At 52.3% G+C, this 139,349-nt stretch overlaps 5 protein-coding genes across 5 annotated transcripts in view; 2 read left to right on the top strand and 3 right to left on the bottom strand.

The window, feature by feature from the left end:
• CACNA1C (calcium voltage-gated channel subunit alpha1 C) overlaps positions 1 to 13,170 on the top strand; it is a 669,515-nt gene extending 656,345 nt beyond the window's left edge. The window contains exons 45-49 of the mRNA XM_054168007.1: positions 834 to 962; positions 1,450 to 1,559; positions 6,149 to 6,252; positions 11,478 to 11,801; positions 12,648 to 13,170. Coding sequence (XP_054023982.1) covers positions 834 to 962; positions 1,450 to 1,559; positions 6,149 to 6,252; positions 11,478 to 11,801; positions 12,648 to 12,944 — 964 coding nt within the window. The 3' untranslated portion in view covers positions 12,945 to 13,170. The remainder of the gene's footprint in view (positions 1 to 833; positions 963 to 1,449; positions 1,560 to 6,148; positions 6,253 to 11,477; positions 11,802 to 12,647) is intronic.
• A 12,152-nt stretch (positions 13,171 to 25,322) lies between these two features.
• IL17RA (interleukin 17 receptor A) lies at positions 25,323 to 64,333 on the top strand. The gene is made up of 14 exons (XM_054168008.1): positions 25,323 to 25,436; positions 34,652 to 34,654; positions 38,430 to 38,454; positions 43,155 to 43,295; positions 45,082 to 45,206; positions 47,274 to 47,400; positions 50,507 to 50,554; positions 50,661 to 50,818; positions 54,099 to 54,176; positions 54,614 to 54,689; positions 54,774 to 54,788; positions 58,458 to 58,559; positions 60,095 to 60,136; positions 62,661 to 64,333. Exons 1-14 carry the CDS (start codon positions 25,323 to 25,325, stop codon positions 64,160 to 64,162), a joined length of 2,556 nt encoding a protein of 851 aa, XP_054023983.1. The 3' UTR covers positions 64,163 to 64,333.
• A 9,274-nt stretch (positions 64,334 to 73,607) lies between these two features.
• TMEM121B (transmembrane protein 121B) lies at positions 73,608 to 75,866 on the bottom strand. The gene is given in 4 exon segments (XM_054168010.1): positions 73,608 to 75,161; positions 75,164 to 75,226; positions 75,229 to 75,436; positions 75,438 to 75,866. Coding segments are annotated over 4 exon segments (1,509 nt in total). The 3' UTR covers positions 73,608 to 74,352.
• Positions 75,867 to 86,992: 11,126 nt separating this feature from the next.
• Positions 86,993 to 93,767, bottom strand: HDHD5 (haloacid dehalogenase like hydrolase domain containing 5; the record flags this gene model as incomplete). Its single annotated transcript, XM_054167611.1, has 7 exons — positions 86,993 to 87,597; positions 88,802 to 88,990; positions 90,783 to 90,957; positions 91,363 to 91,396; positions 91,890 to 91,983; positions 93,141 to 93,253; positions 93,549 to 93,767. Coding segments are annotated over 7 exons (1,212 nt in total), but the record flags the coding sequence as incomplete, so codon positions are not given.
• Positions 93,768 to 105,930: 12,163 nt separating this feature from the next.
• ADA2 (adenosine deaminase 2) lies at positions 105,931 to 136,484 on the bottom strand. Its single transcript, XM_009905462.2, has 10 exons — positions 136,356 to 136,484; positions 134,742 to 135,070; positions 129,255 to 129,480; positions 120,293 to 120,503; positions 115,454 to 115,581; positions 114,265 to 114,355; positions 112,102 to 112,210; positions 109,343 to 109,500; positions 106,968 to 107,170; positions 105,931 to 106,054 (listed from the first exon to the last, which is right to left on the bottom strand). The coding sequence occupies exons 2-10, from the start codon at positions 135,055 to 135,057 to the stop codon at positions 105,946 to 105,948; spliced, it is 1,551 nt and encodes a 516-aa protein (XP_009903764.1). The 5' UTR covers positions 135,058 to 135,070; positions 136,356 to 136,484; the 3' UTR covers positions 105,931 to 105,945.
• Between the last annotated feature and the right edge of the window lie 2,865 nt (positions 136,485 to 139,349).

Below are 139,349 nucleotides of genomic sequence, written 5' to 3'. Positions count from 1 at the left end.
CTCCCAAGGCTTTTTGCTTAGACCAGATGCTGAAATAGCATCTCTTTTGCAGTCCTTAATGATGAGAGCACCCTGCCACGCTGCTGTGTTCTGCAAATGCTAGTACCAGCCTGACATTTGCTCTAATACCCCATGGGGGTGTCTCAAAGCTTGGCACTGCCTTCAGGTTTTGCTTTATTCATCAGAAAACACAAAACCACAATGCAATGAAATATGGGGACCAAGACATGCAAACAGAGGGACAAAGAGGAGGCAAGAAGGGAAGTAAGGGCTGTCACACTGAAGTGTTTGAGCAGATCCTACTGAATTCAGCAGAAGCACTTCGTGAGAAGCGGGGAAAAGGACCAAAGCTGAAAAAGACAGCAAGAGGCAGAGGAAAGAGATGGTGCAGAGTAAGGGCTTTGGGAGGCAGAGCCCATGCACCACAGAGCAGAGAGGGTTACTGTTAGTGCCTTGGAGGCTTCTCTGAAATTCATAAAGAAGGCTTTTGCAACAGGGGACAAAGCTTTCCTTGCCAGGAGCCCATCTCAGCTTCCACTTGGAGCTGAGTGAGGTCTATCTTTAGAAGCGTGGCGAGTGTGATGTGCACATTTATGGGGACAAATGCTTATAGCAGTGTTCAGCACTGACTTACCAAACTCTTCCTCTGAGAGAGGACACAGAGGTTGTTGCTTGGTGTTTGTGAACTCTGTAGCTCTGCTCAGTCACTGATTTTTCTCTGGTAGCTCTTCCACACTACAATAAACTGAGACAGATGGAGCCTGTCATCCTTGTCTTTGTAACAGGTTGTCTTTCCCATCTCCAGATCTTGACTTGTCTTTTTTGCTCATTAGCTCCAGTTCCAGAGACAGCCAGCTGGCAATTGTTTGCCAAGAGGAAGTGTCTCAGGATGAGACTTATGATGAAAATTTGAATGAAGACATTGAGTACTGTAGTGAACCAAGCCTGCTCTCTACCGAAATGTGAGCTTTGCAGCTTTAGTCAAGGTGTTTGGGTGGTTCTTTCATTGAGGGGGAGAGGTGGGAAGAGGTGGGTTGGGGGGGGGTTTGGTTGGATTTTTTTAATAAATAAAATAACACAAAATTCCATCCCTGGGATGAGGGCAGAAAGACTTAAGTCAGACAACTCGAGTGTCAGAGTTTGTTGTTGGGTTGGTTTTTTTAATGCAGTTCAGTTCTGAGAAGTGACATGGAAAAGGATATCTTTCACCTGGAATTCTCCTTCTCCTCTGCACCTGCAGGGAACCCCACACACATTCACTTCTGTCACCCAGGCCTCCTCTTTAGAGTGTTCCCTGCCACTGCTGCTTCTGAGCCTGTTAACCCTCCAAGCGAGCTTGCTGTTGCCTCCCCTTGATGGCATGTGGTCTTCCCGGCTTCCCTGCTGGGAGAGGGTTTCTTCTGTCCAGTGTTAGCTGCTTTTCTAGGATCCCTCTGTTCTCTTTTCCAGGCTTTCATACCAAGATGATGAAAACAGACAACTGACTCCACCAGAGAACAACAAAGGAGAAGACAGCCGGCACTCTCCCAAGAAAGGCTTTCTGTGCTCCTCGGCGCTAGGTAACCTCCCAGCACCACGTGCAGGCTGTGCTCTTCCCTGCCTCAGCTGAGTTCCCACATGGATTTAGGAAGGGCAGGTCCTGCCTCTCCAACCTGATCTCCTTCTATGATCAGGTGACCCATCTGCTGGATGTGGGGCAGGCTGTGGATGTGGTCTACCTGGACTTCAGCAAGGCCTTTGACACCATCCCCCACAGCAAACTGCTGGCTAAGCTGTCAGCCCCTGGCTTGGACAGCAACACTCTGTGCTGGGTCAGGAACTGGCTGGAGGCTGAGCCCAGAGAGTGGTGGTGAATGGTGCCACAGCCAGCTGGCAGCCAGGCACCAGTGGTGTCCCCCAGGGATCAGTGCTGGGCCCCATGCTATCTAACATCTTCACTGATGATATGGATGAGGGGGTTGAGTCAGTCATCAGCGAGTTTGCAGGTGACACCAAGTTGGGAACAGATGTTGGTCAGTTAGAGGGCAGAAGGGCTCTGCAGAGGGACCTCGACCGACTGGACAGATGGGCAAAGTCCAACAGGATGGCATTCAACAAGTCCAAGTGCCAGGGGCTGCACTTTGGCCAGAGCAACCCCATGCAGAGCTACAGGCTGGGGTCAGAGTGGCTGAGAGCTGCCAAACAGAGAGGGACCTGAGGGTGCTGATTGACAGCTGCCTAAACATGAGCCAGCAGTGTGCCAAGGTGGCCAAGAAGGCCAATGGCATCCTGGCCTGTATTAGGAACAGTGTGGCCAGCAGGAGCAGGGAAGTCATTCTGCCCTGTACTCAGCACTGGTTAGGCCACACCTTGAGTCCTGTGTCCAGTTCTGGGCCCCTCACTTTAAGAAGGATATTGAAATACTTGAGCGTGTCCAGAGAAGGGCAACAAGGCTGGGGAGAGGCCTTGAGCACAGCCCTGTGAGGAGAGGCTGAGGGAGCTGGGGTTGCTTAGCCTGGAGAAGAGAAGGATCAGGGGTGACCTCATTGCCCTCTACAACTACCTGAAAGGTGGTTGTAGCCAGGTGGGGGTTGGTCTCTTCTCCCAGGCAACCAGCACCAGAACAAGGGGACACAGTCTCAAGCTGTGCCAGGGGAGGTTTAGACTCGAAGTGAGGAGAAAGTTCTTCACTGAGTGAGTCGTTCGTCATTGGGATGTGCTGCCCAGGGAGGTGGTGGAGTCACCGTCCCTGGAGGTGTTCAAGAGGGGATTGGATGTGGCACTTGGTGCCATGGTTTAGTCATGAGGTCTGTGGAGACAGGTTGGACTCGATGATCCTTGGGGTCTCTTCCAACCTTCGTTATACTGTGAGACTGTGATCTTGCTGGAGGAATCCCAGCATGTGTGGGCACAGGTGTTGCTGTCTGCTGCATTTAGCTGGTGAGCCCAGGGATCCCAGGGCCTGCATGTGATCCTGATCCTGCATGTGACTCTGCTGGCTCTGTGGCAGTCGGTAGAGGACTCTGTGTCTGTTTGCATAGTCCATGGGATCTGTTTGATTAAGCTCACTTATGAATTAAGGGAGTTTATTAGAACACTGTAGACTCTTCAGTCACCAGGGAGTCACCAAACAGGCCAGCCTTGAGTACATGGTGTTCTCTTCTGTGTGTATTCAGCAAGGGGAAAGCCGAGGTTGCCTTTTGTGTGTGTGTGTGCCAGGAGGAAAGGAGTGAATGTCAGGCTGAGCTAAGGCAACACAAAGCTGCTTCTTGCTCTGGTTGTAGCTGGAGCGTCTCAAATGCTGGAGCATGCAGGCTGCACTCAGGTGAAACCCATGAATCATGAGGTTTTATGAACATATCAGAACACATGTGAGGGCCTGGAAGCAAATAAGCTCTTGTACGAAGGACACTTTTCAGCCTTCTCCCTGAGTGCTGGTTTGGAGAAAGAGGAAAACAAAAAGGAAGACAATTTGGAGGAGAAACTTAAAACAAAAAAGAATCCTGAATGTAAAAGATATTCTCACAAAATCCAAATGGCAGACAGGGAGTGGAATGCTCCCAGGGAGGCTGCTGAGTCCTCACTCCAGGCCTGCAGGATGTTAGTACAGTTGTCAGTAATCTTAAAGCACTCACTTTTAGTTCAAAGCTGAATATAGTAGGCAATGTCAGTTCCTCTGCTGGGCTGGCCAGCCCTGGACACAATGCTTCAGTAACAGCATCCCAGAGAATGTTTCTAGAGTGATGTCAGAGAGTCACAGAGTGTCAGGGGTTGGAAGGGACCTCAAAGCTCATCCAGCCCAACCCCCCCTGCCAGAGCAGGAGCACCTAGAGCAGGTCACACAGGAACACAGCCAGGTGGGTTTGGAATATCTCCAGAGAGGGAGACTCCACAACCCCCCTGGGCAGCCTGCTCCAGGGCTCTGTCACCCTCACAGGGAAAAACTTTTTCCTCCTATTTCCATGGAACTTCCTCTGCCTCAGCTTCCACCACTGCCTCTTGTGCTGTCCTTGGGCATCCCCCAGCAGAGCCTGGCTCCAGCCTCTGGGCACTCACCCTGCACAGCTTTATCAACAGGAATGAGGTCACCCTCAGGCTCCTCCTCTCCAAGCTACAGAGCCCTCAGCTCCCTCAGGCTCTCCTCATGAGGAAGATGTTCCACTGCCTTCATCATCTTTGTGGCTCTGCTCTGGACTCTCTCAAGCAGTTCCCTGAGGTCCTTCCTGAACTGAAGGGCCCAGAACTGGACACAATATTCCAGCTGTGGCCTCACCAGAGCTGAGTAGAGGGGGAGGAGAACCTCTCTTGACCTACTAACCACAGCCCTTCTCATCCACCCCAGGATGCCATTGGCCTTCTTGGCCACCAGAGCACATTGCTGGCTCATGGCCAACCTCCCATCCACTAGGAGCCCCAGGTCCTTTTCCCCATCATGCCAATTGTATTAGTTTCTTGCTCTAGAAAGAGAAAGTCCTTTTTATCTGCCTAGTGTCATTCATTCTCTGGATTATGACATGTTTCCTCCAACCCCTGAGAGGGCCTTTTCCCAACAAATCCATGTCATAGATCCTTACTATCTTAGGAATTCTCATTTTCTTCTGCAAAAAAATTGTCAGCAGGATCAAGAAGTTCCCCAAACTTCTCTAGAGTGCCACACAGCTCTGCCTTTGCCCCTGGCTTTATTTGCAGCTCTCCAGAAGCAAAGGCAGTGCACTGCTTCATAGTCATACTCTGCAGGACTCTTAAAATCCTGCCTTGGGAGTACCTCCCTCCTGTTTACAGAAATAAAGGTTAGACATCAAGGGAACAATGTGATGGTTTCAACAGTTCCCCCTAAAATCTCTTTCTTTGTATTTCCCCAAGGAAAACCCCACTGAACTCCCTTCTTTCCACAGTTTGAAACGACTTCATGTCTGTATGAGCAGCCTTCCACTCATCAGTGAACTCAACCATGATTAATTCACTTCCACTTGACCTTGCTAGAGACACAGCCTCATAAACTGTGGTATGTCTGGCAGCTAAGAGGCACAGATCACATGCAAGCAGGAGGCCAGCATCACCTGAGCCACCTGATATCCCCTCCTCCATGCTGTGTACAGCCAGGCACAGCTGTACCAGAGCCTCAGCTACCATCATCAGTCCTGAACCAGAACAGACCCTGAACCAGAACACTTCCACTGCTTAGGGGGGGAATCAGGTACACAATAGCTATTAGGGCAGTGGTTTAAAAAAGGAAGGATAAAAATCACCAGTACAGGCTAGGAGGTGATTTGCTAGAGAGCAGCCCTGGGGAGAAGGACCTGGGAGTCCTGGTGGACAGCAAGTTCTCCATGGGACAGCAATGTGCCCTGGTGGCCAAGAAGGCCAATGGGGTCCTGGGGTGCATTCAGAAGTGTCCAGCAGATCCAGGGAGGTTCTCCTCCTCTACTCTGCCCTGGTGAGGCCTCACCTGGAATATTGAATCCAGTTCTGGGCTCCCCAGTTCAAGAGGGACAGGGATGTGCTGGACAGAGTCCAGAGGAGGGCTGCAAGGATGATGAAGGAACTGGAGCACTGCCTGGGGAGGAGAGGCTGAGAGCCCTGGGGCTGTTTAGTCTGGAGAAGACTGAAAGGGGATTTAATAAATGTATATAATTATATGGGGGGTGGGGGCCAAGAGGGAGGGGACAGGCTCTGCTCAGCTGCACCCTGTGATGGGACCAGGAGCAATGGATGGAAACTCCAGCACAGGAAGTTCCACCTCAACATGAGGAAGAACTTCTTCACTGTGAGGGTCCCAGAGCCCTGGAGCAGGCTGCCCAGAGAGGTTGTGGAGTCTCCTTCTCTGGAGCCTTCCCAGCCCTGTCTGGAGGTGTTCCTGTGTGACCTGTGCTGGATTCTATGCTCCTGCTCTGGCAGGGAGGGTGGACTGGAAGATCTCCAGAGGTCCCTAACATTCTGTGAGCCTGTGATCATCATCCAGAATTTTACCTTGCAGCTTGCTTGCAAGTTGTTAGTGCTGGGGGGTCCCTGATGCTTGGCTGCCTTTGGTAAAGAGAAACGCTTGGGAAAGGCAAGGGGCTGAGTGGACAGAGCCTAACGTGTGGGTGTCTGCTGTATCTCCAGTGGGGCTGCACTCAAGCAGGTTGCCAATGATGTGTCACACAGGTGTCTGTGGTTGCTGTTTCAGGTCGAAGAGCATCTTTTCACTTGGAGTGTCTGAAAAGACAGAAGCCCCAGGGCGCGGACGTCTCGCAGAAGACAGTTCTGCCCTTGCACCTGGTACATCACCAGGTAAGCACTCACAGCCACACAGTGCCCTCAGGGACACTGAGCCCTTAACAGCTGCAGTGCCTCCCCATGCCTGTGTCCCAAATAACTTTCTCAAACCCCCTGGGCACAGTTTCATGTCAAAGGTACAGTGTCTCCAGCTTTCAGCAATGGTCTCTGCCATCACGCTCATTCCAGCTTGCAGGACTTGCAGCACTCCCAGGGCAGTGCTGTGGGAACATCTCCTTCAGAGTCAGCAGAGTTATCATTTTCTGACATCCATGAAGGAGTAAAATACAAAACTATCTAAGAGACCATAATAATAACCCACATTCACAGAACTGTCAGGGTTGGAAGGGACCTCAAGGCTCAGCCAGTTCCAACCCCCTGCCATGGGCAGGGACATCTCACACTGCATCACTCTACTTCCATTGAGGAGCAACATCCATTGTCTTACCAGAAGTCAGACACCTAACCAAGCCCTCCTTGATGAGTAAAGACCTTTGTTCCAAGTCAGTAACCAAATTCTGCAGCAGAATAGCATCACAGAATCACAGAATTGTTAGGGTTGAAAGGGACCTCAAGGCTCATCCAGCTCCAACCCTCCTGCCATGGTCAGGGACACCTCACACTACAGCAGGTTGCTCACAGCCACATCCAGCCTGGCCTTCAAAACTTCCAGGGATGAGGCTTCCACCACCTCCCTGGGCAACCTGTGCCAGTCTCTCACCACCCTCATGGGGAAGAACTTCTTTCTAATGTCTAATCTAAATCTCCCCTCCTCTAGCTTGGATCCATCCCCCTAATCCCATCACTCCCTGACATCCTCAAAAGTCCCTCCCCAGCTTTCTTCAGATACTGGAAGGCCACAAGAAGGTTTCCACGGAGCCTTCTCCTCTCCAGACTGAACTCTCTCAGTCTGTCCTCATAGCAGAGCAGCTCCAGCCCTCTGATCATTCTCATGGCCCTTGCCTAGACACGTTCCAGCACTTCCAGATCTCACTTGTAATAGAGGCTCCAGAACTGGACACAGTGCTCCAGGTGTGGTCTCACACTGCATGCTGCAGTGCAGTTGCACTGGCTCTGATGGTACTGTGCAGATGAACCACATATGCAGAGTCTGCTTTCCTTTTAATTAAAGCTCACCTGTGACTGTCATTAATCACTTTGGGACATAAACTGATTACATGTAATTAATCAGCTTCTCAAGCCCTTGGTAAGTGCATTCAGCAGCCCAGCCAATGTGTGCATGGGCACACAGCTAGATGATCAGCCAGCTGTCACAGTCCAGAGTGGGTTTGTGGCTTTCACTTTGATGTCACTTTTTGTCACTGTAAAAGAACCAGGGGCAGATGGTAGCAGCAGCTCTGCAGCTGGGGTACCCTGCTCTGTGCAGTCCACTGGGGCAAGGCAGAACTGTCTTCCCACCTCCTTAGGCTGCCATGGGGGCAGAACATGCCACGCAGCAGGGACATGAGGAGTGAGGACTCAGAGCAGAGGAGTGGGAGATGTCCTTGCTTAAGGCTCCTTGGCTCTTCTCACCTCCACTAACAGACAGTTACCCTTTAAGGACTGAGCTCCAGAAAGCAGTGGTCTGCAAAGAGCTATGGCAGGGACAACCAAGAAATGTGTTGGGGCAGGACACAGTTTCCCATATTCCCCACAGCAGCAACAGCCCTCCTGAGACTTCCTGACCTTCTATGGCAGGCCAGGGAGAGGGGACACATGCCTGCCACCCTTTCAGCCCACCTGGCTGGCAGAATCACCCCCCATCCACATGTTCAAAGAGAACAGACCTACTTCACCCTTCCTCATCCCACATGCAGCTCCAAACCTAGAGGGATGGGGCTCTAACCACTCCAGTGCCACTCAGCCAGACTGCAGGATTACCCTGAAACAGGCATCTGGCCTCCTGCTGACAGTGCTCAGCAACCTTCCTATGTTTACAAAAACACTACTCTAAAACTGTGCTTGAAACAAAAGCACAAGGTGGAGAGGTTGCCTCTGTTAAGAGCCACAGGTTCAGATGCTCATAAATGCTCATGGAATCATGGAATTGTCAGGGTTGGAAGGAACCTCAAGGATCAGCCACTTCCAACCCCCCTGCCATGGCCAGGGACACCTCACACTACAGCAGGTTGCTCACAGCCACATCCAGCCTGGCCTTCAAAACCTCCAGAGATGAGGCTTCCACCACCTCCCTGGGCAACCTGTGCCAGTCTCTCACCACCCTCATGGGGAACAACTTCTTCCTAACATCTAAATCTCCCCTCCTCTAGCTTGGATCCATTCCCCCCAAGTCCTATCACTACCTGACACACTAAACATCCCTCCCCAGCTTTCTTGTAGCCCCCTTCAGATACTTGAAGGCCACAATAAGGTCTCCTTGGAGCCTTCTCTCCAGACTGAACAGCCCCAACTCTCTCAGTCTTTCTCCATAGACATCAAGATATGTAAATATATGGAGCTGAAGCTCTCAGCAGTGCCTGAGAGCTTCTTTCCATTTCCTTAGAACCTTACATTTTGGATAAAACCCCTTGTAAAACTTCCTGCCAGCAGGCTGAAGAGCTGGTTCAGTTGTCCACCCTGACAGACCCAGGGCTCTGCTTGAGGTCCTGGCAGTACAAGGGACACTGGCTGAGGCCATCAGAGCCTGCAGGGTATGACTTACCCAGGTGAATTTTTAAGGGATTTCTTCCTTGCTGAAATTGGAAGGAGTCTGACAGCTAAGTCCTGAGAAAATCTTGGCAAGCCTTGTATGTGACCAGTAATTAATGACTCTGTTCTTCTGGCACTGAAATCATTAGCACAGCATGGATAGCAGTTCCTAAAGATTGCAGTGGCAGATGGATTGAGCTTCAGTTAACCTTAGATAGCTTACAGTTAGCTCTCCAGTTTAACCTGGTCAGTTCAGCCCCATTGCTGCCAACAGAGGGGAGGGAAGTGCAGCTACAAAGGAGAGGTGTAAGTCTCATATTCCAGGTAGGCATTGAAAAGAGGCAGGAGGCTTGCTGGTGCGTCTCCCCACAGTCAGTTTAGACTAAACATACAGCTGAAGCTGAACAAGGCTAACCCCAGCCCAGCCATGAGAACTCTCCACAACACAATCCACATGCTTTTGTGTTTCCCAGACACTTACTGCTTTGCTGAATCTAGGCAGCAGTGAGCTCTGTGAGACCATAGAATCACAGAATCAAAAAGGTTGGAAAAGACCTCAGAGATCATCAAGTCCAACCTGTCACCCAACACCTCATGACTACTAAACCATAGCTCCAAGTGCCACATCCAGTCCTTTTTTGAACACCTCCAAGGATGGTGACTCCACCACCACCTCCCTGGGCAGCACATCCCAATGGCCAATCTCTCTTCCTGGGAAGAATTTTCTCCTCACCTCCAGCCTAAACCTAGCTGGGGCAGCTTGAGACTGTGTCCTCTTGTTCTGGTGCTGGGTGCCTGGGAGAAGAGACCAACCCCCACCTGGCTACAACCTCCCTTCAGGGAGTTGTAGCCAGCAAGAAGGTCTCCCCTGAGCCTCCTCTTCTCCAGGCTAAGCAACCCCAGCTCCCTCAGCCTCTCCTCACAGGGCTGTGCTCCAGACCCCTCCCCAGCTCCCTCAGCCTCTCCTCACAGGGCTGTGCTCCAGACCCCTCCCCAGCTTTGTTGCCCTTCTCTGGACACCTTCAAGTGTCTCAATATCCTTCTTAAAGTGAGGGGCCCAGAAGTGGACACAGTTAGATGAGCTTATGACTGATTGTATTGCATCAGGGTAAGCTAACATTCACCCTGAATAAGGCCTTGGATCAGCCCTGTGCAGTTGTTGAGAAATTAGTTGTAAAAGGATGCTGGATGGCTCAGGGAAAGGTTGTGTATATATATATAAACACAGGAAGGACTTGATGACTTGAAGGATAATCATCAGGTGTTGATCCTCCCACCACCAGCAGATGCCTTAAAATCCAGCAGTGGATTTATGGTTGCTGCCAGCTGCAGACACCTCTGAAATCCACATCTGGTACCCGCTCAGATTCCACAGCAGGCACAGCCAGCACAGCAACTGGCAGGCAAAGCTTAGTGGCATGAGTGATGGCACTGGGGGGGGAAATCAATTGCTGCCTCACCCACCGGAGAAGAGGTAGGATTTCTGAGGAGGAGGTGGTGTTCCTGGCAAGGCTGTGGGGTGCAGGGCTGCCCCCCTCCTGTCAGCGCAGCAGCTCCATGACCGACGAAGCCCAGTTATGAAAGTGCTCAGGCTGTTGCTTGGCACTGGCACAGGAGACACCATTTAAAGGCAAGCTTGACAGTTCACAGGAAACATCCCAACCCTTCCAGGAACTGGCAGCTGTTTCCACCAACCCTGAGACCCTCCCTCCAGGCCTTTCTTGGGTAGCTTCTCCAGAAGCTCCCTGTGGTGGGAAGAAAATTCCCCCCACATGAAATTGCCAGAGCAGCCCAGTGGGAAGCAAATGAAGCTGTCTTTACAATCTACAGTGAAACTGAATGACTGTGTACAAAGGATCCAGTATCTACAATATTTGCAGGTATTTACAGCTTATGAACAAGCACAAGAACCCCCAGCCAAAGACCAGGGGAGCTAATAGCTTCCCCTTCCCTGCTCTCCCCTCCTTACCCCCTGGACACAAAGGGACAAGAGAAGGAGCAGAGAATTGTTAGAACTTAGCCACAACAATGCAGCCAAGGTCAGCAGAAGCCAGAAGCACAAAGTTAGTATCTCCCAGAGCGAGGAAACCAAAAAGGGGGAGAGGGAAACCTACACAACCAGCTTATGCTTGTAATCTCTCCAGTGGATTGTTTGGAACTTATCATTAGATAGTGTTGGGTGATAGGTTGGACTTGATGATCTCAAAAGTCTTTTCCAGCCTGGTTAATTCTCTTCTCTTCTCTTCTCTTCTCTTCTCTTCTCTTCTCTTCTCTTCTCTTCTCTTCTCCTCTCTTCTCCTCTCTTCTCCTCTCTTCTTTTCTCTTCTCTCCTTTCCTCTTTTCTTTTCTTTTCTTCTCTTTTCTCTTTTCTTTTCTCTTTTCTTTTATTTTCTTCTTTCTTTTCTTTTTTCTTTTTTTCTTTTCCTTTCTTTTCTTTTCCTTCCCTTTTTACACCCAAAAGTGATTTATTTACATTTTATCACTTTCTGCTCAAGATCTGTGGAAATTTCCAAAGGTGCAGCCTAAAGCCGCCACGCTCCCAGCTGCAGCCCTGCAAGCTCTCACTCGCTGTGTTCCTTCTCTGTCCGCAGGCACTAGCGGTGGCAGGCCTGAGTCCCCTCCTGCAGCGAAGCCATTCCCCCACCATGTTCTCTCGGCTGTGTGCTACGCCTCCTGCTACACCCTGTAACCGGGGCTGGCCGCCGCAGACCATCCCCACTCTGCGCCTCGAAGGGGCAGAGTCCAGCGAGAAGCTCAACAGCAGCTTCCCGTCGGTCCACTGCGGCGCTCAGTACCCCGACACCACCGGCTGCAGCAGCCCCAGGAGAGCCAGGCCAGTCTCCCTCACGGTCCCCAGCCAGAGCGCAGGGAGCAGCAGGCAGTTCCACGGCAGCGCCAGCAGCCTGGTCGAAGCGGTAAGACTGCAGAGGCACCGAGGGCAGGAGTGGTGGCAAGACCAGCTAGAAACGTGGCCCTGGGAAGAGCAGGGCAGCAGATGTATTCTTACCCTGCAAGGTTGGACCAGATGATCTTGAGGTCCCTTCCAACCTGGTATTATATGAATGAGTCTATGAATATCACAGTATGACAGTACATGAGAGGTTGGAAGGGACCTCCAGAGACCATCGAGTCCAACCCCCCTGCCAGAGCAGGATCACTTAGCACTATGACAGTACAGCAGAGGTTGGAAGGGAGCTCCAGAGATCATCCAGTCCAAGCCCCCTGCCAAAGCAGCATCACCCAGGGTAGTCTGCGCAGAAATGCAGCCAGGTGGGTTTGGAAAGTCTCCAGAGAAGGAGACTCCACAACCTCTCTGGGCAGCCTGCTCCAGGGCTCCATCACCCTTACTGTAAAGAAGTTTCTCCTCATGTTGAGCTGAAACCTTCTCTGTTCAATTTTGTATCCATTGGTCCTTGACTTCTTTCTGTGCACCACTGAGAAGAGCTGGGCCCCCTCCACTTGCCCCCCCACCCCTCAGATATTGATAGACATTGATCAGATCCTCTCTCACTCTTCTCTTCTCCAGACTAAGCAGCCCCAGGGCTCTCAGTCTCTCTTCATAGGGGAGAGATCTATTGCTGTTCACAGTGCCAAGAGTAGGAGAGCACAGCTCCAGCCGGGGCTTAGCAGCCTGGATGGGAGGAGGAGGAGGAGCACTGGGGAAGATGCAGCGGCGAAGGGCTGTGTTAGGCTGTGTTTGGGTCGCTGCTGCAGAGTACTAACATCTGTCTTTGTCTCTGGTTCCCTACCTGCTTCTGAAGGTCTTGATTTCGGAAGGACTGATGCAGTTTGCTCAAGATCCAAAGTTCATTGAGGTCACAACCCAGGAGCTCGCAGACGCCTGTGACATGACGATAGAAGAGATGGAAAATGCAGCAGACAACATTCTCAATGGTAACAGCAAGCAGAGCCCCAATGGCAACCTCTTGCCTTTTGTTAACTGCAGGGACCCAGGGCAGGACAGTGCAGGAGAGGAAGAGGAAGAGGTGCAGAACCCGGATTGTAGAAAAAGTCAGGAGGAGCTGAAGGACAGCAGGATTTATATCAGCAGCCTGTAGTTGCCAGGGCTGGAAGCGATGCTGTTTTTTATTTGTTTCAATGTTCCTAATGGGTTTGTTTCAGAAGTGCCTCACTGTTCTCGTGACCTGGAGTAACCGGAACAGCGTTCTTCATTCATTTCTGTTGGGACGAGTCGCAGAGTTGGGTGGTGTAAGAAAGCTTTTCAGGAGCGGATATAACCCCAGCGTGTGTCCGTGAAGGAAGAGTGAGGAGGAGGAGGAGGAGGAGGAGATGGAGGAGGAGGAGGAGAAGGAGGAGGAGGAGAGCCAGCTCCCTCTTTTTTTTCCAGTCCCTGCACAAGGAACGATGACTGCCTCCCAAACACGAAGGGAAACCTCAGCTTCCTGTGGATGGCCCTAGCCAAAAGGACCCTGCATCAAACGGGTGTCTTTCAACTTTGCTTGTAAAAATCATTTTGCACATATTCTGTATGAGCCTCACCGTCTCCATAAAGCCAAGGCCCTTTGTTTCAGAAGGAGAGGAGGACTTCTTCTGCTGTGGATTCCCGTACCGCAAAGAGAAGGAGGAAGCAGAAGAAGCCCAAGGGGGCACCGCTGCCCAACCCTGCCGAGACTCCCAGGCAGTGGCCTCTGCCGACCAGCCCAAAGCTCAGGCAGCCACTTCTGCCAACCAATTAGAGCTCAAGCAGTCACTTTGCCAGCCAATCCGAGCTCAGGCAGTCTCCTGCACAACCAATGCGAGCTCAGCCAGCCAGCTGCGCCAGCCCGCGGGAGAGCAGGGCGCCGGCTGTGCGGCGGGGCTGAGCCGGGCTGCCCCTCGCTTTGCTGAGGTGGTGGTGTGGGCTTGTGTAGATCTCTCCTTGTTTTTGCAGTCTGATATTTTCTCGAACGCATGTTGCAGGTTTTATTTTGACTGTTTTATTATTATTATTATTAATTATTATTATTCTTTTCCGGAGGGAGAAGGGAGTGTTTACAACGGTTTGTAACCACCTACCTTTGTTGGGTTTGTTGTTATTTTTCTTCCGTGTTGGTTTCTTTTCACCTTTGCAAATGTTCAATCATGCTGTATTATTTAAACTGGGGGGGGGGGATGGAGGGGACGGGGGAGGTGGGGGGCGGGGAGAGTTGTTTGGTTTTGGTTTGGTTTTGGTTTGGTTTTTCCTTTTTCCTCCATTGAAATTTTGGTAGAGTATAATGCTAGGCGACATTTACCAACCATTATGTACACCGAGAGTTTGTCATTTTCTTTGCTAGCAATGGAAACCTCCTTTTTTTGTTGTTGTTTTCTAATTTAAAAGGTAGTAGGGCAACGCACTTGATGTAGTCTTGCACACCTGAGTGACTGTTTTGGGGTTCTTTTTAGTGCTATGATTATCTGCGAGCGATAGGGGAGGGAGGGAGGGAGCGAGCGTGCCTGGCTGTGTGTCTGTCAAGCACCCGCAGCTCTCCACACCCTGTGGGTTGGAGCTGCCGGAGGAGGTCTGTTATCTGGGGCCATTCGAATGCAAAAACAAACCACTGTCTCTGCTTTGGAAAGGGGAATCAGTAACTCTTTGCATTTTCTGTTCCACAAGATATGCAAAAACAATGCAATAATATTCATTTTCCAAGACGGTCGTTAAGTTGTGTCGGCATTCAAAGTGTACAGAAACAAAACAACAACGCAAATAATCGTTAAAGAAAAAAAACCAACAAAGGCAAAAAAAAAAAGCGAGGGGGTGGGGAGGGAAACCATAAAAAAAACAACAAAGAAACCACGACCAGGAGGAGTTAACGCTTCAGTAGATTCTGTGTGATGTTTTCTTGCATTGATGATGTTTCTGTTGAAGAAACCGTTATACTTGAATTCAGGTCAGTTTCAGTATTTTTCAACTATTTTTTTAAACAACTGAATTGCAATTGTGCCAAGCAGAAGATAATCGATTGAGTTTGTTTAAAAAAAATAATAAAAAATGAAAACAACAAAAAAAAAAAATAAAAAGGGGGAAAAAATAAGAAGAAAATAAAAAGGGGGGGGAAAAAGAGAACAAAAATAGAAAGAAAAGGAAGGAAGGAAAGAAAGGAAAGAAAGAAAGGAAAGAAAGAAAGGAAAGAAAGGAAAAGAAAGAAAGGAAAGCAAGAAAGAAAGGAAAAGAAAGGAAAGAAAGAAAGGAAAGAAAGAAAGGAAAAGAAAGGAAAGCAAGAAAGAAAATAAAGGAAAGAAAGGAAAGCAAGAAAAAGGAAAGGAAAAGAAAAAGAAAGGGAAGCAAGAAAGGAAAGAAAATAAAGGAAAGAAAAATGAAAGGAAAGCAAGAAAGGAAAGAAAAAGGAAAGAGAGGAAAGCAAGAAAGAAAAAGGAAAGGAAAGGAAAGAAAGGAAAGAGAAAGGAAAGCAAGAAAGAAAATAAAGGAAAGAAAAAGGAAGGAAAGAAAGAAAAGAAAGGAAAGAAAAGATAGAAAAGCAAGGAAAGAAATAAAGGAAAGAAAAAGGAGAAAGGAAAGCAAGAAAGGAAAGAAAAGAAAGCAAAGAAAATAAAGGAAAGAAAAAGGAAAGAAAAGGAAAAAGGGAAAGAAAGGAAGGAAAGAAAGGAAAGAAAAAAAAAAAAGAGGGGGGAAAAGTCATTTCTTGTATATTTTGCTGCATGTCAAGTGAATCATTTCGTATTTGGAATGTGCCAAGCTTTACCTTTGGGATTTTAACTGCTTTTCTACGTGTGGTTGGGGAAAGGGGCTCTCTTTTGTTCGTTTGTTTCCCTTCTCTTTTCATTTGTACAATGAACAAAGTGTCCCTGGTGTAAGTAGCTATCCTGCAACCCACTGACAGGTTGAACATCACTGATTTTGCATATCTTGTGTTCATTTCCCTCCTTCCTCACGCTCCCTTTGAACATGCACAATGGCTCTGCTGGTAGAGAAGCTTTCTTCCCGAGGGTGGGACATTTTATTCAGGCTTTCTTCTCTTCCCTTTTTGCTCAGATTCTCTAAAGGTCTGGCTCCCACTCGAGGGTGGCAAGACCCCCATGCCCATTTGGCAGACACATCCTACATATTCAGCTGGCACCAGCGATTCAAAGAGCGTAGGGGGGCGGCGGGGGGAAATGTGCTTTCAAATTTCTTCTATCAAATAGCTAACCCTGATTAATTACAGTAGGATTCTAGGGTGAGCAAATGCAAGAGCAAGTCCAGAGGAGAGCCATGAAAATCATCAGGGGGTTAGAGCAGCTCTGCTACAAGGACAGGCTGAGGGAGCCAGGGGTGTTAGCCTGGAGAAGAGAAGGCTCCAGGGAAACCTAATAGCAGCCTGCCAGTACCTGAAGGGGGCTGCAAGAAGGATGGAGAGAGACTGTTTGCAAAGGCCTGCAGGGACAGGACCAGGGGCAATGGCTTCAAACTGGGGCAGAGCAGATTTAGATTGGATGTTAGGAACAAGTTCTGCACCATGAGTGTGGTGGAACACCGGAACAGGTTGCCCAGGGAGGTGTTTGTGGCCCCATCCCTGGAGATGTTCAAGGTGAGGCTGGACAGGGCTCTGGGCAGCCTGATCTAGTGGAGGATGCCCCTGTTGACTGCAAAGGGGGTTGGACCATATGATCTTTGGAGGTCCCTTCCAACCCAGACCATTCTGTGGTTCTAAGAGGCAGCATCATCAGCAAAGTAAAATTAACTGACTCTGGTCTGGACTGCAAGCAGAGAGTAAGTGAGGGAGAGAGCTCTGGATCCTTCCTTCGGAGAATTGCTGTGGCCTGGTCAAGGTGCAGATGTTAAGTGACTTCTTTTTTTATGTTCCCAAGCAGGGTCTCATTCCTCTTCCCAGCCTTCAGCGAATGGGTTAGACTCTAAGTCACAAAACATCTGATGGCACAGCATTTCCCTGTTAGTGAACTTGAACCTCTCCTGAGTTGACTCACACCAATACTTGGCCCTAACCCATGAGAGAGGCTGGAAAACCAAGCAGGTGTTGTTAGATTTTATGCAACTGATTTTTGTCTAGACAGCTGCTGGTTTTTAACTCCCTTCTCAAGAGGGTTCCCAAACCTGCAGATGAGTGCTGAGCTAGGAGGTGTAGTCTGACTCAGAGCTGAACTTTCATTCAAATCTGGAGCTTCTGCAGGTGTCTGAGAATATAACTTATTGCATATATTGATCACATTATAGCTGCCCTTGATTTCCTTCTTGATTCTCTGGGACACAAAGCAGAAATAGCAGAGGGTATTTTTGACAGTGCACTTCTTTCACTGCTGTTTTGAACCAGCCAGTAGCAGCTCGAGTTATCTTGGGGGGGGGGGGGGGAGAAAACCACAATCTTTCTAAGCTAGAGAAATCTGAACCCAATTATGCAACCATCTGGCATCAGAGTCCTAATTCAGAACTTCCCTGGAGAAAGTAAGCAGCTGATGTCAGTCTGCCTCATCTTTTCCATCCCTCCTGCGTGTATCAAGATAAGCGCACAGGCGTGTCTCCTTTTGAGAGCTTGCTGCTGCTAGTGCTGCTGTGCTCCAAAGCTGCTTGCAAGGAAAATATGCTGTGTCTGCCTGTTTCTGAACAGGAAATCGGTGTGAGGTCTCCTGGGCTCATTTTCTTCCACTCGAGAGTCCATCTGACCCTGCCAGAGGTGTTCTCTACTGGGAAACAAAGGACTGCTCTAACTTAGGGGTGGCAGAGGCATTTAGGATGCTTGACAGCCCGTGCCATCTTTTAGGCTTTTCCTCGATGGGAAATGGTGGAAAGGTTTATGCCCTGCACGTTCCCAGTGAAAGCTGCAGTGCCCTCAGGGGTCAGAGCCTACAGTGGCATGGGAAAACCCCCACCCTCTGCTGGAAGACCTCTTAGTTCCTGCGGAGTGGAACACACGTGCCTAGCAGAGAGCACAGATGACTTCTGTGGCTCGAGGAATGAATGTTAAAAGCAGCAATAGCTGGTGCCAGCTGTGCAAATTTCTCTTCCTGGGGAGGGCAGCATTTTAGTTCATTTATGGGTTGCTTTTTTCATTTGAGGTACTTCCAATGTGCACATTGTGACAGGCCTGAGCAAAGAGCTACTGCCTCCTTTGGGGTGAGGTGGAGTCTGGGGAATGGTGGGAAGGCTGGGGGAAGGTTTGGTTCCTGGAGTGTCCTTCTTTCCAGTGTGGGAGTGGACGGTGGGTACAATCACTGTGCTGTGGACGGAAGCTTGGGAGGAACTGATGGCTGAGGAGCAGCATGGAAGGAAAGAATGAGGGAAAATCTTTGCTGTTTGCCACTGGGCAGCCTTGACTTGTCAGAGTACACTACAAGACTAAAGACATTTCTTACAAAACAACAAACCTCCTCCCTGCATCACTCCTGCTCATTGTTCCAGCTGGTACTGGGCTCAGCCACACCAGGTGCATTTCTTTTTTTGGTCCTTATTTCTGCGTGGCTGAGGCGATGGGGAAGAAAGTGGAACTCCTTGGTCCACAGCTGGAGTTTGGTCATCCACAGACCTTCTCTGCATCATCTGCCTCTTCAGCTGAACGAGGACGGTGTGGAGATGCTGCTGCTACTGCAGGGGTCCCACCTGTTTTATTACCCTGCCCACCGCACCCCAGCGTGGAGGGACAGCCAGAGAGGCTCCATGTACAGAACCGCATCTATCTCTGCTTTGTTTTCTGACTCAGAACCCTGCCCCGAGGACTACAACAAAGATGACGACGACAACAAACAACAACAAAAAAAGGGCAAATGCATTTTTTTTACATTTCTTGATAATTTCCAAAGCAATGTATCATTGCTTTCTTTAGACTGACGCCAATATAACAGTTGTATGGGTCTCAGCCAGGCTCCTGTGTCTTTTCTGCCTGAGAGTTTCAGGTCGCTGTATGCAACGTAGGCGCGGCTGCACACAGACACCCGCGGGCGAGGTGACGGCGCCGCAGCTCCCTGGGGTTGTTCACCTCTCTCATGGGTGATGCTGGAGGTCTTGCTTCGTAGGTGTAGATGAGAAACCCCAAGCTGTTGGTCCAGTGAGCTGACGAGAAGCAGGTCCTATCAAAGCAGAACTGAGTATCCTGGGATGTATGCGCGGTACCGTTGTGATCTCCCCTGGGGCAGGGGCAGGGGCAGGGTGGGGGAGAGGAACACCAAACTGGGAATCTGGAGCTCAACAAGGTTGATAAAATGAGCAATTTCTGGTAGTGTTGAGATTTTGATCAGCTCCCATAATGAAAACTCTAGTGCATATGAAGAAAATATTCCAGGCCATCAAAATCCTCAGTTCCCAACATGTCAACACAACATTGAAAGGCGCTGGAGGCCAAGAAAGTCATATTGATACAAAGAGCATGGAAAACAGAACTGGGCCCAGATAAATTTGATTAGCTTTCCTCCATTTATTTTCTTCTTCAAACAACCCTAAGAGATATAACTCTCCATAGCTGTACAGAGTTGCTTTTTGTCCTCCTTTTAACGTTGCAAAGTTTTTAAAGTCTTATTCTGGGTTAGCAAGGCTAGGGATCCAGAAGGCTTCCAGTGGGACCTCCACCTGTGGATCTTTGCTCTCTGTTGCTGCTTTGTTTCTGGACATCTGAAACCACTATGGCCTTGCTGCTATAGTGCCCTGAGATGGAGCGGGTAAGGCCAGAAGCACAGCTGAGAGATGTGTCCTGTACTGAAGACAGACTGAGCTCCAATTGCTTTCAAATAAGTCATCAGTGTCACACTGGAACAGAATAAAACCCCAAACCAACCAACCACACACACACACACACACAACCAAATCCTCTTCCATCTCTTCCAATAGAAATAGATTCAGATTGGATGTTAGGAAGAAGTTCTTCCCCATGAGGGTGGTGAGAGACTGCAACAGGTTGCCCAGGGAGGTGGTGGAAGCCTCATCCCTGGAGGTTTTTAATGCCAGGCTGGATGTGGCTCTGAGCAACCTGCTCTAGTGTGAGATGTGGCAGGGGGGTTGGAACTGGATGAACCTTGAGGTCCCTTCCAACCCTACCAATTCTGCAATTCCATGATTCTAATATAACCTTTTGTGTTCTACTTAACTTCTCCATTCTTCCCCTGCCCCTTACAGGGCACTTGACTCAACTGTTAACAGTTGAGCATGAAAAGTAGGCCCACCCTAGGGGCAGCAGACAGGGCTCAGTTGCCCAAATGTAGGGGTCTACTGCCACCTGAGACATGCTGCAGTACTCTGCATGGTCTGCAGGAGCTGGTCCGGAAAGAAAAGGCACAATACTTTGCCAGGGCTGGTGTCAGAGCTACCAGTCCTGGATGGCAGAGATCTAAAGCGGCAGGAGGCAGATAGGCAACTTAATCAAGACTCTTTCTAAAGGCTAACTGAGAGGAGCATCACCAATGTCTGGTGTCATGGGGGAATCTTCATTTGCATTACAAAGGACACAATCAGGAGCTCATCTCCACGTTGTTGCTTTTTTCACACAGCCAGCCTCCACTCACTCGCAGTGCTCTCCCCAGCCCTTACATTAGGCCAGGGTTAGCAGCTGCATCCTAGGACCAGTGGAGCAGGGGCAAGCCCAGGCAAGGGCAGTGCCGCTCCACACAATAGATTTTTCTACCGGTGTTCAAAAACATCTTCCAGTTCAAGATGGTCTCTCAAACTCAGACACCATTCCTTACCCTCATTGTTCAGACAATGAAATCCCCACGTTAGGCTGTGTTGCTTTCAATATTTTAAGCATCCTAAGCCAGTCTGCACCCATCTCAAGAACCTAGGCAGACTGGCAGCCAATACTACCTAAACATCATCAGCTTTGTGATTGCTCACAGAAGTGATCCGTTCAGGCTGGTTCAGTCTTGACAGTTTGAATGCAGGAAGATTTCAGAGAAGAAGGAGGAGGAGTGAGATTGTAAATATCTATTTGAATATAAAAAACATTGCTGCATCACACACACTTTTGAAACTGCCTTAAAAATAAATTCCAAATGATGACATCTCCCTCCAAACAATTGCCACTTGGTCAGAGTGAGGGGTGCGTGGCTTTGGGTGAATTCTGGCAAGAAGTGGTCGGCATCCAGTCCAGTGTCAGGGGTGAAAGTGTAACTTAAGAGCTGATCTCCCCCTCAGTGTGAATTCACATCAGCACCAATGACTGAGCACAGCAGGATCAAGACAGTTTAAGGTCTGTGGGGGTACTGTATCTGGCCTGCATCTGTTTGGGTCTGGCCCGGCAGGGTACTGCGTACCTAATGTTTCCCAGTGACTTCAGGGACGATGGGGTTCCTCAGCACCTCTTAAGTTCAGGCCCTGCAGCACCATTTCCTGCTCCAATCATCAGCTATAAATGTCAATAAATATAAGTGTTTTGCCTTCATTTGAATTGCCCAGAGCTGTAAAATGACCTCTCTAAAGCATAAATTAGTCCAGATATAAACCTCCTCTTCCCACTCTTCCCTATGCTCCCTGCCCACCTTCCCAGCCCTCCCTTGCTCCTCCGCCCCAAGCCCTTCCCCATCTCGATTCTTTGCCTCCTCTTCCAGGATTTTCTACCTAGTTTTCATGAAGCCACAGAACTGCTTTTGTAAATAATGCTGTACAGTTTGTAACCGTCATGTAAGCCTGTCATCAGTGCCAGAGTCCGTCTTGCCCTCTCGCACGTTTTAAAACCGACGAAGGAAAGTGAGAGCAAGTGGCCCGACAGTGGAGCTACAGGGGTCACCTCTGTGTGGGACAAATGTATATTCCTGTAAGATTGCATTTTTATCTAAGGAATGATGTTATTTTAAAATTGCTAATAAATTTCTAAACAATGTCCAGCTTCCTTGGATATCGTAAATGTCACCAGGACTCCCCCTCCCCGCTGCGATCGCTGCTGCTCAGCGCTATCGATGCCACTGAGACGATGAAGGGAGTGCAACATCTTCCTCATGAGGAGAGGCTGAGGGCTCTGTAGCTTGGAGAGGAGGAGACCGAGGGCTGACCTCCTTCATGTTTGTAAAGCTGTGCAGGGTGAGTGCCCAGAGGCTGGAGCCAGGCTCTGCTGGGGGATGCCCAAGGACAGCACAAGGGGCAGTGGTGGAAGCTGAGGCAGAGGAAGTTCCAAGGAAACAGGAGGAAAATATTTTCCCTGTGAAGGTGACAGAGCCCTGGAAGAGGCTGCCCAGGGGAGTTGTGGAGTCTCCCTCTCTGGAGACATTCAAGACCTGCCTGGCTGTGTTCCTGTATGATCTGGTGTAGGTGACCCTGCTCTGGCAGGGGGGTTGGACCAGATGAGTGTTCAAGGTCCCTTCCAGCCTCCAGCATTCTGTGAAGACTGGATTTGTACCTGTGTAGAATAGAATAGAATAGAATAGAATAGAATAGAATAGAATAGAATAGAATAGAATAGAATAGACCAGGTTGGAAAAGACCCTCGAGATCATCAAGTCCAACCTATCACCCAACACCATCTAATCAACCAAACCATGGCACCAAGTGCCTCATCCAGGCTCTTCTTCGACACCTTCACTGATGGTGACTCCACCACCACCCTGGGCAGCACATTCCAATGGCCAATCTCTCTTGCTGGGAAGAATTTCTTCCTAACATCCAGCCTAAACTTCCCCTGGCACAGCTTAAGACTGTGTCCTCTTGTTCTGGTGCTGGGTGCCTGGGAGAAGAGACCAACCCCCACCTGGCTACAACCTCCCTTAAGTAGTTGTAGACAGCAAGAAGGTCTCCCCTGAGCCTCCTCTTCTCCAGGCTAAGCAACCCCAGCTTCCTCAGCCTCTCCTCACAGGGCTGTGCTCCAGACCCCTCACAAGGGGTTTGGACTGGATGATCTTTTGAGGGCCCTTCCAACCCCTAACATTCTGTGATTCTGTGATTCTCTCAGTAGTGGCTGAAAAGTAAGACAGCTTCCTGCAGCCCTGTATTTCCCTGTGTCAGTGCCCCTGCTGCTCATGGGCTCTCTTGTGTATTCAAAGGGCTGCAGAACTGTCTGGGACAGTCACAGCCCATCCTGTTACACAGTGACTTAGGAAATCCAACTGCTCTCTCTTATCGTTGTCACAGCAGGAATGCTGCTATGTCATCATGTCCAAAGGGTGACTCATCCATAGCCACACACTTAACATTTTCACCACAGGATTCTTTTTTACCAAGTGTATGCAACAAAAAGACAAATGCAACAGTCCAATCTACAACGGACTGCAAGGGATCTGTACAAAACATCCAGGAGTGACAGCATTTACAGGGATATACAACTCATAAACAGCACCAGGACCCCCTGGCCAAAGACCAGGGGAAGCTAATAGCTTCTCCCTCCTTGCCTCCCCCTTACCCCCTTGTACAAAAGGGAGAAGAGAAAGGAGCAGAGAAGTTAGACTCAGCCAAAACAGTGCAGCCAGGGTCAAGCAAGAAGTGAGAAGAGAAAGAAATTGTTTGGGGAGCTAAATCTTATGGCAGATATCTCTTCAATGGGGTTGTTTAGAACGATCTTTGTTTTCCTTTTTACACCCAAGAGTGATTTATTTACTTTTTACTACTTTCTGTTCAAGATCTGTGAAAAAATTTAAAGGCATAGCCTAAAACTGCTACAACTTAGTCCTGGTGCCTTGGGATAAGACTGAGCAAAAAGTGTCTAAAAACAGAAGAAGGTTTTTCTCCAGTTCCTTGTTTGTGTATATATACTGATTGGTTGGGGTTTTTTTCACCTGACTTGCACACTGCAGTCCAAACTGCAGGCTTTGCTGCTGCTGTTCATTAGCAGTGTAACCAAATGGCAAAACCCAAGAGGTGATTAACACCTGGGGATGTCATCACCATGAGGTGTTGGATTGGCAGAATGATCGCCGGAAACCTCATTATAGAATCACAGAATGGTCTGGGTTGGAAGGGACCTCCCAAGCTCATCCAGTCCAACCCCTCTGCAGTCAGTAGGGATATCCTCCACTAGATCAGGTTGCCCAGAGCCCTGTCCAGCCTCACCCTGAATATCTCCAGGGATGGGGCCCCAACCACCTCCCTGGGCAACCTGTTCCAGTGATCTATCACCCTCATGGTAAAGAACTTGTTCTTAATGCCCAATCTAAATCTGCTCTTCTCTAGCCTGAATCCATTGCCCCTCATCCTGTCACCACAGGCCCTTGCAAACCGTCTCTCTCCATCCTTCTTGTAGCCCCTTCAGGTACTGGAAGGCTGCTATTAGGTTTCCTTGGAGCCTTCTCATCAGGCCAAACACTCCCAGCTCCTTCAGTCTGTCCTCATAGCAGAGCTGCTCCAACCCCCTGATCATTTTCGTGGCACTCCTCTTGACCTGCTCCATCAGGTCCAGGTCCTTCCTGTGCTGAGGGCTCCAGGCCTGGATGCAGTACTGCAGGTGAGGTCTCGCCAGAGCAAAGTGGCAGAATCACCTCTCTGGATCTGCTGGCAATGCATCTTTTTAAGCAGCCCAGGATGTGATTTACCTTCTGTGCTGCAAGCTCACACTGCCTACTCCTGCCCAGCTTCTCATCCCTCAGCACCCCCAAGTCCATTTCCTCAGGGCTGCTTTCTATCACCTCCTCTCCCAGTCTGTATTGATAGTGAGGATTGTTCTGGGCCAGGTGCAGAACCCTGTGCTTGCTCTTGTTGAACCTCATGAGGTTCACCTGGGCCACCTCTCCAGCTTGTCCAGGTCCCTCTGGATGCCATCCTGTTGCTCTGGCATATTGATAGCACCACTCAGCTTGGTGAGCACAGAGCAGCCATCAGCTAGACCTTCGCCACCACGAAATGAGATGTAACCATTCTGCTCTCGGCTGAATGCCCAGCAAATGGTTCAGCTTTGGTGAAATGCTGACTGAGCTGGAAACCAGGGTGAGCTACCCTAGGACTGGGCAACAGCTTGGTGTGAAAACCACAGCAAAAACAAAAGAGTGCAAGGTGGCTTTGGGTGTGCTGCAGCCTGAGGAGCAGCGTGAAACCAGAGAGGCAGCTGAAACGCTGTGGGCGACAGGAGCAAGGGAAAAGCTCGCACAGCTCTCTACTGTCTGGCGAATTTAGAACAGCCCCACGATGGGAAAATTACAGCGTACTGCTTTTCACTGGGTAACTGCAGGCTTCTGCTGATGTAGGGGTATTCACCTCGGTATTTACCCAAGGCTAGAGGAGGAGGATGCGAGCGCAGACCTCCATTTATTAGTGACCGCGAAGCCAGGCTCCGGTAAAACTAGTTTTGGCTTTGCCCACAAGAGTTGGCTCTCTCGGGGCCGCACTTGCTGCCGAGAGGCACCAGGGGCACGCCGGAGCGACACGGGAAGGTCGCCGCCCGCTCCCAGCCCAGCGGCTCGCCGCCAGAGCGGCTCCGCCCCTCCCTCACGGTCTCTGCTTCCCGGGCGAAACAACCGCCTCGACGGCGCCGTGCCCGCTCTTGGCGCCGTGCCCGCTGTTAGCCCCGCCCCGCCGCAGCGGCCCCTCCTCAGGTGAGGGCCGGCACCGCCCCGCGCCCAGGTCCGAGTCCGGAAGCTGAGGTCCCGGCGGCAGGGCCATGGCGGGCGCGGGGCCGCAGCTCCTGCTGCTCCTCTTCGCCGTCCCCATCGCGCCCGCCGGCGGGGCCCTGCGGCTGCTGCTTGGCGCCGCGCCCCCCTTCATCTGTTCCCAGGTGAGAGCTCCGTGGTGCGGGCCGGCAAGCGGCGGAGCCGGGCGGGGGCCGCTGGCGTCCCCGCCGTGCCCCTCGCCGGCCGGGCAGGCGGCTTCCCGCTTCCTTCGGTGTTTCGCACCGACGACAGCCGCTGACCGCCGCTGTGCCAGGGCTGGGAGGAGGGTGCCACGATAGGGTCCCACCTAAGGAGGTGCCACCCGGCGACCGAACAGCGGCGAGGAGCAGACGGGCCGGAGGCGGCTAGGAAGCTGGGATGGGGGAGCGGCTTCTCCGCTGGAGTGCTGCGGGGGTCAGCGTGGTCTCGCTCTGCTGGGAAGGGGATCGTCAGGCGAGGGGTGCGGTGTTCCCGGCAGGGGCCCGAGCCCGGGCCCGTCCCGCGCTCTGTGGAGCGGGGAGCAGCGAGGGGCCACGATGCAAACGCCTTCAGGCTGCCTTGTTCCTGCCCTTGCCCCCCGCCCGCAGGCGGCCTCGGCGGGCAGCGCCTCGGGCTGAGGAGTTGGCGCCGCGAAGCGCCCGTCCGAAGCGCAGGGAGCTGCCTGGAGCGGCAGCGGGGTGGCGGCGGCGGACGGGTGCCCCCTCCGAGCCGTCGCAGCCGACGGTGGTTGTCCTCAGCCCCTCCGAGGCCCTGATGCTGACCCCATTCTTGCGTTGCTCAGTTGAGGCTCGGTGCTTGGTTTTGTACGGTTTGGGGGCTTTGGTCGCGGTCGGTGTGGGCTGTGCGTTGTCGGAGCGGCTGCACGCAGCACTCGGCTGCCTAAACTTCAACCGGAGTTGTAAGTGCCGCAGGATGAGGCTGGCCCCGTGATGGCTGCCAGGAAACGCCTGTCACTGACATCTGTCCGGGGCCGGGGCTGGGGCTGAAATTTGCTAAAACTGCCTGAAGTTACTAAGCAGGATGTGCGTCTTCTCGAACAGCCGAGGTTGCCTAATGCCCCCAAATGTTTTAACCTGTTCCTTGCAGCTGAAAAGTTGTTAGGAGGAAGCAAGGGAATCTCTGCTTGAAGGAGTAGGGCAAATGAATATGATGTGTACTTGAGGTTTTGAACAGGCAGATTTGGGTTGCCTTTTCTCCCTGTGAAACAAGCCAGGGGAGATAAAGAGAGGTACAGACGTGGTGTCTATATGTGAACTAACCCCAGCTAACTTTGGCTGCTCGTTCCTGGAGGTGTGGAGGGTTGGTTTTGGTTTTGTTTGGAGTTTTTGGCTAACATAGTTGTGAAAAGGGTGTAGAAGGAGGAGGAACTCTGGATTTGCTGTTTATTTCTGTTACTAGCAGTGCACACATAAACAGGGCAATGGGCAGCTGCCTTCTAGCTGGACAAGTTTTATGTACCATGATGCACCCTCAGCAGTCTAGTGAGGGCAGCTAGGCAAATGTAGCTATAGTGCAGAGCAGGGCAAGGAAGCTGTGAAGGCCCTGGGGAATAAATCTTATGCAGAGCAACTTAAGGAGCTGGGGATGGTTAGTGTGAAAAACAGGAGGCTGAGGGGAGACCTCCTGGCTCTCTACAACTACCTGAAAGGAGGTTGTGGAGAGGTTGGTGCGGGTCTCTTCTCACAGGTAATTAGTGATAGAACAAGAGCAAACAGCCTCAGGCTGCAGCAGGGCAGGGTTAGACTGGACAGTAGGAAGAACTTGTTCCCAGCAAGAGTGGTCAGGCCTTGGAATGTGCTGCCCAGGGAGGTGGTGGAGTCCCTGAGCCTGGATGTGTTTGAAGGTGTTTTGGCTGTGGTGCTTGGGGCTATGGTTGAAGGGTGACCCTTGTAGAGGAGGGTCCTTGGTTGGACTTGGTGATCCTAAGGCTCTTTTCCAGCTTGACTGTATCTGTGATTCTGTGACATGTGAAACAAAAACGTGGAATGAAAGCTTCTCTAATCTTTTCCTGCACACATTTCTTCTCCTTTGTTCTGCCTCCTATCCTAATGTCTGACTGCATACTTGCCTGCTGTTACCTGGCCTCTGCTGCCTTCATTTCTAGCGAAAAGTACCCCAAGACAACAGACCAACTCTGCATTTTTGCTTGAGGCTGGATATTGTGCAGTTGTAATATGCACAATCTTAGCAAAGGGGAAAGAGTTCCTGACAGCATTGCTTAGGCATCTAACAGTAACCATGGACATCCCAAACGTTGTTAGTCACTCCGTTTGCCATTGTGCAGCTTCTGAGAGTCCCGGGGTGCTTGGGCTTTCACTACCTTGGTATTCCTGGCTGTCTCTCTCTTGGTTGTTAGGGCACATGAACTCAGTAACTTGGTGAGGCATTCAGCAGCGTCTCAGCAGCGTCTCACCAGCTTTCACTGAGGGAATGTGCTGCCCTGTGCTCTGGCTGTGCTCAGATCAGTGAATGTGTAAGCCTGCTGCTTTGGCCTTTGCTTTCAATAAGCTCTCTTCTGAAACTGCAGGCAGGCTTATGCAAAATGAGCTGGCTTTAAGACCATGAACATCCTCTTTAGCAGCAATTGTGAAGCTGCTGACAAATAGAGGAGAAAGTACCATCAACTGAAGTTATGGCAGTTGAGAACAATTTCCTCTTCTGGAGGCTGATTCTGTAACCCTTCTGATGAGCAGCTGCAGTGTGGTTCAAAAGGGAGAAGATGTTGCTCCGCAGGGCTGGGTGAGAGCTGCTTCCTTTTGCTAATCCACCACACTCAGGCAGCTGTTGCTGAGCGTCAAAGTAGGTCAGGGCAAGTAACAGCAGTTTTCCTCTACCAGAGGCTGTTTAGGAGATGGGGTGGTGGAGGGGGGAAGTATCTTACCAGTAGCAGACCTGTGTGAATTGCAGAACTCAATGCCCATTAACAGCTCCTCTTGCTAAATTGCAACAGATGCACTTTATAGGCCTCATTCACTGCCACCCCATCAGACCTGCTCAGCTGTAAGGCTCCAATAGCACAGCTTCAAACCCAGGTCCTGCTACTAACTCTTTGTGAATGCCATCAGCAGGGAGGTAGGATCCAGGGCTGTGGGCTTTGCTTTTTCTTAATGTGCACCTGCAGCTGAAACAATAAACTGCACCTGCACAGGTTAGGAGGTGATCTCCCAGAGAGCAGCCCCCTGGAAAAAGACCTGAGAGTCCTGGTGGACAGCAAGTTCTGCATGGGGCAGCAATGTGCCCTGGTGGCCAAGAAGGCCAATGGGATCCTGGGGTGCAACCAGAGGAATGTGTCCAGCAGATCCAGGGAGGTTCTTCTCCCCTCTGCTCTGCCCTGGTGAGATCTCATCTGGAATATTGCATCTAGCTCTGGGCTCCCCAGTTCCAGAGGGACAGGGATCTGCTGGAGAGAGTCCAGGGGAGGGCTACAAGGATGATTCAGGGACTAGAGCACTGCCTTATGAGGAAAGGCTGAGAGCCCTGGGGCTGTTTAGTCTGGAGAGGAGAAGGCTGAGAGGGAATCTGAACAATGTCTATCAATATCTGAGGGTTGGGGGTCAGGAAGGAAGGGACAGGGACAGCCTCTGCTCACTTGTGCCCTGGGATAGGACAAGAGGTAAAGGGTGGAAACTGCAGCACAGGAGGTTCCACCTCAACATGAGGAAGAACTCCTTTATTGGAAGGGTCCCAGAGCCCTGGCGCAGGCTGCCCAGAGAGGTTGTGGAGTCTCCTTCTCTGGAGCCTTTCCATCCCTGTCTGGATGTGTTCCTGTGTGACCTGTGCTGGATTCTATGCTCCTGCTCTGGCAGGGGGCTTGGACTTAAAGATCTCCAGAGGTCCCTTCCTGCCCCTAACCTCCTGTGAGTCTGAACTTCTAACTACTCATCTGGTTGTTCACCATCAAGTATTTAACAACTGCCCAGTCCCTGGACTGTATTGTTTCACAGCACGGCATGCTTGATGTCCTGGAGGAAGGCAGTATTCATCACCCTGCTGTCCTTCAGGGGCTGGCTTGGTGTACATGGTTTGATCTTTGAAATCTGTCTTGCCAGCTTGATGGCTATTCCCTGTTCTCTGCAGAATTGATGTCACATCTCTCAAGAAGATGACTGATGGTGATGCAGGTTCTAGGCCTTGGCCACACCAACCCCAGGCAGTGCTACAGGCTGGGGACAGAGTGGCTGAGAGCAGCCAGGCAGAAAGGGACCTGGGGTTACTGGTTGACAGTAGGCTGAACATGAGCCATCAGTGTGCCCAGGGGGCCAAGAAGGCCAATGGCATCCTGGCCTGTGTCAGGAACAGTGTGGCCAGCAGGAGCAGGGAGGTCATTCTGCCCTGTGCTCAGCACTGGTTAGGCCACACCTTGAGTCCTGTGTCCAGGTCTGGGCTCCTCAGTTTAGGAGAGATGTTGAGATGCTGGAAGGTGTCCAGAGAAGGGCAACAAAGCTGGGGAGGGGTCTGGAGCACAGCCCTGTGAGGAGAGGCTGAGGGAGCTGGGGTTGCTCAGCCTGGAGAAGAGGAGACTCAGAGGAGACCTTCTTGCTCTCTCCAGCTCCCTGAAGGGAGGCTGTAGCCAGGTGGGGGTTGGTCTCTTCTCCCAGGCAAGCAGCACCAGAACAAGAGGACACAGTCTCAAGCCTCACCAGGATGGTTTAGGCTGGATGTTAGGAGAAAATTCTTCCCAGCAAGAGAGATTGGCCATTGGGATGTGCTGCCCAGGGAGGTGATGGAGTCACCATCCCTGGAGGTATTCAAAACAGGATTGGATGTGGCACTTGGGGCCATGGTTTAGTAGTCATGAGGTGTTGGGTGCTAGGTTGGACTTAATGATCTCTGAGGTCTTTTCCAACCTTATTGATTCTGTGATTATTTCATCCCACCACAAAAACTATAGAGAAAAATGCTTAAAAAAATAGAGTTGTATTCTACTACCCTTAACCAAATCACTGTCAGCAGTCATTCCTGTGACATGTTCATGTCATATTGACCTATGCTGCTTTTAAGTAAGGAATCAGGAGTGGGGAGGTGAAGTTAACTTCCACTTGTCCAGGTCTCAGTATCTACATGCAACAGGTGAGAAACACTATGAGAAAGCTGGAGCCCTTCCTGTTCAGCAGCTGCTCTCCAGAGGAGCACTGGCTGCCTGCCTGCTTCACCACAGCTTCTTGCTATTTACCACAGCATCCTGCTGGGGAATATTGGCCTGCTATTAGTTTAATTGGATTGCTATGACATGGTGCTGTTAATCACCCTTTTTTGGATTCCCAGAATCACAGAAGGGTCAGGCTTGGAAGGGACCTCAAGGATCATGGAATAGTAGAAAGGTCTGGGTTGGAAGGGACCTCCAAAGGTCATCTCGTCCAACCCCCTCTGCACTCAGCAGGGACATCCTCCACTAGATCAGGCTGCCCAGAGCCCTGTCCAGCCTCACCTTGAATACCTTCAGGGATGGGGCCACAAGCAGGTGTGTGACCATGCAGGCACCTGGCTGCAGCCAGAGCCTGGCTCCAGGGGAGGAAGGGAGATGCCTGCTGTGAGCCACATCTGCTGTTGTTCTGCTCTGGTGCACCTCTGCTGCTCCTGCAGGAGGGCTTGGGAACAAGCTTGCAGGCCTGAGCAGGAAGGTGGGCACCTGTGCTTTCACAGCAATGCTGGCTCTTGCCTGCTTAAAGAATCAGAGAAGGGTCCAGGCCAGAAAGGACCTCCAAAGGTCATCCAGTCTCACCTCCCCACAGTCAGCAGGAACATCCCCAACCAGATCAGGCTGCCCAGGGCCTCATGGAGCCTCACCTTGAATATCTCCAGTGAAGGAGCCTCAACCACCTCCCAGGGCAACCTGTTCCAGTGTTTCACCATCCTCATAGTAAAGAACCTGTTCCTAACATCCAATCTAAATCTGCTCTTCTCTACTTTGAAGCTGTTGCCCCTCATCCTATCACCACAGTCTCTCTCCAACTTTCTTGTAGCCCCCTTCAGGTACTGGCAGGCTGCTATTAGGTCTCCCTGGAGCCTTCTCTTCTCCAGGTTGAACACCCCCAGCTCCCTCTGCCTGTCCTTGTGGCAGAGCTGCTCCAACCCCCTGATCATTTTTGTGGCCCACCTCTGGGACCCTCTCCATCAGGTCCTTGTCCTTCCTATATTGAGAGCTCCAAGAGGACAGAACTGTGTTCTGCCTTTAAAGAAGTCCTGGAGAAGGCAGACCATCACCTCACTTAAGCTTTCTTTTGGAAGGAACTACAAACAGTTGGTGAGGTGCAGGAGTATCCTGCAGGCTGTGCTGAGCAGCCCATTGCACACATGAGCAGGGTTCTACTGGCTAGGAGAAGAATACTCCAGCCCTGAATGCTCACACTGCAGCTAATGTATCTGAGCTCCTAGGAACCTGGAGTGAAAGGGGGCAGATTTGGCACTGAGCTGCTTGTGTTTGGATGAATGAAAGCTGAAGCTCTCTTCCTGGCTTCTGTTACATGACTCAAAACAATACACAGGTACAAATCCAGTCTTCACGAATGCTGGAGGCTGGAAGGGACCTTGAACACTCATCTGGTCCAACCCCCCTGCCTGACCAGGGTCACCTACACCAGATCATACAGGAACACAGCCAGGCAGGTCTTGAATGTCTCCAGAGAGGGAGACTCCACAACCCCCCTGGGCAGCCTGAGCTGCTCCAGGGCTCTGTCACCCTCACAGGGAAAACATTTTCCTTATATTTCCATAGAACTTCCTCTGCCTCAGCTTCTACCACTGCCTCTTGTGCTGTCCTTGGGCATTACCCAGCAGAGCCTGGCTCAATCTTCTTGGTACAGCTTTATCAACATGACTGAGGTCACCCTCAGGCTGCTCCTCTCCAAGCTACAGAGCCATCAGCTCCCTTAGGCTCTCCTCATGAGGAAGATGTTCCACTGCCTTCATCATCTTTGTGGCTCTGCACTGGGCTCTTTCTAGCAGTTCCCTGAGGTGCTTCTTGACCTGAGGGCCCCAGACCTGGACACAATATTCCACACTGTTCTACCAGGGCAGAGTAGAGGGACAGGAGAACCCCTCTTAATTTACTAACCACAGCCCTTCTCATCCACCCCAGGATGCCATTGGCCTTCTAGGCCACCAGAGCACCTTGCTGGCACATGGGCAACCTCCCATCCACTAGGAGCCCCAGGTCCCTTTCCCCTTGACAAGAAGCAGTGCTGCAAACAGACTCAGGATACAGGCACATTGGAAAAGAGTCAGTGCAACACCCAAGTTTTGTGTTGTTGATCAACTTTATTGTCATTCAGTCCAATTTACCAGCTCAGAGGAAAGAATCTGCCTTGTTGGACACCCTGAGCTTCTAAGTTTCTCTCAACATATAGAACACTTGCTTGAGAACTGAGCTTGAGTGAGGAAATGGCTTCCTACCAGCCAGCTAGCAACAAAATGAAATCCTCTTCAATGATCTAAGAGCTGTAGCAGCATTCCACAGTCAGAACAAGTACAGGGATTGGTTTTCACTCTTACTCAGTTCTTTCACAGGTCAGCAGGGAAGGGGGATAAGCAATGACACACTCAGCTTCTCCTTGCTCTTCTCCCACCCTGTTCTCTTTCTTTCTCCCCCAAGCCCCAGGTGTTAGCAGTTCACCTGCAGACTCCACCTGCCTTCCCTCTTCCCTTTACTCCAGATCTGCTTGAAGTTTTCAACTGTTGGGTCCCCAGCCTCACTGCTAGGTTGTGGCACTAAACTGGATCATGCTGGGTGGGATGAGCAGCCCCAAAGCTGTGTGGCAGTGCCCTGTGTTGGACAGAGGAGCTCTTAACATAACTGGCTGGAGAGTGGCCAGGCAGAGAGGGACCTGGGGGAACTGGTTGACAGTAGGCTGAACATGAGCCTGCAGTGTGCCCAGGGGGCCGAGAAGGCCAAGGGCATCCTGGCCTGCGTCAGGAACAGTGTGGCCAGCAGGAGCAGGGAGGTCATTCTGCCCTGTGCTCAGCACTGCACCTTGAGTCCTGTGTCCAGTTCTGTGCTCCTCAGTTTAGGAAAGATGTTGAGCTGCTGGAAGGTGTCCAGAGAAGGGCAACAAAGCTGGGGAGGGGTCTGGAGCACAGCCCTGTGAGGAGAGGCTGAGGGAGCTGGGGCTGCTTAGCCTGGAGAAGAGGAGGCTCAGGGGCGCCCTTCTTGCTCTCCACAACTCCCTGAAGGGAGGTTGTAGCCAGGTGGGGGTTGGTCTCTTCTCTCAGGCAAGCAGCACCAGAACAAGAGTACACAGTCTCAAGCTGTGCCAGGGGAGGTTTAGGCTGGAGGTGAGGAGAAAGTTCTTCCCAGCAAGAGAGATTGGCCATTGGGATGTGCTACCCAGGGAGGTGGTGGAGTCCCCATCCCTAGAGGTGTTTAGGAAGAGCCTGGATGAGGCACTTGGTGCCATGGTTGAGTTGATTAGATGGTGCTGGGTGATAGGTTGCACTGGATCTTGAAGGTCTTTTCCAACCTGGTCTGGTTGATCCAACTCCTATTCCACCCTACTCTGTTCATTAGCCTGAGGACACCCCTTGCATACACACACACACAGAGTGGCAGGGGTTGGAAGGAATCCCAAAGGATCATCCATCACCCCCTGCCAGAGCAGGGTCACCTAGAGCAGGCCACACAGGAGTGCATCCAGGTGGGTTTTGGACATCCCCAGTGAAGGAGACTCCCCAGGCTCCCTGGGCAGCCTGCTGCAGGTCATAAACAAGTGCAGTGGATCTGGCTGGGATGGAGTTTATTTTCTTCACAGCAACTGCTGGAGTGCTGTGGCTTGGATTTGTGACCAGAACAGTGTTGATAACACAGGGATGGCTTAGTTATTACTAAACAGTGCTCGCACAGCACCAAGGCTTTAATGTTCCTAACATTGCTCATCCTGAGCAGGCAGGCTGTGGGGGCACGGGAGGGGACACAGCCAGGACCACCAACCCAGACTGGCTAAAGGGTGCCCCAGAGCACATGGTGTTGTGCTTGGCAATAAAAGCTCGAGGAAGAAGGTGGAAGGGCAAGCATTTGGAGTTGGGGCTTTTGTCTTCCCAAGTAATCCTTAAGCATGACTCAGCTCTGCTTTCCTGGGAATGGCTGAACCTCTGCCTGGGGATGAGAAGCAGTGAACCTTGTTTCACTGTGCCTGCACACAGCTTTTGCTTTACCTGTTGCACTGCCTTCATCTCAGTCCATGAGTTTCCTTGCTTTTGCCCTTCTCATTCTCTCCCCTTTCCACTGAGGGGAGAGAGTGAGCAGCTGCCTGGAGCTGAGCTGCTGGATGGTGCAAGCCCAGGACAGGAAGAAAAACAACTGGCTACAACCATCTTCCTGCTTGGAATTGAATGACTCCTGTTACAGCCTGTCACTTAACATTCAGTCCTTCTGCCCTTGCTCTGCTGCAGTTATCAGTAATTACTGTAAGTGCTTGTAAATCACAGGCCCCCAGGATGTCAGGGTTGGAAGGGACCCAAAGAGATCATCGAGTCCAACCCCCTGCCAGAGCAGGGCCATACAGTCTAGCTCAGGTCACACAGGAACACATCCAGATGGCCTTGACAGCCTCCAGAGAAGGAGACTCCACAGCCTGTCTGGGCAGCCTGCTCCAGTGCTCTGGGACCCTTACAGGAAGGAAGTTCCCCCTTGTGTTGAGGTGGAACCTCCTGTGCTGCAGCTTACATCCATTGCTCCTTGTCCTATCAGAAGGAGCAAGTGAGCAGAGCCTGTCCCCTCCCTCCTGACCCCCAGCCCTCAGATATTGATAAACATTGATTAAATCCCCTCTCAGTCTTCTCTTTTCCAGACTAAAGCCCCAGGTCCTTCAGCCTCTCCTCACCAGGCAGTGCTTCAGGCCCCCAGACATCCTCATTGCCCTCTACTGGACCCTTTCCAGCAGATCCCTGTCCCTCTTGAGCTGGGGAGCCCAGAACTGAAGGCAGTACTCAAGCTGAGGTCTCACCAGGGCATCCTAAGCCATTATTTGCCTGAAGAGCAGCGACATCTGCTCTGCTCTCAGTGCTGGTGTTTCTGTTTATTAGCAGATCAGACCTGGTTAAAGGAGGGAGTGCTGCATTTCCCTTTGTCTCTTTTCTGATCAGTGTGAATATTGAACCAGCAGAGCATCTAAATGGAATCTGCTTTCCTCCAGGTTGTTCAAGGATACTAGTTCTTTAGGTTAAGTTTTAAACAGAACTAATCCCTCAGAGTTAACAACCTTGCAGGATTTAGTGGGCTGTTTGCTTAGCTTTATTTGCTCAGCAGGAGTAGCTGTCTTCACTGGAGCTTTAGGCCATGAGCTGTAAACTTTCACCTGGATTTGCTGTGCTTGTGCTGAGCTTGTATCTGTGCAGGCAAGACAGGGCCTTCAGAGCCAGCACAGCAGAGAAGGTAAGGAGGGTACAGCATCCGTGGCAGCTGTAAGCTGGCAGCCTTCCTGAAGACAGTGAAGGAACCTTGTCAGGGGTCTGAAGGCATCAGAGGATCACAGGATGTTAGGAGTTGGAAGGGACCTCTGGAGATCTCCCAAGTCCAAGCCCCCTGCCAGAGCAGGACCAGAGAATCCAGCACAGGTCACACAGGAACACATCCAGACAGGGCTGGGAAGGCTACAGAGGAGACTCCACAACCTCTCTGGGCAGCCTCTTCCAGGGCTCTGGGACCCTTCCAATAGAGAAGTTCCTCCTCATGCTGAGGTGAAATCTCCTATGCTGTAGTTTATATCCATTGCCCCTTGTCCTATCCCAGGTCACAAGTGAGCAGAGGCTGTCCCTGTCCCTTCCTTCCTGACCCCCAGCCCTCAGATATTGATAGACATTGATCAGATCCCCTCTCAGCCTTCTCTCCAGACTAAACAGCCCCAGGGCTCTCAGCCTCTCCTCACCAGGCAGTGCTGCAGTCCCTTCATCATCCTTGTAGCCCTCCCTTGGACTCTCTCCAGCAGCTCCCTGTCCCTCTTGAACTGGGGAGCCCAGAGCTGGATGCAATATTCCAGGTGTGGCCTCACCAGGGCAGAGCAGAGGGGGAGGAGAGCCTCCCTGGACACACTCCTCTGAATGCCCCCCAGGATCCCATTGGCCTTCTTGGCCATCATGACACATTGCTGTCCCATGCAGAGCTTGCTGTCCAGCAGCACTCCCAGGTCTTTCTTGGGCTGGAGCCACTGTAGGCCCAAAGGGCAGCTGCCAGGCTGGTGAGGATGGCATGGATGTTGGATGCATGGTCTGTAAGGGTAGAGATGCTCTGGCATTTCTTTGCCTAGGGTCTCTCTCTGGAAGCAGCCAGCCTGAGACTCTGCTCTGGGAATCCTGGGGTCTGGCCTGCACTTCTCTACAGTCACTGTGTACTGCTAATCATTTATCAGATTGAAGTTTTCAGTGTCCTTGTATCGTGATTTTGAACCCAGCTGTAAGGTGAAGGGATGGCTGTACCTCAGTGCTTCAGTGGCAAGGTCTGCTGCAGAGAGCTCATGCTTCCAGGCCAACAGGCTCAGACCCTGCAGGACCTACCAACAAGATCAGTGCTGGCTAGCAGTAGCTTTAGGAGGTGTGAAAACCTGCCTATCTGTTTCAAGCACTCCTTCACCCACATAGGTTTGCTGTTCTCACAGCCCTGGGTTTTGGAAGGGTTTTTGCCTCCTGTATTTTTTGCCTAGTCCATTTCTTCCCAGGATTGCAACTGCTGCTGCCAGATGTGCAGCTCAGGGGTGAGCAGGCTTCATGCTCTGTGCCCTCTGGTTTTCTGATTGACACTTTGGCACAATGTTTCCTGGTGGTGAGTCCTTCCAGGCTGTATCATAGCATCACAGAATGGGGTGGGCTGGAAGGGACCTCCAAAGCTCACCCAGTCCAACTCCCTCTGCACTCAGCAGGGACATCCTCCACTAGATCAGGTTGCCCAGAGCCCTGTCCAGCCTCACCTTGAATACCTCCAGGGATGGAGCCCCAGCCACCTCCCTGGGCAACCTATTCCAGTGTTCCACCACTCTCCTGGTGCTGCAGCTCAGTCCCTGTGCATTGGGATAAGATTGAGCATAAAATGTCTGAAAACAAAAGGTTTTTCTCCAGTTCCTTGGTTGTGTATACATGCTGGTTGGGTTTTCTTTTGCCTGACTTGCACCCAGAGTCCAAACTGCTTTGCTGCTGCTGTTCCTTAGCAGTGCAACCAAATGGTAAAACCCAAGGGGTGATTAAAACCTGGGGATGTCATCACCATGAGGCATTGTGGTGGTTTAAGCCCTAACTGGGAGTTAAGAGCTCAGATGGGGGCAAGGCTGAGAATCCCTCCCCTGCTCCCCCCTCCTCCCTCCCAACAGAGGGGAAAAAGAAAGGGAAGGAGCAAATCCACCAAGCAAACATTTGGAGCTGGCCTGGAAGTAGAGAGGTAAAGAGTTGTCTTTAAACAATATCTATGTAACACTAACAGGTAAGGGTCACAAAGGCAAGGAACAGGGAGGGATGGGAGGGGGACAAAGAAGGAGGATACAAAACCAGTCTCTGTGAAGAGGCACAGAAGCAGCAGGGAGAAGGATCAGGCCTGACCACATGGCAGAGGAGCAGGAGGGCAGCTGCAGTAGCTCTCACCCAGGGGAGGCAGGAGCCAAAAGGAGAGCCAACAGCTGCAATGCCCTGCTTTTGGTACCCTAGCTGGGCAGGGAGCGGGGAGTGGAACAGACTCAGCTTCCCAGGGGAGAAACACCCTGCAGGGAGGGCAAAGTACCCTCAAGCCCTCCCCCCTGCTTTGGTGTTGTCTTCAGAATGGGGGTTAGCCCACCACAGGCATTGATGGGCAGAATGAGCACCAGAGACCTCAGTATAGAATCACAGAATGCTCTGGGTTGGAAGGGACCTCCAAAGCTCCTCCAGCCCAACCCCCTCTGCACTCAGCAGGGACATCCTCCACTAGATCAGGCTGCCCAGAGCCCTGTCCAGCCTCACCTTGAATACCTCCAGGGATGGGGCCCCTGGGCAACCTGTGCCAGTGTTCCACCACCCTCCTGGTGCAGAACCTGTTCCTAACATCATACATCACCGTTCACTGAACTGTTTTCCCCCTGGCTCTCTCCTGCCACCAAGCAGCAGCCAATTACTGTCAATGCAGTTTCTATGCTGAGAGTAACAGTCTTGTTTCCTTCCCCCCACAGGACTTACACTGCCTCGTAAGGAACAGTAAGTAATTTTGTTCTATGGGTTTTTCCCTTCTGTTGCAGTTTTCTCATCAGATGATGCTGGCCTGGGGGTATTTTTAACTGGGCCCATCCACTGAGTTGCTCTTGCTAGAGTTGGAGAGATGGAAAGCAAAGCACTGCTACCGTGCCTCGCTTTGGGAGTTTTGGGGTTGATCCCCAAACAGAGCCAGGCAAAAGAGGAAAGGGAAGCCAAGTCTTTCTTACACCAGAGTGTTGGGTGGGCAGTGGGGTGGGACACAACCCAGCTTGTTTAGCTTCTAACTAAAACTGAGCTGGTCACTTTTCCAAGACAGGGGAAGTTTAGGCCAAGCCTGCCAGGAGATGTTCCTGACAAGCTGTCATGTCTCTGCTAGGAGGTGATGGCAAATGAATGCAGAGAAATGGAATTCCAGAGGGGGCTGCAACAGAGAGCAATTGGTGTCAATTATTCACCTTCTAATCCAGTGAATGAACTCAGTCTTGTTTTGCTTCTTAACCTGCATGTTTCTGTGATTAGGAAAGGGAGACTAGAGTTACTCTAGTCCCACTGAACAAATATGTTGGGCACATAGAATCAACAAGGTTGGAAAAGACGTGTCCAGAGAAGGGCAGTGAGGCTGGGGAGAGGCCTGGAGCACAGCCCTGTGAGGAGAGGCTGAGGGAGCTGGGGTTGCTTAGCCTGGAGAAGAGGAGGCTCAGGGGAGACATTCTTGCTCTCTACAACTCCCTGAAGGGAGGTTGTAGCCAGGTGGGGGTTGGTCTCTTCTCCCAGGCAAGCAGCACCAGAACAAGAGGACACAGTCTCAATCTGTGCCAGGGGAAGTTTAGGCTGGAGGTGAGGAGAAAGTTCTTCACTGAGAGAGTTGTTAGCTATTGGAATGTGCTGCCCAGGGAGGTGGTGGAGTCCCCATCCCTGGAGGTGTTCAAGAGGGGATTGGATGTGGCCCTTGGTGCCATGGTTTAGTAGGCATGAGGTGTTGGGTGCTAGGTTGGACTTGATGATCTTTGAGGTCTAAAGTAGAAGAGGTCAAATCTCAGCACTGGCACACATCTAAAAGCTTTGAGTGCAGTTCTGGGCATGGTAGTTTAAAAAAATGAGACTACTGAGTGTTTGTTTGGCACACAGAGGTGTCTGGACAGCGCTGCAGTACCCTCTGCCCTTGCTTTGCAGTCCTTGTTTGAGGTGGGCTCATTGCTGCTTCAGTACCCAACCCTGTGTAGAATAGAATAGAATAGACCAGGTTGGAAGAGACCTTTAAGATCATTGTGTCCAACCTATCATCCAACACCACCTAATCAACTAAACCATGGCACCAAGCACCCTATCAAGTCTCTTCCTAAACACCTCCAATGATGGTGACTCCACCACCTCCCTGGGCAGCACATCCCAATGGGCAATCACTCTGTGTAGAATTTCTTCCTGACCTCCAGCCTAAACCTCCCCTGGTGCAACTCAAGACTGTGTCCTCTTGTTCTGGTGCTGGTCACCTGGGAGAAGAGACCAACCTCTGCCTGTTCACAACCTCCCTTCAGGTAGTTGTAGAGAGCAAGAAGGTCTCCCCTGAGTCTCCTCTTCTCCAGGCTAAGCAACCCCAGCTCCCTCAGCCTCTCCTCACAGGGCTGTGCTCCAGACCCCTCCCCAGCTTTGTTGCCCTTCTCTGGACACCTTCCAGCAGCTCAACATCCTTCCTAAACTGAGGGGCCCAGAACTGGACACAGGACTCAAGGTGTGGCCTAACAAGTGCTGAGTACAGGGTAGAATGACCTCCCTGCTCCTGCTGGCCACACTGTTCCTGATGCAGGCCAGGATGCCATTGGCCTTCTTGGCCCCCTGGGCACACTGCAGGCTCATGTTCAGCCTACCATCGACCAGCACCCCCAGGTCCCTCTCTGCCTGGCTGCTCTCCAGCCACTCTGACCCCAGCCTGTAGCACTGCCTGGGGTTGCTGTGGCCAATGTGCAGAACCTGGCACCTGGATGTGTTCAATCTCCTGCCCTTGGCCTCTGCCCATCTGTGCAGCCTGTCGAGGTCCCTCTGCAGAGCTCTTCTACCCTCTAACAGATAACTCCTGCCCCCAGCTTGGTGTCATCAGCAAATTTCCTGCTGATGGACTCAATGCCCTCCTCCAGATCATCAGTAGAGATGTTAAAGATAGCTCAGTAAGCTGTTCAGGTGTGCTGCTGGCAGCAGTGTTTTTGCAGTCGTGCTCGGCGTGCCAGGTTCCGGGAGATGACTCTGCTGGGCATAACCAGATTAAACACTGGGGGGTTCTGTTTTGACAGGAGGAGGATTGGGTGGGGTTGGTTTGGAGCAGATTTCCCAGCTCCACCATTAAAGTGCTGTCTTGTTGGAATATTTGGTTTAAGCTCTGCACTGTTCTTGTGAGGTTTTACTGCTCTAGGGGGAGGTTTTCCTGGGTTGGTTTGCTTGGGGGGGGGAGGGGAGGGGTTGTTTGCTTAGGGTTGTGTAGTGCTTAGGGCATTATTTCTCTGTGAGTGCTTTAATCTTACCAGGGTTTCTGTAGATACTTTCTTGGTAGAATGAGCATTTGAGGGTTGTCTGATTGAATAGAATAGAATAAACCAGGTTGGAAGAGACCTTCAAGATCATCAAGTCCAACCTATCATCCAACAGCACTCAATCAACTAAACCATGGAACCAAGCATCCTGTCAAGCCTCGCCCTGAACACCCCCAACAATGGCAACCCCACCACCTCCCCAGGCAGCCCATTCCAGTGGGCAATCACTCTCTCTGTGTAAAACTTCCTCCTAACCTCCAGCCTAAACCTCCCCTGACACAGCCTGAGACTGTGTCCTCTTGTTCTGGTACTGGTTGCCTGGGAGAAGAGACCAACCTCTTCCTCACTACAACCTCCCTTCAGGTAGTTGTAGAGAGCAAGAAGGTCACCCCTGAGCCTCCTCTTCTCCAGGCTAAGCAGCCCCAGCTCCCTCAATCTCTCCTCATAGGGCTGTGCTCCAAACCCCTCCCCAGCTTTATTGCCCTTCTCTGGACTCGTTCCAGCAAGTCAACCTCCTTCCTAAACTGAGGGGCCCAGAACTGGACACAGTACTTGAGGTGCGGCCTAACCAGTGCAGTGTACAGGGGCAGAATGACCTCCCTGCTCCTGCTGGCCACACTGTTCCTGATGCAGGCCAGGATGCCATTGGCCCTCCTGGCTGCCTGGGCACACTGCAGGCTCAGCCTCAAATCATGCTGTAACAAGAAGGGATAGTGCCTGCTTTCCACTGCTCCCATTACTCACCCAGCCCAACAAGACTGAAGGTGTGTTTTGGGGTGACCGACCATGCTGTTTTCCATACACTCTGGTTAAGTCACATGTCTGACCAAAACCTAAGCAGATCACATCTGTCTAATGCCTGTCATAACTGAGTTCATTTTCTGATTACATTCCATAACCAGTTTCCCCTAACACTATTGACTGGCATCATTCAACTTTCTGTCCAAAGAGCTCTTTTGTTTAGAATAGAATACATAGAATAAACCAGGTTGGAAGAGACCTTCAAGATCACCGCGTCCAACCCATCAACCAATCCAACACCACCTAAACAACTAACCCATGGCACCAAGCACTCCATCAAGTCTCCTCCTGAACACCTCCAATGATGGTGACTCCACCACCTCCCCAGGCAGCCCATTCCAATGGGCAATCACTCTCTCTGTATAGAACTTTTTCCTAACATCTAGCCTGAACCTCCCCTGGTGCAGCCTGAGACTGTGTCCTCTTGTTCTGGTACTGGCCGCCTGGGAGAAGAGACCAACATCTGTCTGTCTACAACCTCCCTTCAGGTAGTTGTAGAGAGCAATAAGGTCACCCCTGAGTCTCCTCCAGGCTAAGCAACCCCAGCTCCCTCAGCCTCTCCTCACAGGGCTGTGCTCCAGACCCCTCACCAACTTTGTTGCTCTTCTCTGGACTCGTTCCAGCAAGTCAACCTCCTTCCTAAACTGAGGGGCCCAGAACTGGACACAGGACTCGAGGTGTGGCCTAACCAGTGCAGTGTACAGGCAAGGCATTGCAAGCAGCTGTTGGGAGTGGCACCCAGATGGATGTTCAAATTAGCAATAAGGCAGTTTTTAATCAGAAAGTAATTAACTATTGGAACAATTTCCCTCAGTACCTGAAAGGCTTCTTAGCACTGGAGGGCTGGAAATGAGTGTGAGTCTTCTAACACAGGTCTGTTCAGCAGCCAGAAGTGGACTTGCTGCAGGAGATGGTGAAATTACTTAGAATCAATAAGGTTGGAAGAGGTCTCAAAGATCATCAGATCCAACCTGTCACCCAAGACCTCCTGACTGCTAAACCATGGCACCAAGTGCCACGTCCAGTCCCCTCTTGAGCACCTCCAGGGCTGGGGACTCCACCACCTCCCTGGGCAGCACATTCCAAAGGCTAACAACTCTCTCACTTCCCTTGGCCTTGTTTAACCTGACTGCATAGAGTGTGATGATTACTAATGAATGTTAAGGGAAAGGCAAGTTGGAAGTTAGTGGAATGCATGAACTCAAGCAATTTTGTGAAGTTTTTGCCTGCTGAAAAGAGCCTTTCTGAGCTGGGACACTGTCAGTCACCCAGTGCTGCCCTCTGAGTAACCCTGACCCAAAGAGTAGGCCATAAGTGCAGTTAAGCAGAGCTTTCTCGCCTCCCCCCTGCCCCCAGTGACAGTTTTCATTTGCTGGACAGGTACCTGCATGGAGGCAAGCTGGAAGCCTGATCTCACTCCTTCTGCTCCAAGCAGTCTTCATGTCTCTCCTGATGTTTTCCACCAGATGGATGGAAAACTGCTGCCTGTGCTTCGGATCGAGTGGAAGGTGGCCACTGATGGTAAGTGGTGGCTGGTTAATGTGAACATGGAACATGGTGTGACCTAGTAAGGATAGGGAAGAGAATTATCACTTGTAGATTCTCACTGATCTGGTCTTGAAAGCAGGCCTCTGAAATGTGGGGGTTTGGCAGCTGCTTCTCATTTGGTACGGGCTCTGGGCAGCCTGACCTAGTTGAGGATGCTCCTGTTTACTGCAGAGGGGGTTGGATCAGATGACCTTAGGAGGTTCCTTCCAACCCAGACCATTCTATGATTTTATGATGTTTTGATTTTTCTTGACTGAATCAGGGCTTTGGGTGTGCTGGGTATGAGAATTTAACATGTTCCCACTTGTGGGGTTATGACATTTGACGTGGGAAAAGCAGGTGAGAATGGAATCAAGTGGCCCACACCTTTACAACAGAAACAAGGAGGTCTCTTCTCCCAGGCAAGCAGCACCAGAACAAGAGGACACAGTCTCAAGCTGTGCCAGGGGAAGTTTAGGCTGGAGGTGAGGAGAAAGTTCTTCACGGAGAGAGTTGTTAGCCCTTGGAATGTGCTGCCCAGGGAGGTGGTGGAGTCACCATCCCTGGAGGTGTTCAAGAGGGGATTGGATGTGGCACTTGGAGCCATGGTTTAGTCATGAGGTCTGTGGTGACAGGTTGGACTGGATGAGCTTTGAGGTCTCTTCCAACCTTGGTGATTCTGTGATTCTATGACAAATGGGAGTGTTGTCTTTTCAAGGTGTAATAACAACTGCAGGGGAATTCTGTCTACAAACAGAACAAATGAGAGCTAACTTGAGAAAGCACAAATAAACTGTGCCCTGTTAAGCCAGTGCAAGTTGCTCTCATTTCCTGTCATCTAGGCCTTGTGATTTAGGTGTCCTGTAGGCACCTGTGTCTTGGTAAATCACAGAATCACTCTGGTTGGAAAAGACCTTCAAGGTCATCAAGTCCAACCATTGCCTGACCCTTCCAGGGTCACTACTACATCATATCCTTGAGCACCATATCTGGATGGTTTTTAGATACATCCAGGGATGGTGATTCAACCACTTCCCTGGGCAGCCTGTTCCAGTCTTTGATAATACAGAAGTTTTTCCTGACATCCTAACCTAAACCTCCTCTGGTGTAACTTGATTCCATTTCCTCTTCTCCTGTCAGCTGTGACTTGTAAGAAGAGACCAGCACCCACCTCTCTACAACCTCCTTTCAGGTAGTGGCAGAGAGTGATAAAGTCTCAGCCTCCTTTTCTTCAGACTAAACAACTCCAGCTTCCTCAGCTGCTCCTCGCAAGACTCGTCCTCAAAACCCTTCCCCAGCTTTGTTGCCCTTCTCTGGACAGGCTCCAGCACCTCAGTGTCTCTCTTACACTGTGGCACCCAAAACTGAGCACAGCACTCAAGGTGTGGCCTAACCAGTGCTGAGCACAGCAAGACAATTGCCTGTCTGCTCCTGCTGGCCACACTATTCCTGATCCAGGCCAGGCTGCATTGGCATTCTTGGCCACCCAGGCACACTGCTGGCTCGTGTTCAGCCAGCTGTCAAACAGCACCCCCAGGTCCCTTTCTGCCAAGCAGCCTTCCAGCCACGCAGCCCCAAGCCTGTAGTGTTGCATGGGGTGGTTGTGACCCAAGAGCAGGACTCGGTGCTTGTTGGAGTCCTTTTGACATGCCTCAGCCTGTCCAAGTCCCTCAGAAGAGCCTCCTTGCCCTCCAGCACATCGACTCTCCCTCCTGACTTGGTGTTGTCTGCAGCCTCACTGAGGGTGCTCTCCCTCTGCTCTGTGTCCCTGTGTCGGCAGCGAGCGTGCGGTATCTGGAGGGAGCAGAGCTGGCTGTGGTGCAGGTGAACAACAACCAGCAGGTCTGTGCCCAGTTTGCCTTTCAGAACAATCTCCCACTCCAGGTTCGCCCAGACGGAGGCCGGGTGAGTGCAGAGGGCTCCGAACCGCTTTCCAGAGCCCGCAGGTTTGCTTCTGCTTTCAGGCTTCAACTAGAAAGCACAAACTGCCTAAGAGGGTTGCTGAAGCTATCAAGATATATGTGGCTTGACACCTGCTGTCATTGCCAGTTTGTTTTACTCTTCTGAGTAACAAGCTGCTTACCTTGGCTTCTCTTTCCCTCAGGTTTGAAGAATTGTTGTTTTCCATGCCTCTAACACGTCTGAATGATGCTTAAAGCAAACTATTGTAGGAGTTTTTGCCTTCTGCTTGACAGCTGTGACATTGATAGCCTTTTTAACTCAACCCTTCCTTCTACTTCCTCTCCTCTCCCCCCCGGCCCGGGGCTCCTCTCCTCTCCTCTCCTCTCCCCCCCGCCCGGGGCTCCTCTCCCCCCCGCCCGGGGCTCCTCTCCTCCCCGCCCGGGGCTCCTCTCCTCTCCTCTCCCCCCTGCCAGGGCTCCTCTCCTCTCCTCTCTCCCCTCCCAGGGCTCCGCTCCTCTCCTCTCTCCCCTCCCAGGGCTCCTCTCCGCTCCTCTCCTTTCCCTCCCAGGGCTCCTCTCCTTTCCCTCCCAGGGCTCCTCTCCTTTCCCTCCCAGGGCTCCTCTCCTTTCCCTCCCAGGGCTCCTCTCCTTTCCCTCCCAGGGCTCCTCTCCTTTCCCTCCCAGGGCTCCTCTCCTTTCCCTCCCAGGGCTCCTCTCCTTTCCCTCCCAGGGCTCCTCTCCTTTCCCTCCCAGGGCTCCTCTCCTTTCCCTCCCAGGGCTCCTCTCCTTTCCCTCCCAGGGCTCCTCTCCTTTCCCTCCCAGGGCTCCTCTCCTTTCCCTCCCAGGGCTCCTCTCCTTTCCCTCCCAGGGCTCCTCTCCTTTCCCTCCCAGGGCTCCTCCTTCCCCATGCTCTTGCTGTGGAGAAAAGCACCACCCTTGGCCATGCTCCTTCAGTTCACACTTAGTCTTGGCAACTTGGTAGAAAAGTGCTGAGCCATCCCCAGCTGCCTTTATGAACAGCAAGAATCTGGAGCTGATTGCTTCCCACGCAGAATTTAGCCACAGTTAGCTTACATCTGGAGGCAGTGCTTCTGCCAGAATCTGTGCAGCATTGCTGGTCTGGAGAAGAGCAGAGATTAAAGCAGATGTGTGGAGTGGCCAGGTACAGAGCTGTGTAATGGCAATTCCAACACTCACACGGTGTGGGAGTTTTAAGCTGTGCCTTCAAAACTTTTCCCAGATCTTGAGCAAAAGAGTAGTCAAATGTGAACAAATCACTCTTGGGTGCAAAAAGGAAAATAAAGTCAATCCTAACCAATCTCATGGGAGAGAGCTCTACCATAAGATTGGCTGCACCAAAACAATCTCTCTTCTCTTCTTGCTGCTTTGCTCTGGGGAGAGAGACTAACTTGCTCCTGCTTGGCCTTGGCTGCATTGTTTTGGTATTAACTTCTCTGCTCCTCTCTCCCTTCTTTTGTACAGGGGGATAGAGGGGAAGGCAGAGAGGGAGAGGGTAGTATCTTCTCCTGGTCTTTGGCCAGGGGGTCCTGGTGCTGTTTATGAGTTGCAAATCCCTGTAAATGCTGTCACTCCTGGATGTTTTGTACATGCCCATTGCAGTCCGTTGTAGATTGTGGTGTTGCTTGTAAATACAGCTTGCATCTGCTTCCAGCTGAGCTGCTCTGGCAAAGTTAATGGTGGGGGGTGTGGGGGGAATTTCAACCCACCACACATGGCACAGCAAGATTCCTACTACACCACAATTTCAGGCTCAAAACTGAGCCTAATATACTCCCAGTTCAGAATGGGATTGAGTGGGAACTCCACACGGTTGGTTGGCACAAGGCTGCTGGATCAGGTCGAAGATCCCAAGAAATAACTGCACTGCTGTCATTTCAGACACAGCAGGGCACTGGTACATTCCATGCACCTCACTTCCTTTGTTTTGTTTGGTTTTATTGCAGTCAGGCTTCAGAAGAAAGGTCCTATGGGCTGAGGGAACCCAGTGGAGCAGGGCCATGTCAGCTGTTAGTGCTTGCTTTGAGTCCTCATCACTGCACTTTGTTTTCAGTGGAGCTTCACTTTTGACCGTTTCGAAGTGGAGCCTGGCCAGACTTACCAAGTGACTGTCTACCACCTGCCCAAACTGAGTGTGGATGGAGACAACAATTGCAAGTCCAAGTCATTCACAATGCCTGGTAAGAGATGCTGGAGTTCACTGGCAGCCTCGGGCTCAGGACTGTGCTGTTTGTGGCTGTGTGGGCTGGGGAATTGTTTTCAGGCCAGATCTTGTGAGAAAGTTTGGCAGTAGGGTGGCAGGATGAGCATAACCTGCTGTCCTTCCTGAAAGCTGCTGTCCAGAAAGCCCCCAGTGCTAGCCTTACCTACAGTACCCTTGTGTTATATATCCATGATGTGCATATCCTGCATTGTGCTGCTGAAATGTTCATTCATGGAGCAGGTACAGAGACTGGAAAGGACTTGGGGGTGCTGAGGGATGAGAAGCTGGGCAGGAGCAGGCAGTGTGAGCCTGCAGCACAGAAGGTAAATCACATCCTTGGCTGCATAAAAAGATGTATTGCCAGCAGATCCAGAGAGGTGATTCTGCCACTTTGCTCTGCTGGAGTACTGCTTTCAGGTAGGAAGGACAAGGACCTGATGGAGCACGTCCAGAGGAAGCCAGGAAAATGATCAGGGGGTTGGAACAGCTCTGCTACAAGGACAGGCTGAAGGAGCTGGGGGTGTTCAGCCTGGAGAGAAGGCTCCAGGGAGATCTAATAGCATCCTGCCAGTACCTGAAGGGGGCTACAAGAAGGATGGAGAGAGACTGTTTGCAAAGGCCTGCAGGGACAGGACCAGGGGCAGTGGCTTCAAACTAGAGCAGAGCAGATTTAGACTGGATGTTAGGAACAGGTTCTGCACCATGAGGGTGGTGGAACACTGGAACAGGTTGCCTAGGGAGGTGGCTGGGGCCCCATCCCTGGAGGTATTCAAGGTGAGGCTGGACAGGGCTCTGAGCAGCCCTGATCTAGTTGGGGATGTCCCTGCTGCCTGCAGTGGGGGTTGGACTGGATGAGCTTTGGAGGTCCCTTCCAACCCAGCCCATTCTGTGATTCTACCATTCTTCATCTACCTGAAAGGGACTGCAGAGTGGTCTTCAAGCTACCTGTGGCTGCAGCTTTTACTTCATTTGAAATCTGTCAAAGCTGCTCTTCTGCTTGGGGAAGGTGGAAGGGCAGGACAGAATGGTTAAATCGGATGGGGTAAAGTTTGGCTTCTGTTAGTTCTCAAGCCTGGAAACTTTCATTTCAAAGGCACAAGCAGGCATAACCAGGCAAGAAACTTGATGGAGCTGAGTGCCTGACCCTTCCTTACACATGTGAACGTTTTTGTTGCTCTCTCTGAAGATCCTGAGCAGCTGCAGTGCCCTCTGGCTCCACTGACTAGGTTATCAATATTGGGCACCCAATACACAGCTTGAAAACTGATTCAGAATTTCCCTTACCAGGTTCTAGTTGTCTTGTTGACTTTTTAGTTAGGAGGTGGCAAATATGTGGTGTGCCAATCTGTGTGCTGGAAAAGGAGAGGAGACACTTGGGTTGTTCAGTCTGGAGAGGAGGAGGCTGAGGGGCAACCTCATTGCTCTCTACAAGTACCTGAAGGGAGGTTGGAGTGAGGAGGGGGCAGCCTCTGCTCCTTGGTGGCAAGCAACAGGACAGAGGAAATGGTTCCAAGCTTTGCCAGGGGAGGTTCAGGCTGGATGCTAGGAACTATTTCTTCCCAGAGAGGGTTCTCAGACACTGGAATGGTCTGCCCAGGGCAGTGCTGGAGCCACCATCCCTGGAGGTGTTTCAGCAGTGTGTGGAGCTGGTGCTTAGGGACGTGGTTTAGTGCTGCCCCTGCAGTGCTGGGTGGAAGGTTGGACTGGCTGAGCTTGGAGGTCTCTTCCAGCTGGGTGTTTTTCCTGTGATTGTTTTCATCCCTCTTATGCTTTCTTACACCTGGTGACTCTTCAGAACTTCTGGCTTTTATCCCTCACTGTTCTTCAGAAACCTGATGCAGTGCACCAAGCTCAGCAGCTGCAGGCAGCGTTGCCGGTTCCAGCTCGTGTGACTTGCAGCGGCACTGCAAAGTCTCCAGCTTGGAAAACTGGACATTTAAGATGTGCAATGTTTTGTTTTCAACTGTTTAAGCAGGGAGGTTTTCTTTTCCTTTGTCCAGACCCTGGAGAAGAGACATCATTCAGGCTGAGACTTGTGAATCTCACATTGCTAAACACTGAATATGTAACTGTGAATTTGCCATCGCAGAGAGCTGCCAAAGATCATCACAGCCAAGCTGCTAAATGAAATGAAGAGAATGACAAATGTGGGAGAGTGTTCTCTCTTCCAGGATTCCAGCCTCCTAACCATTGCTGGGGCAGAGTGCTTCAGGGGGAATCTATTGCTGTGGGGCTCTCAGAGATCAATATAAAGCTTTCCTTCCACTCTGACTCTCTCTGTAAGCTCTCCAGAGCTGTCAGATGCTGCTGTTCCAATCAGTGCTGGGGTTTGCCAGTCTGAGGAATTATCTCTGGTCTGAAAATTAAAGGAAAAATTTAGAACACCAAACCACCAACAGAAACAAAACCAAAGCAAAGTAAATGCATCAGTGGAAGAGCTGGAGCTGGCTTATGGACGTGCTGGAATGTATCCAGGGAAGGGCCACGAGGGTGATCAGAGGGCTGGAGCTCCTCTCCTGTGTGGACACACTGGGAGGGCTGGTGTTGTTCAGGCTGAAGAAAAGAAGGCTCCAAGGAAACCTTCTTGTGGCCTTCCAGTATCTGAAGGGGGCTACAAGAAAGCTGGGGAGGGACTTTTTAGGGTGTCAGGGAGTGATGGGGTTAGGGGGAATGGATCCAAGCTAAAGGAAGGGAGATTAAGATTAGACATTAGGAAGAAGCTCCTCCCCATGAGGGTGGTGAGAGCCTGGCACAGGCTGCCCAGGGAGGTGGTGGAAGCCTCATCCTTGGAGGTGTTTGCAGCCAGGCTGGATGTGGCTGTGAGCAACCTGCTGTAGTGTGAGGTGTCCCTGCCCATGGCAGGGGGGTTGGAACTGTCTGAGCCTTGAGGTCCCTTCCAACCCTGATAACTCTGTGATTCTGTGATGCTATTCTGCTGCAGAATTTGGTTTCTGTCTTGGAACAAAGGTCTTTGCTCATCAAGGAGGGCTTGGTTAGGTGTCTGACTTCTGATAAGACAATGGATGTTGTTCCTCAATGGCAGTAGAGTGTTTCTGACTAGTCCCTGGTGCTCTTTCTTGCAGGCTGCACGGACTCTCTGATGAAGAAAACCACCCCCTGCATAAACACAGGTAAAACCCAACCCAGCCCCAAACTGTCCGAGTCATGTAGACATGGGCCCTCTGCTGAAGCCTTTCTGACTGTTGAGTAACTTTGGACTATCTGCACTGCTTCCAGGCAGCTTGTGGGAGCCCAGGATCCAAGGTGAAAGCCTAGGGGACAGCACTCTGCTGGTGAGTTTCAACCCATGGATGGAGCCCACTCGATACAAAATCCACGTGGCCAGCTTCCTGAACCAGACGCGGTGCAAAATGATCTCCCACGACTTCACTGAGGTGAGGCTGCTCCTGGGTGCTACCCTCTCTGCTAACAGAGACAAACACTTCTGCAGGGCTTGCTAAACCAGCACTTGCAGCCATGCTGGAGGTGGAGCCCACCCACACACTGGCACAGCAGTTTTCAAGGAACTCTTTTCACAGGTTTTTAATCCGCTTGGGAAAGAAGAACTGGAATGCAGGAATTTGCTAGATCTTCATGGAATTGTCAGGGTTGGAAGGGGCCTCAAGGCTCAGCCAGTTCCAACCCCCCTGCCATGGGCAGGGGCACCTCACACTACAGCAGGTTGCCCAGAGCCACATCCAGCCTGGCTGCAAACACCTCCAGGGATGAGGCTTCCACCACCTCCCTGGGCAGCCTGTGCCAGGCTCTCACCACCCTCATGGGGAGGAGCTTCTTCCTAATGTCTAATCTTAATCTCCCTTCCTTTAGCTTGGATCCATTCCCCCTAATCCCATCACTCCCTGACACCCTAAAAAGTCCCTCCCCAGCTTTCTTGTAGTCCACCACCTCCCTGGGCAACCTGTGCCAGGCTCTCACCACCCTCATGGAGAAGAACTTCTTCCTAACATCCAATCTCAATCTATACATTTCTATCTTTTTTACACTCCCCCCAGTCCTATCACTCCCTGACATCCTAAAAAGTCCCTCCCCAGCTTTCTTGTAGCCCCCCTCAGATACTAGAAAGCCACAATTAGGTCTCCTCAGAGCCTTTTCTTCTTCCAGACTGCACAACCCCAACTCTCTCAGTCTGTCTCCATACCAGAGCAGCTCCAGCCCTCTGCTCATCCTCGTGGCTCTTCTCTGGACACCTTTGAGCACCTCCAGATCCTTCCTGTAACAGAGGCTCCAGAACTGGACACAGTGCTCCAGGTGTGGTCTCACCAGAGTGGAGTAGAGGGGGAAAATCCCCTCCCTGGCCCTGCTGGCCACACTTCTCTTGCTGCAGCTCAGGCCTTGATGAAGGGACAGAGTGTGCCAGCAGTAAGTTGGCAGATGACACCAAGTGAGGTGTCTGTGCTGATCTGCACCACAGCAGGGAGGCTCTGCAGAGGGACTTGGACAGATTGGATCCATGGCCAATGTTAACAGGATGAGCTCCAGCAAGGCCAAGTACCAGGGCCTGCACTTGGGGCACAACAACCCCAAGCAACACTACAGGCTTGGGGCAGCGTGGCTGGAAAGCTACTGGCAGAAAGGGAGCTGGGGGTGCTGATGGACAAGCAGCTGAACAGGAGCCAGCAGTGTGCCCAGCTGGCCTAGAAAGCCAAAGGCCTCCTGGCTGGGATCAGCAATGCTGTGGCCAGCAGGAGCAGGGAGGGGATTGTCCCCTGGGACTCAGCTCTGGGGAGGCCACACCTGGAGGGTTGTGTCCAGTTCTGGGCACCTCAATCCAAGAGAGATGTGGAGGTGCTGGAGCCAGGGCAGAGCAGGGCAAGGAAGCTGGGAAGGGCCTGGAGAAGAAATCTGATGGAGAGTGACTGAAGGAGCTGGGGATGGTTAGTGGGAAACAGAGGAGGCTGAGGGGAGACCTCATGGCTGTCTACAGCTACCTGCAAGGAGGTTGTGGAGAGGTTGGTGCTGGTCTCTTCTCACAGGTAATTAGTGATAGAAAAGAGTGAATGGCCTTGAGCTGTGACTAGGGTTAGACTGGACATTAGGAAGAGTTTTTTCCCAGCAAGACTGGTCAGGCCTTGAAATGTGCTGCCCAGGGAGGTGGTGAAGTTCCCAAGCCTGGATGTGTTTAAAGGTGGTTTGGCTGTGGTGCTTGGGGCTATGGTTTAGGGGTGAACCTTTCAGAATAGGGCTCTGGGTTGGACTTGGTGATCCTGAGGCTCTTTTGCAACCTGAATGTTTCTGTGGTTCTGTGAAAAAAAAACCAAACCATTTTATATGTGGAGAAGTCTGTAACCAGCAAACCCCATGGCCCAGCCACTTGCTCCAGCCCAAACTGGGGGCTGTGCTGGGGGTCAGGGAGCACTGATCCCCTTGGCATCAGTGCTGGAGCTCACCCTTTCCTGGGATAACCTTTGCCAGTTTATTTGCATCCTGTTTAAAACTTTGTAATGGGTGTGCTCAGTGCTTGGTATCCAGGACTTGTGTTCAGTGAATGTGATGGCATTCATTTGCCTTCTGTCCTCATTGCACATCCCCTCCAATATTGATTGGAATGAGTTTCTAGGCCCAGCTTGTCAGGGTGCTGAGCCATCTGATTTAAACTATATTCTTACCCTGCAAGGTTGGACTGGCTGATCCTTGAGGAGCCTTCCAACCTGGTGTTCTATGAATGAATCTACAAAGAAAGCCGAAGTCTGGTGTTAGGCTGTGAGGGCTTTGCCTTTGTCAGGCCAGTCTCTGGGGGATAAGGCCAAGTTAATCAATCAAAGCTGAGGAACAAAGCGAGATTTGGTTGCTGTAAGTCTTGCAGCCTGTGTTGTGGAGAAGCTCAAAGCAGATCTAGATTGTCTTCTGACATAAATGTTCTCCTTCAGGCATCTGAGGTAGGGGAAATGCTGAATATCATTGGTCCCAGTCCCCCCTCTTTCCTTGAGGGAGAGCAGATAGGTTGGCATTCAGTTTGGACCCTCCTTCTGTTCTTCCACACACATCAGTGCATGCAGTGAGAAGGGGCTGGTTAACTTACTGCTGCCACAACTGGTACAGCTGTGTGCATGGCCCCTGTTAGAGGTGAATGTGCCTCGTTTTAAACTGTGGATCTGCTAATCATTGTAAAGCATGTTTAGATTATCATGCTCTTGGTGGCATGCAGCAGGTAAGAAGGCTGTCTTTGTTCTAGTGCCAGAAGCAGCAGTGCTGACAGCTGCTTTTAATGAACCGAGGAGACTTGGTGAGGTTTGCAGAAGAAATAGCTGAAGTCATTCCCCTTAAGTAACTGGAAGGTCACACAATTGGAATCATGGAATTACAGAATGGGCTGGGTTGGAAGGGAGCTCCAAAGATCATGTAGTCTAAGCTCTTCTGCAGTAGGCAGGGGCATCCTCAACTAGATTTGCACAGTGCACATCCTTAACTGTTTCCTGTTCTTAGCCTGTCGTGTTAACTGCATTGCCATGTCTGTCACACAGACACTACACCTCCAGTGGTGGTGGCCAGGCCACTTATCCATTTTGCTCTCTGTAGTTTTCTTGTTCAGGAACAAAAAAAAAGACATTTCTACTCCTTTGGCCCACTCCATATTCTCCTGTCAAGTCCTTTTGCCTTTCCTGTGCCTTCCTGCCCTGTCCTTCCTTCCCTCACACGTGCCTCTGATTTCTGCAGGGTGGACAGCAGGAGCAAGTTAACATCACAATCAAAATAGAGAAGAACATAAGAGCTTGCTGCAGCTATGAAATACAGGTAGAAGCTCACTGATGTCCCTGTGTCCTTCCTTCACCAGCAATGCAATGAGCATCTTAGGACTGTTGGGGGGTTTGCATGGTGTTTGGTTCTGAGATGAGCTAATCCTTCATTTCCTCTGCCAGGGAAGTGATGATTATGGTGAACACTTGGGGCTTTCATGTAGTGTTCTCTGTAGGCAGTGGCTCTTCCTTAGTAGAGAGCTGCCAAGTCAGAGATTATGGACTGGGAATGGCAAGTGTGCCACCTCAAGAACTCATTGCCCTCCTTAATGTATAGTGTAAGAATCCTTGATTCATTTTGTTTCCCCAGAGGGCAATGGGAATTCTGTGTCCCTGGGCTAGAGTACAGGGGAGTGCTGAGATGGGGCAAGGTGCTCTTAAGAGCAGCTGCTTGGCTTCTGATGCTTTGTATTTATGTACTTATTTCCCCTGCAGATTCAGCCATTCTTTATGAACTGTGGCACAGACTGTCTGAGGCACTCTGCTTTCATCCCATGCTCACCAGCTCCAAGTGAGAACTGCTGTTCAGTGCATTAGATTCCCATTGTCTTACAGATGAGACCTGAATTTCTAACATAACTCTTGTCTTTTGCAGGTACAGACCCAGCAGGTAAGAAGTTCTTCCAATACCCTCAAACTTTTTCTTGGTTTGCTGTATGGTTTGGGGTTTTTTTGCTGCTATTTTCCTTTCATAGAATCAATAAGGTTGGAAAAGACCTCAAAGATCATCCAGTCCAACCTAGCACCCAACACCTCCTGACTAACTAAACCATGGCTCCAAGGGCCACATCCAGTCCCTTTTTGAACACCTCCAGGGATGGTGACTCCACCACCTCCCTGGGCAGCACATCCCAAGGGCCAATCTCTCTTGCTGGGAAGAACTTTCTCCTCACCTCCAGCCTAAACTTCCCCTGGCACAGCTTGAGACTGTGTCCTCTTGTTCTGGTGCTGCTTGCCTGGGAGAAGAGACCAACCCCCACCTGGCTACAACCTCCCTTCAGGGAGTTGTAGAGAGCAATAAGGTCTCCCCTGAGCCTCCTCTTCTGCAGGCTAAGCAACCCCAGCTCCCTCAGCCTCTCCTCACAGGGCTGTGCTCCAGACCCCTCCCCAGCCTTGTTGCCCTTCTCTGGACACCTTCAAGTCTCTCAATGTCCTTCTTAAACTGAGGAGCCCAGAACTGGACACAGGACTCAAGGTGTGGCCTAACCATTGCTGAGTCCAGGGCACAATGACCTCCCTGCTCCTGCTGGCCACACTATTCCTGATGCAGGCCAGGATGCCATTGGCCTTCTTCGCCGCCTGGGCACAATGCTGGCTCTTGTTCAGCTGCTGTCAACCAGTCCCCCCACGTCCCTTTCTGCCTGGCTGCTCTCAGCCACTCTGTCCCCAGCCTGTAGCTCTGCATGGGGTTGCTGTGGCCAAAGTGCAGCACCCAGCACTTGGACTTGTTGCATGCCATCCTGTTGGGACTCCACCCATCAGTCCAGCCTGGCAAGGTCCTTCTGCAGAGCCCTTCTGCCCTCTAACAGATCAACTCCTGCCCCCAACTTGGTGTTGTCTGCAAATTTACTGCCTCCAGAACAACAAATGCTCCTTGCTGAGAATGGGCAGGAATGTGCCCTGGTAGTGCTTGAGCTCAGGATGAGCTGTGGGGAGAGTTATTTCCCCATGCCTGAACCAGGCAAGGATTTGCATGCAGTGAGAGCCTTAGAAAAGGGATTTTTTTTCCCTTGTTTTTTTTTTTCCCTTAGAGCTGCTTCTCTTGCTTGCATAAAGCTCTTTGAGAAACAGTTTTGACAAGAGGAGTCTAAATGTAAAATACTTTCTGCCACTTTGCTCAGTGTTAAGGGAAATTTGCATAGTATAAAGCAGCTTTTGGAGACAATAGCTTGCATATATTCATTCTGATGATTGTCAAGAGAAATCATGTGCATGAGGATGTGAAATCTCTTGTCTTTCTTTGGCTGCAACAGCACCTGTGAGGAGCCAAGAAATGAAAAGGGGGAGGTGAGGTGGGGAGGAAGCCCTGTAGACTGGGAGGGCAAAAAGAACCAAGCAACAACAAAACTAAAAGGAAAAACCACCAAAACCCAACCAGCCTCACCCAAAATGGTGAGCTGGTTGGTTGGTTGGAAAGGTAGATTTATATAAGAAGCAGGACCTGGGTAGCTAAGCATTGCTTCTTGGAGAGCTTCTGTGTCTGCAGAGTGCTGCACATATGGTGGAGCACAGCCCTGTGAGGAGAGGCTGAGGGAGCTGGGGTTGCTTAGCCTGCAGAAGAGGAGGCTCGGGGGAGACCTTCTTGCTCTCTACAACTCCCTGAAGGCAGGTTGGAGCCAGGTGGGGGTTGGTCTCTTCTCCCAGGCACCCAGCACCAGAACAAGAGGACACAGTCTCAAGCTGTGCCGGGGAGGTTTGGGCTGGAGGTTAGGAAGAAATTCTTCATAGAGAGAATCACAGAATCACCAAGTTTGGAAGAGACCTCTGAGATCAAGTCCAACCTGTCACCCCAGACCTCATGACTAGACCATGGCACCAAGGGCCACATCCAATCCCCTCTTGAACACCTCCAGGGATGGGGACTCCACCACCTCCCTGGGCAGCACATTCCAATGACAAATGACTCAGTGAAGAACTTTCTCCTCACCTCCAGCCTAAACTTCCCCTGGCACAGCTTGAGACTGTGTCCTCTTGTTCTGGTGCTGCTTGCCTGGGAGAAGAGACCAACCCCCACCTGGCTACAACCTCCCTTCAGGGAGTTGTAGAGAGCAATAAGGTCTCCCCTGAGCCTCCTCTTCTGCAGGCTAAGCAACCCCAGCTCCCTCAGCCTCTCCTCACAGGGCTGTGCTTGAGGCCTCTCCCCAGCCTCATTGCCCTTCTCTGGACATGAGAGAGATTGGCCATTGGGATGTGCTGCCCAGGGAGTTGGTGGAGTCATCATCCCTGGAGGTGTTTAGGAAGAGACTGGATGGGGTGCTTGGTGCCATGGTTTAGTTGACTAGGTGGTGGTGGGTGATAGGCTGGATGCAATGATCTTGAAGGTCTCTTCCCACCTGGTTTATTCTGTTCTTTGTAGAGCAGCAGCATCAAAAGCAGGAACTCATTTTTGAGAAGTGTTGTAAGGAAGAAGTTCTGGGTTTGGGCAGAGCTGGGGTTGCCCTTTCTTGACCCCTTGTCAGGGGCTAGGGCTGGGCTGGCCACTAAAGGAGTGTCAGAGCCTCTCTGTTAAGCCCTCTCATTCCCAAGGGGGAAGAGAGTAAGGAGGTGAGACTTGGGGATTGAAAAGAAGAAAACTAAAGCTATTTTAATGAAAATAATAACAATAACATTCAATATACACAAATCTAAACAAGGCCAGTGTCAAATCCAAGCCCCCTGATGATAATGACATCACCAACACCAGTGATGCTGTGGCAGAAGTCCCACACTGGGTTTGGTTATCCGTGGCTCAGGATTGAAGGCAGAGCAGAGAGATTCCTCCCTGGACACCAGCCACTGAGGAAGGAAGCTTGACCCTCCTGGTCCCTCAGCTTCCCACTGAATATCACCCATGGTTTGGGATAGTTTGCTGCTCAGGTCAGGGTCTCCTGTTCTGTCTGCTGGTTGCTGCAGGTGCAGCCTTTTACTCCTCATGCCCAGTGTAGTGCACAAGCTTTAGCAGTGACCTTGGCCTGCACGTCACAGAATGCTCTGGCTTGGAAGTGACCTCCAAAGGCCATCCAGGCCAACCCCCTCTGCACTCAGCAGGGACAGCCTCAACTACATCAGGCTGCCCAGAGCCTTGTCAATATCTCCAGGGATAAGGCCCCAACCACCTCCCTGGGCCACCTGTTCAGTGTTCCACTACCCTCCTGGTGCAGAACTTGTTCCTAACATCCAATCCAAATCTGCTCTGGTTTGAAGCCATTGCCCCTGGTCCAGTCCCTGCAGGCCTTTGCCAACAGTCTCTCTCCATCCTTTTTGTAGCCCCCTGCAGGTACTGGAAGGCTGCTGTTAGGTCTCCCTGGAGCCTTCTCTTCTGCAGGCTGAACACCCCCAGCTCCCTCAGCCTGTCCTGGTAGCAGACACTGATTGTTGCTGCTGCTGGAAGCAGACACTGTCTGTGAAAGCATTCCACTAACTTCAGGAAGTGCAGCTGCTTAGAAAGACTGAGCTGAGAAGCAAAACCACCGGGCACAAGGAGTTCTGCTGTAGCTCAGTGCAGTGCTCAAGCAGCTTCTGTTCTGTTGAGGAGTCTGTTTGGGTACAGCAGTATCTGAGCACTGGTTTTGTACCACAGGTGATAGGATTATATGGATCTACTGGTGTGTCACTGGCATCTGTGTGCTGCTGGTGGGATCAGTCATAGCAGGTGTGATTTGCATGACCAAAAGAAGGGCAGGTAAGCCTCATACCAGCTAAGAAGGAAAGATTCAATACTACAACTCTATTTGTTCCCTACTTCTCTACCTATTCCTGCTGCTGTTTTCTTCCTTGCTGTTCTTGCCACTGAGGTAATGCCTGTGCCAACATTTTGTTTTACATCATAGTACTTGTAATATCCTCCTACCTTCCACTGAGTTAAGCCAAGCCCTCTGTGGGTTATGTTGACTGATGCTCCATAGTGCTTCAGGCCTCGTCAAGTATGGTAGGTTGAGAGAGGGCCTAGCTCTCCCTCCCCCACAGAGTAAGAAACCATGGCTAAACTCAGAGAAAGCAGACTAGATTTACAAGTATATATAGGAAGCAGATTATATATAACACAATATATACAGGTATTTACAATATATATACAGCAAAGAAACACAACCAGAAACCAGACCCCCAACAGAGGGGGCTTCCCCCTATGCCCCCTTCACCCCTCTACCTCCCTTCTTCCCCAAAGAGGGTAAGAAAAGAGAAAAGGGTAGTTAGCAAGGCAGACAAAGGCCTAGGCCCAGGGAGTTAGTTCTTATCTGTTATTTGGCCAGAAGCAGTCCAGCTGAAAGGGAGAGCAAAGGGAGGAAACTGAACTGAAAGTTCCAGCTGCTCTGGGTCTAAGACCTCACCTCCCATAATCCTACCAATGAAATTGGTTTAGAATACAGAGTATTTATAAACATTTAGCCAGAGTGCCCCTTCCTTAAAGGCACAGCCTCAAATGGTCACATCAAGGGAAAAAGGAACTTTGTAGCTCAGCTCTTTGTTTCCTGCAGACTGCTACAGATCTCTTTCCCATTCATTTTGCTCCTGCATTGCATGACTTCTGCAGAACAGAAGCTTCCTGTTTGGCCAGGCTGTAGTCTTTCCACTGTCCCCCAAAAGTCTCTGCAAAATTCATTTCTTACACTATTCTGAGCTTAAAATAACATTTTTCATTAAAGAAGGAAACAAAACAGGGCACAAAGGCTGACACTGAGCAGGCTGCAAAATTGGCTGTTTGAGCACTAATTCCTAGTGCCTTGTGCTACAACCATGAGACAGTTATTGGGGGGGGGAACTGTGCAACTCACTGAAAGGAAAGATTTTGGAGCATGTCTTAACATCAGCCTTACCCTCTTAAGATGTGATAGTTGCCACTTCAGAGAAGCCTGGGTATTAAAATGTCTCTTCTCCTTAAAGGCAGGTAGCAGAACAGCTTGGGGGGGGGGCTCTGGACATCTTGAGACTGGCCAGATCTGAGGAAGATAGAGAAAACTGGTTCTGAGTGCATTCCTTCCCTCAAAGGAATGATGTAGCAAAGTCCATAGCAGAACTGCCTGTGGAGGAATCTTTATTCATTCAGTAGATTGATTTCTTTTACCAGGCTTCTCCCTCCCCCTGCTTCTGTCCCTGAACAGTTGAAGAGTTGGGTTGTTGGCGGGGAGTTTAACTTAGTCTTGGGAAGGTGGTGTCATTGTGAGGGCTTCATCTTGCTTCATGCTTTCAGCACTGACAGTGACTCTCTGTCTGTTCCAGCACACCGGCGAGGGAAGTGCAGCCACGCTGATTTGCAGACTGGTGAGTTGCTTTGCCTGTGTTTCATCAGCCATGGGTAGTGAGTCACAGAACACAGAATTAACCAGGTTGGAAAAGACCTCAGAGATCACCAAGTCCAACCTAGCACCCAACACCATCTAATCAGCTGAACCATGGCACCAAGTGCCTCATCCAGGCTCTTCCTAAACACCTCCAGGGATGGTGACTCCACCACCTCCCTGGGCAGCACATCCCAATGGCCAATCTCTCTTGCTGGGAAGAAATTCTTCCTAACATCCAGCCTAAACCTCCCCTGGCACAGCTTGAGACTGTGTCCTCGTTCTGTCACAGGTTGTCTGGGAGAAGAGGCCAACCCCAACCTGGCTACAACCTCCCTTCAGGTAGTTGTAGTTCAGCAGGCCTAGAAGGGGCCAGCACTCTCATAGGTGCTCTGGAGGTGCTTCTAAAAATGAAAGAAGTAGCCTAAGCATCTTCCTGTTTAGCTAAAAAAGACTTTGTTGTATGGAATTTGGAAGGCCATATTTGCCAGATGGAAGATAACTGCTTGGTAAAGTTATAGGCTTTTGAGCCAGCTGAGGCTGTGCTGGTAGGAGAACCTTTGCTGAGCACTGAAGCCACAGCATTCTGTGGTTCACATTGCACCTCACTTTCATGAGAGTCTGAGCCAGACCATCTCTGTCATGTAGAGTGACCAAGCCAAGCAAATTCCCATATGATGTAAAGAATGGCATGGGGTACAGGGGCAAAAGTAGTAAGAGCTAGAGCACACTTCCAGAAAACATGTAGGTCTACCTTGGTTGTGAAGCAGCCAAGGGCTTTCCAGACCCCTTTGAAGTCATCTGGGCTGATTGCTGCAAGCTATTACCTTGAGTGGATGGCATCCTGTCCTGCATCAAGAACAGTGTGGCCAGCAGGAGCAGGGAGGTCATTCTGCCCCTGTACACTGTGCTGGTTAGGCCACACCTTGAGTCCTGTGTCCAGTTCTGGGCCCCTCAGTTTAAGAAGGACATTGAGAGACTTGAAGGTGTCCAGAGAAGGGCAAGGAGGCTGGGGAGGGGTCAGGAGCACAGCCCTGTGAGGAGAGGCTGAGGGAGCTGGGGTTGCTTAGCCTGCAGAAGAGGAGGCTCAGGGGAGACCTCCTTGCTCTCTCCAACTCCCTGAAGGGAGGTTGTAGCCAGGAGGGAGTTGGTCTCTTCTCCCAGGCACCCAGCACCAGAACAAGAGCACACAGTCTCAAGCTGTGCCAGGGGAGGTTTAGGCTGGAGGTGAGGAGAAAGTTCTTCCCAGAGAGAGGAGTTAGCCATTGGAATGTGCTGCCCAGGGAGGTGATGGAGTCCCCATCCCTGGAGGTGTTCAAGAGGGGATTGGATGTGGCCCTTGGTGCCATGGTCTAGTCATGAGGTCTGTGGACAGGTTGGACTCGATGATCTTTGAGGTCTCTTCCAACCTTGGTGATTCTGTGATTCTGTGACTTCCCCACCTCCCATCCCTGGTTGTCCTTTCATGCCCCTCTATGAAATCCAGGCAAGAGTTTGGCATTGAAGTCTCTCTTTGTACATTCCCTCACACAGTTTCAGGAAGTGGGAAAAATAGTACTGTAGAATTTAGACAGCACAAATAGCAGTGCTTGCATCTTCTTTCTTTAGAAGCAAGCCCAAATTTGTCCCCATGCATCATTTCAGAACAGGCTGCCCAGGGAAGTGGTGGGGAGGTGATCAAACAATGTGTAGACATGGTACCTGGGGACACAGTTTAATGGGCACAGTGATGTTGGTTGGATAGCTGGGCTTGAGGATCTTAAAGGCCTGTGCCAACATCAATGATTTTGTGATCACAGGAGATTGTTTGGGGGTAGGTGCAGTCAGCTCTTCAGAAGAGGCTGTAGCCACACTGCAAGCCTCTTGAGGCTGGTGTCTCGCTGGTGTGGGGAATTGCCATGGCCCATCCAGGCATTGTTGTAAATCACAGCTCCACTCTCTGGAGTTCCCTTTGTGTTTACAGCATTAGGGGATGTTTGCAGGTGTCAGCAAAATCGCTTCAAAACCGGTAGCTGCTGGGACCTTTTGTTAACAGGGAGCTGAGGACTCTGTAGCTTGGAGAGGAGGAGCCTGAGAGTGACCTCATTCATGTTGATAAAGCTGTGCAGGGTGAGTGCCCAGAGGCTGGAGCCAGGCTCTGCTGGGGGATGCCCAAGGACAGCACAAGGGCCAGTGGTGGAAGCTGAGGCAGAGGAAGTTCCATGGTAATAGGAGGAGGAAATTTTTCCCTGTGAGGGTGACAGAAGCCTGGCACAGGCTGCCCAGGGGGGTTGTGGAGTCTCCCTCTCTGGAGATATTCCAGACCTGCCTGGATATGTTCCTGTGTGACCTGCTCTAGGTGCTCCTGCTCTGGCAGGGGGCTTGGGCCTGATGAGCTTTGGAGGTTGCCTTCCAGCCCCTGACACTCTGTGATGCTGTGAATGCTCTCCTGTGTTGCTGGCTTCTGGCTTGCACCACGGCAATGTCAGGCATGCAGCCAGGACAGTTGTTCTCCTGCCTTTCAGCAGCGCTGTGCAGCGACCTCCCTGTGCCGCCCCTGAAGCCGCGGAAGGTTTGGGTCGTGTACTCCGCCGACCACCTGCTGTACGTGGAGGTGGTGCTGAGGTTTGCCGAGTTCCTGATGACGGTCTGCGGCACTGCCGTCGCCCTGGATCTGCTGGCGGACCATCAGATCTCGGAGCTGGGGCCCTTGCCGTGGCTCACTCGACAGAAGAAGGAAATGGAAGACCTCTCTTCCAAGATCATCATCCTGTGTTCTCGGGGCACCCAGGCCAAGTGGCAGGCCATGCTCGGGGGCGAGCCCGTGCGCCTCAAGCAGGATCGGCAGAAGCCGATGGGAGACCTCTTCACCCCGGCCTTGAACCTGATCCTGCCGGACTTCAAGAAGCCAGCCTGCTTCGGGATGTACATCGTCTGCTACTTCGAGGGGATAAGCGGCGAGGGAGACATCCCCGACCTGTTCAACGTCACCTCCAGGTACCGGCTGATGGACAAGTTCGAGGATGTCTATTTCCGCATCCAGGACCTGGAGAAGTTCGAGCCGGGGCGCGTCCGGCGCGTCCGGGAGATCGCCGCCGGCAGCTACAGCCAGACCCCCAGCGGGAGGAAGCTGAAAGAGGCGGTGGAAAAGTTCAAGAGCTGGCAGATGGAGCACCCGGAGTGGTTTGAGAAGGAAACCATCTGCTTGGATAACGACGAAGAGCTGCAGTCCCTGAGCAGGGAGAGCCAGGTGGAGGAGTCTCTGCCAAGTGAAGCGGGCGGGATTGTGAAACACCAGCTGCACCTGAGGGAGCCCTGCCCCGAGTGCTGCTGTGTGCTCAACCTCCACATGCAGGAGGGTGGAAGTGCAGGCTGTAAACTGCAACCCCAGCTGAATCCCTGTGGGGATCGGCCTGCTCAGACCACGGTCCTGTCTGTGGAGGAGGCTCCCCTAGTGCAGACAGTGGAGCCAGTGTCCTCCGTGGAAGACGGAAATGTCCTCAGTCATCATGTGCTGAGCAATGAGGACTGCATGGAAGGAGTTCCTCTTCTGGAGACAAGCTTTCCAATGAGGAACAGTGTTATCCTCCCCAGTGACTCTGAGGTCTCAGCAATAGATGAGCAGGGTCCTGCCAGCCTTTCAGGCGAGCTGAGGCAGCACCTGAACGGACTCATGTGCTTTCTGTATCAGCAGAGTGTCATTCCTTCAGAGCCGCCTCTGTGCCAAGAGAAGCCTGATAAGCAACAGCAGTTGGTCTTTGATGACCAACACAAAGACCAAAGACAGTCAGTGCAGTCAGACCAAGGCTACATCTCTAGATGTTCTCCTCTGCCTCCTGATGATCTTGTGGAGGAGGAGGAGAAAGAGGAGGAGGGAGAGAAGCAGGAAAACTGTGAACTCTCTCCAGAGGTGATGAACAGCCTAAAGAGCCTCCAGCAGTGGCTGTTCCTCCAGGACGTTCAGCGGAACTCTGACTGGGGGTACCCAGCTGAGGTGATGGATGTTGGCCAGTCACTGGAGGACTGTTAGGCTCTGTTTGGGACCTGCTCCACTTGCAATACATGCACAGTGCTGAAACTGCTTTTGCAGCACCAGCCCTGGCCTTGCATTATAAATGGCTTACTGGTGGGGTCTTCCTGTCTGCTAGAAGAGAGAATTGCCCAACAGACTGGTGACACAGCTTCCCATCTCTGCAGAGAGAAGCAAAGGCTATTGCCCCCCTCTGTGAGAGAGCAGGCAGTGCTTGTGTCTCTTGGTGAGGTGTGTTACGTTGAGGCCTCACTGATAGATGGCAGGAAGACTCTTCTCCCTCATCCACTCGTGCCTTCAAAGTGCCCTGCAGCTGTACTGGTTGTGTTGCACTGGGTGGAACTCATGGCCAGGGCTTGTAAAGCCAGGTTTGGGTAAGGTGCTGGCAAAATGTGCATTGCCATTTTCATACACATTTGACATGTTTTGTTGTAAATACTTTGCTAAAGATGTGTGCCTGGAACTTCAGCCAGGCTGGCTTGGCTCTGGCTGCTGCATGTGGCTGGAGGCTTTTTATTTTGCCACTTGCTTGCTGACAGCTGCATTTCCATGGGCCTGGGGGTGCTGCTGGACAGCAAGCTCTGCATGGGGCAGCAACGTGCCCTGGGGGCCAAGAAAGCCAATGGGGTCCTGGGGTGCATTCAGAAGAGTGTGTCCAGCAGAGCCAGGGAGGTTCTCCTCCCCCTCTGCTCTGCCCTGGTGAGGCTCCCCATGGAATATTGCATCCAGTTCTGGGCTGCCCAGTTCCAGAGGGACAGGGATCTGCTGGAGAGAGTCCAGGGAGGGCTGCAAGGATGCTGAAGGGACTGCAGCACTACCTGGGGAGGAGAGGCTGAGAGCTCTGGGGCTGTTTAGTCTGGAGAGGAGAAGGCTGAGAGGGGGATTTGATAAATGTTCATAAATACCTGAGGGCTGGGGGTCAGGAAGGAAGGGACAGGGACAGCCTCTGCTCACTTGTGTCCTGGGATAGGACAAGGAACAATGGATGGAAACTCCAGCACAGGAGGTTCCACCTCAACATGAGGAGGAACTTCTTCACTGTGAGGGTTCCAGAGCCCTGGAGCAGGCTGCCCAGAGAGGTTGTGGAGTCTCCTCCTCTGGAGCCTTCCCATCCCTGTCTGGATGTGTTCCTGTGTGACCTGTACTGGATTCTGTGATCCTGCTCTGGCAGGGGGGTTGGACTGGAAGATCTCCAGAGGTCCCTTCCAGCCCCTAACATCCTCTGATCCTGTGATCCATGGCCATTTGCAAATCAACTGGAATTAAGTGGGATAAATGTGTAATTGGGAGTCCCAATAATTCTCCTCACCTCCCTGCTGGGAGCACATAGCTGTTGGGAGGTAGGTGCTTGAAAACCTACAGAAGAAGGAAGGGAGAAGAGGAGGTAATGGACCAAAAAGTGGGATCTGGGCTGCTTAAAAGAATGTGGAACTGAATCCAGAGTAACTGAGTCCTGGAAATGTCTGTTCTGCAATGCACTGCTGCAGTGCTCTTTGCTTTGGGACATCTCAGCACCAGGAAGACTTGAAGACTTGAACTGAGGATGCAGATAGTGACACAATTAAGTGAAGGTCTCTTCCAACCTGGTTTATTCTATGTATTCTATGTATTCTATGTAAATGAAAGACTATTTTGGGGGGGGGAGGGGGGAAGTGTAGCTGCAGCAGATGCTGGTTTAGAGTGGAGACTGTAACTGCATTAGGGGAGGCTGAGCTGAACTGTAAGACGTTACTCTGTGGGTATGAACTCAAGCACAGGTAGTTCAGGTTAACCATTGTGAAACCAGCTCCCAGGAGGAGTGATAGTAGCTGTATCAATTCCAGGGGTTTTAAACACTGGGCTTAGTGCACTGTTACCTGGAGTGCCTGTTGGCCCATGGAGCTCTGACTGGGTAGCAGACCAGCTGAGGCTGGCCTTGACCTCATTTGTTACTGCTGGCTTTGTAGTCCAGCCCACTGGATAACAGCTCGTGAGGAGGCCCCAAAAATGATCAGGGGGTTGGAGCAGCTCAGCTACAAGGACAGGCTGAGGGAGCTGGGGGTGTTTAGCCTGGAGGAGAGAAGGCTCTGAGGAGACCTAATAGCAGCCTGCCAGTACCTGAAGGGGGCTTCAAGAAGGATGGAGAGAGACTGTTTCCAAAGGCCTCCAGGGACAGGAGCAGGGGCAATGGCTTCAAACTAGAGCAGGGCAGATTGAGATTAGATGTGAGGAACAAGTTCTGCACCATGAGGGTGGTGGAACACTGGAACAGGTTGCCCAGGGAGGGAGCCCCATCCCTGGAGATCACAGTCTCACAGAATCACCAAGGTTGGAAGAGACCTCAAAGATCATCAAATCCAACCTGTCACCACAGACCTCCTGACTAGACCATGGCACCAAGTACCACATCCAATCCCCTCTTGAACCCCTCCAGGGATGGTGACTCCACCACCTCCCTGGGCAGCACATCCCAATGATGAACAACTCTCTCAGTGAAGAACATTCTCCTCACCTCCAGCCTAAATTTCCCCTGGTGCAGCTTGAGACTGTGTCCTCTCATTCTGGCGTTGGTTGCCTGAGAGAAGAGACCAACTCCCTCCTGGCTACAATCCCCCTTCAGGTAGTTGTAGACAGCAATGAGGTCTCCCCTGAGCCTCCTCTTCTCCAGGCTAAATATTGAAGGTGAGGCTGGACAGGGCTCTGGGCAACCTGATCTAGTGGAGGATGTCCCTGCTGAGTGCAGAGGGGGTTGGCCTGGATGAGCTTTGGAGGTCCCTTCCAAGCCAGACCATTCAATGAAGTACACCCAGGCCTTTCTCCTTTGTGTTCAGACGAGCTTGTCACCTTCCTGTCTTTCTAAGTTTACTTGTCAACGAATCTCAAGTTAATTTTCCTGCAGCCTCTTAAGCCTCTGACGTCTCAGAAGAGGATGTGTTCTGTCGTTGGGTGTACTGTGTAATTGCCTTGCTTTGCAGCTTGTGTTTTGTTCCTTAAATTAAAAAACAAGCACACTTTTGGATGTATTTGCTTCAGTTCTTTGAGGTACTTCCTTCTGCCTGACCTCTTCTGTGAATATTTCTTACAGCAATCTGAGGGAGAGCTGTGAAACTGAACTGACAAGTGCCAAAACATTCCTGCAAGGTGTTGCAGCTGCACTCGCTTGAGCTGCACACAGCTGAGGCCCTCATGTGGGAGCAGGTCTAGGGAGGTTTTTCTCTCTCTGCTCTGCCATGGTGAGACCACACCTGGAACACTGTCTCCAGTTTTGGGCTCACTAGGTCAAGAGAGACAGAGGCCTGCTGGAGAGAGTCCAACAGAGAGCCATGAGGATGCTTAGGGGACTGGAGCACTGCCTTCTGAGGAAAGGCTGAGAGTCTGGAGAGGAGAAGACTGGGAGGGGATCTAATCAATGTCTGTAAATACCAGAGGGGTGGGCGTCAGGAAGGGACAGGGACAGCCTCTGCTGACTCGAGCATCTCCCCTTGAAGAGACTGAGAGCCCTGGGGCTGTTTAGTCTGGAGAAGAGAAGGCTGAGAGGGATCTGATCAATGTCTGTCAATTGGGGGGGGGGGGGGCAAGTGGAGGGGGCCGGGGCAAGTGGAGGGGGCCAAGCTCTTCTGGATGGTGCACAGCAATCAGCCAAGGACCAATGGATACAAACTTGAACAGAGAAGGTTTCAGCTCAACATGAGGAGAAACTTCTTTGCAGTGAGGGTGGCAGAGCCCTGGAGCAGGCTGCCCAGGGAGTTGTGGAATCTCCTTCTCTGGAGCCTTTCCAACCCCACCTGGACGCATTCCTGTGCAGACTGCCCTGGCTGATGCTGCTTTTGGCAGGGGAGTTGGACTGGATGATGTCTGGAGGTCCCTTCAACCTCTCACATTCTGTGAAGTGCATGGTCCTTCCAAGCAGGTCCCAAAGAAGGGCCACGTTTGTAATTGCTGCTCAGTGAGGCAGGACTGTTCAGACAGCTTGCTTTGTCTGCAGCCAGGTGCCTGGGAGGACTAACAAAGGGACACTCCCTGCATGGATCCAAACTTAAGACTGGGTATCAGCTTCGTTTGCTGCCTGTACAGCAGCTGGCCCAGCAGCAGATGGCATCTCAGTGCTGTTGCAGTGAGAAGCCCTTTCTCAGATGATGCTGAATGCTTCTCGACTTGGTGATCCCACTGCTCAAAGTTTATCTTGTAAGCAATTAGCAGGGAAATTGGTTTATTCTCTTCCCCAAGAGCCTTTTTCAAGTGGTATGAATTCCTATAAATCATTGAAACAGGAAGCTCAGAAGTGTCATCTGGATTTCCTTGCCTGGCTCATTCCTTTCTCAAATAACTCCCTTGGTCTTGCAGCTTTCAGAGTTTGCTTTCACAGGAAGCTTGGGGTGGGGGGGAGAACCCAGCCACTGATACCATAGAATCATAGGATGGTTTGGGTTGGAAGGGGACTTCTAAAGGTCTAGTTCATCCTCCCCCACCTACTCCTCTGCAGTGAGCAGGGACATCATTAACTGCATCAGGTTGCTCAAAGCGCCCTGTCCAGCCTGACCTTGGATGTCTCCTGGGATGGGACATCCACCACCTCTCTGGGCAACCTGGGCCAGTGTCCCCCTGCCCTCATTGTAAACAAACCTCTTCCTTATATCCAGTTTAAAGCTACCCTCTTTTAGTTTAAAACTGTTCCCTCTTGTCCTGCCACTACAGGCCCTGCTAAAAACTGTCTCCATCTTGCTTCTAGACCTCCTTCAAGTATTTGGAAGGCCACAATAAGGTCTCCCTGGAGCCCTCTCCAGGCTGCACACCCCCAACCCTTTCAGCCTTTCTTCCTAGCAGAGGTGCCCTGGCTCTCTGATCATTTTTGTGGCCTTTCTCTGGACCCACTCCAACAGATCCTTGTCCTTCTTGTGCCGAGGGCTCCAAACCTGCACTAAGTACTCCAGGTGGAGTGTCACCAGAACAGAGTCTTGGGGCAGAATCACCTCCCTTGACCTGCTGGCTGCGCTTCTTTTGATGCTGGCCAGGATACAGTTGACCTTCTGGGCTGTAAGCACACATTGCTGGCTCATGTCCAGCTTTTCCTCCACCAGTATCCCCCAAGTCCTCCTTCACATCCTTTTCTTCCCTGGCTTGTATTGATGCCATGGATTGCCCTGACCCAGGCTTAGGACCTTGCACTTGCCCTTGTTGGTCTTTATGAGGTTCATGCAGGTCCACTTCTCAGGCTTGTCCAGGTCCCTCTCAGTAGTGGTCTCCTGTCCCTCTCAGTAGTGGTCTCCTGTCCCTCTCACTAATGGTCTCCTGTCCCTCTCACTAATGGTCTCCTGTCCCTCTCAGTAGTGGTCTCCTGTCCCTCTCACTAATGGTCTCCTGTCCCTCTCACTAATGGTCTCCTGTCCCACTCAGTAATGGTCTCCTGTCCCACTCACTAATGGTCTCCTGTCCCTCTCACTAGTGGTCTCCTGTCCCACTCAGTAATGGTCTCCTGTCCCTCTCACTAATGGTCTCCTGTCCCTCTCACTAATGGTCTCCTGTCCCACTCAGTAATGGTCTCCTGTCCCTCTCACTAATGGTCTCCTGTCCCTCTCACTAATGGTCTCCTGTCCCACTCAGTAATGGTCTCCTGTCCCTCTCACTAATGGTCTCCTGTCCCTCTCACTAATGGTCTCCTGTCCCTCTCACTAATGGTCTCCTGTCCCTCTCACTAATGGTCTCCTGTCCCTCTCACTAATGGTCTCCTGTCCCTCTCACTAATGGTCTCCTGTCCCACTCAGTAATGGTCTCCTGTCCCACTCAGTAATGGTCTCCTGTCCCTCTCAGTAGTGTTCTCCTGTCCCTCTCACTAATGGTCTCCTGTCCCTCTCAGTAGTGGTCTCCTGTCCCACTCAGTAATGGTCTCCTGTCCCTCTGGTGCATCAGCTGCACTGCTCAGCTTGGTGTCATCTGCAAACTTGCCAAGGGCCACTAGATGAAAAGTGTGAACAGCAGTGTCCTGAGGGCCAGCCCTGCTCACTGATCTCCATCTGGAAATGCAGCACTGACTGCTATGTGACCATCCAACCAGTTCCTCATCCAGTGAACACTACCCATCAAGTCCATCTCTGAGTCAGAAAGGTGGTGTGGGGCCCTTACAAAAGTCCAGACACACAATGTCTGTAGCTCATGCCTCGCCTACTGATGTAGTCACTCCATCAGGGAAGTGTGGCAGTTTTAGGCTGTGCCTAGAGAATTAATTGTCCTCAGATCTTGAACCACAAGTGACAGAATGGGGACAGGTTGGTCAGGCAGGACCTGCCCTTGGAGCCATGCTGGCTGTCTCAAATCAGCGCCCTGTCTCCCGAGTGTATTAGCATAGTTTCTAGGGGAATCTGTTGCATGATCTTCCCAAGCACAGAGGTGAGGCTGACAGGTTGGTGGCTCCCAAGGGTCCTCCTTTCCAGCCTCTGACAAATGGGTGCAGTGCTTCCCTTTTTCCATACTCCAGGGACTTCACTGGGGGACTGCCAGGACTTTTCAGGTATCACGGAGAGTGGCTTGACAATGACACCAGCCAATTTCCTTAGGACTCTGGGCTGCATCTTGTCAGGCCCCAGAGACTTGTGTCTGTTCAGGTTGCTCAGCTGGTCACAAACCTGATCTTCTGTAGCAGGAGGGCTTTGGCTTCCCCAGCCTCCCGCTGGATTTTAGCAATCCAGCACGAGCAAATGAAGTTCAGTGCAGCTGCTGGGCCCTTAATGCAAAACTGAGTAGCCCAGCCAAAAAAAAACAAAACCAAAACCAAAAACCAAGGGAAAAAAGAGCAAAATCAGTCACAAGTTTCTAGTTTTATTTTAACAATCTTGCTTTTAAAAAATACAAGTTCTAATTAATGCCAGGGGGATGCCAAGTGTCCGTGGGCCAGGGGCCTGATTTCTCACTTCAGTTTCCCCTCCTGGGAGTAGTCACCTCGCTTGTCAGGATAGCAAAGAGAGAGAGCAATGAAACACTAAAGAGCTGAGCTGTGTTACAAGGCCTGTAACAGAAACCCAAGCGGATGTAGGGCTTTGTATGGCACAATTTCACCTAGCAAAGTGTTACTGACCCGGGCCAGTCATTTCCCGCTGGCAGAACGTGCAGTTAGGGGTGCAAGGTGCTTGGTCTGATGAGGTATTGCTTACACTTCACTGGTGCTACCGCCTCCCTCTTCTGCAAAGGAGCCCTATTGTGCAGCAGAGGGCTTGAAGTGGAAGGGAGAGCTCAATTAAGCAAAGAGAAGGGAGTTCAGAAGGAGGGGCAGGCTTATCAACAAGGCGCTGAAGAGCTTTAAGGGTTTCTCTGCAGTCAGTCATTGAAAGGGCAGCAGAGCTGCCTTTTAGTTGCAAGGGGGCTCCTGCACAGTCAACTGCTACAAGAGCTTTACCCTCTCCAAAGGGCACGTTTGCTAACAACCCAGAAAGCACAGCACCACAGAGAGCCACTTTGCTACAAAGGAATTCTATGCAACAGAGCCAGGCTGTGGAGCCTCCTTCCCTGGAGATATTCCAGACCCGCCTGGATGTGTTCCTGTGTGATCTGCTCTGGCTGACCCTGCTCTGGCAGGGGCAGTGGGGGTGGGGGAGGGTGGACTGAATGAGCTTTTGAGGTCCCTTCCACCCCCTACCATTCTGTGGCTCTGGGATCATTTTGCAGGGTTGTCTGTCCCAGGCAACCTTTGCATCCAGGCAGGGCCACATCAGAACTGCGCTGTCCCTGTCAGATGGCTCCAAGGTGCCAGGGCGAGAGAGAAATGTCAAGTCTGCCATTTTCTCAGCCATGTCTGAAATGGGGAAAGGCACTCACTGTTGAAACAGCAACTTTGTCATGTGCTATGAAGGGGTACTGAAGTCAGACTTGTGAAGAATTCTCCTCTAGTGTCTCAGCTGTGGGTACACATCAGTGTGTTAGGGGTGTTCTGTGTGCTTTAGTGCTAGCGTGGACTCAGCCACAGCAGCAGCAGAGCACAGCTGGGGATGAAATCTCTTCCTGCACCTTGTTTTGGGCTGAAGTTGTTTCGTTTGGGTTTGTTTGCTGCTTTCTTTCCCTTTTCTTTAGCTGTTTGACTGAAGCATGGAACACTTCCTGCATACAGGTGTAGGGAAGGTGTGAGGAAACAAATCTCTGTACAAGCATCACCTACCTGCAGTGACAGCTCCTGTGGCTAGAAACTTAGCATCCCCCTCGACACGTCGCACGTCACACGGGCAAAAGTTCACAGTACCAAGTTTTACAATCACAGTCACTCACAGCACCAAGATTGTCCAGACAGAAATAAGTTACTGAAGAAGAAAGGCCACTGGCCAAAATTCACACAAGGGCCCACGCAAGGGCTCAGGTTAAAAATAAAGCACTGGTGGGAAAGTCAAGCCTAGCGTTTTGCTGGCTCTCCTTATGGCAGGGGGAGAGTCACCCACCCTAGCTGCAGCTCTCAGCAGGACAGCACTACTGCCCCATCCTTTCTAGGGGCTCTTCTACTAGCCCCTCAAAACCCATCAGCTGGGGGAGAAGAGCCCCATGGCACCCCCACTCCTGCCCGTGGGAGCTGCAAGTTACCAGACTAAACATTTTGTCGTAGCAGTCCACTGGAGCAGGCAGTTGCTCTCCCTCTGTGAAAAGGGAGCGGGGAGAGAGGCTGGGTCCCACTGAAGCCCAAGCCCCAGCGAATGGGTAGGGGGTGCAGGGGAAGCCTGGGCTGTGCCTGCAGTTCTGCACTTGGCTCTGGGGAGCAGCTGCTTGTGCTTCATTTTCCTTTCTCATCAGGACAGCTCAGAAAAAGGCTTGGGACAGGAAACTGGCATTTTTCCAGTGAATGCAGTCTTGCTCAGATAACAAAATGTAAGCCTGGGAGGGGCAAAGTCCTTCCTCCAAACGTGGCCTCTTGTGCTCCTACTTTCATTCGGCTGGTTTCAGGAGCAGCCGGAGCCAGGCAGAGGAGGAGGCCTTCATCCCCACTGAACACTCATGGAGCTTACAACCAAAGAGAACTGTGTTTCCATGTGAGGTTGCTAACAATTAACCTTTTCCCCATTTACCCTGGACCACATGCACATGGAGGACAGGACGCTGCTGCGTGGGCTTTCCCCAGCACTCGGGAGCACCTCTGCCTCAGAGGCTCCTGCAGCACTTTGTTTTCTGTGCTGGAATGTGAGCTTCACCGAGTGCAGGGCCCGCCCTGAGCAGTGCCAACGTCCTCTGCTCCGCCGGTGCAGAGAGGGGGCACAGTTTGCAGGCCCCCTGGCCCCATCTCTGCTCTCTCAAGTGGGTGTGGAAGGAGCCCTGAGGAACTCTTCCTGGCCTATGTAAAGGGAGCCCCTACAGTGGGCATGAAAGCAAACCAACACTGATCCCATAAACATGCATATTCACAGAGAAATGAGAGCCCCAGCATCTGGGTGCTGCTGTCTTAAGCAAGCAGTAGGCTGCTGTAAACCCTGTTCTCACCAGAAAGAAATGTCTTGGGGGGGGGGGGGGGGAGGGGAGGAGTTGTAAAATGGGGTCTGAACCCCTAGATTATGTCCACGCCATGTTCGTGTGTTTCTTTAGCCTGTGAAGAAGATGCAAAATATCGAAGCACAGAGGTAGACATTTTTTGGCATGGAGAAAGTGGCTCCTAGGCTTTGAGCCGCCCAGCTTGCTCCCAGATGTTCCCCAGTCGGTACACGACAGCCTGCTGTAGCTCTGCTGCTGGCGACGAGACCTAGCGAAACCAAAACGTGCTTCCTTCTGTCCCGCCCACGCCACAAAGGCACGGCTCTGCTGGTCAGACCCCTCTCACCGCTCCTCTTTGTGGTCAGGAGGAGTTCTCAAACGAAGGGACAAAATCTACCGGTCCCCGCTGTCGAGAAAGAAAAGGTTAAACTAAACGGTTATGGGCACAAAGCAACACGATGTCCTGACGGGGAGCAGGAAGGGAAGAGTGGGACCCTCCAAACAGGCGGAGAGGCAGAAGGGGTAGAAGACGACCCATCACGAAGGGAGGTGCGTTTTCCGAGGACGAGCGTCAGCCGAAGCCTCTTGAAGGTAGTCTGGATTGCGCTGAGCTGCCGCTGCTGGATTTGTTCGCGGGAAAGAGAGGAGGAGAGCGAGGGTCCTGCCGGGGCGTCCGCGTCCCCTTCTCCCTGCTCGGCCGCGGCGGCAGGAACCTGAGCAGAAACGCAGAGAGACTCTGCCGGGAGCGGACCCGGAGGCGGCGGCCGTGGGAAACCGGTTCAGCCCTGGGCGGTGACCGCCAAGGCGTTCACGTACCCGTGGGGGCCCACGTCGGCGTCGGAGAGACCGTGGGCCAGCGGGGCGGCGGCGGCGGGGGCGGCGGTGGAGGGGCCGTATTTGGCGGGCGGCGGGGCAGCGACGGGGCGCAGGAGGCAGCAGGTTTCCAGCGCCTCCAGGCCGCGGCAGGCCAGGAAGAAGAGGTTCTTCAGCATGAAGAGGGAGAGCGGCTGCTGGTAGCGTAGGAGCAGGAGGCAGCGGAGCGCCAGGAGCGGGGCGTCCAGCAGCCCGGCGGGCAGCAAGAGGTGGAGGGCGAGGCGGGCAGCGCCGGGGGGTCGGGCGGCGCTGAGCTCGTAAAGCCACAGCACCGGCGAGGCCAGGCAGAGGAAGTAGACGGCGATGAGGAGGTAGCGCAGCGGGGCGGGGAGCGGCGCCGGCCGCCCGGGCTGCAGCACCAGCTCCAGCAGGGAGAAGCTGTCGAGCAGGTCGAGGCAGGTGGCGAGGAAGGCGGCGGCGGCGCGGTGCTGCGGCGGCGGCTGAGGCGGCAGGAGCAGCTGCCCCGTGCCCTCGGTGCCGATGGCCCTAAGCAGGCAGTACAGCAGCGGTGCGGAGAGCGCCAGCGTGATGCGAAACCCGGTGATGCCCAGCGGCAGGCGCAGCTCGATCAGCTCCAGGATGGAGGTGCCCAGGATCAGCGCCGCCTTGGGCGTGAAGGCGATGGAGTAGATGAGCCAGGCGAGGTGCGCGTAGGCGAAGTCCCCGCCGCGGGGGGGGGCCCCGGCCCCGCGACCCCCGGCCCCACGGCCGCCGGGGGGGACCGTGCAGCAGCAGCGGGTGCGGCGGCGGCGGCCCGGGGGGCGGCGGGGGCCGCTCCCGGCGGCGCGCCCGGCTGTTGCGGCAGAAGAAGATGCCCCAGCCGGCCGCCAGCACCAGGTCGGTGGCGATCCAGCTGCACCAGTACAGGTCGGTTACGGCGATCAGGTAGAGGTCCAGCAGCGCACCTTGCCCTAGCAGCAGCACCAGGGACAGCGCCTGGAAGCCCCAGCGCCGCCCGCCCGCCGCCCCTCCGGGCCCCAGCAGTGCCCCCGCCGCCGCCCCGCCGGCCGCCGCCCCGCCGCCGGCCGCCACCGCCCCCGTACAGCTCCGCCGCCGTCATGCTGCGGCCCGGGCTCCCGCCGCCGCCGCTGCCGCTGCTACTGCTGCTGCTGGGGAGCGGCGAGGCGGCGGCCGGCAGCGGGGCGGCGGGCGGCGGCACCAGGGGCTTGCTGATGCTGATGCTGTCCTCCTCCTCCTCTTCTTCTTCCTCCTCCTCCTCCTCCTCGGTGCTGCTGCGGGGGCGGCGGGCCCGCGCAGAGCCCGAGCTCGAACCCGAGCCCCGCCGGCTGCCGCCGCTGCTGGAACCCCCCGGAAAGAGAGGCTGCCGGTCGGCGGCGTGCGGCAGCGGCGGCGGTGGCGGCGGCTGGAAGGAGCCCGAGGAGGAGGAGACCGAGCGCTGGTTGGAGACAGCGCGGTGCATGGTCCTCCCCGGCCCCCGAGCCGGCGCACCGGGCCCGACGGCCGCGCCGCGGCCCCCGGCCCGCCCCCTGCCCGCCCCCCGGTGCCGCCGCACCGGCAGCGGCAGCGGTGCGGAGAGCCCGAGCGGCGGGAGCCGGTGGGGGGAGGCCGGGGGCGGCGCCGAGCCGCAACCGCCGCAGCTGGCGGAGCTGAGGCGTCTCCGCTGGCGGCGGTGGGTGGGCTGGGGGTGGGAGAGAGGAGCGCCACTGTGCTGCCGGGGGAGGGGAGGAGGGGGGTGGGAAGGGGTGGGAAGGAAGACGATCCCCTCCCTGCCCCCTGCGCTGCACTGGAGCCAGAGCTTGGGGAGCACGGCCTGGCTACCTCCTGCCCCCAGAGACGCGCGTGAATGGAGCCAGCGGATGGGCTGGGGCAGCTCACCCAGGGGTAGGCACATCACCCCGGCACTCGCTCCAGAAAAGCAGAAGTACTTCAGGCTGCCCTCATCTCTCTGGGCTGAGCAAGACAAGGGCCGCTGGCCTGTTGCAGAGCCCACAACCAAGCACTCGCTTACACTTCCTCATGCGTGGCACTGAGCATTTGGCTGCCCATATTTTGAGGCTGTAAGTAAAGCAGGTGGCTGCTATCTGACCAATCTCCTGAGCTGAGCCAGGGCACAAGGTGAGAGCTCTGCCCAGCTTTGCCTTGCTGGGACGGAGGTTTTAAACCGGTGTGAAGAGCCCTAAAGTTCCAGCTGCTACTGAAAGCATCGATCAGGGCCTTCCAACCCCAGGCAGTGCTACAGGCTGGGGACAGAGTGGCTGGAGAGTGCCCAGGCAGAAATGCACCTGGGGGTACTGGCCAACAGCAGCTGAACATAAGCCAACAGTGTGCCATGGTGGCCAAGAAGGCATCCTGGCATCCTGGCCTCCATCAGGAATAGTGTGGCCAGCAGGAGCAGGGAGGTCATTGTGCCCTGTGCTCAGCACTGCACCTTGAGTCCTGTGTCCAGTTCTGGGCCCCTCAGGTTAGGAAAGATGTTGAGATGCTGGAAGGTGTCCAGAGAAGGGCGACAAAGCTGGGGAGGGGTCTGGAGCACAGCCCTGTGAGGAGAGACTGAGGGAGCTGGGGTTGCTTAGCCTGGAGAAGAGAAGGCTCAGGGGAGACCTTCTTGCTGTCTACAGCTACCTGAAGGGAGGTTGTAGCCAGGTGGGGGTTGGCCTCTTCTCCCAGGCACCCAGCACCAGAACAAGAGGACACAGTCTCAAGCTGTGCCAGGGGAGGTTCAGGCTGGATGTTAGGAAGAAGTTCTTCCCAGCAAGAGAGATTGGCCATTGGAATGTGCTGCCCAGGGAGGAGGAGTCACCATCACTGGAGGTATTTAGGAAGAGCCTGGATGAGGTCCTTGGTGCCATGGTTGAGTTGATTAGATGGTGTTGGGTGATAGGTTGGACTCCCTGATCTCGAAGGTCTTGTCCAACCTGGTTAATTCTGTATTCTGTATAATGGCCTCAACTTGAGCTTGGCTGCTTGGATGTGTCCCAGCAGCAGCACTGATGACTTGGAGTGAGGGGGCACAGATGAATTCCATTTCTCAAAGCATGGTCCAAACAGAGGGGCGACATTAACTGGAGCCTATGCAAGCTGTGGTGTACCTGCTTGGGCAGCACAGAACTGAAGTGGCACAACCTGGGGCTATTGAGCTTGTAGAATAGGAGCCTGAAGGGTGACTTCATTCGTGTTTATAAAGATGTGCAGGGTGAGTGCCCAGAGGCCGGAGCCAGGCTCTGCTGGGGGATGCCCAGCACAGGAGGCAGTGGTGGAAGTTATCATAGAATCACAGAATTGTCAGGGTTGGAAGGGACCTCAAGGCTCAGCCAGTTCCAACCCCCCTGCCATGGCCAGGGACACCTCACACCACAGCAGGTTGCTCACAGCCACATCCAGCCTGACCTTGAAAACCTCCAAGGATGAGGCTTCCACCACCTCCCTGGGCAACCTGTGCCAGTGTCTCACCACCCTCCTGGGGAAGAACATCTTCCTAACATCCAATCTGAATCTACCCATTGCTAGTTTTGTTCCATTCCCCCCAGTCCTATCACTCCCTGACACCCTCAAAAGTCCCTCCCCAGCTTTCTTGTAGCCCCCTTCAGATCCTGGAAGGCCACCAGAAGGTCTCCTCGTTGCCTTCTCTTCTTCAGACTGAACAGCCCCAATTCTGTTAAGTCTGTCCTCCCAGGAGAGGTGTTCCAGCCCTCTGATCTTCCTTGTGGGCCTCTGCTAAGGCACTTGGCCCAGGCACTTCATGCCACATGAATCCACAGAGCTACCCTTCCTTGGGACTGCTTCCCATGGTCTGCATCCCATGTTCATGCCTTGGGGGGTAGCTCCACATGTTGCCGCCTCCGCCGTGGTTCCGGGGACACTTGTCTCTGCATTGCTGAGGTCTGATGCTGGCCCACAGCCTCCCAGCCTGGGCAAATGGCAAGCTTCAGCATGATGAAAGCAATGCAGCACCACTCTCAGCTTAGGGAGGTCATTCAAGATGCAAGAAGACAGCAAGCAGCGAGCCACCTCTCCTTTCCTTGCCAAATGTGTTCCTGTCCAGCTCACTTTGCTCTCCAGCCTCTCAAGGTGTGGATTTTGTCCGAGATGAAAATGCTGCATCTGGGCTCTGCCACTGAGCTCTCTGCTTTGTTTCACTGGCAAGGCTTGCTTTGTTCTTTATTATTTTTTTGACAGACTTGGCTGCCAAAGAAACTAAACCATGGCCAAACAATTACTGTGTCTACAGTTTTTGTTCAGCCTCATAAACACCTTGCCTAGGGCTCCGTTGGATGCTCTCGAGCATGAAGCTTGAGGCCATGGCCAAGGAGGATGTTTGCTGTCAGTGTTGGGTTTGCTGTCACTGTAGGTTCAAGCAGGGCTCAGTGCTGGGGTTGCCCTGGTCAGGGTCAGGGTGGCAGCATCAGTCTTTGAACACCACCATCTGTGTCTCTGACTTTAGTTTCCACCAAGAAGCTGGGTTGGATGGCAGTGTATGTGCTCAAACCCCACGTGCTTATGTACTGCATCCTGGCCTTTAGGATGGGCACACTCACCTGACCCTTCTCATGGTATGTCACTGCCATGATTAATGTGTGCTCAGTCCTGAGGGTTAGCTAAATGGGTCTTGCTCCTCCTACATTTGCCTGTCCCACTGAAAGAAACCCCCCCCACTTCTACAAGAGGACGTGGTGTGAAACCAAGCATCCTCCTGGGCTGCTCAGGGCAAAAGCTCTCATGCAGACTGGGCTGCTCCTGCCCTAGCTGTGCAGCAGACAGTGACAGCTTTGCCTCATTAACTTTCATGCTCCAGGTTTTGTGGGTGCCATAGGCTGGCCATGCTCACTGAGCTGCTCTGGCACTCTGCCCATGGGCACTCAACTCTCTTCTGGCTCATTTCACAAAGGTTTGGGTGTGTTTCTTGCTGGACTGGTGCACGTCCCACCTGCTGGAGTAAGTGCAATTGGATGAGCATTCCTGAGCCTTGGGAGGGTGTCACCTGCATGGCCTGCCCACCTGTGGGAATAGGCTGTGACACACCAGCCAGGCGATGTGGCAAGCTCAGCCCAGGGGAACGGAAGAGTGAGGCACCTGGGGGGTCTTGGGTGCTAAGTGGGCCTGCCTGGGCTTGCACCTCTTGTACTCTGGGGAGCAAAGTCCTGCCAGGCTGAAGCTGCATCAGCAGGGCAAGAGAAGCCCTATGGAAACATTATCCAGAGACCAAGGGATACCTGGTGGGGCTGGGAAAGACACAGACTTAGAGAATCATAGAATGGTCCAGGCCAGAAGGGATCTCCAAAGCTCAATCCAGTCCAACCCCCTCTTCAGGCAGCAGGGACATCCTCCACCAGATCAGGCTGCCCAGAGCCCTGTCCAGCCTCACCTTGAATAGGGATGGGACCCCAACTACCTCCCTGGGCAACCTGTTCCTGTGTTCCACCACCCTCATGGTGCAGAACTTGTTCCTAACATCCAATCCAAATCTGCTCTGCTCTACTTTGAAGCTATTGCCCCTGGTCCTGTCCCTGCAGGCCTTTGCAAACAGTCTCTCTCCATCCTTCTTGTAGCTCCCTGCAGGTACTGGCAGGCTGCTGTTGGGTCTCCTCAGAGCCTTCTCTTCTCCAGGCTGAACACCCCCAGCTCCCTCAGCCTGTCCTCGTAGCAGAGCTGCTCCAGCCCCCTGATCATTTTTGGGGCCCTCCTTTGGAGCCTCTCCATCAGGTCCATGTCCCTGCTTCCAAGGTAGGCAGGTGGGAACAGGGACCTTTGGCTACAGGTCAAGGGGAGCTATGAGCAGGGATGGGTCAGTATGGGGAAGCAGGGTGGGAGGTCAAGGGCTGATCATGGGCTTCAGCAGGGCAAACACAGCCCAGACTAACAGGTGAGAACAAGGAAAGAGCTTATTTGTGGGGAAGGAAGCAGGAATTGTGCCTGTGTGTTAAAATGGGAGTGAGAGGAGAAATGTCTTCGGCTCAGGAGAGCACTGAAGAGCTTTTTTGTGGCACGCTGTAGGACGAGCTCTGACAAGCTGCTGCCTCCCATGTGATCCAGTTCCTTGATGCAATGTGCAGCCCTTGGAAGTGTTGGTGCTTAAGCATTACTGGTAAAACATTAAAAGGCTAACCTATAAATAGCTTCTACTCTCCAGCAGCTCGAAAGCTGTGTTTCTGGCTGCTTTAGGTATTGGTGGGTATGCATCTCTGTGTGTACATACAGAGCTTTGAAGGCAAGCAGCAGACAGCTGAGTTTTGTGAAGCAGTCATCCTGAGGATCTGAAATGCTGCCACTTCTAGTTTACACTGCTAGAGGAAACAAGTAGTGTGCCCTCCTGAATGCCCCTGCTGGGGGAAAGACAAAACGTTCTTGAGGGCAGCACTCCAAAGGAAACACAATAATGACTCAATCTCTTGGGGGGGGATGGGAAGGGAAAAGAAAAAAAGAAGTAAATATATGCCTAAAATAAAGACCAGAAACTAAATCCCTAATTATACCCTGCAGTAAGCTGTCAGAAACTGGCAGCAGTGGGAGGAGAAGAGGCAAAGCTGAGCTCAGTGAGTTTGAGCATGATCTGCTCTAACCACACTTGAAATGCTTTGTGTGGGGGAAAGGAAGGTTCTGGGATTCTCTGGCACATGCTTTGTACTGCACTTATCTAACCCATTCCAACAGTCAGGGCTCAAGTTACTGGCAAGCAGAGAAGGGTTTCACCTGGCCAGCACCGACATTCAGAGGTGCCTGGGTTTGTTCACCTCTGATTCACAGTCACAGAATGTTAAGGGCTGGAAGAGCCCTCAAAAGCTCATCCAGTCCAACCCCCCTGCCAGAGCAGGAGCACAGATCACCCAGGAACACATCCAGCTGGGGTCTGAATATCTCCAGAGAAGGAGCTGCCACAGCCCCCTGTGGGCAGCCTGTGCCAGGCTTCTGTCACCCTCACAGGGAAAAAAAATTCCTCATGTCTTCACGGAACTTCCTGCAGCTGTGGGGGTTTGAGCCTTAACTGGGACTTCAGAGCTCAGTTGGGGGCAAGGCTGAGAATCCCTCCCCTGCTCCCCCCCTCCACTTTCCCAACAGAGAGGGAAAGAAAGGAAAGAAGCAAATCCACCAAGAAACAATTTGGATTCTGCTTGGAAGTAGAGAGGGAAAGAATTTTCTTTCAACAGAATATATATATGTGTGTATCTATATGTATGTAACAGTAACAGGTAGGGTTCCCATGGGTAAGGAACAAGGATGGATGGGAAAAAAGAAATAGGAACTACAAAACCAGTCCCTTGGACAGGTGTGGGTGCAGCAGGGAGGAGCACATGGCAGGGAAGCAGGGAGCCAGTGGCAGTCCTTGTCCAGGCAAAGGCAGGGGCCAAGAGAGCTAATGGCTGCAGTGTCCTTTTTATAACCTTGCTGGACAGGGAGGGGGAGTGGAACAGACTCAGTTTCCCAGGGGGAAAACCCCCTGCAGGGAGGGCAGTGCTCTCACAAGCCCTCCCCCTCCCTGCTTCCAGGATGGGTGTAACCCATCACAACGCCTCAGCTTCCACCCAGTGTATGTAACTGAACCCAATGTTTGTCCAGCATTTTCAGAGGGTACAGAACTGTCAATCTATTGCTTGTAAATTGCATTTCAGTTCAAAGAACTTTCAATACCAGCATCAAATGTGAAGAGCTTAATGTTTTCAATGCTTGCAGTGGAGTACAGGTTTGGAGTGTGAAGAGGATCTGGCAATTACTCCTAGTATTTTGTACTTAGTCTTAGTAAACATTGTGTGCTACAGCTGACTCTGAAGAGAAAGTTGAAGGGGAAAAGCAGGTTGATCACAGTGAACTAGAGAAAAAGGCTTTCTTGATGGAACAGTTTGGTGCCTAGAGAAGATGCAGCCTGGTGCCTAGAGATGGAGCTGCCTTGCCAGTGTGGGGGTTTTAAAGTGTTGCAAACTGGACCCACAAAGGTCTTTAACTGCCTCATTTCCTTAACTGCCTCATTTCCATCAGCTTGACCTTGTGGCTGCAAAAATCCATGAAGAATTGTGCTTTTAGAACTGAGGTAGAGTTTGGGTGTGCCCCTGAAGGGCTAAAGTCTGTAACTGGGTAAGTAGGGAACTGCTTAACTTATGTTATCCATAGGCAATCACTTTACAGCACTTACCCTGCCAGCTGTTTCTCACTGCATCCCCCTGGGAACAAACTCCAACTTGAACAGGGCTCTCAAGACCCCTCTTGTTCAAGCTGTCCCTTGTTCAGTGTTTCATGATGCCAGTGTTTTAACTCTGCTCCTTCTGCTGGTTAAGAATTTCTATGGCAATCCAGCTTCCAGCTAGGGCTGTCTTCTACCCAGGACATCTTAACCCTAGGCTGCCCTTTTGCTTTGACAACAGTGATTAAAAGCATTCAACCAAGAAGTTTGGGTTTTGACCCTTTTCTGCCTAACTAAACTTTGATATGCTCTATCTTGGGTGATTGTTCCAACTCTTGGAGCACTGGGTAAGAGCAGAAGGCTGCTCAATGCTTTTTATTTATTGTTAGAGCCTGTGGCCATAGCTCATTGCTCCAGGATGCAGAATACAGTTCAGTTGCTCTCTCTGCTGAGAAGGAGACTCCTTGAGCTTAGCAAGGCCTTTGACACCATCTCCCAGGACATCCTAGGGAGCAAGCTCAGGAAGTGTGGGATGGAAGGGCAGACAGTGAGGTGGATTAGGAACTGGTTACAAGACAGAGATCAAAGAGTGATGATCAGTGGTGCCAGGTCCAGCTGGAGAGCTGTAACTAGTGGAGTCCCCCAGGGATCAGTGCTGGGTCCAGTGCTGTTAAACCTCATTAACGACATTGATGAGGGAAGAGACAGTCTGCTCAGCAAGTGTCCTGATGAGACCAGGCTGAGAGACCTGGGGCTGTTCAGTCTGGAAAAGAGAAGACTTAGAAGGGATTTAATAAATGTTTATCAATATCTGGGGGGTGGGGGTCAGGAGGGAGGGGACAGACTCTGCTCAGCTGCACCCTGTGACAGGACAAGGAGCAATGGATGTAAGCTGCAGCACAGGAGGTTCCACCTCAACACGAGGGGGAACTTCTTTCCTGTAAGGGTCCCAGAGCACTGGAGCAAGCTGCCCAGAGAGGCTGTGGAGTCTCCTTCTCTGGAGGCTGTCAAGGCCATCTGGATGTGTTCCTCTGTGACCTCAGCTAGATTGTATGGCCCTGTTCTGGCAGGGGGGTTGGACTCAATGATCTCTTTGGGTCCCTTCCAACCCCTGTGATCCTTGTCCAGTCACAGCTTGTGATGGGTCTCTTCCCCACTACAGAGCAGGAACCCTCAAAACTGCACTCATCCCATCCAACTACAGCAGATGTAGAGCTTACAGGGAATCCCATTTGTCCCTGTCACAAGAATTGCCAAAGGGGCACCTTTCAGGGTGATTCCCTCAAGGAATCCTGAGAATAGCTTGACAAACAGAAGACAGAATTTGTCCTGCTAATTCTTCTAGGGTAGAGCTGAGCAAGAGACCAGGATAATACTCACAAAATGTACACATCCAGATAAAATTGATTGCAAAGTAAACCTCTTTTATTATTTTATGTATGTGCTAGAGCAAAGGAGCAGCTCCAGAACTGGGTTGAAATTACTATGAAAGCTAGAAACAATCACAGCTGGTGATTTCTCTGTATAACATTGTCATCACTCTGCTACAGTGCACATCTGGAACATCACTGAGTTACTGGAGAGAAGAAGACACACTAGGATTAAGACTGGAGAAAGGAGACAGTAGTGTTACAGGAATCCCTGAATGCCAGGCTAGTAGTTGCACGTGTCATATGGAGTAAAGGAACTGACTTCTCTCTCCACCATGTTATTGCATGACATAAAAGCTCTCTGCCTCGATCCAAACCAAGGTCTTACCCCCTCCTCTGGTTCCTCCTTGCTGTGCTCTGTTGCCTGGCCTCACTGCATACTCCCTCTAGGCTTGGTTAAAATGCAGCACATGAAGGATGGCATTGTAAGGATCAGGCCTTCACCACCTTTGCTGGGTAGGGCAGTGCACCATATAGATATTAAGGTATTAGCTCAGCAAGTGGAGTCCCTCTCCTGCTTGGTCCCATAATCTGCACTGAACTATGCTTGCTCCAGGTGGGAGAACTATGGCTTCAGAAACACCGCTTCTGTGTCATACATGAGACAAAGGGAAGGTTTTGTTCCTGCCACACTTGAAACTAATTCCAGGAAGCTGCAGTTCCAAGGGAGAAGGACTTCACTGAATTCTAGCAGTACCAGATGTCCCCAGATGAGCTGCAGATAAGCTAGAAGCCCACACAGCACTCTAGCACAACAATTTGTGGAGACCTGGCAATCACTTTTGTCTCTAGAAACCTTTCACAGTCAAGTCAGTACCCAGAAGCTGCTGGAGAGCCAGGAATTCCTGTTCCATCCACTGTGGGTATGCAGTTCCTAGGCAGTGACTTGGACAGAGAGGACTGTTTCAAAAAGCTGAAGCAGGGAAAGAGAGGAAAGGTCTCTGTGTTGCTCAGCCCAAGGACAGCCCATCTGACTCACGAGTGCACAGACCAACAAGCAGAGCCTTTTATGCAGCCTCGCTTGGCAAGAGTTGGGGCAAGGGCACAAGATTATTCTGGGTGTTCTCCTCCTCCCTTCTGTCCAATTTCAACTCACAAGCAAAGCATTTCTCAAACTCCTTATCACTGAAGTGCCTCCTACACATTTGTAAGACTCCCAGGGCACTGCTTCAGCACTAACATGGGGAAAAGAAACAAATCTGGCGCTGAAGGCAGGTTTGGACTCTGCAGAGATTCCCATCAGTCAGCTCACCTCCACTGCTATTCCCAAGAGAGAGATGCTTGGCTCATCCTTCATGCAAATGCAAACCTCTTCCTTTCTTGCAGGAGGTGCTACCTCCTTCATCTTGCTCCCTACCTCCCTTTCTGGCTGAGATGTGCCATGCATGCTGATAGGAAATGACAAACTGCTTGAGGTTTCTCAGAATTCTCATGTGTGTTCCTTCCACAAAGCCTCTGACATCATCAGGGCAGCAGCCAGTGCACTTGGCTCCACCTGGGAGAGCTGATTTAGCAGCACTACACCCCTCAGGGAAGGCTGTTTCAGCAGCACCTGGTAGCTGGCATCATGGCCTTCAGGAGAAGGAGCTCTGCCAAGGTTACTGCACAGACCGATGGACAGGCCTCAGCGTTTCTGCAGGCAAGTACCTACCACCAGCATGGAGAAGCTGGAGAGCTGCTGAAGCAGAACACCTCTGCAAATGGATGCTGAGAGCTGAATTAAGAACAACTCAGACTTCTGTGCAGAACATCTTGTCTGCACCCTGTGTACGAAGCTGCCTGGTGAAGCAGGAAGGAAGAGGGAGGCAGAGCAGACCTGCTTCTGTTCTCTCTCTGTGGTGTGAGCTAACCAGGAACACCAGCTCAGCTGTGCTGGCTCCAAAGGCTTTTGCATCACAGACTGTTTTGTGCTTCTAAAAATCACAGTGCTCCTCTAGAACTCAGACACTCTTTGCTGAGCCAGTCTTTCACATGGGGTGTCTCAAGCAGTGCCTGACATAGGTCTCAATCTTTTTCTGGATAGACCAAACTGGAAGAGAGGCAACAGAAGACATGTCATAGAAACAGGGAAATGTCCCTGGGCAGGCAAGTCCCAGCTGTGGGGACGCTGCCAGCATGACAAAGGAAGAGCAGAGAACAGGGATGAGAATGTATGGGATATCCCTGAGCTGCAGCCACACAAGGGAACAGGGGGGAAAAGGAAGTGAAGGGTGGACACATTGGTATTCTTAAAGATGAAATTGAGGGTTTGGGGCTCAGGTCCCATCCTGGCTTGATGATCTCTTTCAATCCTGCATGCAAGGAAGGAGCAGAGGTGGGCTGTGACTCCTCCTAGTCGGTCCCTGTTCCAAAGAGGGGTCCCTCTGAAACCTGCACCATCTGAAGCAGGAGGATGCTCCTTTTAACAGTTTGGGGTCAGGCTGGGTGCTGAAACAGCCTCTTGCTGCAGCACTTTGGTTTGGGTAAAGCCAGCTTTGGAAATTCAGGCTCTGTCACGGTTTCCTCGGCTATTGAGAGCAGACTGCTGGCTCCCCAGTGAGATGTGAAAAGGCAGAGGCACTCACAGAATGCTAATCAGGGGGGCAGGGAATAATGTAACTTTCCCCTTGGCCCCTTAGCAAGTGGCTCTGGCTACTGCAGCTTCCCTGGAGGGGCACTCCCTCTCCATAGCTGCTGGAGGACTGCAAACTGGGACTTTGTTTTAGAGTAATGGTGATGCAGTGGCAAACCCCACCCCGAACAAAGGCAAGTTGTTGAAGTCCATAGGCACTTACTCTTCATAAGGAGAATGTTAAGACTTAAAGCCATCCCTTAGCACAGCACCACCTGCCAACACAGCTTCTGGTGCACTCCCATCACAGACTGGACAAATAGTGCAGTGTATGAATGGTGCACGGCTGATAGAGGCTCCTTGTGCAGGGAAGAGCTTCATCCTCAAACACATCATGAGGATCTGCAGGGTGGACTTCCCTGATCTTCATGCATGAAAGGTGGAAAAGAAGGAACTCTGAGGGCTGAAAAAAACTAGGATTGCTGGGACATTGTGGCTCAGTTGTTGGTGGCAGCAATGCACATTCACAGTGGAAAGCCTGCTGGCAGCTCTCAGGATTGCACAGGAGTATCAAAATCCAGGGGCTTCCAGTGCTGAGACAACCTTGGCTAGATTAGGAGACTGCTCCAGGACTCTCCCTGTTCTTTCCCTCTTCCCTCTCCAGTACATAGAATCCCTGATGGTAGAACTTGAGGCACACCTCTCTTAACCCTAGCTCCAGTCCTCCTTCTTGAAAGCAAGCTGCACAGCATCATTCACATCCTGCACTATGTAAGAAGCCTCCACCAGGCTGGGGTCGAAGCAGAAGTCCCGATGGCCGTGGAACACGGCCTCTGCTGTGCCCTCCTGCCTCGCCCTGGCAGTGGCTGCCTCGTGCCGGTAGACCCCAGTGCAGACCAGGATAGACTCACAGCTCTCCACTGAGCCCAGGATAGACTCACAGCTCTCCACTGAGCCCTCGCAGCTCTCCCGCAGCTGGCTCTGGGCACTGGCTGCCTCCGGGCTCCTCTTCACCCCAGCCTGCGCATGGCTCCGCGGAGCTGACTTGAGGTAGTTGTTGTAGAGGTTTGCCCCATAGACATCAGACATGGGGTTATCCCTGCATGAGGTCACAGCATGGAGACAAGGGGTTATCCCTGCATGAGGTCACAGCATGGAGACAAGGGGTTATCCCTGCATAGGGTCACAGCATGGAGACAAGGGGTTATCCCTGCATGAGATCACAGCATGGAGACAAGGGGTTATCCCTGCATGAGGTCACAGCATGGAGACAAGGGGTTATCCCTGCATGAGGTCACAGCATGGAGACAAGGGGTTATCCCTGCATGAGGTCACAGCATGGAGACAAGGGGTTATCCCTGCATAGGGTCACAGCATGGAGACAAGGGGTTATCCCTGCATAGGGTCACAGCATGGAGACAAGGGGTTATCCCTGCATGAGGTCACAGCATGGAGACAAGGGGTTATCCCTGCATAGGGTCACAGCATGGAGACAAGGGGTTATCCCTGCATGAGGTCACAGCATGGAGACAAGGGGTTATCCCTGCATAGGGTCACAGCATGGAGACAAGGGGTTATCCCTGCATGAGGTCACAGCATGGAGACAAGGGGTTATCCCTGCATGAGGTCACAGCATGGAGACAAGGGGTTATCCCTGCATGAGGTCACAGCATGGAGATATGGGGTTATCCCTGCATGAGGTCACAGCATGGAGACATGGGGTTATCCCTGCATGAGATCACAGCATGGAACAGAACTGAGGAACAGGCCTGTGAGTCAAGTTCTGGTGCTGGTAGACTTTAAGGGAAGAAGGGGTGAAAGATACTTGCTAACATCAAGAGAAAGCCACCCAGCCAAGGCCAGTGGATCCACCTGCTGGCGTGTCCTGTTCAGCTGTGGTGAAGGCCAGGTGCCTCACAGCTTTTAAAAGGGACAGGATGTATTCAAAGCACCTAAAGCAGTTACTGTTAACATACTCCCTACAGTCCCCAAGTGTTTGGTGTAGCTGGCCTAATGGTACTACATCTGGGTCTCTTAGTATTTCTTTAATCCAGTCATGCTACATGCAGCCTGCAACCTACAGCAACAGCTTGGTTAGGCTGATGGGGCGCTGCAGAAGGGCAGGCTGCAAACACCCAGCAAGCCTCTGTTCCAGCCTATGAAGCTCCAGAGATGCCACGGGGATTTCAGCATTCCTTTTAGAAACCTCCATTAAAACAAACACACCAAAAACCACCCCCAAACAAAACCCCAAACACTTCAGGAGCTGCAGACTTCTCTTAAGGAAAGTAAGAGTCTCTTACCCAACGGCATAGAGGCGGCGGATGGGGGAGGCCCAGCCCTGCTTCTGGGCTTGCTCCTTGATCAAGTACTCAGCGTAGCGGTAGGTGACCGTGCTGGGTTTGCCAATCAAGGCCTCATACTTCAGCTCCCGGCCCGTCACTTTCTTGTAGATGCTCTCCAAGCACAGCAGGAAAGTGCCATGGCCAAACCTGCTCCAGAAAGGAGGTCATCAGTATCCCCAAGTCACAGAATTATTAAGGCTGGAACAGACCCAGGTGGCCAAGAAGGCCAATGGCATCCTGGCCTGCATCAGCAATAGTGTGGCCAGCAGGAGCAGGGAAGTCATTGTGCCCTGTGCTCAGCACTGGTGAGGCCACACCTTGAGTCCTGTGTCCAGTTCTGGGCCCCTCAGTTTAAGAAGGACATTGAGACACTTGAAGGTGTCCAGAGAAGGGCAATGAGGCTGGGGAGAGGTCTGGAGCACAGCCCTGTGAGGAGAGGCTGAGGGAGCTGGGGTTGCTTAGCCTGGAGAAGAGGAGGCTCAGGGGAGACCTTCTTGCTCTCTCCAACTCCCTGAAGGGAGGTTGTAGCCAGGTGGGGGTTGGTCTCTTCTCCCAGGCAAGCAGCACCAGAACAAGAGGACACAGTCTCAAGCTGTGCCAGGGGAGGTTTAGGCTGGAGGTGAGGAGAAAGTTCTTCCCAGAAAGAGTAATTGGCCATTGGAATGTGCTGCCCAGGGAGGTGGTGGAGTCACTGTTCACTGGAGGTGTTCACAAGAGGGGACTGGATGTGGCACTTGGAGCCATGGTTTAGTTGTCAGGAGGTGTTGGGTGCTAGGTTGGACTTGATGATCTCTGAGGTCTTTTCCAACCTTATTGATTCTATGATCTCTGTGATCAAGCCCAGCCTATGACCTAACACCACCACACCTACCAGACTATGGCACTAACCCTGACCATGTCACACCTCTTAGGCAGCAAACACTCCTCAGTGAGGAGGAGCATCTCCTGTAACCAGGGTAGCACCCGGGCTGGCTGCGCATCATCGATCTGCGTGGTAGCCAGCTTTTATCTATGGCACACCTGGAATACTGCACTCAGTTTTGAGCTCCCCAGTTTTTCTTGGGATCTACTGGAGAGAGTCCAAAGAGCTATGAGGATAATTAAGGCCCCTGAACATCTCTCCTATGAAGAAAGACTGAGAGCCCTGGGGCTGCTTAGTCTGGAGAAGAGAAGTCTGAGAGGGGATCTGATCAATAAGTATCTGAGGGGTGGGTGGCAAGAGGAAGGGGAGAGGCTCTTTTCAGTGGCACCCAGCAACAGAACAAGGACAAGCTAAAACACTGGAGGTCCACCTCAGCATGAGGAGACACTTCTTTACTGTGAGGGCGATCTACCCACAGTATCTACCCACCACAGGCAGTGGTCTGGACTTTGCTTCTTCCAAGTTTTAGTCTTTGTTTCTCATGCAGTTTAGATAGCTATGCTACTTATGCCATACAGTCAAGCTCTTTGACACCAAACAAATGTAGAATAGAATAGAATAATAGAGGAGAAGGGAGAAGAGAGAGAAGAGAAGAGAAGAGAAGAGAAGAGAAGAGAAGAGAAGAGAAGAGAAGAGAAGAGAAGAGAAGAGAAGAGAAGAGAAGAGAAGAGAAGAGAAGAGAAGAGAAGAGAAGAGAAGAGACGAGACGAGACTGGGTTGGAAGAGATCTTCAAGATCATCGTGTCCAACCCCTCAACCAATCCAACACCACCTAATCAACTAAACCATGGCACCAAGCACCCCATCAAGTCTCCTCCTGAACACCTCCAATGATGGTGACTCCACCACCTCCCCAGGCAGTCCATTCCAATGGGCAATCACTCTCTCTGTGTAGAACTTCTTCCTAACCTCCAGCCTAAACCTCCCCTGGCGCAGCCTGAGACTGTAGTAAGCAGACATCATCTGCAGGAGGGCTGTATGAAGTAGCCTAAACCAAATACCACACATGCTTTTCACCTGGGCATCTTTGCTTCAGCCATCCACAGGAGGTCCATGTTGCAGGCAAGGACAGGCAGATGGGGGTATGGTATGTCTTGCAGCTCTGCCCCAGGGTTCCCGTTGCTCAAGAGTACATCAATAATAAGTTGCAGGCTTGTTTCCCACCTCACTGGCTCACCAAAGAGAACCACCCCTGGAAGAGTTCAAGAGATGCTTGGAGACTCATAGGATCCAAGTATAGGACAGCATAGCAGAGGACCCACCAGCAGAGCCACCCACTAGCAGAACCACTGCTCTGCTGGGATGCCTGGTGAACGCAGCTACCATTGGAACATGGCTGGTGCCAGGGCTCCAGTCTGCACATCACTACACCAATGGAGCATGCACATATGGATCCCAGATACAGGAACATGGCACAGGGAACAGTTGGCTTTGCTCTTAGCAAGGCAGTGCTTCATACTGTATGAGGCAAGCAAGGCTGCCTTCTGACTGTATCCTCTGAATGAGCTGCCAGCACATCATTAGCTCCCATCCCAGCTGGCTGGCCTTGCTGTTAATCCTGCCTGCTGTTCAGAAGTAAACAAAGGCTCTTGCTTACCTTCTATAGTGGGGAAGCCAGTGGTTGGAGGTGGCTGCCAGAGAAAAATGAAGGCTGGGTTAGCAATGCAAAGCTTAATGCAATCTCCAAAACAAAACTAAAACAGCTTCCTTTGAACCTGCCAAGGCAGTTCCATAAAGAGGCAGGACAAGGTCACCTAGAATCCTGGAAGAAATATTTCCCCCACTCTTCCATCCCAGATTGGATTTCATGGATCTTGCATTCCTGTCTCAGAGACGTTAACCAAACCACCTCACCACTCACTGCAGGGAACAGCAACAAAAGACAGGGGTGGCATGAGAAAGGAGAGGGGAAAGCCACTGCCCTTCCTGCCAGAGCCAACTCTGGAAAGCACAGAGCAATGCTGGCTGCTCAGTACCAGTCCCAGGCTCTCACTACAGAAGGACACTAGCAGCTGTCTGCTTTGTGCCTCTGCAGTTTCTCCACCCCAGGACACACAGAGTAAGCATCACCACCCCAGACCCCCCCCACCAACACCCCATTCTACAGATGCATCAAGAAATTACCAACTCCTTCGGCCTCCGGCTGTGGTCCACCATGTCTAACAGTGGGTATGCCTTTCGCAGTGCCTCCATGGTGACCACATGCTTGAACCCCAGGCTATTTCAGACCATCAAGGAAAGGTGTGGAGACTGCTGCCTTTTGGCTGTGGTGTTTGGTTTTTTTCCATGTTACTTGCAAAAGCATCTACTGGATTAAGAAATGTAAGAGCTAGTAGCAAGGCAGTATTTAACCTGGTCATGCATAACCAGTCAAACTGCATGCTCTGCTTCAGCCTAAAGGCAGCCCTTAAGGTTACATAAAAATCCCAGACTGGGATGATTTACTTTCTAAACAGCAATCTCTGGAAACAGGCAAAGGGCAGAGGGTGCTCCAGGACAGAACAGATGTGCTTTGGGAGACCTAAGGCGATTGGTTTGGGCTCAGAGCAGCACAGACCTCTTGGCAAGAAACAGAATCAATGAAGCTTTCGTCAGCTCAGCAGGTGAAAAGAAAATGGTCTGTACTGATAAAACTCTGCAAGTGCAGGATGTGCTACGCTGGCTTGCAGAGCACCTTGCCCTTAGCTCACCCTACTGACCCTTGAGAAACATAAAGGGAGGCCAAGGTTTTGTACCAGATGAAGTCCAATGTGATCCTGCGTCTGTACAGGTTGAGATGTTGCAAGCCCTGTAGATAGGTCTTATCTCCCTGCAGCCACAGGACACGTGAGACCTGCTATGTCATTGTCTCAGCCAGGCATTATGTATGTGGAATTGTCATTTAGACTAAGTCCCTGTACTGAGACCCTTTGGTTTAAATGACATTTGCATTCTTTCCATTGCTGTCAGATTCCTGGGGAAAGCTTTAGCTCTGGCAGTGACCCACAATGGACTCTGCTATGAAAGAATGGAAAAAGTGCAATGTTATCTCAAAAGAGAGGCCCAAGATGAAGGAGTCCTCATGGTGACATCTGACCAGCAGGAGCAGCAATGCAGCTCACAGGAGAGATAATCCATGTGAGAAGCAAAGCACAGACTGAGGACAGCCAGGAGGTGACCAAGAGACAGCTCTCAACACTGAGCGCTTACATTTGAGCTTCCCCATGAGAGTGCCTTCCCATGAGACAAAATCTGTGACCTTTCTGTCTTCTCACACTTCCACAAGCTGACTGAGGGAGCAGCACGGGCAGGGGCCGGGCAGGGGCCGGGCAGGAGCAGCAGTTTCAGCTGGGAAGCTGCAGAGGGATGTCAAGAGATACACAGAGCAAAGGATACTCCTGGGCATTCTCCTCCACGGGCCCCTGCCCGGCCACCAGCATGCACTTGTGGTGGAACTGGCTGAAGAGGCGCAGGGGGCTGTGGGACAGGATCACCTGCTCCGGAGACACCTGCAGGAAGGAGAGACTGACGGGAGATCCCCAGGGAATATTCCCCCACTTTCTTCCTGCAGTCGGGTCGCATCCCTAACCCCGGCTGCTGCCACCCCGATCCCTTCACCGCTCCCGAGAACACAGTGCTGTGTGGGTACCTTCCTCCTCCCTCCTCTCCTGGTCCCTCCACAGAGGGACACCTGAAAGGGGGAGCCGTGATGAAGCTGCTTCCCAGCGGCATGGGCTCGGACCGAGCCGTCGTCCCCTCGCCCGGCGGTGCCCCCCGGCGGCGCGGTGCTGCCGTCGCCCTTACCTGCAGCTCTAGCGCCTGGGAGAGCTCTCGGGCCTTGGCCGACCTCAGGCAGTTGCCGGCGTTGGTCAGGAAGACGACCGGCACCCGGAGCCGCCCGCTGCTGTCCGCCAGCCTCCGGAAGGCCTGGCGGGCGGCGGGCACCGCCTGGCTGCCCCTCACCAGCACCCCGTCCACGTCGAAGAGGAACCCGAAGGCCGGCGGCTGCAAGGCGAGCGCAGGGGACGGTCACCCACCGTCCCGAGCCCGGCCCGCTCCCTCCCGCGCCCAGCCCCGGCCACCGCTGCCCTTCCTGGCCCGCGGCAAGGACGCGGCCGGCGAGCCCGGGCCCTCGCCCCCGGCGCAGCCCCCGCTCACCCGGAGCCCGGCGCAGCCCCCGCGGGCAGGCGGCCACCGCAGCCCAGCGGCGCGCAGCAGCCCCCGGCCGGCTCGCAGGCAGCCGCGCAGCGCCATGCTGCGCCCGCTCCGCTCCCGGGACCGGCGGCGGGGCACGCCGGGGCTCGTAGTTCCCGGACTACAGCTCCCAGGAAGGCGCGGGGCCCGGTGGGGCGGGACCGGGGCTGAGGGAGCTGGGACGCGACCGAGGGCTGGCTGCCCGCGCCCCGAACCGGGCGGGGGCGGAGCAGGAAGGGTCCGTTCCGGGCAAGGGATCGCGATCACGGACCTGGTGCTGTCGGCTGCAGGGGTGCAGCGTCGTGTCCGCTTCGAAGCAAAGGGTCACGGGCTTGGGGAGAGCTGGGAGAGAAAGTTGGGAAAGGTGAGCGGTTGCAGAAGCAGGTGTCGGGAGCGGCAGCGAGGCTGGCAGAGGAAGAGTGTGGTGGGGAAAGGGGCACGAACAGACACGGAAAGGAGAAGCGTGCGAAATCGGGCAGGGGAGGTTAGGGCAGAAGGGGAGGCAAGTGGTTTAGACCCTTCCCCATCAGTTCCAACAGGCGAGACAAGGGTTTATCTAACCTACTTTGCACCAGGGGAGGTTTAGACTGGATGTTAGGAAGAAATTCTCCATAGAGAGAGTGACTGGCCGTTGGAATGGGCTGCCCGGGGAGGTGGTGGAGTCGCTGTCATTGGAGGTGTTCAGGAGGAGACTTGATGGGGTGCTTGGTGCCATGGTTTAGTTGATTAGGTGGTGTTGGTTGATGGGTTAGACACGATGATCTTGAAGGTCTCTTCCAACCTGGTCTATTCTATTCTATTCTATTCTATTCTACTCCCCAAATCACAGAACAGGGCACACACCCTTACCACTCCAGTGACAGGAGGCTCTTGGTTATGTGGGTAGGGCTGCTTCAGTCCCCTATATCCCAGTCCTTAAAGTGAGGTTTCCCAGCATACAGCATGGCTTCAGTCTAAGGTGGTTACAGCTCCTGCCCACAGTGCACGTGTGAAGGATCTTCACTGCAGCCTTTACCCCTGCTAACTACAGTTCTGCCTTTGATCAGTCTTTCCTATTCAAACCCAAGTCTTGTGATCCCTTTCTTATAGGTCAAAAAAGTTTTCTCCAATTCTGATAATTTCCTTGCTCTTCAAAAGACAGTGCCCCTGGGACTCCCCCTTTCCTGCTGTGAGGGGCACTGTATTCAGCTGAGGCCCTTCTAGACCTGAGGGGTATGTGCCCTGTGAGTTGAGGCTGAGAGCCTTGGGGGTTTTAGTCTGGAGAAGAGAAGACTGAGAGGGGATTTAATAAATGTTTATAAATATGTGAGGGCTGGGGGTCAGAAGGAAGGGACAGGCTCTGCTCAGTTGCACCTTGTGATAGGACAAGGGGCAGTGGATGGAAACTACAGCCCAGGAGGTTCCACCTCAACATGAGGAAGAGCTCCTTCACTGTGAGTGTCCCAGAGCACTGGAACAGGTTGTGGAGTCTCCTGCTCTGGAGCCTTTCCATCCCTGTCTGGATGTGTTCCTGTGTGACCTGTGCTGGATTCTCTGGTCCTGCTCTGGCAGGAGAGTTGGACTTGATGATCTTCGAAGGTCCCTTCCAACTCCTAACATCCTATGATCCTATGAGGGAAGCAAAAGGTTCACTTTATGTCCATGGAGGCAAAACAATGTTTGGTTTCTTGCTAGGCTTAAGATTCCTGTGATATGGCAGGCTTAAGACCTATGACTTGAGACAATCAGTATAATTGTTTGTTTTAATGCTTCTGTTGCCATGAACTCCAACCACAATTTAGTTTTGACCTGCTTTAACACCCAGAGCCTTTTCTGCTAAGCTAGTAAAGCACTGGCAGCTCAGGTCTCTACTTTTGTACAGATGGTTATTCCTCCCTAAGTGCCTTTGCCTTAATTGAATTACCTACTGTTTATTTTACATCATTTCCCAAACTTGGCAGGGTCCCTTTAGTTTTTCCAAAGTGACTGCAGCTTCTCCCGCACTGGCAAAGTTTAGTCTGGCATTGGAGACATTGCTGAAAGTATTTAGCTCACTGTAGAACTGAGCTTCAGACCTTCTTCCAGGAGCACATGGGAGCCAGTTACAGCTACACTGAATTACTCCACCTTTGCTATGGAGCCAGACTCAGAGAGTTGGGGTTGTTCAGTCTGGAGAAGAGAAGGCTCTGAGGAGACCTAATTGTGGCCTTCCAGTATCTGAAGGGGGCTACCAGAAAGCTGGGGAGGGACTTTTGAGGGTGTCAGGGAGTGATGAGACTAGGGGGAATGGAGCAAAACTGGAAGTGGGTAGATTGAGATTGGTTGTTAGGAAGAAGTTGTTCCCCATGAGGGTGGTGAGACACTGGCACAGGTTGCCCAGGGAGGTGATGGCAGCTTCATCCCTGGATATTTTTAAGGCCAGGCTGGATGTGGCTCTGGGCAGCCTGATCTAGTGTGAGGTGTCCCTGCCCATGGCAGGGGTTTGGAGCTAAATGATCCTTGAGGTTCCTTCCAACCCTGACATTTCCACACCTGTTTACAGAGCAGAGATCTCCAACCCTGATGTGTCTGGGCTGCTGCTGAGAAGTATGGCAGGCACTGAGAGAGGCAAACATCTTTCAGATGATAACCACCAGAACATTTCTCAGCTACCCACAAAGGCTCCTGGCAGAGAAAAAAACAAACATTTGCTGTGGTTTCTGCCTATAGAGTATTGGATAATGCAGATCTATGAGCTTTTAAAGATACAACCACTTGCCAGTATACAGGTTTCAGCACCTCCAGTTGCTGAAATCAGGCTGGCCAAATTGCATCACTGGGGTCTGTCAGTCCCTGCTTTTTAACTGTGAGGATACTCTTGCTCTTCTCCCCTTTCTGAGACTTGGCAAAGGGGCTGTGAGAGGCATCTAGACAGTGTTCTAGGGTGGAAAGGATTTAATGGTGAAAATGTTTAGCATATCCTTGAGTCTGGGGGTTTGGGGGATGTGCAGGGGTTTACCCCCTTTATGGCCAGCACTGAGGAGGCACAGGGTGGCTAATTGTAGGACTTTTAACAAGGTCAAGTGCCAGGTCCTCCACCTGGGTCACCAGAACCCCACAGTAAGCTACAGACCTGGGGATGTGTGGTTGGAAAGCTGTGACTTGGAGAGAGGGGGTTTGGGGTTTTGATTGACAGTCAATTGAATATGAGCCAAGAGTGTGCCCAGGTAGCCAACAAAGCCAATGGCATCCTGGCTTGGATCAGAAACACTGTGACCAGCAGGGACAGGAGGTGACCATCCCCCTGTGCTCTGCACTGCTGAGGCCACACCTTGAGTGTTGTGGTCAGCTGTGGGACCCTCACTACAGGAAGGACATTGAGGGGCTGGAGTGTGTCCACAGAAGAGCAACGAGGCTGGGGAAGGGCCTGGAGCACCTGGGCTACGAGGAGGGGCTGAGGGAGCTGGGGGTGTTCAGGCTGGAGAAGAGGAGGCTGAGGGCAGACCTCATTGCTCTCTACAGCTCCCTGAAGGGAGGTTGGAGTGAGGAGGGGGCAGCCTCTGCTCCTCGGAGGCAAGGGACAGGAGCAGAGGGAATGGTTCCAAGCTTTGCCAGGGGAGGTTCAGGCTGGATGCTAGGAACTATTTCTTCCCAGAGAGGGTTCTCAGACACTGGAATGGTCTGCCCAGGGCAGTGCTGGAGCCACCATCCCTGGAGGTGCAGCGTGTGGAGCTGGTGCTTAGGAGCAAAGTTTAGTGTTGGCCCTTCAGTGCTGGGTCAGGGACTGGACTGGATGCGCTTGGAAGTTTCTTCCCACCGACTGTTTCCTGTGATTGTGGTTTCGCCTCACGTTGTGGCGCCGCTCCGCGGCTCGGCAGTGGCAGCTCCCGCCCGGCCCGGCAGGGGGCTCCTCTGCTCCACGGCGCGGGCGCGCGGGCGGGGCGGGGCGCGCGGCTCGGCTCACCTGCGGGGCCCCGCCCCCTGCCGCTGGCCACGCCCCCAGGCGGGCCGCCGCTGCTGCTGGCTGCGGGAGGGACGGCGCCGGGCGGGAGCGAATGCGGCTCTGCTCCAAAGAGGACTTCGGAAAGGCGCATTCTAACCTCAGAATCCGAATGGTTTGCGTTGGAAAAGGCCTTTAAAGCTCATCTCGTCCACGTCCCCTGCAGTGAGCAGGGACATCTTTAACGATCAGGCTGCGGAGAGCCCTGCCCAACCTGACCGTGTATGTTTCCAGGGATGGGGACATCCACCCCCGCTCAGGGCAGCCTGGGCCACTGGCTCACCGCCCTCACTGTAAAACATTTCCTCCTTATAGCTAGTCTAAATCTACGCTCTTTTTAGCTTAAAATCATTGTGCCTGGCCCTGTTGCACCAGGCCCTGATAAAGCAGAATGTCTCCATCTTACAGACCCAGGAAGGTCTCTCTGGACCCTGCTCTTCTCCAGGCTGAACAACCCCACTGCTCTCAGCCTTTCTTCACAGGGGAGGTGTTCCAGCCCTCTGGTCGTTTTTGTGGCCCTTCTCTGAATCTGCTCCAACAGTTCCACGTCTTTCTTGCGCTGAGGACTCGGAGCTGGACCCAGTACTCCCGAGAAGGCTGACCAGAGGAGAGCAGAGGGGCAGACTCACTTTGACCTGCTTGGCCACAGGGGTTTTTTTGGATGCAGCCCAGGACAGGATTTGCTTTCTGGGCTGCAAGCACACATTGCCAGCTCTCATCCAGCTTTTCTTTCATCCACCAGTGCCCCCAAATCCTCCTCCACACATCTGCTCTCAATCGCTTCATCCCCTAGCCTGTACTGATACTGGGCATTGCTCCCCGCTCAGGTGCAGGACCTTGCACAGCCTTCTCCTTCCAGTGAGGTGCTGGTCTTGCTAAGACTGTTTGTGTGATTTGCAGCAGCTTTCCTTCCAGGACTAGGGGGAACGGAGCAAAAGTAGAAATGGGTAGATTGAGAGTGGGTGTTAGGAAGAAGTTCTTCCCCATGAGGGTGGTGAGAGACTGGCACAGGTTGCCCAGGGAGGTGGTGGAAGCCTCATGCCTGGAGGTGTTTGCAGCCAGGCTGGATGTGGCTGTGAGCAACCTGCTGTAGTGTGAGGTGTCCCTGGCCATGGCAGGGGGGTTGGAACTGGCTGAGCCTTGAGGTCCCTTCCAACCCTGACAATTCTGTGATTCTGTGGATCAGCCATAGCTGAAGCATGGGTGCAGTTTGGGCTGCCAGAGCACAGTGAGGGATGTTGGAGGTAGGTCCTGGGGCAGGTGATTTTGTGCCTGATGTGGCTCTGCCACACAACAGCTGGTGGAGAGTGCAGCTGTGTTACCAGCCAGGGTACCCTGCATGGATGAAGTGGCCCCAAAGCGTGTGTGTGTGCCCTGGTGAGTGTTCCCAGCAGGCTGGCAGAGCTGCTGGATTTATTTTTACAGGGAAGACCATCCCACAGGCCCAACTGCTTACTTCTAAATTAACACAGAGGGAGTTTGCCAGTGATCAGGCACAGGCTGAACCTGGCACATGCAGCAGGGGCTGACAGTGGCATGGCTGCCAAGCACTGCACTCTGCTGAACCCCCATCCTCCCAGCACCAGCAGGCAGGCTTTAGCCAGTCAGCCCTGTGCTAAGCACCCAGTCTCATCATTTTCCCTTCAAGAGTTGAGGCTTTGTGGCTCTGCAGGAGCTTCCCATTTTGCCCTTTGTAAGTGTGCAGGCACATCTGGCAACAGCCATATTCCATAAGATCCCTAGAGATGGTCCATCTGCCCTTCTCATACCAGCCCACAGGAGCCTCCCTCTTCTTCCCCTGTCTGCACTGTACTTAGATGTATCCCCCACTCCTTTTCATGGCTGCCTTTAAAGACAAATGAAAGAGGCAGTTGCCCACAGCCTTCTCCCATGGGTCCCTGTGTAAACTTTGGAGCTCTGTTTTCCCTGGACTCGTAGCCCTGTCATCACCCACACCCTTCCTGACCTTCTAACATCCCCCTGCAAAGCAGCCATACCTTCCACCTCTTTTCTTACTGCAGTGCTTCCAATGGCATGAAGCAGCCCTCCCCCCACCCCCCTTGCTTTATCTCTTGTCTTTCTCTGCTGCAGCCTGCCCACAGAATGATGGACAAGCTAAAGGCTGAGAAAATACAGTAAAATGCCTTTCTTATCCTGTAATGACCAAGGGGGAGGACACAGCCTGATAAAAATGACAAGCCAGCAGAATTGAGAGGCAGACCCTTCACCTGCCTGTCCCTCAGCGGACAGAAAACACTTGATAGCCCTGCCATGACTGCAACTGCTGCAAACCTGCAAGGGAAGAAATGAAGCAATTAGAGCTACAAGTTTGGTGGGTTTTGGGGTGGGGGTTTTTTTTTGGCTAAAGAAATGTCCTTCTGCTACCTGTGAAGAGACTAATTCAGAGATGTACAGGAGTAAAACCTGAAGGTTTTTATCTGAGCATCAGGAGTGGGTGGGAAACACATCTGTAGCCCTGTGTGCTAATAGCCACAGGGCCTTGCTTAGCATCTGGCATCTGTGTAGTCCCACTGTGGTGATGCAGGCTCACATGATGTATAGATCCAGCTGCTTGCTTGGGCCTGTCTCTATTTTCAACCTGCTACTTTCCTCCTCTGTTTTTATTGGCATGGTTTTTGACAGGACCACTAATGCTGCCTCAGCCATTTCCTGCCAGTAAGTGACCAAGAGGCAAACATTTCATTTGCTAAAAGTGCCCCAAAGGCAGGCTAAGCTAACTAAACACTTTGCTACACACTAGCAAACAAACAGGCAAAGAGAAAAAAGCAAGTCCTGTGACAGTGTGCTGTGGGCAAAGCTCCATCCACCTCCCAGATAAACAAATTGACCCTGAAGAGGCCACAGGGAGGGACAGATGGGGGAGATAACAGGCATAAGGCTTGATGTGTTCCTATAGCTGCTTGAAGTAGCTCTAACAGAGACTTCCATGGATTTTCTACCCCTCATCCTTGCTCCTGAGTCTGGATGGAGGGACAGATCAAGAGGACACAGTCTGAAGCTGCCCCAGGGGAGGTTTAGGCTGGATGTTAGGAAGAAGTTCTTCCCAGCAAGAGAGATTGGCCATTGGGATGTGCTGCCCAGGGAGGTGGTGGAGTCCCCATCCCTGGAGGTGTTTAAAGGAGACTGGATGAGGCACTTGGTGCCATGGTTTAGTTGATCAGATGGTGTTGGGTGATAGGTTGGACTCCATGATCTCAAAGGGCTTTTCCAACCTGGTTAATTCTGTATTCTACTCTGTATTCCTTAGGTCTGCCTCAGTCAGCCTCCCACCACTCCTGTGGCTGCCTCCAGCCCTGTTTGTCCAAACAGCTCTTTCATCTCAGGTTTTCAAGTTCTCTAGCTGGCCCTTTCTTCCACCACGAGTATGTCAGGAAAAGAGCCTCAAAGTTGTACTCTGTAGTTAGAATCACAGAGTTGTCAGGGTTGGAAAGGACCTCAAGGATCATCCAGTTCCAACCCCCCCTGCCATGGCCAGGGACACCTCACACTGCAGCAGGTTGCTCACAGCCACATCCAGCCTGGCTGCAAACACCTCCAGGGATGAGGCTTCCACCACCTCCCTGGGCAACCTGTGCCAGGCTCTCACCACCCTCATGGGGTGAATCTACTCACCTCTAGCCTGAATCCATTCCCCCCAGTCCTGTCATTATCTGATACCCTAAAGAGTCCCTCCCCAGGCCCCCTTCAGATACTGGTGCTCTCCATGAGGCACTTGCCAGCTCTCAATGGGCTGGCCACGCAGCATTTACTCTCGGTTCTCTTTGTTAAAATCATGCAAAAAAACCCCAAAACCAAACCCCAACCACCACCACCAATGCCCACCCAACAGGTGAAGAGACCTTCAGTAGCTCCTTTTACTTTCCCAGGCTGCAGCCACCCCAGAGATAGTACAAGATTGTAAGAGGAGGAGAGGCAGCAGAAGCAGATTGTGCCTGTCGGGTGGTGTTTGCATGAAAACACAGCCCTGAGCTCAGGCAGCCACCCTGGGGTTTGGAGAAGGGAGGTGGGGGTGTGGAGGACCTGTGTCATGTCTCTGCCAGGTGGCTCAGGCTTGACTCCACATCATGTTAGCCCCATAGATTAAATTGCCCTTTGCAGCATGCAGTGAAGGAAGACATCTCAGACTCCCTGATAACCCTGCTCCAGGCTGAGAGGTGTGAAACATTCCCCTCTCCTGCACAGTCCAGATGAAAACCCCACACCAAACACAGGTATCCTCAGATCTTTTGAACAGGGAAAATAAGTAAAATAATAATAATAATAATGGTAAAATAAGCTCCACAATTAAAAGGTTTTGTGCTGGAAGGTGTCCAGAGAAGGGCCAGGAGGATGAGCAGAGGGCTGGAGCTGCTCTGCTATGAGGACAGACTGAGGGAGTTGGGGTTGATCAGTCTGGAGAAGAGAAGGCTCCAAGGAGACCTTCTTGTGGCCTTCCAATATCTGAAGGGGGCTCCAAGAAAGCTGGGGAGGAACTTTTGAGGGTGTCAGGGAGTGATAGGACTGGGGGGGATGGAGCAAAACTAGAAATGGGTAGATTCAGATTGGATGTTGGGAAGAAGTTCTTCCCCATGAGGGTGGTGAGAGCCTGGCACAGGTTGCCCAGGGAGGTGGTGGAAGCCTCCTGCCTGGAGGTGTTTGCAGCCAGGCTGGATGTGGCTGTGAGCAACCTGCTGTGGTGTGAGGTGTCCCTGGCCATGGCAGGGGGGTTGGAACTGGCTGAGCCTTGAGGTCCCTTTGAACCCTGACAGTTCTGTGATTCAATGATTCTATGATTCAAATACAGGCTATGTTCTGAGAGAGACAGGCAAGGAAGCATTACAAGCAATTTATTTGCTAACAAACGTGAGCAGGAGGCCAAGGTGCTGAGGGTAAGGGAATGGACTGGCTGCAAAATCCTTGGAAGTGTTACTGTGCATGCCAACAGCTGAGCCTCAATCAAGCCCTGCAGTCAAATTCACATGAAGCTTTGGGGGTATCTGAACAGCTTGATCCTTCTTGACTAATTCCCTCCTTTTTTGTGCACATCCAGTTAGCCAGGTGAGGATGCAGGCTGGGCTTCTCAGTCTGAACTAAGGCCCACTCTAAGGAACAGTTGATCCCCAGCAGTGAAAGCAGGCTGCCCACCCCCCCTTTTGAGACTCACAAAGGCTCTAAAAAGAGCTAAAGCCTGCCTACTGCCACAGGACTCCTGGGAAGCCAAACTCACCACACAGGACACTGCCCAGCTCAAGGAGAGATCCGAGGATGGCTCCACCACTGGTGTCAGCTTTCTTTGTGTGGTGCAGGTTCACATTTAAAGGTTCACCTTCACCATGATCCTACACCCCCATGGGGTTTTGTGGGACACCCCCAAGAGCAACCCAGCATGGCCCTGGGTGCCCCAGAGACCCTTCCACCATAGTCCCAGGCACCCATGAAAGACCCCCAAGCACTGTTATCATGGTCATGGGCATCCTCATGGTGGTCCTGGGCACCTCCAGCAGCATTTAAACATATGTGATCAGGATGGAAAAGTTTCTGCTCTGTGATGACTCTTCAGGAGCTTCTTTACTGTGAGGGCCACAGAGCACTGGAGCAGGCTGCCCAGAGAGGTTGTGGAGGCTCCTCTGGAGACTTTCAAGCCCCATCTGGATGTGTTCCTGTGTGACCTATGCTGGATTCTGTGGTCCTGCTCTGGCAGGGGGGTTGGACTTGATCTCCAGAGGCCCCTTCCAACCCTAACATCCTGTAATGAGGGTAACAAGGAGGGAGGACTACAGATAACTGAAAAGTCATCAGTTGTTCAAACCCTCAAGAGACAATGTGCAGAAAGAGCTGAAACCTTTCCACTGTGGCTGAACATGAGCCAGCAGTGTGCCCAGGGGGCCAAGAAGGCCAATGGCATCCTGGCCTGCATCAGGAACAGTGTGGCCAGCAGGAGCAGGGAAGTCATTGTGCCCTGTGCTCAGCACTGGTGAGGCCACACCTTGAGTCCTGTGTCCAGTTCTGGGCTCCTCAGTTTAAGAAGGACATTGAGAGACTTGAAGGTGTCCAGAGAAGGGCAACAAGGCTGGGGAGAGGCCTTGAGCACAGCCCTGTGAGGAGAGGCTGAGGGAGCTGGGGTTGCTTAGCCTGGAGAACAGGAGGCTCAGGGGAGACCTCATTGCCCTCTACAACTCCCTGACAGGAGGTTGTAGCCAGGTGGGGGTTGGTCTCTTCTCCCAGAAAAGCAGTGCCAGAACAAGAGGACACAGTCTCAAGCTGTGCCAGGGGACGTTTAGGCTGGAGGTTAGGGAGAAATTCTTCCCAGCAAGAGAGATTGGCCATTGGAATGTGCTGCCCAGGGAGGTGGTGGAGTCACCATCCCTGGAGGTGTTTAGGAAGAGCCTGGATGAGGCACTTGGTGCCATGGTTGAGTTGATTAGATGGTGGTGGGTGAGAGGTTGGACTGGATGATCTCTGAGGTCTTTTCCAACCTGGTTAATTCTGTATTCTGTAGGTCAGGGGGAGGTGCTGGGTGATTCTGGGTGCGTGCTTGGGATGCATGTGCCAAAGGATTTAGTTGCATTTATTTAGATCCTCATTAAGAGTTCCCTTTGCTTTTCTAACTTTTTCTGCATCCATTTCTTCTCCTGATGTTTTTGATGATATTAAGGAAAGGAATCTGCTTGTCCAGACACTATGTCTTGTGTAGTTGCCTCAATACCTGTTTGCCAAACAGCTGTAAACTATAAAGGTCTGCATAGAATCACTGAATCACAGAACTGTCAGGGTTCAAAGGGACCTCAGGAATCATCCAGCTCCAACCCCCCTGCCATGGGCAGGGACACCTCACACTACAGCAGGTTGCTCACAGCCACATCCAGCCTGGCTGCAAACACCTCCAGGGATGAGGCTTCCACCACCTCCCTGGGCAACCTGTGCCAGGCTCCCACCACCCTCATGGGGAAGAACTTCTTCCTGACATCCAGTCTGAATCTGCCCACTTCTAGAACACTGTGGATATCCACAGCCTGAGAGTAGTTCCCCACCAAGGTGAAAACCTCTGACAGGCTGCACAAGGCCACATTTGCACTGAGCTGGGTGACAAAGACTGGCTGCAGAACCTCCTCACAGAGTGTTAGGGTCTGGAGGGGACCTTGAACAATCATCTAGTCCAAATCCCCCTGCCAGAGCAGGATCACCAACACCCATCAAAAAGTGCAGAGGCCTTTGCTAACGTGGCCCAGTGCAGAGAGACAGTTGCCATGAAGCTGGATCTGGAAAGCCAGGGTGCTGCTTTTTTTTCCTCATCTGGAAAGTGTTTTGGCTTCTTTGTGACCACAGGACAAGACAAGATTTTGCAGTGAACCAAACAACAACATGTTGTCAAGTGGGGCAACTCTCTTGGGGCTTAGGCAGGCTGTGCAGCCAGGCTTCAGTGTTCTGGGGAGCACGTCCCACCAGCTTGTTACCAGCCATGGCAGGTCCTGAAATAGCAGACCTCAGACCTAGGGCTGGTTCTTCAACCTAGCAGTGCTGTTTTGGCAGCAGGCCCAGGGTTAAACGTAACAGGAGTCACTTTCAGTCCTTGCTCCCCTGAAGGTCAGTGGCCCAACGGGTTGGATGTTTGTCTTAGCTGTCTCCGGACAAGGTCTGCGTTTTGTAGCGATAAGGCGAAACTCAGCGGTCCTGGTGCTGGCAGGCTCCCACTCACCCTCATTAGCCAGCATGCTCTGCCCCAACCAGGCTGCAGGTCAGGATTTGGCCACTGGCAGCTGTTAATTGTTTTGACTATTCCAAGCTGGGGGTTCTTCTGTGGAAGGCTTGCTGCTCCCTCTTACCTCCAGTCCAGGACTTTCACAGCGCAGTGCAGCTTATTCTTAGCATTCAGGTCATTAATAGCATTCAGGCCATTAAGGCTTTCCTACCAGAACCACCCGTTGCCAGGTGAGCCTTTGGGGTTCACTCATGCTGCTCAGATAGCACAGAAGAAGCAATCTCTCTCTTAGCAATAAGCCTGGCTCGTTCTGGCTTGCCAGATGCACTCTGTGATGGGTTTCCTCCGCTCTAAAGCTCCCCCAAAAAGCTATCAGAGAGGTCAGCAACAAACTGGTCCCATTTTTTCTGCCAGACATCTTGGGCTTTGGCTTTCTCATCTGGTAACATGGCACTGTATCTGTGAGGAGGAGAAAACCCACTATCAGACAGGAGACAAGGGGGCAGCTATTTCAAGATCAGTGACCAAAATGAAAAGACAGGAAGCAGCAACAGATTAACGCTTGCAGGATGTGCCTGCCTCGCACAGAGGAGCAGCACAAAGAGCCTGGAGCTCCTTATGGCTGGGCTGGCTGTGGGTCAAGAAGTATCATGGCCTTATCAACAGCTACTGGCTTCTGCACCATGAAGACAAACAGCTCAGCCTAAACAAGCTGGAGGCTCTCTGAGTGGCACCCAGTGACTGGTACAGAAGAGAAAACACATCTGAAAACCCCAGGCTCGGTCCACATCGGTAGGAGATAAGAGCATTTGGGCTTGGGATTGACATGAGGATTGGCACAGGATCTGGCAAACAGACAAGAGTCTGGGATCATGCAGAAAAACCCTGGGCACCACATCCAAACTATGTTGGGACATTCAGAACTGGCCAGGCCAAAAGTGGTTAAACACACTCAACCTACATGCTGGTGGATTGGGTTTTTTGCACACACACACACACACACACACACATACACACATGTCTCCCCAGTGGGCCATGGCAAACTCCAGAGCAAGTCAAACTGTGGCAGAAATAAACAAGTGACACAAAGGCTTCAGACTTTCCCCATTCCAGAACCAGGTGCTGCAGGCAAATTTGCAAAGAATGGAAGAGGGGGAGACACTGAGTGAGAGTAAGGCAATGAAGGGCACAGGAGGAGTCTCTGGAGTCCCTCTGTCCTGCCCTTGGAGGAGACACACAGAGGAGGCTTTGGATTAATGGCAGCCCATTCAGTGACTCTGAGCCCCAAACCCCAATACAGTTGGATTCCATGAAGCAAGCTGATAGCTCCCTTAGCATCACTGCAGCTGCATCAGAAAGGTGAGGAACTTACTTTATTGAGTTTAGTGCCAGTTGTTTTAAGGTCCTCAGGTCAGCATTCATCCCTCCAACAGCCATGAACATCTCATAGAAGTCATAGGACACTCCCTTTGCACCAAAGATAGGGGGGTCATCAGGGCTGACCACAACGGGGTGCCCTTCAGCCATGAGGACAGCTGCAGGGTGACGCCGCAAGTCAGCTACCAACAGCAGGACCTTGGCAGGGAAGGGTGGGAGACAACATCACCTCAGGTTATGAATCATGGAATTGTCAGGGTTGGAAGGGACCTCAAGGAGCAGCCAGTTCCAACCCCCTGCCATGGGCAGGGACACCTCACACTACAGCAGGTTGCTCACAGCCACATCCAGCCTGGCTGCAAACACCTCCAGGGATGAGGCTTCCACCACCTCCCTGGGCAACCTGTGCCAGGCTCTCACCACCCTCGTGGGGAAGAACTTCTTCCTGACATCCAATCTGAATCTACCCATTGCTAGTTTTGTTTCACACCTCCCCCCAGTCCTATCCCTCTCTGACACTCTCAAAAGTCCCTCCCCAGCTTTCTTGTAACCCCCTTCAGATACTGGAAGGCCACAAAAAGGTCTCCTCTCCAGACTGAACAACCCCAACTCTCTCAGTCTGTCTTCACAGGAGAGCAGCTCCAGCCCTCTGCTCATCCTCCTGACCCTTCTCTGGACACCTTCCAGCACCTCCAGATCCTTCCTGTAACAGAGGCTCCAGAACTGGACACAGTGCTCCAGGTGTACTCTCACCAGAGCAGGGGGGCAGAATCCCCTCCCTGGCCCTGCTGGCCACACTTCTCTTGCTGCAGCCCAGGCTCTGCTTGGCTCTCTGGGCTGCAAGTGCTCACTGCTGGCTCCTGTTGAGCTTCTCCTCCCCCAGCACCCCCAAGGCCTTTTCTTCAGGGCTGCTCTCCAGCCAGCCCCTGCCCAGCCTATATCAGTGCCTGGGATTGCCCCAGCCCAGCTGCAGGACCTTGCTCTTGGTCTTGTTGAACCTCCTGAGGTTGGCTTGGGCCCAGCTCTGCAGCCTGTCCAGGTCCCTCTGGATGGATCCCTTCCCTCCAACCCATCAGCTGCATCACACAGCTTGGTGCTCTCCATGTTGCTTCTGTCTCTTCTCCCTTTTGTACAGGGGGTGATGGGGAGGCAGGGAAGGAGAAGCTAGTAGCTTCCCTTGGTTTTTGGCCAGGGGGGTCCTTGTGCTGTCCATTACTTGTAAATCCCTGTAAATGTTGCAAATCCTGGATATTTTGTACATACTCCTTGCATTCCACTGTAGATTGTGGTGTTGCTTGTGAATACAGCTTTCATTTGCTTCCATACTGAGCTGGTCTGGCAAATTTAATGCTGGGGGTGGGGGGGTGGGGGGGGAATTCCAACCCACCACACCTGGTTATAAATCCTCCAAACCCAAAGGCTTGCAGTTCCAATCCCAGCTTCTCAGCCTCTGACCCTCCTGGCCTTGAAGCATTTTCCATTATGTTTCTTTAGGCACCTGCCTGACTCTGGGCCTCATCTCCATTAGAGCAGACAGCCTCCCCAGGTTCCTCTGGGTAGGAATGTAAATGATTCTGAGCTGACTGGCACTACAAGCCTCTTTTTGTTGTTGTTTTTTCCCCTGCACACAGCACGTGTCTGGGTAGCAGCCTGCAATGTAATGAGGTGCAAAAGAAGCTGAGCCAGCCTGGGTGCCACAAACTACCCAGCTGCCTCCCAGCTCCCTGCTGCTCCTAGCTGTCATGGCAAATCCCACTCCCATGCCCCAGCCTGTCTCAGTGTAGAGTGAGACAGATTTGCTCTTTTACCTATTCCAAGAGGGGCAAACAATGCTCACACCAGGGATTGAATAGCTCACATGGAAATGCTCTTCCTGACTACATAAAACAGTACAAAGCATGAAAAAGACCCCAAATCCCCAGTCTGGGCTGAACACAGAACCCTTCACACTAACCTCCCTTTAAACCAAGTCAACAAACCCAAGCCTTCATGCTCCTGCCCACCAAGCCTCCCTACCCTCCATACCACACCACTGTGGCGCAGCTAAAATTTGGCTCGGCAGCTCCAGGCCCCAATCAGGCTGCTCCAGGTCTAGTTAGCAGCATTGCCAAGGCCAACACCAGGCCTCCCCTGCAAGAGGTAACAGCCTGTGCATCCTCCTGGGAGGAGAGAGGGATGGTAGAAAGCAAAGGAACTGACTCTGCAGCCAGTTTCATAGGGATGCAGGACTTGGGGGAAGGAAATGTACCTCCCAGTCCACCTGCTGGACGCTCCGGACCTTCCTGGAGCTCTGCCATTTTGCGGTTTCTTAATAGCACCCCAGCCTCAAACTACCACACAGCCCCAAGACCCAAGGTTTCCCCAGCATACCTGGTTGGAGATGGGACAGACTTCTACAGGAATGTCCATCTTCAGGGACAAGTTTTTGGCTACTGGGTGCTTGGTGAGGGCAAGCCCGTGGCCGATGCGGCTGGTGTTCAGCAGCAGGGCGTCCAGCACGTTACTGTCTGCAGAGCTGCCCTGCCAATCTGAGCAGAGAGAGGGAAGAGTCACTGCAGTGCTGGGGGGGAAGGAAATGTGTTCCAGGCTGATGCCTAGGGAAATTTCCCACAGATTGAGTAGAAAAGTGGTAGAAGGTAAATAAATCACCATAGGATGTAAAAGGGAAAAGAATCACAGAATCAACAAGGTTGGAAAAGGCCTCAGAGATCATCAAGTCCAACCCATTACCTAACACCTCCTGACAACTAAACCCTGGCTCCAAGGGCCACATCCAATCCCCTCTTGAACACCTCCAGGGATGGGGACTCCACCACCTCATTGGGCAGCACATCCCAGTGACCAATTAACTCTTTCTGGGGAGAACTTTCTCCTCACCTCCAGCCTCAACCTCCCCTGGCACAGCTTGAGACTGTGTCCTCTTGTCCTGGTGCTGCTTGCCTGGGAGAAGAGACCAATCCCCACCTGGCTACAACCTCCTTTCAGGTAGATAATGATAAGGTCTGATTAATCCCAGTGGTCTGATAACTAACATCAAGTTAGTTGTATAAACTAACTCCTCTTTGGTTTCTTTGCTCTAGCAGGTACCAGCTGGCAGCTTTTGCTTGGCTGCTGCTGACCTTGGCTGCATTCTTGGTGTGGCTAAGAACTAACAAGCTACCTTCTGCCCTTCTTTTTCTTTTCCCTTGGATAGGGTGGGGGAAGGGAGCAGGGAGGGGGAAGCTGTTGGTAGCCCCCTGGTTTTGCCCAGGGGGGTTCTTGTGTTGGTTATAAACTGCACATATATGTAAACATTGTCTGTTTTGTACACATTCATTGCACTCCCTATGCCTAGATTTTAGCGTGCCTGTGGAAACAGAGCTTGATTTGCTTTCCAGCTGAGCTGGTCTGGCAAGTGCATTTTTTGGGGGTGGTGGTGTGTGTGTAATTTCAAGCCACCACAAAATGTATCTTCTCAAACTGCTAGGTTACTGTGCTAATAAATGCCCCAAGTGCAAGGTGAGAGGGTTGCTCATTCTCCGAGCTCTCACTTTGTGTTTCCAGTGACACAGGGATCCAAGACATTGCCCAGCAAGGAGAAACCCACTCATGTCATCTGGCTTTAGATGCTGACAGTGTTGCTTTTACAGCTAAGCTGATCCTGCTGGTCTCCATTCACAGCCAACAGGGAGAAGTAATAATTCCTGGGGAACAGCCTGTGCATCAGGATGTGATGGATTGAACCTTAAAAAGTGCTTATGCTGTCCCTGGCTATGAAGGGAGCCTAGGGTAAGTAGTTCAGATGGAGATGTCTTCCCTGCAGATGTCAACATGCAATAAGCATAATACACAAGTTAGACACAATTGGATACATCTCACCCCTACAGCCTGCATAATACCTTGCCAATAATTATAGCCTGCCCCAGGAATTAATGGTAATGAGCAGTTACTTTGATCAGGATCAGGCTCACAGGATGTTAGGGGTTGGAAGGGACCTCTGGAGAGCTTCCAGTCCAAGCCCCCTGCCAGAGCAGGACCATGGAATCCAGCTCAGGTCACACAGGAACACATCCAGACAGGGCTGGAAAGCCTCCAGAGAAGAAGACTCCACAACCTCTCTGGGCAGCCTGCTCCAGGGCTCCGAGACCCTCACAGTGAAGAAGTTCCTCCTCATGTTGAGGTGGTTTATATCCACTGCCCCTTGTCCTATCCCAGGGTGCAAGTGAGCAGAGGCTGTCCCTGTCCCTTCCTTCCTGACCCCCAGCCCTCAGATATTTATGAACATTTATCAGATTCCCCCCTCAGTCTTCTCCAGACTAAACAGCCCCAGGGCTCTCAGCCTCTCCTCCCCAGGCAGTGCTCCAGGCCCTTCAGCATCCTTGAATCCCTCCCTTGGACTCTCTCCAGCAGATCCCTGTCCCTCTGGAACTGGGGAGCCCAGAACTGGATGCAATATTCCAGGTGAGGTCTCACCAGGGCAGAGCAGAGGGGGAGGAGAACCTCCCTGGCTCTGCTGGACACACTCCTCTGAATGCAGCCCAGGATCCCCTTGGCCTTCTTGGCCCCCAGGGCACATTGCTGCCCCATGCAGAACTTGCTGCCCACCAGCACTCCCAGGTCCTTCTCCAGGGGGCTGCTCTCCAGCAGATCACCTCCTAACCTGCACTGCTGCAGTTTACTCTTCCTTCCCAGATGCAGGACTCTGCACTTACCCTTGTGGCACCTTATTAGATTCCTCTTTGCCCAACTCTCAGGCTGATGAGGATATTCAGTTGAGACATGAGGCTGGCTCAGCCATTCCTGCACCTCCAAACCTCAAATAACTGTTGAGGAGTTCTGCTGCTGCTGTGGATGGGAGGTGAGCTGCTGTGAGGAGAAAATGGCTACCAGCACTAACTCTTGCAGCATGACTCCATGTCACACACAGGGCAAAGGCACAGCAACATGATGTCTACAGTCAAAAGCAGGGAACAGGTAGGGGAAGTGCCCTGGAGGAATGCAAGGGTAAGAAGCTGGTGTAGAGAGAAGCATAGGGAGAACTGCTTAGATGCCTGTGTGTACACACACACAGAGCACCTTGAGACAAACAGGCTTGCTTCTGTGCTGGGCAAGGCTACACCTCTTCAAGCAGTAACACTCTTCATGCTTACCAGTCTCCCCAGCATGGAAGAAGTATGGCAAGCTGCCTCCCAGGGAATAGGGGATGGTGAGGGCATCCTTCAGGTCCCATAAAGAATGACCTTCATCCTCATAACCAACCTGGGGGGAAGAGGAAAAGTATTTTTCACAGAATCACAGAACTGTCAGGGTTGGAAGGGACCTCAAGGATCATCCAGTCCCAACCCCCATGCCATGGGCCAGGGACACCTCACACTACAGCAGGTTGCTCACAGCCACATCCAGCCTGGCCTTCAAAACCTCCAGGGATGAGGCTTCCATCACCTCCCTGGGCAATCTGTGCCAGGCTTTCACCACCCTCATGGGGAACAACTTCTTCCTAATGTCTAAGTCTTCCCTCCTTTAGTTTGGATCCATTCCCCCCAGTCCTATCACCCCCTGACACCCTCAAAAGTCCCTCCCAGATTTCTTGTAGCCCCCTTCAGATCCTGGAAGGCCACAAGAAGGTCTCCTTGGAGCCTTCTCTTCTCCAGACTGAGCAACCCCAACTCCCTCAGTCTGTCCTCACAGGAGAGCAGCTCCAGCCCTCTGCCCTTCTCCCTCATGGCCCTTCTCTGGACACCTTCCAGCACCTCCAGATCCTTCCTGTAACAGAGGCTCCAGAACTGAACCCAGAGCTCCAGCTGTGGTCTCACCAGAGCAGAGCAGAGCAGAGGGGGAGAATCCCCTCCCTGGCCCTGCTGGCCACACTTCTCTTGCTGCAGCCCAGGCTCTGCTTGGCTCTCTGGGCTGCAAGTGCTCCCTGCTGGCTCCTGCTGAGCTTCTCATCCCCCAGCACCCCCAAGGCCTTTTCTTCAGGGCTGCTCTCCAGCCAGCCCCTGCCCAGCCTATATCAGTGCCTGGGATTGCCCCAGCCCAGCTGCAGGACCTTGCTCTTGGTCTTGTTGCTCCTGAGGTTGGCTTGGGCCCAGCTCTGCAGCCTGTCCAGGTCCCTCTGGATGCTTTGGAAGATGGTAAGACTTACAGCTATGCATCACTGAGGTGCCAACTGTGCTGAAATTCCAATGCTGTGAGGTAGAGAGCCAGTTCTTTCAGAGGACTTTGTCAATTCCCCTGAACAGAATCCTTAGCTGGAGGATTTGTGATTCATTTACACTGATTGCAGTACAGCACAGAGGACCTGGCTCTGCTATCAAACATATGCTTCATTATACATCTATTGCACCTTGAGGCTCACAGGCTCACAGAATGTTAGGGGTTGGAAGGGACCTTTGGAGATCTTCCAGTCCAACCCCCCTGCCAGAGCAGGACCACAGAATCCAGCACAGGTCACACAGGAACACATCCAGACAGGGCTGGCTCTGGAGCCTCCAGAACATCTCTGGGCAGCCTGCTCCAGGGCTCTGCAACCAGTGCAGAAGTTCCTCCTCATGTTGAGGTGGAGCCTCCTATGCTGTAGTTTCCATCCATTGTCCCTTGTCCTATCACAGGGTGCAGCTGAGCAGAGCCTGTCCCCTCCCTCCTGACCCCCAGCCCTCAGATATTGATAAACATTTATTAAATCCCCTCTCAGCCTTCTCTCCAGACTCAACAGCCCCAGGGCTCTCAGCCTTAGAATCACAGAACCAATAAGGTTGGAAAAGACCTCAAAGATCATCAAGTCCAACCTAGCACCCAACACCTCATGACCAACTAAACCATGGTCCCAAGTGCCTCATCCAATCCTTTTTTGAACACCCCCAGGGACAGGGACTCCACCACCTCCCTGGGCAGCACATCCCAATGGCCAATTACTCTTTCTGGGAAGAACTTTCTCCTCACCTCCAGCCTAAACCTCCCCTGGCACAGCTTGAGACTGTGTCCTCTTGTTCTGGTGCTGCTTGCCTGGGAGAAGAGACCAACCCCCACCTGGCTACAACCTCCCTTCAGGTAGTTGTAGAGAGCAATGAGGTCTCCCCTGAGCCTCCTCTTCTGCAGGCTAAGCAACCCCAGCTCCCTCAGCCTCTCCTCAGAAGCGCCATAGCCTCTCCTCACCAGGCAGTGCTCCAGGCCCTTCATCATCCTTGTACCCCTCTGTTGGACTCTCTCAGGCAGATCCCTGTCCCTCCTGCAGTGGGGAGCCCAGAGCTGGATGCAATATTCCAGCAGAGGTCTCACTGGAGGTTAATGTGAAGCCACAGAAGAAATCTGGTTACCAGATCGAAGCCTGCCAGGGTGTCTGGGAACTGGGCTCTGAGCGCCATGGCAGTGACGATGGCTTCTTTAACCTGTGACACGTTCTCCATCCTAAAGAGCAAGAGAGAGACAGCAGTGCTCACTCCCAGGGCCTGCCTTCTTTGGGTTTGACTTGTGAAATGAGCCCCCCAGGGGTATGTCCAAACTGCAAGTCTCTCCTGAACCTGACAACCAGCTTCAGGTCTCCAGAGTAACAGAAAATAGTTATCATGAAAGGAAATCCCTGAACGACCAGGAAATGCCTGGCTAGACCCTGCTGGCCCTTCAGCTGAGCCTTGCTTGTCTGACTCACTGGCTACCAAGCAGGGAACACAGCAGCATGGAAGGAAAATGTTGAGGTTTTTCTGGTTTGGGTGGGTTTTGGGGTGGGGGGTGGGGGGCTGGTGGGTTTTTGGTTGTTTTGGAGTGTTGGGGCTTTTTTTTTTGGTTGGTTGGTTTGGCTTTGGTTTTGGTCTTGGTTTGGTTTTCTTTGTTGTTCTCTTTTTTAACTTATTTAGATCTCTTCCAGCACATCAGAGTGCATTTTGCAGAGAGACTCTGTCCATACTGAAGATGGCCAGGGGCAAGCCAGCTCTGAACTGCACCGTGATGAGCTGGGGTAAGTAAATGGTACTGAGAGGTCTGCTCTATTTGCTCAGGATCACCTCACATGACTCGGAGAACAGCCTTGTGCCTGCCTGCAAAGAGCAGCACCAGCATACCATAGAAATGCTGCTGGAGAGCAGTGTCTGAAGGGTCCCATGAGTGCCTGTACAGGGCACTGCTGGCACTGCTTCACTCGCTGCAAAGAGGTGGAACGTGTCCAGGCTGGGGAAGCAGCTTGGGCACGCCTGTACACAAGCAGCCCTCCCCTTGCTCATTCCAGCACCCAGGGCTCACAGATGCCTGTCTCTCCAGCACAAGCCACGAGCTAACCCTGCTCACTTCACATGTACTCAGACTTATATAGATGATTTCTCATCCTCAGCCTTTCACATGTGCCAGGGAACGCTTCGAGAGTCAACACCCTGGGTCTGATCACGCACGCAGGCACTTCGGCTCAGCCCTTAGCATCACTTCTACTGGCCTGGACCCCTCTGTCTCTGCTCCCATCTCTGCCCTAGCACAGCCAGCCATGCACAGCTGCTCTTAGCCCCACTCAGCCTCTACCTGTGTGCTGCAAATATAATCTTGGCTCCAAGAAAGTCAGGGTGCTCCTTCATGAACTGCCTGGTCACCTCCTGATAGGCTGCCACGGACCATGATTTATTGTGCCGGGTGCCATCCAGTTCGTACACCTGCAGGATGAAAAACACAAGGCAAGCACAAGTTGCAAAAGGTGTTTTAGTGGGAGATAGGAGAAATGGAGTGAAGAAAGCCTTGGGAGAAGCAGTGTGCTATGGTCCTGGCAATAGGGCAATAAAAAAGCAGAGCATTTTCTTGTTGAAGCCTTTAGCAGCCTGGCATGAACCAAGGAGTGGTTTTTCTCCCTCCTCTGTTTAGTCTGGGGAAGAGAAGGCTGAGAGGGGAGCTGATCAGTGTCTATCAATATCTGAGGGGTGGGGGTCAAGTGGAGGGGGCCAAGCTCTTCTCAGTGGTGCACACTAATAAGACAAGGACCAATGGATACAAACTTGAACATAGAAGGTTTCAGCACAACATGAGGAGAGACTTCTTCACAGTCAGGGTGCCAGAGCCCTGGAGCAGGCTGCCCAGAGAGGCTGTGGAGTCTCCTTCTCTGGAGACTTTCCATACCCCACCTGGATGCATTCCTGTGCAGACTACCCTGGGTGATGCTGCTCTGGCAGGGGGGTGGACTGGATCATCTGTGGAGGTGCCCTCCAACTTCTAAGGTACTTTGATGCAAACCCCACGTTTCTCCCTGTTCAGACATGGCAAGCAAATGCCACTGAGTACCCAGAGGAGACCATGACCTCTTCTTCATGTCTGTATCAGATGCTGGAACATTTTGTCCAGCTGTCTGGCAGCTCTGTGCCTTGCAGAGGCAGTCTGTCAGCCAAGACAGCCCCAAGGCACATGAGGGCTAAGCTCCAGAAGTCACCAGCTGGGCTGGGCTTCTGCTCCCCTCTGCCAGAGGTTTGCTCTGTGACCTTGAGTCAGTCGTTTGGTCTGGCCAGGCTTTCCCAGTTCTCTGGCTGCAGAATGGGAAAAGAATCCTTTTGGCATGCTCTGTCTCACCAGCTTTCTTTGTGAGCTCCTCGCTGCCAGGACTGTGCAGAGCCTTTGCCCTGATTTCAGCAGGAACATAGAGCCTGCATGCCCCAGCTGATGCTAACCCACAAAGGCCCTGCCAGGAGTCACTCAGAAAGAGTGGCTGGAATCAGTCTGCACTCTTCTTATCCTTCTCACCTCTGTATTTCTCTTCCACCCTCCTCCTCCACCATTCAACTGGTCCACTCCACCTTCTTACTTCCCCTCTGGTGCTGCTCCTAAGGGTGATGCCCCTTGCTGAGCCCCTGCAGCTGGTCATGCCATGCCATCCCCCTTGAAGGCAGCAGCAGCCCCAGGGCAGCCGCAGACACCGGGAGGGAACTTTCCCCTGCCTCGGCCCCGGGGGAATGTGAGACTTTACACAGCTGAGTTTGCAAACACAGCTGGGGCTGGGGGGAGCTTTTCCACAGTGTTTGCTGTTTCACACTAAATCCTGACTTTCATTGCCTTTGCTTCAGAGGCTGCTTCTGGCAGGCTTTGCTGCAAGGAGAGCCCTTTGCAGAGCGTTAGTGCTGCTGTCCGAGCCTCGCAGAGAGCCTCCAGGTGCCCAAGCATCTCACTCTTCCTGGCACTCCCTGCTGTGCTAGGTTTAGGCTATGCCTTTGCAAATGTGTCACAGATCTTGAACAGAAAGTGGTAAAAATGCAAACAAATCACTACTGGGTGTAAAAAGGAAAACTAAGATAGTTCTGAACAATCCCATGGGAGAGATACCTACCATAACATTCAGTTCCCAAAACAATTTCTCTGTCTTCTCTCTTCTTGGCTCTGGCAGGGATACTAACTGGCTTCTGCTTGACCTTGGCTGCACTGTTTTGGCTAAGCCTAACTTCTCTGCTCCTTTCTCTTCTCCCTTTTGTACAGGGGGGTAAGGGGAAGGCAGGGAGACTAGAAGCTAGTAGTTTCTCCTGGCCTTTGACCAGGGGGGGTCCTTGTGCTGTGTGTTAATTGCAAACACCTGTAAATATGTAAATGTTGTCTATTTAGTACATATTCCTTGCAGTCCACTGCAGATTGTTGTTTTGCTTGTCAATACAGCTTGCATTTGTTTCCAACTGAGCTGCTCTGGCAAAGTTAATGTTGGGGGCGGGGGGAAATTTCAACCCACCACACCTGCTCGCTTGGGATTTCACAGCAGTGTTTCCCTTCCTCCCCATCCCTGCTGCAGCCTAGCTGGCACCTCCCTGCCTATCCTGCCGTGTCTCACAGCACTGCTCAGGCTGCAGGCAGCCTGCCTGCCTGCCTGCACCTCACAACACACCCAGCTGCCAGGTGCCAGCAAGCCTGGAGGCTCTGGAGGCTCCCATGCTTGGAGCAAGCATCAGGGGCTGGATGGGAAGCAACTCTTCCCTGCCAAGCCTCTCTTCAAATGACATTACAACCAAGTCTAAGGGCTGCTGGTAAATGCAGGGTATTTTCCAGTCAGGCCCACGCACTTGTGTCATCACAGATACTCTTGGCCCAGAAACCTGTGTGACCTGGGGGCATGCCAGCACTCACACTGCCTCACAGCTCAGGAATCTTGACATTGCTGCTATTTTCCCTTTCCAGGTACCCCAAAGACAGATGGTGACTGAGTTCAGAGCAACTGGCTCGCGACCAACCCCCAGCAAAGTAAAGCACAGAGAAGCTTTATGGTCTTCTCCCCCCCTGGGTTTGGTTTTTTCTTTCTTTTCAAAACCCCCTTCTCATCTCAGGCATGCCCCAGTGCCAGCCTGCAGCCCTGATACTGAGCCCTGTTTTGCTATGGAGCCAGCTTGAATCACAGAACCAACCAGGTTGGAAGAGACCTCCAAGATCATCCAGTCCAACCTATCACCCAACCCTAACTAATCAACCAGACCATGGCACTGAGTGCCTCATCCAGTCTCTTCCTAAACACCTCCAGGGATGGTGACTCCACCACCTCCCTGGGCAGCACATTCCAATGGCCAATCTGTCTGTCTGGAAGAACTTCTTTCTAAGATCAAGCCTAAACCTCCCCTGGCACAGCTTGAGGCTGTGTCCTCTTGTTCTGGTGCTGCTTGCCTGGGAGAAGAGACCAACCCCCACCTGGCTACAACCTCCCCTCAGGGAGCTGTAGAGAGCAAGAAGGTCTCCCCTGAGCCTGCAAGAGGGCAGGGTGAGCAGCCCTGCTGCCCAGCTGCTGGGGAGGAGGCATGCACACAGCCAGATGGGCCTCCAGCTTTGTCACAGCACCTGCCTGCCTGCTGACAGGGTGGCTGCACAGACTGCCCAGCAGCATTGGTGGCTGCTGGGGTTCAGACATTCATTTGCAGCTGGCTGGAGCCCACCAGCCATTGCATGCAAGGGCAACAATGTAAGGAAGTTGCTGGCAGGCGCATTCAGGAATCAGGCCACCAGCAGGACCTCAGCAGGGCTGCACCATCCGCTGGCCCCCCTGGTGTCAGCAGCACGATGCCCCCTGTGCTCCCATGTACAACCCACCACCACCTCCTGGTTCTTGAGGTGCTGCTGCGTGGGCCTGGCACAGCAATGTCACTCCTGTTGCAGTGGACTGTTAAGAGTGTGGAGGTAAGTGGTGTAGTGAGGAACAGCAGCCCCAGTTCGTTTGTTTTAGAAGGGTATCTGCCTCTCTGTCAGAGCTCCCACCTCAGCTGGAGCTGGACTGGAGAGCTGCATAGGAAAGATATGCCTGCAGTGTGAAAATTGTCACTGGGAAAGTAGGAGCCATTATACCTGAAGAACAGTGGTGGGGATCTGCTGGTGCTTGGGAAGGTGCTGCAACAGCGTGGGATTATAGGACAATCAGATCAGCTCCAGGTGACACAGAAAGGGAAAGGCCTAAACTAGTACCAACCTGATTAAGTGTTAGTGGCAATGTAAGCAGCAGTTCATGCTTCATACACATAGCCAACATTTTACATCATCACAGGCTCACAGGAGGTTAGGGGTTGGAAGGGACCACTGGAGAGCTTGGACTCCAACCCCCCTGCCAGAGCAGGACCACAGAATCCAGCACAGGTCACACAGGAACACATCCAGACAGGGCTGGAAAGGCTCCAGAGAAGGAGACTCCACAACCTCTCTGGGCAGCCTGTTCCAGGGCTCTGCAACCATCACAGTGCAGAAGTTCCTCCTCATGTTGAGGTAGAACATCCTGTGCTGGAGTTTCCATCCATTGCCTCTTATCCTATCCCAGGGTGCAACCGAGCAGAGCCTGTCCACTTCCTCTTGACCCCCACCCCTCAGATATTGATAGACATTGATCAGATCCCCTCTCAGTTTTCCCTTCTGCAGACTAAACAGCTCCAGGGCTCTCCTCCCCAGGCAGTGCTGCAGTCCCTTCAGCATCCTTGCAGCCCTCCCTTGGACCCTCTCCAGCAGATCCCTGTCCCTCTGGAACTGGGGAGCCCAGAACTGGATGTGGTATTGCATCTATGAACTGTGGAGGGTTGTGCTTTGCCAGTCAGTGGCAGACTGGCAAACTGATGACTGCAGTGCAGACAAAGCTGAGATACATCTTCCCAGCTAGCAAGGTCGTGACACAGCTCCCAGTCAGAATGTACCATGCAGATTTGTGCTGCTGCCACAGGAGGTATCATCCTTAGCCATAAAGAACTGGGCACCCCTGGCTTCCAAGCACTTGCCTATGCAAATCTCCAACAAAGACCTTTGAATATGATCAAGGTTTTCCAGCATCCTTAGAAGGGGAGGTATGCAAACATCCAAGAACTAAATTCAAGATAGGGCTTGAGAACAGTTATGGAGAACTGAGGATTTCAAAGACCAGTGGAGAAGCCAAACAACACATACCGGAGGCAGGAGAGCTCTTATCTCAACATACTGCACATTATCTTCATAGAACTCCAGCAACCCCTGGTAGAAGTAGGCCTTGAACACAGGTGCATAGCAGATAATCCCAGAGGCAATGAGAAAGATTTCCTCAAATCTTTTCCAAATGAAAGCCTGAGATGGGTAGGCGAGCTCGGGGAAATCCGTCACGAGGGTCAAGTTTCTCAGCAAGCTGTAGAAAAGGGTAGGTAGAGGAGAAAGAATGAGAAGAATCATAGAATTACTGAGGCTGGAAAAGACCTCTGAGCTCATCAAGCCCAGCCTAGGACCCAACCCCACCACACCAACCAGACCACGGCACTCAGTGCCACATCCAGTCTGGCCTCAAACACCTCCAGGGACAGCGACTCCACCACCTCCCTGGGCAGTCCATTCCAGTCTCTAATTCCCCTTCCCATCAGGAGGTGCTTCCTAACATCCAACCTAAACCTCCCCTGGCATAGCTTCAGGCCATGCCCTCTTCTCTTGGCACAAGCTGCCTGGGAGCAGAGCCTGACCCCCACCTGACTACAGCTTCCCTTCAGGTACTTGTAGAGTGTGAGAAGGTCCCCCCTGAGCCTCCTCTCCTTCAGGCTGAACACCCCCAGCTCCCTCAGCCTCTCCTCCTCAGCCTTGCCCTCCAGTCCCTTCCCCAGGCTGGTTGCTCTCCTCTGGACCTGCTGCAGCCCCTCAAGATCTTTCCTGCAGCGAGGGCCCAGAGCTGCAAACAGTGCTGGAGGTGAGGCCTCAGCAGTGCTGAGCACAGGGGCAGAATTCCATCCCTAGTGCTGCTGGCCACACACACAGCATGGAAAGGGCCACCAGCTGGCACCTGGATGTTCAGTGCAGGAGGAAATAGGTTTCCTCCAAGATGGGTGTGAACTTTGTTGGCAGAGACCAGCTTTGTGGATGCAACACTCTCCCACCCACATGCTCCAGGGTGCAGAAGGGCAGTGGCTGTGCTGAATAGAGTAGAGTAGAGTAGAGTAGAGTAGAGTAGAGTAGAGTAGAGTAGAATAGAACAGAACTAACCAGGTTGGAAGAGTCCTTTGAGATCATCAAGTCCAACCTATCACCCAACACCATCTAATCAACTAAACCATGGCACCAAGCACCCCCTCCAGTCTCTTTCTAAACACCTCCAGGGATGGTGACTCCACCACCTCCCTGGGCAGCACATCCCAATGGCCAATCTCTCTTTCTAGACCCAAGTGTTAATTCTGAGCCTGTTGGCATTGCAGTACAACAGGCATGACAACAACTAGGAAGCACTCAGCTCATTTTTTTCCTGCCACCTGTACTTACACCATGTGAAGGCTGGTACAAGTAATAGCTGATAGGCAAAAAGCCACACACTACAGGTTGTGCTCCAAGAAGGGTAAGACAAAGTGTTCAGAACCTGCCTCTTCCTCTTTTGAGGGCAAAGTCTTGAGGAGTAATATACAGAAGCAGGTATGAGGTTTTTATGCCATAAGTATTGCACTCTGCTACCCAGATGCATCCTCACTCCTAAAGTAGGCTGGTACATTGCTCCTGTAAACACTATATTCTTCCAAAGACCTTCCATGCCTGTAAAAGCTGTGCCACCTGACACTGTTCAGCACCTCAAGGCAGGCTGAGACTCCAGAAAATGCCACATATTAGGTCACCAACAACCTGCTTACTAAGCCTGTAACTTGCCCTGGGACCCCACCCCAAAGCACTGTGTCCAGTTCTGGAATCCCTGTTTACAAGAAAGCTCTGGAGGTGCTGGAAGGTGTCCAGAGCAGGGCCATGAGGAGGAGCAGAGGGCTGGAGCTGCTCTGCTATGAGGACAGACTGAGGGAGTTGGGGTTGTGCAGGCTGGAGAGGAGAAGGCTCCAAGGAGACCTTCTTGTGGCCTTCCAATATCTGAAGGGGGCTCCAAGAAAGCTGGGGAGGGACTTTTGAGGGTGTCAGGGAGTGATAGGACTGGGGAGAATGAGTCCAAGCTAGAGGAGGGCAGATATAGATTAGACCTTAGGAAGAAGTTTTTCCCCATGAGGGTGGTGAGAGCCTGGCACAGGCTGCCCAGGGAGGTGGTGGAAGCCTCATCCCTGGAGGTGTTTGCAGCCAGGCTGGATGTGGCTGTGAGCAACCTGCTGTAGTGTGAGGTGTCCCTGGCCATGGCAGGGGGGTTGGAACTGGCTGAGCCTTGAGCTCCCTTCCAACTCTAACAATTCTGTGATTCTATATTGTCAAAATATGTCATCTCATACAGACAGGGGAGGGGAAATGATTGAGAATCAGAAATGATTTTCCTCCCCAGTGGTCCAAACCTGATATCCTGCCTGCCTTGCTGATAACGTCTTCAGATTTGTCTGCTGGGAAACAGCTGCTAAGAATTGCAGGTCCTGGGTTTTGCCTTAGTGGGATGGAAATGTGTTTATTTCCTTCCCAGGCTCAGCTGGCCTGTAAGCCTCTTTCAGAAATCCAGGGACTTTTATCAAGCAGAGTTTAAGGGAGCCAGTAATTGCAAGATTATCTTAGTTGTGGGTGACAGCTTGCATTTAGGACAGGCTGAGCATCTGTGCCACAACGCTGTTCTCTGACAAGCCGATAGCCTTTATCCTGCCCAAAGCTCTGCCCCTGGCAACAGTTTTCCTCCCTCCACTGGTGGCCACCTGAAGAGGAGCTTGTCATAAATGTCTCAGATGTGTAGGCAAAGCCTGAATTGCAGTGCTGGGTGATTGACTTCATTCCTGGGTAGACAAACTGAAGCCATCCTAGCAAGCTACAGAGTCAGCTGCCTGCGGGTGGGTGGGCTTCCCAGTCTGGCCAGGCTTATTGAGTGCCAGGTGCAAGGCAGGTTCAAATAGAAATACCTTCATCCATGCTTCATCCCTCATCCAGTTCTGTTCTTTCCCCTTGGTAACAGTTATGGATCTTTAATAACATTGTGTGTTTGATGTCTTGGCCTCCATCTCCACACAGTGCTCTGCTCCATGAGATGCTGGATTTGATTTGTGCTCCTATTATCTTCTGTGGTTGGAGTGGAAATCCTCCCTCCTACTGATGTGATCTGGTCCAAACTCATTACCTAAGACATCCTGGGTAGGGATGTCCCTTTTGGGTCCCTCCATCCTGCTCATAAAACAGAGCTCATTCCCCCAGCCTTTGCCTGCTGTTTGGCTCTCTGAGGACCTTCTTCCAACGGCTGCAGTTTAATTTCTTTTTCACTCTGTTAATTTCTTTGCTGGGAACAATTTTAGAAGCCAAACTGTACATAAAGAGATGCTTGTGCCATGTTAGAGATGAGGTTTTAAACACTCAACAGTTAGGGAAATTCACAGTTAAGGTTTCCACAGCAACTTTGGCTCTGGCCTCCTGTGCATTACAATAGGGACTTTGGTGCCATTATCGCAGGACACCAGGCAACTCCAGCTACTGTTCAGTAATCCATGCTACCAAAGAAGACTGAGCTAGACCATGGCAGGGGTGGGCAGCACCTCCAGCTGGCAATGGGGAACATACAGCAACAGGAGACACCAGAGCATCACCCTAGAAACCAGGAATGCAGAAGCCAGGGGCAACTTGAAGGCACTGATCCAGCTGCCGGAGCTGTGGTGGAGGCCAGCTGCCAGAGGAAAAGGTGTTCTGCAGTTTGGTGGGGAGGGGAGAGGAGATTTAGTGTGGGAAGAGCCAGGGAAAAGAGGCTTTGCTGCTCCACTCCTGGCCGAGGGGCAGCTCCCCTCCAGCCCTGCGGTGCTGACTGAGAGCACCTGCCCGGGGCCAAGAGCTGAGCAGGGCTGTTCCCACCAGCCCTGCAAGCACTGAGGCAAAAACCTCCCCGTGGATCAAACGGCCCTGCAAGCCCATTCTCGCCACCCTGCACAGCTTTGTTTCAGATAAGGAGGGGTGGTGAGCTGGGCTCCCACTGCTTTCTCCCCTTGTCCTGTGAGAACTCTGCTCCTCCAGCAGCGAGCGTGCACAGGGCTCCCCTCCCTGCCTTTCAATCTGAGCTGTACAAACTTGTGGCTGTTTACTTAGCCTGTGCTCTTCTGCTAGGAACAGCAATAAATCCCACACACCATCCTGCTCCTCAAAGCACATAAATCAAATTGGGGTTTGTTGCCTTTTTTTTTTCATAACCCCCTTCCCTTGGAGACTGATTATTGATCCCTATAACTGCTGAAGGATTATTGTGTAACAGTGATCCAGCCTCCATAACTGGATAATCTCCTAAGGGTTTTTGCCATCAGTGGCTCATGCAGATGAAGCAAAGCTGCTTCTCCTTCTTCTCTGGGATGGGCCCTCAGCAGTGATCAGGTGCAGACTACAAACAGCCTTCCATGTCATGTTGTGTATGCACTGAGCAATGCTATTGCAATGCATATGCCCAAAGGGGCCCAGCCAAACCCACCAGCTAAGGATTATTTATTTGCAGCTGTGGTTTTTGCTTTCTCTCCTCCATTTTTACTCTTTTTTTTCTCTCCTCCTTCCCCCCACCCCCCCCCAAACTCTTTTGCTTTCTGGAGCTATGTAATGCAGAAGCAAAAGCTTTTGTTGCCTTGTTTTTAAAAGGGTTCTTTCCCTTGCTTCTTCTGCTGTTCTTGATGGGAAATTACACCCCTCTCCTCACCCAGAGTATCTGAATGTCTTCCAGTGGTGCATTAAATAGTGTGACTAACATCTGTCACATGTGGTTCATTCACTTTCTCTCTCTCTCTCATCCACTCTTCTTCTCCCCAAGGGTAGTCTTGTGGAGGGAGCAGAGTGCTTTGTTTCTGTAGTGGATTTTTATCCTTTTCTTTCTTGCTTTCTTTCCCCTTGCAGTGCACACACTGCCCTATTTTTCTCTGAGATAAGGCAGTCAGAGGACATGGAGGAGAAGGTGATGGCAGTCTGGGCAGCCATTATTGCCCAGGGGAGTTGTCCCCGCAGCCTCAGCCGCGGTGTCAGCTCCCTCACAGATGACTTCATCCTGGTGATAGAGAGCTCTGCTGGGCCACCAGAGCTGTGCTGCTGGGCACAGCCTTAATCCTGGGGCTGCTGGCAGGGGATGATGTGTGTGGTGGTATTTCACAAATGGCTGGAATGTCAGCCTTGCTCCTCTCAGTATGTAGGGGCACACTGGCTGCAGAGACAGTGGCCATTATGTTGAATTGGGGGGGGGGAAGGCATTTTCCTGTACCACAATTGATTAAATAAGTGAGGATTACCTTTTTTTCTTTTATGTCTCAAAGAAAAACAGAAAAAAAGGGGGGAGGGGTGGGGGGGGGGGGGGGGGGAAATCCCTTCTTTTCTCTGTCTCCTGGCCCCCAGCCTCCTGCAGCATCCTTTTGGAAGCTTACCAGTAGTAGAATACTCCAGGGGCTTGGCCCTGTGCAGTTTGAATAGGAATGATTAAACCTTCTTTTGAGGGAAACCAACAAAAAAGACTTCCTCCTAAAGCACACACACACATGGATGTGTCTGCATAGGTACCCAAAATGCAAACACCACAAATGTAATGCAGACACCTCTCTCTCTCTCTCTCTCTCTCTGTCTCCCTCTCTCTCACCCCTTCCTGGTCAGGAATGCAGGAAGGTGAAAGAGGTGCAGCCTCTTGGAAACGTTTCCATTGTTTCCTTCACTTTTGCTGATCCACCCTGTCTTGCATGAGAGCCCTCCCCTGCTGCCATATTCCCTTGATACTTCCTTGAAACCACCCAACTATCCATCCGTTCCTTCCTCTGACATCTGCTTTCTTTCAGCTTGTCAGTGCTCAAGGGCAAAGAGGAGAGCAGGAAAGAGGTAGCCTGGGATGCACATGTTCCAGAGACTGGGAGAGTTTCCAGAAACTGAGAAGCAGAACAGATTGGGGCCTATTCCTGGCTAGAGACCTATTTCCAGACGGCCAAAAAACATTCCTAACCCCCTAGACTAGTGCTCAGGGATCAGATGAGAAGAGGAAGGGAAGTGCCTCAGTGTGGCGGCTGTTCGTGTGTGAGATGGCTCCTCGGGGATGTCATGGCGACGAGCAAAGAAGGACAAGAAATGAAGGACAGCAGACTCAGATGAGTCTGAGCACCCAGGATGCAAGAAATCCGAGTTTGTGCTTGGCCCTGGCACACATCTGCAGAGGGAAATCACATCCAGCCCAGCCTTAAAAACCTCCAGGCATGAGGCTTCCACCACCTCCCTGGGCAACCTGTGCCAGGCTCTCACCACCCTCGTGGAGAACAACTTCTTCCTAAGATCCAATCTCAATCTACCCATTGATAGTTTTGCTCCATTCTCCCTGGTTCTATCACTCCCTGACACCCTCAAAAGTCCCTCCCCACCACTCTCTGGGCTCGGCCCTCCAGCCAGTTCCTAACCCAGTTCCTAATTCTTCCTGTAATAGCAGCTCCAGAACTGGACACAGTACTCCAAGTGGGATCTAGTGTGAGGTGTCCCTGCCCATGGCAGGGGGGTGGAACTGGATGATCCTTGAGGTCCCTTCCAACCCTAACAATTCTATGATTCATTGGTCTCTGCCTTGCTTTTGCCTCTGCCCTTGGGGAGACCCTTCTAGTGGGGTCTGTCTTGTGCCCCTGGGCAGTGACTGACACTCTGAAGTCCTGCTTTGACTTGGGGCTACTGGACATTGTCAGGCAACTAATACAAAAGAAGAGCAATGTTGTAAGACTGCCTCTGAGAAGAAGTCATGTTCCCAAACAGGACCAGACAATGAGAACCAAACCATACCCAGCTCTGCTCCCTAGGTGTGCAGGATGCCATGGCCCCTAGCCTCTGCCAGGAAGAGGTGGCATGCTACAGAAATGCAGCAAAGGGTTGCTCCTGAAACAGCCAGTGCAATGGCTTGGGCTTTAAGGAACTGATGCTGTTTCCAAATCCAGTCTCTTGCATATTATTTATGGGTCTCCTGGTGACTAGAACTGGTGCTGTGGCCTTTCCCTCCTCATCAGTCTCATGAATGGAAGGGAGCTCTTTGGAAGATGTAAATCAGTGGCTTCTCACTGGATCTTATGTCTTCTATCCTGTCAGGGCAGCTGAGCCTCATGATATAAAAGGTCAAGAGCCCTGGGTCTGGCACTGCTTTCTCCTTCCCTTCTAGATCTCTATAGCAGATAGGTGGTAGGTGCCTGGAGTGGCAGCTCCCTCTGCCTTGTACCTCGCTGCTGTTGGAGGGGAAAGGCAACACCATGCCAAAAGTCTGGCAGCTCCTCAGCTTCCCCTCTGACCTCCTTCCTGGATCAGCTTCCATGTGGTTGGGATACCAGCACCCTGAGAATCTCTATTTAAGAGCAGACACCCTCACTGAAGAACAATACAATAAATCCCATCAAGTTTCACTTAGGAAATACTGTCATTAAAGCAGCTCTCACATTAATCCAACCTTTCCTTGTGTGTCAGCAAGGTGATACTGTCTTCAAGCACATGACACCTCACACTATTTTTTGCTGTGGACCCCAGCCCCCAGAGCATCGTGGATGGCAGTGCCCTCTGAATCACAGAATTGCTAGGGTTGGAAGGGACCTCAAGGATCAGCCAGTTCCAACCCCCCTGCCATGTAGTTCCAACTACATCAGGGTGCTCACAGCCACATCCAGCCTGGCCTCAAAAACCTCCAGGCATGAGGCTTCCACCACCTCCCTGGGCAACCTGTGCCAGTCTCTCACCACCCTCATGGGGAACAACTTCCTCCTAACATCCAATCTGAATCTACCCATTGCTACTTTTCTCCATCCCCCCCAGTCCTGTCACTCCCTGACACCCTCAAAAGTCCCTCCCCAGCTTTCTGGTAGCACCCTTCAGATACTAGAAGGCCACAAGAAGGTCTCCTCAGAGCCTTCCTTTCTCCAGACTGAACAGCCCCAACTCCCTCAGTCATGGATCACTACTCAATATTTCCCTTTGTCCTCATCACTCAGTGTCTGTCTTCATGCATTATTTAGCATGCTCTCCAGCCCCCTGCACACCACACACAAGTACATGCTTCTTCCTGGCAATGCTTTGTCTTAGGATCAGTGGCCCCTGGATGGGGAAATAGGACTCCCTCTTCCTGCTGCCACCAGCTGGAAGGGAAGCCAGGCTATTCCCACCCACCTGCAAGAAATTAAATGGTAGGTGGCTGCAATGCAATCAGCTAACCTCTAGGCTTGATAAAAAAACACAACTGCCAGGAGTGAAGGCAGCAGTTGCTTGTGAGAGATGCTTCCTGAGCAGGACACAAATGGGACAGTTCACAGGATGTCAGGGGTTGGAAGGGACCCAAAGAGATCATCAAGTCCAACCCCCCTGCCAGAGCAGGACCATACAATCTAGCTCAGGTCACAGAGGAACACATCCAGACAGGGCCTTGAAAGTCTCCAGAGAAGGAGACTCCACAGCCTCTCTGAGGAACCTGTTCCAGTGGGCTGTGACCCTTACAGCACAGTAGGACCAGGACGATCCTGTTTGCTACTATTCTGGGCTCCACAATTCAAAGACATTGAGACACTTGAATATGCCCAGAGAAGGGCAATGAGGCTGGGGAGAGGTCTGGAGCACAGCCCTGTGAGGAGAGGCTGAGGGGGCTGGGGTTGCTTAGCCTGGAGAAGAGGAGGCTCAGGGGAGACCTCATTGCTCTCTCCTACTCCCTGACAGGAGGTTGTAGCCAGGTGGGGGTTGGTCTCTTCTCCCAGAAAAGCAGTGCCAGAACAAGAGGACACAGTCTCAAGCTGTGCAGGGGGAAGTTTAGGCTGGAGGTGAGGAGAAAGTTCTTCCCAGCAAGAGAGATTGGCCATTGGGATGTGCTGCCCAGGGAGGTGGTGGAGTCCCCGTCCCTGGAGGTGTTCAAAAAGGCTTGGATGAGGCACTTGGAGCCATGGTTTAGTTGCCAGGAGGTGTTAGGTAATAAGTTGGACTTGATGATCTCTGAGGTCTTTTCCAACCTGGCTGATTCTATGCTCAACACTGTCAGGAAGCTCTGGCAGGCCTGCAGCCCCTCCTCACTCACCTGCTGTCAAATTCGGTCACATTCTGCAGCTGCCGCCGGTAAGCCTCTAGCAAAAGCCACTGGGAGCACTGGGCTGGCACCGGCTGAGGAGGGTGAGGCTTGGAGAAACGGAAGCGAACCGTGCCCGTGGGGGTGAAGCAGATGTAGCAGTCGGGGAGGTAGGTGGCATTGTACACCAGCCAGCCCACGCTCAGCAGGGCATAGTCGTGCAGGTGTAAGACAGCCCCTGGTGGGAAGGAGGGGGAAAAAAGTATGACCTAACGAGCCAAGGCAGCTGAGAAGAAGGGACGGAGGTTTAAAGTGCTGGAGAGCAGTCAGGTGGAAAGGGACCTGGGGGTGCTGGTTGATGGTAGGCTGAACATGAGCCTGCAGTGTGCCCAGGCAGCCAGGAGGGCCAATGGCATCCTGGCCTGCATCAGGAACAGTGTGGCCAGCAGGAGCAGGGAGGTCATTCTGCCCCTGTACTCTGCACTGGTTAGGCAACACTTTGAGTCCTGTGTCCAGTTCTGGGCCCCTCAGTTTAAGAAGGATGTTGACTTGCTGGAATGTGTCCAGAGAAGAGCAACAAGGTTGGTGAGGGGTTTGGAGCACAGCCCTGTGAGGAGAGGCTGAGGGAGCTGGGGTTGCTTAGTCTGGAGAGGAGGAGACTCAGGGGTGACCTTATTGCTCTCTACAACTACCTGAAGGGGGGTTGTAGTGAGGCAGAGGTTGGTCTCTTCTCCCAGGCAACCAGTACCAGAACAAGAGGACACAGTCTCAGGCTGCGTCAGGGGAGGTTCAGGCTGGAGGTTAGGAGGAAGTTTTACACAGAGAGAGTGATTGCCCACTGGAATGGGCTGCCTGGGGAGGTGGTGGGGTCGCCGTCACTGGGGGTGTTCAGGGCGAGGCTTGACAGGATGCTTGGTTGCATGGTTTAGTTGATTAGATGGTGTTGGATGATAGGTTGGACACGATGATCTCGAAGGTCTCTTCCAACCTGGTTTATTCTATTCTATTCTATAGTTTGAGTCTGCCCACGCAGGGGTATCTGGAAAAGCTTCTGGAGAGCTGCGAGTGACCTCTGCCAGCAGAGCGCCCCCGGGCCGGCGGAAGCGGCTCCCTCCACATCAAACGCAGGGCAGGCAGAGCGTGACAGCAACCTGGGAGCGCAGGGAGGGGGGAAATCAATAGGGAGCTCATTTTCTCTGCTGGGATGGAAAATGCTCCGAGTTATTAAAGGTCTTTTCAGACAGACTTTGCTCAGGGCTGGGTCAGGCTCTGCTGGTTTAAAGAGGAACTCCCCAGTAGGCAGCAGTTTACAAGGCAGCGCTGGCTGACTGCTAGACCTCAAGCAAGCCTTTGTCTCTAAGCTCTCTGAATCCCAGGCTCGACTTTCAGCATCTAGTTAGTGTTGCTCCTTTCCTCTCTTTGAAAGTCTGGTCGACACCAAAAATGCCAGCCCATGACACAGCAGGGAATTGCTTTCAGATGCAGGAGGACCATCTACTTGTATCCCTTATCAAAAGCATTCTGACACTGTACATCTGCTGCTGGCCAGCACCAAGGGCCTCTGGGACACTCTGTTACTGGGCAGTATGTTGACAACTGCCACTCTTCCTGGCATAAGAAGCATCCTCTACGTGCTCACCTTCCTCAGCCCATGCTTTCTTTGTTGCTAAAATCCCTCCTTTTGGAGAGATTTCTCCATGTTGTTGGTGCTTGAACTAAACTTCACCTTTGTAACGGGAAGATACTGTGAGGAGGTTGTAGCCAGGAGGGGGTTGGTCTCTTCTCCCAGGCAATCAGCACCAGAACAAGAGGACACAGTCTCAAGCTGCACCAGGGGAGGTTTAGGCTGGATGTTAGGAGGAAGCTCTTCACAGAAAGAGAGATTGGCCACTGGAATGTGCTGCCCAGGGAGGTGGTGGAGTCACCATCCCTGGAGGTGTTTAAGAAGAGACTGGATCACAGAATCTCCAAGGTTGGAAGAGACCTCTAAGATCATTGAGTTCAACCTGCCTCCACAGACCTCATGACTAAACCATGGCACCAAGTGCCACATCCAATCCCCTCTTGAACACCTCCAGGGATGGGGACTCCACCACCTCCCTGGGCAGCACATCCCAATGGCTAACAACTCACTCTGTGAAGAACTTTCTCCTCACCTCCAGCCTAAACCTCCCCTGGCACAGCTTGAGACTGTGTCCTCTTGTTCTGGTTGCTTGGGAGAAGAGATCAAGCCCCTCCTGGCTACAACCACCCTTCAAGTAGTAGTAGAGAGCAATGAGGTCTGCCCTGAGCCTCCTCTTCTGCAGGCTAAGCAACCCCAGGTCCTTCAGCCTCTCCTCGTAGGGCTTGTGCTTGAGGCCTCTCCCCAGCCTCGTTGCCCTTCTCTGGACATGAGGCACTTGGTGCCATGGTTTAGTTGATTAGATGATCTCCCAGTCAACCAGCACCAGAACAAGAGGACACAGTCTCAAGCTGTGCCAGGGGAGGTTTAGGCTGGAGGTGAGGAAGAAATTCTTCACAGAGAGAGATTGGCCATTGGAATGTGCTGCCCAGGGAGGTGAGAGTGACCATCCCTGGAGGTGTTTAAGAGGGGATTGGATGAGGCACTTGGTGCCATGGTTTAGTTGATTAGATGGTGTTGGGTAATGGGTTGGACTTGATGATCTCAAAGGTCTTTTCCAACCTGGTCTATTCTGTTCTATTCTTACAGTGGCATATTTCATTAGTCTAAGGGAGACCTTGCAGTCAAAATAGATTTGATGCCCTTCAGGGTAAAGGGAGAACATGGACAGCAAAAACAAGAAACTGGTATGTAGGAGATATTAGATAAACTTCAGGACCACAATTATTAGTGGGCTAATCTTATCACAGTACAGTAGAGGTTGGAAGGGACCTCCAGAGATCATCCAGTCTAACCCCCCTGCCAAAGCAGGATCATCCAGGTGGGGTTGGAAAGTCTCCAGAGAAGGAGACTCCACAACCTCTCTGGACAGCCTGCTCCAGGGCTCTGGCACCCTCACACCAAAGAAGTTTCTCCTCATGTTGAGCTGAAACCTTTTATGTTCAATTTTGTATCCATTGGCCCTTGGCTTATTGCTGAGCACCACTGTGCACAGTAGAGCTTGGCCCCCTCCACTTGACACCCACCCCTCAGATATTGATAGGCATTGATCAGATCCCACTCAGCCTTCTCTTCTCCAGACTAAACAGCCCCAGGGCTCTCAGTCTGTCTTCAGAGGGGAGATGCTCAAGTCCCCTAAGCATCCTCATGGCTCTCTGACTCTCTCCAGCAGGTCTCTGTCTCTCTTGAACTTGGGAGCCCCAAACTGGACGCTGCACTCCAGGTGTGGTCTCAGCAGGGCAGAGCAGAGGGGGAGAAGAACCCCCTCAGACCTGCTGGCTATAATTTCCATAACCTCCAACTACAGAGAGTCATGCTGTTAAGATGCTGAGGAAGTGTTGTTTCTGCTCTCAACAGAGCAAAGTGTGACAGAATAGGTGTGCCACAGCTGTCTAGATCTGACCCCTCTCTCACTGGCAATGCCACCTTCTTTGTGAGCAGGAACAGAAATTACAACAGTAATTCCCAGGGGCTCTCATCAAGACTGAGGCCTCTGACTATGCTCTACTCAAGCAGCTCCAAGGATGTGATTTTTGCCCTCCAAGCCTACAGCTCTTGCAAAGATTCTGAGAACCCACTTTAACAAATGCTGGATTGAAAAGTGTCATTTTTTGGTCTGATTCCTTCTTGGTGTCAAAGACATCCCCACTGGAGGTGAAAAGGAGGTTACTTTCAAATTCCTTCAGTTTGGCAGTTAAAGGATAATGACAGCTCTGAGTTACCAACCCTTCATGGTAACATCAGGATGCTGAAATCCAGGGATCCTCATCCCACACCAGAGGCTGGGAAGGAGGAGGTGAGAAGCACCTGGGCTATGAGGAAGGGCTGAGCGAGCTGTGAGTGTTCAGTCTGGACAAGAGGAGGCTGAGAGGAGACCTCATTGCTCTCTACAACTCCCTGGAGGGAGGTCAGAGTGAGGAGGGGGCAGCCTCTGCTGCTTGGTGACAAGGACAGGACCAGAGGAAACGCTTCCAAGCTGCAGCAGGGGAGGTTCAGGATGGATCTTGGGAAATATTTCTTCACTGGAGGGGTTCTCAAACTTTGGAATGGTCTGCCCAGGGCAGTGCTGGAGTCACCATCCCTGGGGGTGTTCAAGCAGCCTGTGGACCTGGTGCTTAGGGATATGGTTTAGTGGTGACCCTTCAGTGCTGCATCAAAGGTTGGGCTGGTCATCCAGCTTGAAGATCTCTTCCAACCTAAGATACTCTGTTCTGTGAAGAGTGAAAGATGGCTCTTATTCTAGTGTCAGTGTCACAGCCTTACAAGTGAAAAATGCTCCTGTGGAGAAGCTGACTCTGGAATCTTCTGAAGCAGGTCATCAACCTGTTTCCAGACAGCCACGTGGGCAAGGCTACAGGGCTCTGAATCTAAAAAGGCATCACCTGGAAGGTGGGGACATGGAGACATTAGGTTTCCTGCTACCCAGCCTAGGTGGTTTAGGTTCCACCCTGACTAGAAATGTCCTCTCCCTCTTCCACTGCAACCTGGAGCACCGAGCTTTCAGATGCAGTTGTGTCCCAGCTGCTCACCAGAGGATGCACAGGATGGTCTGGTGAAGGTATTGGGCAAGTTCATTTCACTATCTAACCCAAAATGGTCCAAATGCCTTCAAAACTGTGTCTGTGCTGCACAGTACAGAAGCCCTCTTAGTGTAGGCTGTGGCTGCCCATTAGAACAGAGTTTCTCTGCTGCTCAACAGAGGAGAAAAGACATTTCTGACAACAAAAGGAGCAGCACCTGCCTTTATAAGCAGCTATCCCTGTAAGTGCACAGAGCAGAACCTGATTCAGGACAGCTAAGAGAGAGAATAGGTTTTACACAGTATTCTGTAGGTCACATCAACAAAAGCTTTGACTTGCTTTCAACAGGTAAAGAAATTTGCAGTGCTTGAGGTAGCACCTTCCTCCTACAGCACCCCCAGACTTTCCAGATGACTTCCAAGTCTGCTACAGAACCACCTGCAAAAAGACTTATTGGGGGATACAGCATTTCTGGCTAAGAGAAGGTTGGCAGCATGTCTGTGGCATGGGTATGCACAAAAAGGGAAAGGCCCTGGCTGAAACATGCTGAGCAAATATGGATGCCTATGACATCTTGTCTCTGCTTCCCCTGCCCTTTCTCCACACTTGAAAAGCTGAGGGATCCATATTGTAAGTTACACCAAGTGCTACAATTGCTGGAAATGTGCACTCACCCAATCCATCCCCCTCTTCCTTTCTCCCCCTGCTCTGTTCCCAAGCTCAGAGGCAGGGCTTTTCCTGGAACCCAGCACACACAATTTACAGCTCCCATAAGCTTGTCTGCCACACAGAGCACTTTGTCCTGGCTTTGCCACAGACAGCAAAAGGCGAGGGGAGGATGAACAAGGCCAAGCCTACCTTTGGGCATGCGCTTCAAGATGCTGAACACGGTGCTCTGCTCAATGAGGCTTCTTGCCCGGAAGAAGTGCATGCTTGGAGGAAACTCTCCTCTAGCCGTGGCCCTTGAGACCTCCTCCTTCTTGAGGTTTAGGAGCTTTGTACTGAGCTGCTGCTCCTCTCTATTCAGCACCACATTGCCACCTGTCTGGTGGCTTTTCTCCTCCTGCATCAGAGCCTCCCGGTCCTTCCAGAGGGGAGTGGGAAGGCAGAAGGAAGCCAGGTTCAGGAAGAGGAGGTATGCCAGCCCCATGCCTTTCCCACGTGGAGCCTTCATCTTCTCACTGCACCTAGGCAGGGGGAGAAGGTCAGAGCATTAGCACGAGCCAGAAAATGGCATCTTAGCAATTACCCCTTGGGATATTAGAATAGAATAGAATTAACCAGGTTGGAAAAGACCTTGGAGATCATCCAGTCCAACCCATCACCCAACACCATCTGATCAACTAAACCATGGCACCAAGTGCCTCATCCAGCCTCTTCTGAAACACCTCCAGGGATGGTGACTCCACCACCTCCCTGGGCAGCACACTCCAATGGCCAATCACTCTTTGAAGAATTTCTTGCCCTGTTGGCCCATCCTGCAGAAACAGTGAGTTAACTGTACCCTCAGTACTGAGGGGAGCATCTGGTACCTGTGTCCCCTCTGTTTAGGGCTGGACATTAGCAGACTTCCCTGTGATGCTCCTTGCAAGACTGCAGGCAGGATGGAAAAGAGAGAGATTGCTCCTTGGGTGAGACTGGCACCATATCAGGCAGATCTGCAATATGGCAAAGGTCTTGCCCTGGAACAGTGGAGACTGGTGAGGTCAGGACTCTGACTTGCAAGCTGGGATGCAGCCCCCTCAGAACAAGGGGTGCTGGTGACAAGATGCTGACTGTGCTGCTGGTGTCCTGGGGGGGGAAGCAGGGGGCCACAGCACTTCAACTGCTTTTGGTTTTTCGCTTGAGCAAAATTCCCTGGAGTCAAGAGAGGATCTCGTTGCACCCTAAGTACATTCCAGCTACCAGAAGAGTTAATTTACAGGCAGAAAACCCCATGGCTTCCTCTGCAGTGACAGAGGTGTGTGCCCTCCTGGCAATCCCAGAAGAAAGAGGACGGAAATGAGGCCATGGGAGTAGTAAGAGATCACAGAAGACAGGCACATGTGAACTCTGAGAACTCTGCCCTTCCCAAAAAAAGCACAGCTGCAACATAATCCTTCAACACCAGGCTTCAGCGGCCCTCCACACCACTCTCTAGACTAAAGCAGGCTGGAGAGAGGCTCAGCGTCTTTGCAACGGTCCCCTGTGAATTGCACAGTAAGTTCCTGCTTGCACACGTGTCTTCTGCCTCCAGTCCCAGCTCTACCACCAGGATACCCTCAGACCCATCAGTGGGTCCCAGGAGAGGAAGGGGGCGGGGGAGCAATCTGCTTGGAACAGAGATGGGGGGTGGGGGGCAGACTCAGCCCCAGGAGAGGAAGGGGGCGGGGGAGCAATCTGCTTGGAACAGAGCTCAGTCCCAGTCAGGCCCGGCTCTAACTGAGAGAAAGGAAGGTGCCGTCCTATCGCTGGTGAGACTGACTCACTTACTGTTAACTTTCCTCCTCCTTGAATCCAGAGCTCATCCAGCTGCCACCCGGGAGAGCAGGGCGCAGTTATCTCTCTTGCAAGCTGTCACTGTCCCAGCAAAGATAAAGAGCCAGGATCCGTCCCGGCGGTGCGGAGCGAGGCACAGCCGACGCAAACGATTCCTCTTCCTGTGCTGCCGCCCTGCCTTGCTCGGCTTTTATTCATCCCTGGCCCCGCTGCTTCATGAATATATAAAGAGGAGGAGGAGGCAGGGGAGGTCGTGAAAAAGCAGGGTGCAGGCGGCTGAAGCGAGGGGGACTGGGCGCCGGGGAGCCAAAGGAGTGGGGTCACCTGTGGGAACCCCTCCAGCCCCTGCACAGAACAGAGCTGAGCTCTTTAACTCATCAATGACTGCCGGCGAGCTGATCAGAGGCTTATCTGTGCAGCCCTCCCATGTGCTCTGATATGCAGATGTGGCTTTCAAATACCCAGGAAGAGCTGCTTCGGCAGGCATTCCCGGGACGAGGAATCCGATTTCGAGCGCTGTGAGTTTGATGCAAACTCACAGCTGGCTTTTCTTTCTTTCTTCCTTTCTTTCTTTCTCTTTATTTCTTTCTCTTTCTCTTTCTTTCTCTCTCTTTCTCTCTTTCTCTCTTTCTCTCTTTCTCTCTTTCTCTTTCTCCCTTCCCTTCTCCCTTCCCTTCTCCCTTCCCTTCCTCCCTTCCCTTCCTCCCTTCCCTTCCTCCCTTCCCTTCCTCCCTTCCCTTCCTCCCTTCCCTTCCTCCCTTCCCTTCCTCCCTTCCCTTCCTCCCTTCCCTTCCTCCCTTCCCTTCCTCCCTTCCCGTCCTCCCTTCCCTTCCTCCCTTCCCTTCCTCCCTTCCCTTCCCCCCCTTCCCCCCTTCCTCCCTTTCCTTGCTTTCTTCTTTCCTTTTATCCCAGAAAATGGTTTGTAAAAACCGTTTTAAATGACTTGTGCCCAGACTTCCCCAGCTGTGCAAACCAGGCAGATGCACCAGGGCTGCCTTGGGCAGACAGGGCTAAGCCTGGGAGTAAATCAGGTGGAGGAGGCTTCTGGAAGACAAACCCCCAAACCACACCAAATGTTGTAACTTTGCTGGTTTATTCTGCACAGTTGAAGGGAGAGAGTTTCAAATGTATTTAAAACAGATCTTATCTAAACAGCTTCCAGTGGGGAACAAAGGCCATGCAGCTCACTTCAATAAACATTCAAATAACAAATGTAATGGGCTTTGATTGAAATGAAACAAGTATCTCACAAGCCAAGGAGCAGTGTAAACAACCCACAGCAGTCACAAGTTTTGAGGCAGAGAAGGTAGAACCTGGTCAATAATGTGTTAAATTTCATGGACAGATTGAAAGCAGGGTGGACAGGCTCCCCTGAACATCCCAGCCAGACACTTCACAGTACCACAGGACAGTAGAGGTTGGAAGGGACCTCCAGAGATCATCCACTCCAACCCCACTGCCAAAAGCAGCATCACCCAGGGCAGTCTGCACAGGAATGCATCCAGGGGGGTTTGGAAAGGCTCCAGAGAAGGAGACTCCACAACCTCTCTGAGCAGCCTGCTCCAGGCCTCTGGCACCCTCACTGTGAAGAAGCTTCTCCTCGTGTTGAGCTGAAACCTTTTATGTTCAAGTTTGTATCCATTGGTCCTTGGCTTATTGCTGTGCACCACTGTGCACAGTAGAGCTTGGCCCCCTCCACTTGACACCCACCCCTCAGATATTGATAGGCATTGATCAGATCCCCTTTCAGCCTTCTCTTCTCCAGACTAAACAGCCCCAGGGCTCTCAGCCTCTCTTCATAGGAGAAATGCTTAAGTCCCCTAAGCATCCTCATGGCTCTCTGACTCTCTCCAGCAGGTCTCTGTCTCTCTTGAACTGGGGAGCCCAGAAGTGGACACAGTACTCCAGCTATGGTCTCAGCAGGGCAGAGCAGAGGGGGAGAAGAACCTCCCCAGCCCTGCTGGCCACACTTCTCTTGCTGCACCCCAGGAGCCCATTGTCTCTCTTGGCCACCAGGGCACATTGCTGTCCCATGCAGAACTTGCTGCCCACCAGCACTCCAAGGTCTTTCTCCATGGAGCTGCTCTCCAGCAGGGCAGTCCCTAACCTGCACTGGTGCCTGCTGCTGTTCCTCCCCAGGTGCAGGACCCTGCAGTTGTCCTTATTGAACTCCATGAGGTTTGCCTGCACCCAGCTCTCAGCCTGCCCAGCTCTGGCAGGCTGGCAGCACAGCCTGGCAGGTGTCAGCCACCCCCCAGTTTTGTATCATCAGGAACTTGCTGAGGTGCTCTCAATCCCCTCAGCCAGCTTGCTAATAAAGACATTGAACCAAACTGGACCCAGTACTGATCCCTGAGCAGCACCACTGGCCCCAGGCCTCCAAGGTGACTCTGTGCCACTGATGACAGGGTTAAATGTCACTGACTGGCGCCACTGCAACAGATTGAAAGCAGGGTGAAGAGGGTCCCCTGAATATCTCAGCTAGACAGTTGCCAGCTTTTCCTCCTCTCCTGGTCCCTTCACCCTTTGCTGTCACCAAGATCAGTGCCAGCATCTATCCAGGGATGAGCCAGGGTTCCCCAGTGCTCTCCAAGCCCCAGGGAGAGCAGCGTGGCCAGAGGGTGGCTGCAGCCCCTTGCCTGCCCCTCAGCAGGATGGATTTTTCTGGAGTCTGGAGATGATCCTACTCCCAAAGTCAGAGCAGAGGAGGCAGAAGATGAGCCAACTGTGCTTTGCAGCAACTATTAGCTGAAAAAGGCAACCCAAGGATGGGAAGTACGAGGAAGTACAGAGGGAAGCATGTGGAGTGGAAAAGAAACGGTTAAGTAGGGACAAGCGTTCCACCTACAGGTACCTTCAAGGGAACAATATAAGCAAAGGAGGGGATTTGCTCTCTTTATCTCCCAGTAGTAAAACCTGGTGGTTAGGAGCATAAAACCAAATTCAGGGTAGGCAGTAAGAAAACCATCTCTAGGGTGAGCAATGTAG

This window comes from Dryobates pubescens, chromosome 15 (assembly GCF_014839835.1).
Source record: "Dryobates pubescens isolate bDryPub1 chromosome 15, bDryPub1.pri, whole genome shotgun sequence".
Classification (NCBI taxonomy): Eukaryota; Metazoa; Chordata; class Aves; order Piciformes; family Picidae; genus Dryobates; species Dryobates pubescens.
The sequence above is the reverse complement of the archived record's forward strand: the minus strand, read 5'-3'. Positions and strand labels throughout refer to the sequence as shown.

Excerpts from the sequence above, each read along its gene's own strand:
- ADA2 (XM_009905462.2), bottom strand. The coding sequence starts at position 135,057 with ATGAAGGCTCCACGTGGGAAAGGCATGGGGCTGGCATACCTCCTCTTC. Across the intron at positions 129,481-134,741 it reads CTTGAAGCGCATGCCCAAAG|GGGCTGTCTTACACCTGCAC; the intron begins GTAGGCTTGGCC and ends CCTTCCCACCAG. Across the intron at positions 109,501-112,101 it reads CTTCCATGCTGGGGAGACTG|ATTGGCAGGGCAGCTCTGCA; the intron begins GTAAGCATGAAG and ends CTCTCTGCTCAG.
- IL17RA (XM_054168008.1), top strand. The coding sequence starts at position 25,323 with ATGGCGGGCGCGGGGCCGCAGCTCCTGCTGCTCCTCTTCGCCGTCCCC. Across the intron at positions 50,555-50,660 it reads CACCCCCTGCATAAACACAG|GCAGCTTGTGGGAGCCCAGG; the intron begins GTAAAACCCAAC and ends CACTGCTTCCAG. Across the intron at positions 58,560-60,094 it reads CATGACCAAAAGAAGGGCAG|CACACCGGCGAGGGAAGTGC; the intron begins GTAAGCCTCATA and ends TGTCTGTTCCAG.